The following is a 144179-nucleotide window of genomic DNA, read 5'->3' on the forward strand; positions in this document are numbered from 1 at the left end:
TTTTCTGGTTTCATTCTAAATCTTTTAATTAAAATTGTAACAGCAGTGAAGCAGTATACCTGTTGTGACACGTGACACTCAAATCCTATCAAAGCCCACCAGGACAATTTGTCTTCCATGTAAGTTTGATGTACCTTTTCTAAGTGATGTTTAAAATCAGAGCAGAATTCATGATTTTTAATATTATTTTTTATAATGGCCATGCAAAATACTTTTTGTTTTATTGACTACAATATTTCAATAGAATATAAGAAATCCTCATAAATAAGAGTCCATCCCCCACCATTCTGTCTTTGAACAGACAGTTCTTCAAAGCCTGAAATGCTGTCTCTCCTCCTTGCTTTCAAATTCTGTAATTCCCTGGAATCTCAGCTTGTGTCAGTTCCTACATGGGTCTTTGACTGATCTTCCAATTTGTCATTTCCCCTCGCCTCAAAACCACTGTGTAATTACCTTGTATATACTTAGTATTATCTTGTCTGAGTACTTACTGTTTCCTCCCACTATAATGTAAGCTCCTTGAAAATAGTCTGTTTTTTTTTTATCTGTAACTACAAACCTGGCAAAGTGACGTGCATTTTCTGAACTTAAAGTATTTTTTTATATTGAATTCAGTGTGGCATATGCTAGTATGAAATTTAATTTTCAATAATCATAAATGTTTTAATTTCCTAGAACCATTCATTTTAGTCAAAAAACATTTTTCCTATGAGACATTATTTAAACCCTTTCCAAAGATATTTTTCACATGAAGAATATAATAATTATTAACCTTAGTACAAAATACATTGTTCATTCCATGTAAATATGAAATGAAACTTTTGTTGTTGTTTTTTGTTTTTGTTTTTGTTTTGTTTTAGTATTTGTGAGACTTCTATTGGTGGAGGAAAAGAGTGGTCAAAAAACCAAAAGCCATGGCACATTGCTAGAAGACTGGCCTTCCTTAACCTTTTATGAAATTGATAAGTGTATATTACTATTATCACCTCTGCTCTCATTTATTCCAACTAATTTCCATAAATTTTTTTTAATTCAATTCCACAAACATTTATTAAATACCTCTCTGTTCCAGGTGTTTACCAAATACCTCCTATGTGCCAGAAGCTATGCTAATTGTTGTATATATAAATAAAGGTAAAGACACATAGAAGGAACTTTTAAACTAATGGAGAAGAGACCATGTGAGTGAAAAGTTGCATAGAAGATATATACAGAATAAAAGGAAGGATGACCCTTGAGGGTATAACTAAAGAAGATGTGGAGATATTGATATAAATATGGATACAGGAATGTAGAGACCTAGATACATGTATGCAGGAAACAAATATAAAAACAGAGATAGGTGGAGATACAGATTTGCTATATATCTTAACAAATGAAAGTATGTTACAAAAATATTTAACCAGTGCTTTATTATGGCAAGATATCATGCTAAAGTATGACAGGCTATGAAAGCATAACAAATTTTGTCAGTTCTTATGAAGGTGAAAATATTTGGAAGATAGTTCCAGTAATGGACTTGTCATGCAAGCATAAACTGAACTAATTTCAGTGACAATGATTACCAGAAGCTTTTGTGTCAAATTAAGATTACTATTTTCGCTCATTCCGAAAAAAAAAATTATTGAACTATCTGTGAAGGCATGGAGGAGTTAAGATCATTATAAACACAGGGAACAGTCACATTAGAAAATTAAAGATTTAAAGGAAACATATCTGCTGTTTCAAACAATTTTATTTGGATTAAAATGTCACTTAAGCAAGGCATTTATCAACACATATTTCTTTATCATTATTGTGTTGATTGCAATCATCCTTTTTGCTAAAAGAATGACTAAGGAATGAAAAATAAATATTCTATAAACCTTAGAGAATACATTCCTCTAAATGAATGGTAACATGAAAACTTTGTAATACATATTAGCGTATGAGTTTGAGGAATGAATAATTAAAAAATACTGAATTCTGACCACAGAAAAATGTTATTATTTTTTTCTTTTTTTATGAATAATGTAGAATTGGAATTGTCTTTTCTCTAGTAAAGTACTACTCTAATGGCAGACTGGTGTGGAGATAACCCTGGATCCTTAAATGTCAGAAATGTTTGTTGACATGACTTGGGATGAGATACATCAGTAAAAGTAGAAGCCATGTGACATGACACTAAAGGAAAATAACTAATGCTCAAGGGGATGTGGAAAAATTGGGACCCTAAATCACTGCTCATGGAGTTGTGAACTGGTCCAACAATTCTGGAGAACAATTCAGAACTATGCCCAAAGAGCTATAAACTGTTCATACTCTGATACAGCAATATCACTACTAAGTCTGTATGCAGAAAGATTTTTTAAAAATAAGATTTTTTAAAAACTGTTTGTACAAGAATATTTATAGCACCTCTTTTTGTGGTGGGAAAGAATTGAAAGAATCAATGAGATGCCCATCAATTGAGGAATGACTGGACAAGTTGTGGTATGTAATTGTGACCAAATACTATTGTACTATAAGGAATCATGAGCAGAATGGTTTCAGAAAAACCTGGGAAGATGTATATGAATTCATTCAAAGTGAAGAAAGCAGAATGAGAAGAACATTGTACACAATAACAGCAATATTTTAAAGATGATCAGTTGTGAAAGACTTAGCTACTTTGATCAAGACAATGATCCAAGGGATGTATGATGAAAGATGCTACCCTTCTCCAAAGAGAAAACTGAAAAACTCTAAATGTGGAATGAAGCATACTTTTAAACTTTATTTGTTTTTATTCTTTTATTTTGTTTTATTCTACAACATGGCTAAGATGGAAATGTTTTGCTTGACTTCACATGTATTATCAATATTAAATTGTTTGTCTTCTCAGGATGAAGGAGGTGGGAGACAGGGAGAGAATCAAGATTACTTCATGTTTCTTACTTTTATATTTTTATACTATGTATTAGAATTTTAGTATTTCTGATTTTACTAAGTGGAAGACACATCACCTGATGATTCTATATTATTAGACTATAAAAAAAACTTAGTTAACCAATTAAATATTAAATATAAATGTATCTCTCTTAAGGCAAAACTCAGGGGCTAATAAATGCTCCCAGAAAGTCTATAATTAAAAAAAGATGAATTTATAATGCAATAATTACTAGGACTCGAGTAGTGACCCAAATACTAATAAAACAATTACAGACACAGGAAAATGGCATTTGTTAATTAAATGGAAAAGTAACAGTGATATCCACTCCAGCTTTTAGTCTGTTAGATTACATAAATGTGGCCTCCCAGATACCCCACCCCCCTCTATGTATGTAGAAAATCATTAACAGTTAATGTTCTAGGGATCAGCAGGGAGCATGCCATTTTTTAAAATTCTGCCACAGGAAGTCAACAATATCTGCTCCTTAAGTGCAAATTGGTATACATAGTAAAGAAGAACACAAAATTGCATAGGAGTGAGAGAATGCTACTCTGCTCTTCAGAATATTACAAAGCATAAAAGTTTAACTAGCGATAGGGAATAGAAAGACAGGAGAAAATAGGAAATACAAGTTTTTTAAACACACAGAGGAATATCTAAACCAGAAAAATTAATATTAATGGTTTGGAAGGCAGAAGAATGTGGCATAAAGGAGAGGAAAAAAGAAGAGGTTCTAAGGATTTACTGATATTCAATAAGTAAAAGGTCATTGTCTCAGAAGATTGTACTAGGATTCAAAATTAGGAAGCAGTCCTTCCTATTATACTCAGAGGTAGGGAAGGTTTTCAGATTCTACCAAAAATAAGGGTAAGAGTTATTGGCTACAGGAAAAAGAGATTTGATGCAATGCGAGGTGATTAGCATTATGCTGAAAAGTGCAGAAGCAGCAAAATATTTCAAAGTGAACAATTAGAAAATGATTTGGCTCCTTTATAGATGCAGAATATGAAGAAACATCTCTCAACACTGAGAAATACTCCATATTATTGCTAATACATGTGGTAACATGATCTTGCCAGAATGATCCTGAAAAGAAACTCTAAGCATTAGGAAGTCATAAATGTAAAATTGAGGGACTTAGAGCTACAAGTGCTGTTTCATTTCAAAAGTAAAAATTAAAGATTGGGGGGGGGAATCACTCTATGATCTGGAAAGGTACATGTGACCCAAAAAAATGTGTTGGAGATTAAAATTGGTGTGAGATGCAGGCATGATGTACTGTTGGTCATGAACAAATAATTAACAGTAGCTGAAAAGAATTTGCTTAGAAATTAATTGATCTCATTAATAGTGATTTTAATTGGAGGATGGTGAGGAAGAGTACAAATATAACTGGGGCATCAATGACAATTGGTTTGAAAAAAGGGGAGAAGAGTAGAATATCATTAGGGGTTTCCAGGAATCCATAAGAGTTGATGGAGATAGTCCATATGAATGTATTAAACATTTAATGTGTTCTAAGTGCTGGGGATACAAATAAAGTCAAAAACAACCCCCACCTTCAAAGAGATTACATTGTAATTGGGGAGATGATGTGTAAGTAATCAGGTATGTGCACAATATACAAGGAGTTGATGGAATATAATCTTAGAGAAGTCATTAATAGCTTGAGAACTGGAAAAACCTCTAGTGTGTAGGATTTGAAATAAATCTTGAAGGAAATTAGGGAAACCATGAAACAGAGTTGAGAGGCTAGAGCAATCCAGACACAAAGATAGTAAGGACAAAGGCACAAAGACCACAGATTCTACTTTGAGGATGAGAATATTCTAGAAATGAGGGACAACCTGTGGGAAGGAATGTCATGGGGAAAAGATGATGACAATGCAGAGTAAGGGAGAAACTCCCCTGAGCTCTCCCAAATGTCCCTCCCAGCAACTTTAAAATGCTTCAAAATGAATTCTAGAGTGACAGAACCAACAAAAGGAGAGGGTGAAATAATTTTCCACTCCAATTAGACTTTGGCAAGTGGAAGATAATGACGATATGACACAATAAGAAAGAATGTAACAAATTCAAAAGAATGAAAAAAAAACAGAAGAAAATTTGAAATCTTATTGGAAAAAGGATTGACCTGGAAAAATTCATCCAGATGAGATAATTTAAGAATTATTGGATGACCTGAAAGCCATGGTCAAAAAAAGAGCCTGGACATCATATTTCAAGAAATTATCAGGGAAAATTGCCCAGATATCCTAGGACAAAAGGGTAAAATAGAAATTGAAACAATTTACTGATCAAGAGATTACCAAATGAAAACTGCAAGGAATATTATAGCAAAATTGAAGAGCCTACAGGTCAAGGAAAAAAAAATACTGAAAGCATAGAGAAAGACTATTCAAATATTGTGGAGTCACTGTCAGGATTACATAAGATTTATCACCTTCTATATTAATGGATCAGAAGTCTTCAAGTGGATATTCTGGAAAGCAAAGGAGCTAGGATACAACCAAGAATTATCTACCCTGCAAAACTGAATGTGATTTTTCAGGGGAAAAATCAATATTTAATGAAATAAAGGACTTTCAGATATGATGAAAAGACCAGAGGGGAATAGTAAATTTGATTTTTCAAATGTGAGAGTCAAGGGAAACATAAAAGGTAAACAGGAAAGAGAAAACATAAGGGATGCAATAAGGTTAAACCATTTATATTCCTACAAAGGAAGATAATACTTGCAAGTCCTAAGAACTTTATCAATATTAGGATAATTGGAAGGAGTATATCTATATCTATACCTATGCATATATATGAGTTGACTATGATATCTAAGAAAAATATGTATTAAGGGATGAGAAAGAGGAATGCACAGAAAGAAGGGGGAAAGGAGAAGTAGAATGGGCTTAAATTATGCAAAAGAGAGGCACAGAAGAGTTATTACAGAAGAAGCGACAATGGTGGGGGTGGCAGGGAAACCTTGAACCCCAGTCTCATTGGAATTGGCTCAAAGAAGGAATGACATATCTATTCAGTTGGGTATGGAATTCTATCTTACTCTATAGGGAAGTAGGAGAGAAGAAGGATAAAAGAAGGGTGGACTGATTGAAGGGAGGAAAGATTGGAGGACACGGTGTCCTTATGAGGAGGGATAGACTGAAAGGAGGAGAGAGAGAAGGATAAATAAGGGGAAATAGATTGGAGAGAAGAAATACACAGTAATCATAATTGTGAATGTGAATGCAATAAACGCACCCATAAAATGGAGAATGAAAGCAGGATTAATAAAAACCAGAATCCTACAATATGTTGTTTATAGGAAACACATTTGAAGCAGAGGGACACACAAAATAAAGGTAAGGGCCGGAGCAGAATCATGATCTCAAACAAAGCAAAAGGAATGTTGAGCAGGCAGATTTCAGAAAAACCTGAGGATATTTTATTTGATTCAAAAACATTTAACTACCCCTATGTTATATCAGTATAGTAGACTTTACTTTGATTTCCCATTCTATTTGTTTTTAATGTTTTTAGTCCAAGCTTGTGATTTCATTTATGGGAAATTCCATTAGGTAGAAACTCCCTCTACTCATAAAGATTCACAGTTCTTCTGGAATTTATAATTTTATAGAATTTCCTAGTGACAATGAAAGGATAAGTAATTTGTTCATTACCTCACAGAAGTTCACTTATGACTTGGAATTAGATATCTTCCAGATCTCTAATTTGTGTAAGTTCAGCCATGTATAGACTACTGCAGTATCTCCCTTTCTATGCTTGAATTAAACGTCTGCAGCTTCGATTTTTAGATTCATAAGTGACTACCAGTATTTGGAAGTTGGGCTCAGTATGCCACTCTCCACAAAATACAACTCATCAAAACTAGACTGTATTGGCTCAGCAAAAATGTACCTATGTGTTCTTCAGCTAGGCCCTAATTTCTCTCGACTTGTGTTTCCTCCTCTTTTTTGGTCTTTCCACTTCTTGATTCTGCATCTTTTTTACTCCTTTTAGCAAGTGTGCCACCACTTTCCAAGTATCACTTAACCAATCATTCTTCCCCAAAACTAAACTCAATTGGAAAGGAGTCAATAATTCCCTACTCTTGACATCTCTGTGTGCATAGATGATTAGTAACAATCAGTCATCAATAAGCATTTCTTACTGTATTCCAGGCACTGTGTAAAGCACTTTCTTCTAAACACTGAATGTATGAAAGGCGAGAGATCAGACTGACTTAATTATTCCCTAAAATTTATAAATGTTTACTATAACTTATTATCCAAAAATCCACAAGTTAATCATTTTACTTTAGAGGGATTTATTTCTACTGAGCAATAACATAATGAAATAAAATTCCCACTTTCACATAAGCTCTTAAAGAACATTAAACAAATTAGAAAATGGAATTTGTTTTAAAGATTGACTCTGATGTGATCAGAGAATTATTAGAACATAATGATTTCCTTTGAAGTATTGTCACATGTCATTTTCTCTAATTGGTTAGTTTTAATATAAACATTTATTGTTGTATCTTGGTTGTTTTGTTTTTAAGTTATCTTGGCAAGCAACTGTGCTCTTCCATTGCTTGTAATTGTTGTTGTTTGTCCTTCATTCTCAAAGAGGACTATGACATTAGTAAGGGCTTGTGCTAATTCATTACTTATGCATCTGTGGTCCTGTGAACCAATTAAAAAGTTTTCTAAAAAATTAGAATATGCCTAAGGTTTATAATGAAAAATAATAAAATTAAAGATTGTTAGTTTGATATTTAAGTGAATCTATATACAACATAAAATAATGGCATGCAGTTGTGTTGTGTAAACTATTTTATCCCTAACATTGTCCTTAAACTATTTCCAACTAACTTTCTTGTTTTTATTACATAGCATATAGAAGTAAATTAATTAACTTGCAAATAAATCACTCCAGCCTTCTGACCATTATAAAAGTCACGGAGAGGTGGGAATAACAACAGCTATTACAGTGTATCTCCTATTTAGATACAACTGTTTCTTATCCAAATTTGGGATCCCTCCCAGTGTTGAGTACTATTCCCTGAACAGAAGAATCACTTAATTAATGTTTATTGAATTGAAGTTACTGGGTAATTGAAACTGATGATTTTAGGCTTATAATTATTGACTTGCTATTAATGCCATACAACTCTACTGCTATTAATTCATAATAGTCTTAAGCAAAAAAAAATGTTTTAGTAAACATGTAACATTAAACATTTGAAATTGCACATGATAAGGTGATTTCATAAGGAGATTTCTCTATATTAGATCTTTACCTGAGTCAAAACAAGCTGGAGTATTTTTAAATGCATTGTGTTGCTTCTGTTCATAAAACATATTAACAGTATTTAAATTGGGATTTACCATTTGCCATAGAATTTTTTAAAATATGTGAAAATCAAGTTCACTAAATAAAATTGTTCCCATAACAACAGAAAAATTAGAAAAAAAATTATTAGTTTTAAAAAAATAATTTCAGAAAATTTCTTTAAATGCAAGTGGTGGCATTTTTCAATGTGATTTAATTCCGTGCCCTAAATTGAATGTGTGTATGTGCGTGCATGTATGTGTAATATGAAAATATGTTGTGTTATTACCTTCTCCCACTGTTGGGAGCATGCAACCCAAGTCTGATAAAAAGATAAACATCTAAGATCTTTGTGGCACTGTGTTAATTTTGCTTACTGTTTTTGTTTTTGTAATTAAAAAATGTTTCCCACAGTTAATTCAGGAGTAGAGCATAATGTCTGCTACCAAAATTGCCTGCCCCCCTCATTGCCAAACTCAATTAACTGTTTTGTATATATCACTTGAGGAATTCCTTCTCTATCATTCATATTAAGTATTTATTTATTATGGTCATTAAAGGAATGTTTTTTGGCCCAGGTTTTTGTTGTTATTGTTTTGTTTCATTTTTCTATCACAATAAACTTCTAAGACAAAGTAATGTCTAATTATCGTTATGATATGAAAATATACACAAAATCCCTTAGGCTTAGGACAGTGAACCCTCCATGCTGGAAACAGAGCCCTACTTTAACAAAGAGTTAAAAGTCAAGAAATAGACTGAGGAAATGAGCAAACAATAGAAAAAATATTCTGACCATAAAAAAGTTACAATGGTGACAAGGAATATCAAAACACACACTCAGAAGAAGATAGCAAAATCAAAGCTCCTACAGCTAAAGCCTCCAAGAAAAATATGAATTGGTCTCAGGCCATGGAAGAGCTCAAAAAGGATTTTGAAAATCAAGTAAGAGAAAAAACCCAAATACCTGTGGAAAAAAAAAGCTCTAAACAAATTCTAAAGCAGCAGAACCCTCAAAAAGACAGAGCAAAACAAATTTCCAGCCCAAGACAAACTGGATGGTTGATCACAAAGTTATATTGTGCCAGGTGGGGAGAGGAATGCAGTTCAGTGTGGGCGTGCAGGTAAAACAGGCCTCAAACAACCTGTAGCATATCTCAGAGGACTAAATCACAGGCAGCTGTGGCAGTTTCCTGACTTCTTAACCCACAGATGCCAAAGACAGCTTAGAAGGTCAGTAGGAAAAGTCTGTGACAGCAGTGAGAGAGAAGCTTGGTCCCAGCTGCAGCCCTGAGGTGGTGGCTGCTTCTGGAGCTTCCAGGCCACAGACTGAGAGGGGAATACAGTGGCTGATCAGAGGAGGATTACAAGGATCTCTTTGCTACTGTGGGATTGTCTTGCTTTGCCCGTGGTTGGATCTGGGTCACAGTTCTGGGTGGCGATCATGGGGTGAGGAGGAGTGCTGGCCTGGTGGAGCTTGCAGTGGTGGTGCAGAGAAAATCCTTCTCACAGTTCCAAGGCATAAAACAGTGCTTCTGGTCTCTCATAGACCAGAGTATAGTCCAGGAAAGGAGTAAACACCTCACCCCTAATCATAACACCTTGGAAGAAATGAAAATTTGCGGGTCCCTAGAAATATCTCTGAAAACAGGTGCACAAAACTTTTGAAGCTTAGGACAGTATGTTCTCCATGCTGGAAGCAGACTCCTACCTTAACAAAGAGTTTATAACTCAATACTTGGCTGGGATCATGAGCAAACTTTGCAAAAAAAAGTCAGATTGTAGAATCTTTCTTTGGTGACAAAGAAGAATAAAACCTACAACCAGAATAAGACAACAAAGTTAAAGCTCCTACATCCTAAGTCTCCAAGAAACATATGAACTAGTCCCAGGCCATGGAAGAGCTTAAAAAGGAGGTTTTGAGAAGCAAGTAAGAGAAGTAGAAGAAAAACTGAGAGTGATGCAAGAAAATCATGAAAAAGAAGTCAATGGCTTGCTTTAGGAGACCCCAAAAAACACTGAAGAAAATAACACCTTAAAAAATAGCCTAACCCAAATGGCAAAAGAGATCCAAAAAGCCAATGAGGAGAAGAATGTCTTAAAAAGCAAAATTGGCCAAATGGAAAAGGAAGTCCAAAAGCTTACTGAAAAAAAAAATTTCCTTAAAAAAAATTAGAATGGAAAATCAAGTAAGAGAGGTAAAGGAAAAATTGGAAGGACAAATGAGAGTGATGCAAGAAAATCATGAAAAATGAATCAGTAGTTTGGTAAAGGAGATACAAAAAATACTGAAAAAAATAACACCTTAAAAAAAAAAAGCCTAGGCTAATGGAAAAAGCAACACCAAAAGCCAATGAGAAGAATGCCTTATAAAGCAGAATTGGCTAAATGGAAAAAGAGGCACAAAAATTCACTGAAGAAAATAATTCCTTAAAAATTAGAATGGAACCAATGGAAGCTAATGACTTTATGAGAAATCAAGAAATAATAAAACAAAACCAAAAGACAAAACCTATGATCAAATCCAGTTTTTTAGGAAAAAATGATGAGTCCAGAAGGGTGCTAGTAAATATTTAAAAAACAGGTCTTCCATTTTAAAAGATTACATGACCCATTTTAAGTTTAATATGCATTATTCACATTTTTTCTATCAATTTCTTAAGTCTAGACAATCAACAAAACATACCCAGTCCTGATTTGGAGCATTCGGCTATTTTGATTTGTTAATGCTCAAACTGAAAATTTATCAGTTGCCTCTGGAGAATTCATTGCAACTGGCTTCAGCACACCCCTGGAGGAAGTCTTTCTTCTTGGACTACTGTGACTAAGTTAATCAGTGAAGGCAAAGTCCAGATTCAAGAAAATGTAAATAATAGCCAAGCAAAGAAAATAATCAGAACTAAGTGTCAAGAAACCAAGATGGGTTCAAAAAGAGACAAATAAGAATATAAGAGGGAATAGATGTGGAGTGTTCAAGAAGACAGAGAAGTAGGATTCAGAGAGGGTAGGGCAAGTGCGATAATTTAGGTTTTAGAGTGGAACAATGGAGGGCCAAAGAGGCAGATCTCCAGAGGATGAGAGTGTCTAAAGTTCTTAAGTACTTGGTTCTACCTATAGAGTATCATCTTAAAGCTTGCTTTTGCCTTTCTATTAATCTGTATATGCCAGTCATTCTACTTTACTAAAATTCTACTACCATAAGATAAAAAGAAAAGATCTCATCAACTAACTACACAATGTCTTTGCTTAGGGTCAATGACATGAAATAATGTGCAAAATAAATGATTTTTTGCCATGGAAATTCTTAGTGGTTTTTTTTTTAATATTTTATTTTTACCAATTACATGTAAAACATTTTTACATTTATTTCTTTAAAATTTTAAGTTCCAATTTTTCTTTCCTCCCTTGCCGCAAATTCTTAATTGTAAATGTTTTAGTAAGTAATGTATACATTAGTATATAATTTTCATAATGTAATTCCATGTAGACATAACAAGTATTGTATAAATATCACTGTTCCTCCAAATGCTTGAGACCCAAATAGGAAGACCTATAAAAGATTTTTGTGAGAGATTATGAGATCAGCAGAAAGATAGAGATAGAAAATCAAAATTAATGCTTAATAACTTAAGGAAATTTTTTCATGTTTTTTTGATAGATATGATAATGAGTGTATTTTTCATTGCCCCTCAATTTTTTTTAAGGAATAAATATAAAAGAAATGACTATATCATTTTCTTCACAAGAAAATTGCAACACTAATGCCTTCTCCAAAAAGAGGCCGCCCACATTTAGAGAGAGATGGACAATGACCCAGCAAAGAAGATTGGGTTAAGAGCACACCCAAAGTCAACATTGTCACAAAAACTCTTAGAAATCATAGTATAAAATGCAAGAAGGATAAGAAGTAAGAAATAAAAAAGAACAAGTGTAATTTGCAAATGTCTTGAATGTTTTGTGGGGAAAGTTACCAAAAAAAAGATTCTCACACTCAATATCTAACAGAACTATCAATTAGTGACATAAATCTAAAAATTCACCTAGATTTGGCTCTATTATGTTTTCAGCTATGTAAGATTATATGTTCAACCAATCTTGAGTTGTAGTTTTTATTTCTTTTTGTCATAGTTTTTTCCCCCCCTAATTTCATTGCTTGTTTCATAACTATAATCATTCTTTAGTTTTTGGCTATAAAAATATATTTGTCATACTTTTTTTTGCTAATGATTATCCATTTATGCATTATTTTATCTCAACATACAGACATTTATTAGCAATTATGTAGAATCTCAGATGGAAATAAATTGAAAATTATACATATCTTTATTCTGAATCTTTACAATGATTTTGTTTTCATTTTTGGCTTACTTTAATAAAAACAACTCTCACTGGTCAGAAAAATATACTTTTTATTGGGTAAGTTAGCCATATATTTTCAATTCTTGTTGTATTTCTGTATTTTAATTGTTCATTATTCTTTATAACTTTTTGGAAAGTTACTGCCTTCTTGTACTCTCTCTGCTGAGTGATTCCTTTCTGCAAAATGATGCAATATGAGCCTTAAGTCAGAAAATCTTATATTTTAATAAATCTATATTGTATTTCCAAGGTATTTAATTTAAAAAAAAAACTTTTATTTTCCTGCACTTGGGAAATAAATCAAACACTTCAAAAATAAATTTAAAATAAAGACTTGACAAGTCTGGTGACATATTTTTGATTTGATGTCCTAGGTTATAATTTGAACAATTCATCCCTTCAACTTAGGCTCTTTAGTATGTTTGAAATATTGATCTTAAATTGCAAAAAATAAAACTCTCTCTCTCTCTCTCTCTCTCTCTCTCTCTCTCTCTCTCTCTCTCTCTCTCTCTCTCTCTCTCTCTCTCTCCGCACCTCTGCCCCTTTTTTTTTTCATTATCCCATGCTGAGTCTCTACTGTCATTCCTACCCCTCCATATAATTAATGAATTTCTTGGGCCAAAATATTCATGATCTGGTTAGCAAGTCTGGGAGATGAGCCTTCATTTAGCTTGACTAGTCCTTGAAAAATAGTATATTTTTTCACCAGGCCTGTATCTGAGCATTCTGATGCTGGACAAAACCTGATTATCGTGGCTTGAGCTGTAGCAGCACAACTTTTGGAAACCAGGGCAACTTCCATAGAATGATGAGGAGGAATCAGAAGAAGACAAGATTTTGTGAGGCAATACAAATTTTAAGAGGCAAAAATACCACAGACTTCAAAAGACTGTGTTTTTATTTTACTTATAAAGATGTAAAATATTGGCTGTTGAAACAGAGTAAAATCAGTGGCCTGTCTTATAACCCTTAAAAATGACACAAGCTAAAATTTTCTTTGTGGCTTCCTTTCCTTAATGTTTCTTATTTGTTTTGTTTTAATCAACCAATATGAAACTTTTCACAAGGCATGTCACGCAATCCTAAATTTGTCATTTCTCATTCAATTTCTATACATTATGTATTATTGATTTTATTATACTTCATAGATAAAATTACTTTGTCAGTATGAGGTGATATTACTAGTTAAGTAGTTACAAATGAAAGGTCAATAAAATAGGAATCTTTGGACCAACTGAAACACCTTCAACCTGAGGGCATACAGAGAATTTTTTATGGTTTTCCCCAGAAGAATATTTTATTAAGCAGACCTTCACAAAATCTCTGAATGGCATTTTTAATGAGAAAAGCTTTAGGGGGCCTAGAGGGGACAGTTTTCTGCCCCTGGTGAATTTAATGAGTCCATCTGCTGCCTCTGGGACATGACGAGAAGCAGTTTGCAGACCCATGTTGATGCTGCAAGCTGGAGGAGACTTACTGTGATTCCACAAAGCTATTGATTACTTCTGGATTCTCTTTACAAGAGTAGTTGGCAGAAAGCATGGTATTCTTTGTACTTTATACTATGTGATGATAGGTTGATTCAGTAAACAACATTCTCTTTAAATGTAGCAAATCACGTGCATTTCTGGTAGCAGAACAATCTAGTTTTCAAAAGTCTATTAAAAAAAGAAGTTTGTTCCTTAAGTAATTCCTTAAGTAACAGTTATCAAGCTCAGTGTTAAATATGTGTGTGTATATATATACATACACAGATATGTTTCCATATAATTACAGTAGTTATCACTATATAGAGTTATATAGAGTGCTATATACCCATATATAGTTTTATATGTGTGCATATATATAAAAGTCTCTCTATAGATTTAGTTATATATATGTGTGTGTGTATGTGTGTGTGTGACTATATTCCGCTTTGACATCTAAAGTGTGTTGTGCTATTTATGTAATATCTATCTACCTATCTATCCTTTGGAATCCAAAGTAGAAGATAGTAAACGCATACACATATATACATGCATAATATGTGTTTATATAAAAATATGTGTATATAATATCTAACTAAATGTGTTATCTATAACCATACAAATGTAAATATGTATTTAATGTGTGCTTAATATAACATACATGTGTGTATACACAGTCATGTAATGCACAGATATACTTGCATGTGGACATTTACTGCAGTGTACATTTATGTGTGCAGGGATATCGATATACTGTATTAACATACATGGTTGTGCAATGTGTTCACATTCTTATAAAATATATATAAATGGATCTAGCCCTAAGGGCAACTTATATTCATGTAAGTTTTCATTTTGTACAAAATCATGTAGAAAGTTCTAGTATGAAATTGAATATGGTAGCAAAATCATTTAAAAAAAATCTGACATGGGAGATTTCTTAACTCTACACATGGCTGGCATTCTAGGTTTAGAGAGCTGGCTATATAATTGACACAAATTGGAAGCTTAAATGTCCCAGTTGCATAAATCATTAAACCTGTCATTTCAATCTAGATATTCAGTATATTACAAATTAGGGACAGTCTGATGTCTTAGAAAGAGCCCTGATTTTAGAGTAAAAACACCTGCTTTTAGATTCAGCTCCTTCATTTACAAGCTCTGTGGTTTTGAGAAAGTTACTAAACCTCTCTGAGCCATAATTTCTCTTTCTATAAAATGAGCATAACAATAAAGTGGACAACCTATTTCGTAAGAATGATATAAGGAAAGTACTTTATAAAACTTACAGAACTAAAGGACTGTTGGCAATAACTCCCCCCCATATGTGTGTATATGCACACATATACATATATTTACACATATATACATGCACATGACATACACATACATACACACATACATATATATATATATATATATATACACACACACACACACACACACACACACACACACATATATATATATCCCAGGCATAACCCAAGATTTCTGGCCTTGGAACAATATTTGCAAAATTATAAGGGCATTTTTTCCTTGAAAGTTCTTTTGAGTCTATACACAGAATAATGAAACTTGGTAAATGAAGTGTTCAATTAAGTGTGACTAAATATAAATATTTAGAGCTAAATATAAAAAGTTATTCTACTATATACTTTGTATGTTTAAAATTAGAGAGATAGATAGATAGATAGATAGATAGATGACAGGTAGATAGATAGATAGATAGATAGATAGATAGATAGATAGATAGATAGATAGAATGATAGATTTCAGGATAATAACATTACTATCCACTACCCTTCAGCATTTGGAATATTGAAAGTATGATATTTCTTTCAGTCATTTTTAAAACATTCATTGATATTCTTTTTTAAATTTTTTAAATTGTCACTTCCTCATGACTTCTAGTGCCCTAACATAGCCATCCTTTGAAAGGAAAATGAAAAAAGGGTGCTATAATCGAGTGAAATAGATAAAAACATTGGCTAGATGTGATGACATGCTAAATTGTTAACCTATATTCTGTTTCCTCTTATATGAACGATGGGAGGTTAAGTTTCACTTTCAGTCTTGTCATTGCTGTCCTTCTTTAAGGAGCATAGTAGCAGTTCTAGCTATAAGTAATAAGGAAAATATGACCTCTCTAAAAATGACTGAAGTATTGTTTAACAACAACAAAAAAGTCTTCTTTTGAACACACCATCTTTTTTAGCTCTCTTTTCCTAGTTGACAAAGAGGAAGAGGCAGTGTAAAACTGAACTGAAGAGAGGTAATCTAATCACATTCTTTCTTTAGGAATGTTTGTGCCTAATATTTTTAAGATTACTGTTAAAAATTAAATTCACTACATACATATATATGACATTTTGATGATTTTAAGTTTATGTTAAATTAAATATTTGAGTCAAAACTCTGTCTCTCAGTGTCTGTCTCACTCAAGATTATTTATTCAGTGGGGGTTAGCCTACTATGAATCCTATTGTTCACTTTTGAATAATCCACGAAGTCACTGAGTAATTCTAAAAATAATGCTTTATAAGTACTTAGAAAGGAAAATACTCATGAATAAAAAATTGATTTGACTTCATCCAGAATGGATCATATGAGACTAGCTAATGCCTTTTTTTGGTCGGTGTTACTTAACTCCTCAAATAGTACAGACATAGCAGACATGAATTTTAGCAAAGCATTTGATAGATTTTCTCATCCTATCTTTATGGATGAGATGGAGAACTACAGAATTAATGACAGCAAAGATCAGCAGAATATGGAATTAATTGAATAATTGTATCCTTAAAGTGTTACTAATTCATCCCTGATAACTTGCACGGAAGTTGCCAGGATAGCTATACCTTGGTTCTGTGCAATTTAACATTGCTTTGAAATGTTTAGATGAAAGCATAGAAAGAAAGGTTTTCAAATTCATAAAAGGCAAGAAACCAAGAGAGATAACTAATATATTAGATGACAGTCAGAATCCAAACTCTCACCTTCCAGCAACAACAAAAAAGGACTCTCAATATCCTAGAACAATGACCCACATTCATGGATTTCCCTAGTTAAAAACTCACTTTTACTTTTAATAAATATATAAACTTATCGGAAGTAAATTTTAAATCTCATGTTTTCTTTCAAAAATGGTTATTAAAAAGTTGAAGATGGAGCAGTTATGGGTAAATGAAATTTTGTAAGGACTTGAGTGAGGTGAAAGCAATAGTAAATAGCAATCATAAAAACAGTATTAGTTGACAATATTACATGGAAGCAATAGAGTTAACATACATTTGGTTGCATTAAAGGAGTCAGTGTATAAAATGAGGGAAATTAGAGCTCTTCAGAAGCTATGAGTGTTAATTGGTTTCTTTGCTACTTTTCTAGAAATTTCTAAGTAAACCATCATGTGATATGCAAATAAAAATAGTTTTCTGTGCTGTTTGCCTATATGTATTGCTTTTATTTCTTTTTCTTATCTTCTTACTATCGGTAACATATAGAACTATGTCAAATAATAGTGGGATAAAGTGAAATCCTTGCTTTATTGCTATATTTATTTGGGAAATTGTCTAATGTTACCCCATTACATCTTATGCTAGCTTTATTTTTAGATATGTACATCCTTTTATACTAAATAAGAGCTCTTCTATGCCTTTGTGTTGCTATAAGATTTCTAGTGTAAATGAGCTTTATACTTCATTAAATGTTTCTCCTGTATCCACATACAATATATGGTTTTGGATTTTCTGTTTTTGTTTTCAACATGATAAATTGTTTTGTTTTCCTAATGTTGAACTGTCTTTATATCCCAGTGATAAAGCCAACTTGATCATAGTAAATATTTGTGGATATATTGCTGTAATCTCTTTTGTCAGAAATGCATTTGTTGCTTTTTCATTAATCTATTCCTAGAAATGTTTCTCTATTGTTCTCTTTCTTTGCTTTATTCTCTCCTGATTTCAATATTATGATTATATTTATTCTCAAAAAAAAGAAGTTTGGTAAAGAGTTTTCTTTCTCAATTTTTGAGAATGCATTTACTATCCTTTGGATAATAATACTTCATAAAAGCATAATATACTCTCCCCCATGCATACATATTTCAAGGCTCTTATTCTGTGTTAGTTCTTTAGAGTTAAATTTAAAGGATGTTAACTTGTTGGCAAATCAATCTTCATCTTCTGTTGATTTACCTGTAACTGTTGTGCAGCTGATTTGTAAATACTTGGAGAGAGGATGGGTTGGAGAAAATTGTTTAGAAAAAGTGAATAACCTTCCATTTCACTAGTCTCAAAAGTTCTTACTTTGCTTTTATAGACTGACGAATGGCAATCTCAGAGAGTAAGAGAATTGAGCCTTTTTCTGTTATTGGCAAAAAGGCTTTAACTTTTTGACTTATTGCTTTTACTTCCTGATTATCACAACATCCTTTTTTATGATATCACATGATATAACAATTTAAAAAAAACATTTACATAGAAAATCAAAGAACTGTAGAATTTTAGCTATAGAAATCATGTAATGTGATCCTTCAATTGTGTAACTGAGAAATGAGTGGATAATTGAAGATTGACATCAAACAGATCATCTTTAACAGTGTTTTGACTTGATGCCACATGCACTAAATTCCAGTTCAGCATGCTTTCCACTACACTAATTTGTTGTTTAGACTGACAGCTATGTTCATTTTCTGTTTAAATATATTTTTTATAGTTCAATGTAAATGGCCTTTGCTTTGCTGAATTACCATAGTCTAAAGTATTTATGACAGTAGTGGGCCTACTGATTTTTTTTTATTTTTTACCTCTCTTCAACCCTTTCCCCACAAGTATAGCCATCTAGAGTTTGTTTTCTACTGGAAAAGCTTTTGAAAACCCAGGTTTACTTCTAGGACATGGCAAATTATGAGAATATGAATGTGTTATCATAAGAACATCATGTGAACAAATAGTGAGAACAAAGGATAGAGAAGATAAACAACATATATGCTTCAAGGGTACACAAATAATTTTAAAAGACCTAGAGGAAGGACAACAGCCTATTGAGGGGGGCTCCTAATGACAGCTTATGGAAAAAATAAGAGTTATAATGTAGGAGAAGAAAAAGTTACAGATGAGTTCTGATCTGTTCAACAGAATTAAACCCAATCTGTGATAACATCACAGATCCATTGGGACATTAAAGTTTTTGTGGTTATTGTTTATTTTTTCCTGTAAAATTAATCTCAGGATAACAAAAATATTTGAGACCTTGAGGTAATAATATATACTTTCCGATCATTAGGGTAATCATATTTCTCCCATAATCTAATACATAAAGGCCCTCTTCATTTTCTTATCAAATATATAAAGATCTTCATTTGGAAATTTTTTAGGTCAACTACTAATTTAATTGAGGTAAATTACTTTGGAATATATTGTCTATATGATAAACAGTCACTTACATGGAACTAATTTGTCTTTGGAAATAGATAATTGATATTATGGTGGTCTAGGAACTCTTTCCCAAAGAACATTTAACATAGCACTTTAAGAGAGGTCCAAGCTTTTTAAAAGTAACATTATCCATTGGATTAAGTTAATATTTGTGAAGGAAACAGATGATAAAACAAGGTTGTTATTTTCTGTTTTACTTTTACTAAGAACATTTTCATCAAATTCTGAATAGCCAAAGATATACTATCTATTTATAACTAGGGATGAAAGCATTACATTTGCTATGTCCAAGCTTTGCAAAAGATGAATGGGTACACATTTTGGAAGAATTTTTTTAAGGCTATACCTTTTGTTTTTGTGATTGATTTTGTTTATTCTTGGCTAATACATAGCTTCCTGTTTTAAGTAACAACATTTAATAAATCTTATTTAAAAGGCTCTAAAGGCAACTTGAAGATCAAGGAGCTCTTGAAAACAAAAGTTTTATTGTTTGGGAATAAATCAGAGATTTATGGATTAATTGTCTTTTAAATAAAATGTAGCCTAAAAATGAATGAACTGTACATACATACATACATACATACATACATACATACATACATATATATATATGTATGTATGTATGTATCCATACATATGTTATATATGCTATATGAGAGACACAGAAAGAGAGAGAGAGGGAGACAAAGAGAAAGAATCAAAACTAAACATTTGGAAAATAATTAAATTAGAAATATTCATTATTAAGGGGAGAGTGTCATTTCTTAATTGACAATATAGGTCAAAATACTAACTTTAAAAACAAAATACTTTTTATACTTTAGTATGATTAGCTTTAGATATATATTAAAATAATACTTCTCCAGATAATGTGATATGGTTCTATCATACATAGTTTAACTGTAGCATATTTTGTAGAAAATGTAGTATGAGGGGACAGAGCCAAGATGATGGAGTAAAGACAGGGACTCACCTGAGCTGTCTCCCCAAGCCCCTCCAAATATCTTTTAAAAATGACTCTAAACAAATTCTAGAGCAGCAGAACCCACAAAAAGATAGTGTGAAACAAATTTCTATCCCAATACAGCCTGGAAGGTTGACAGGCTGAGAAAGAAGCACAGTCTAGTGCATGCCATGACAGCACAGAACAGGCCACAGCAAATCTACAGCAGGCCTCAGGACAACTAAATTTCTGGCAGCTGTGGTGGGTTCCAGACCTTTTGGCTCACAGACAGCATAGACAACTTAGAAAATCAGCTGGAAGTGTCTGTCATACACAGATTGGAATGGAGCACATTCCAGTGCAGGCCCTGCCACATGGCCTAGGCCCCAGGAGGCCAGAAGCAGGCCTAGGAAATGACAGCAGCAGTGGTAGCAGTGGCAGTTTCTTCTGTGGCTCCCAGCCTACAGAAGGTGAGGGGGTCAAACAAATGGTCACAAGTTGATTACAGGGGTCTCTTTGCTAACACTGAGGCAGGACTCTGTTGCTTTGCCCACACTTGGATCTGAGTTCCCAGTACTGGGTGGCAGTCCTGGAATGAGAAGGAGCACTAGCATAGCAGAACTTGTGGCAACAATGGAGAAGAAATCCTCCTCACTGTTCCAGGGCAGAAAAGAGTGCTTATGGTCACTCACAGACCAGAGCACAGACCAGGGGAGGTATATATGCCTTTCCTTAGGTAATACCACCTTGGAAGAACTGAAAACTTACAGGTTCCTAAAATATTTCTGAAAACAGCTGCAAAAAAAAATCCTGAAGTTTGGCTCAGTTCCCCTCCACGATGGAAGCAGAGCCCTAGCTTAACAAAGAGTTAAAAAGTCAAGTGATAGGGTAGAAAAATAAGCAAATGATACAAAAAAACCTGACTATAGAAACTTAGTTTATTGACAAGAAAGATCAAAACACACATGCAGAAGAAAGCAACAAAGTCACAGCTCCTACATCCAAAGACTCCAAGAAAAATATGAATTCATCTCAGTCCATGGAAGAGTTCAAAAAGGATTTTGAAAAGCAAGTAAGAGAAGTAGAGGAAAATTTGGGAGGAGAAGTGAGAGTGATGCAAGAGAATCATGAAAAACAAGTCAACAGCTTGCTAAAGGAGACTCAAAAAATACTGAAAAAAATAACATCTTAAAAAATAGCCTAACCCAAATGGCAAAAGAGGTCCAAAAAGTCAATGAGGAGAAGAATGCCTTAAAAGGTAGAATTCGCCAAATGGAAATGGAAGTCCAAAAGCTCACTGAAGAAAATTGTTCCGTAAAAATTAGAATGGAGCAAATAATCAAGAAGTTTTAAAACAAAACCAAAAGAATGAAAAACAAAATAGAAGACAATGTGAAATATCTCATTGGGAAAAGAACTGACCAGAAAAATAGATCCAGGAGAGATAATTTTTAAAAAATGGACTACCTGAAAGTCATGATTTAAAAAAAAAAGAGCTTAGACATCATATTTCAAGAATTTATCAAGGAAAACTGCCCTGATATTCTAGAACCAGAGGGTAAAATAGAAATGAAAAGAATCCACCAATCGCCTCCTGAAAGAGATCCCCAAAGGAAAACCCCTAGGAATATTATAGCGAAATTGAAGAGTTCCCAGATAAAGGAAAAAATATTGCAAGCAGCCAGAAAGAAACAATTTAAGTATTGTGGAAACAGAATCAGGATAACTCAAGATTTATTAGCTTCTACATTAAAGGATCAGAGGGCTTGGAATATGATATTCTGGAGGTCAAAGGATCTAGGATTAAAACCAACAATCATCTACCCAGCAACACTGAGTTTAATCCATTTGTAGAAAAAATTGACATTGAATGAGAGGGATTTAATGCATTTTTGAGAAAAGACTAGAGTTGAATAGAAAACTTGACTTTCAAATACAAGACTCAAGAGAAGCATAAAAAGGTAAACAGCAAAGATAAATCATAAGGGATTTATTGAAGTTAAACTGTTTACATTCCTACATGGAAAGATTTTTTTTAACTCATGAGACCTTTCTCATTATTAAGGTAGCTAGAAGGAGTATATATAGACAGAGGACACAGGTATGAGTTGAATATGAAGGGATGATATTTAAAAAATAAAATTAAAGGATGAGAGAGGAATGTACCAGGAGATATAGAAAGGGAGAAGTAGAATGGGGTAAATTATCTCACATAAAAGAGTCAAGAAAAAGCTGTTACAGTGGAGGGGAAGAGGAAGAAGGTGAGAGGGAATGAGTAATCCTTGTTCTCAGAATTAGCTTAAAGAGGGAATAACATGCACACTCAGTTGGGTATAGAAATCTATCTCACCTTACAGGAAAGTAGGAGGGGAGGGAATAAGAGAAGGGGAGAGTGATAGAAGGGAGGGCAGATTGATGGAGTAGATAATCAGAAGCAAATACTTTTTATGAGGGACAGGGTGAAAGGAGAAAATAAAATAAAAGGGCAGGATATGATGGAGGGAAATATAGGTAGTCTTTCACAACATGACTTATGGAAGGGTTTTGTATGACTACACATTTGTAACCTATATTCAATTGCTTCCCTTCTGAATAAGTGGGGGGGGGGATGAGGAGGGAGGCAGGGAGAGAGTTTGGAACTCAAAAGTTTTAGAAATGAATGTTAAAAATTGTTTTTTGGGGGCAGCTAGGTGGCGCAGTGTATAGAGCACCAGCCCTGAAGTCAGGAGGACCTGAGTTCAAATCCAACATCAGACCAAACACTAGAAGCTTACTAGCTGTGTGACCCTGGGCAAGTCACTTCACCTCAATGGCCTAAAAATAAATTATTTTTTGCATGTGACTTGGTAAAAATAAAATACCAGATTAAAAAAAAAAAAGAAAATGTAGGGTGGGAATAAAAAACATTTGGTGTTCCTTGTAAAGATATGATTCCACATCACGGGGAGCAAACAAACTATATAACTCAGGAACAGAATTTAGCCTCATCTCCATCATACTTGCATTAAGTATTAAAGTTAAATTTAGAATTAGAAAAAAATAATCCAGTATGTTGCCACAAGATCAGATATATTTACTCAGTGCTATGGAATAGATATTCAGTGCATTTGAAGTCTGGATGTGGTTTCAAATTCTTTCTCTGACCTTTGTTGTACTTGTCATTTTTGTGATTTCATCCCTCCCCACTCCTAGTCTTCAGAATTTTTTTTCTTTTCTTTTTAACATGCTGAATGAAGTTTTTGACCTAGATTATTTCAAAGATCTCTTCATATTCAAAATATTGTGAATTTTTATCTATCCTATTTCATTCCATTAAAAAGAAAAAAGAAATCAAGGTGATCCTTGGATGCTTTATGGATGAGAGGATGAGTTCTTTATTTTCTAACTGGTTATTTTGGCTTCACAGGGACATATCCCAAGGCAATGCACATAAAAGTCACTACTAATAGAAGGCTGAAAGGAGACTTTGTCAAAAGCTAATGTCTTTAATCAAAAACCTGCTAGCTATCTCACTTTGTGTACCTCTGACACAAGGACAGGGGTAAAATATAAATGCTATGATACAGCCTATAATCATTATAAATAACAAATGAATATGTTGGTCCTAATGAAAATTATGATGCATGAGTCAGAGATCAGAAAAGGCCCCCCTCATAAAAGAGAAAGTATATAGACTAAAAGATAAAATATGTTTTTCAAGGTCGTATCTTTGTGAGTGAAGTCAAATCAGAGTGGACCAAAATTTTTAGTGTACCCAATAAGAAAGAGCTTTGGAATGTGGTGTCACTAGGTCATAAAAATATGGATTCCAATGTTAGTGCATCATTGAAACAATCTACAGCAAAGAAAATAAAACAACTAAGGTTCTTGACTTAAGTTACTACTACTACATTGTTGTAAATTTTAGTTAAGGGTAATGCTGAATAACCACAACACTTGGAAAAATATACTTGAAAAACTTCTCTTAGTGTCATTTTTTTAAAAGAGAAATTGTGATATAACCGCGCCTATATGATGGGAATATTATATGTATTAAACTTATATACCTACATATAAATGACTACGTATGCATGCATGTATATATACACATGTATACTTACACATATAAACACAGGTAAAAATGTGTGTATATACTTTGCAAACTTTAAAGTACTATATTAATACACTAATTACTGGTGGTGTACATTCTCAGGAAGAGAGTATAAGCTATGATCCTTATCCAGTACATAGCATGCATAAAGCTTTAAAACTATGGTATGTCAGTGTGTGTTTATATATAAATATATGTATATATACAGATATACACACACAGACATGTATATAGACACACATACATGTATATGTAAGTAAATGAGTATGTATGTATATGTGTATTAATACATGTCACTCTTTTGATAGGGCTACAGATACTTTTTAAAATCATAAATCTGAAGAGAGTTGCATAGTGGAATATTTCAAATAATCTAGGTGTTTTTCCCTTAAAGAGACCTTTTATGTAAATGAAAAACTTTTAAGATAAGACCTCTGCTGGCTAGGTTTACCATAAAGGTTTTCTAAATTTGCAACTTTTAAGTCATATTTGTACCACAAGGTAATCGTGAGAGTATATCATATACAATAAGCGGACCCTCACTTCAAAAATAAGCATTTACTAAATTGTTATTATGACAAGACGTTTAGATATTGAAAAATATACATAGGTAATGGGTAGATATAATGACAGTTGCAATTGAAAATGTACTTATGTTAAGAAGATATATTGAAACTGAAAAATGTCTCCAAAAATGTTATCTGATGTAGATATCTATATCTAAACAGCTTAACTAAACACACACACAAACACACACACACACACACACACACACAAATACACACACTGCATCTTGAAGTGTTGGGGGAAAAGCATTTGGTAATATTTATCTTTTAAGGTTTACAAAGCAATTTACACCCTTGTGAGGTAAATGCTATTATTAGCTATTATTACCATTTTACATGAAGAAAATGAGACACAGAGAATACATCAAGTGACTTGCCCAGTGAGAAGCATTTGTCGTTTGGAGCAAGATTCAAATTCATGTCTTTATAAGTTTAAGTCCAATGTGTAACCTTGGTAGCTAAAAATCTGTGCTTGTTTAGAACTCAATACATGGGTGTGAATCCATATAAGAGAAAAAAAAGTATGCAGATACACATATACAAATATAAACATGCATATGCATATATATGTTGATCTATACACATAACCTATTTAAATTTAATTAACAAGAAATAGAAAGGAGAAGTGGAATACATAACCTCTCTTACATATATTTCTGGGTTGGTAAATTTTATGTTAATAGAACAAAGAGCCGGTGCTTCTTTTTGGAATTGATCCATTTTAGCTCTAGTTGCTGGTGAGAATATTGCTTTTTTTGGTTTTTTGTTTGTTTGTTTGTTTGTTTTGAATTCTTCTGCTAGTGCTTTTAAAACTACTTATTTGATGAAAATTTGGCAAAATCCTTCACTCAGACCAATCCTGATTGAATACTTGCAGTTCAGAAATAGTCAATAGATGTCAGGTTACTCCAACATAAGCAATTTCTTTTCTTCCTTTTTTTTTCCTTCTCTTTTTTATCCTCAGGAACCTCAACTGAGAGGTAAGTTAGGGAGTTTGTATGTCTATGTGTGTTTTCCTTAGTTCAATTAACCTATTCTGTAACAAATCAATGTTGTTTTTATTTCATATCTGACTGGTAGCCTAAGGAAATGACCTCAAAAATCATATTCTCTTAGATTCCTCTGACCCAAACATAGTTTGTACTCTTAGTTTTAACTGACTGTACAAACTTTCAAATGATTATCTTCTATAAAAAATATTGCTAGAAGCAATAAAAATTGATTAGTCTCCAAACCACTGCAGTATCACCTTTTCTTCAGCATGACAAAATTATGATATTCTTAGCAGTTAACAGTAAACTTACTTCATAGTTATATATTTTATTCCATTATATCCTCATTTGCTAAAATAGAAAATTTAAAGGAATGCATTTTATTATAATGCAAATTTAATATGTTACATTTATTTCCAGGGACTTCCTCAAAGGATGTTTTCTTAGATTGACATTATTTATAAAAAGTACCACAGAATTGATGAAAGTACCACAGATAAAAAGAGGGGAGTGGTCATCTTTCAGTTTGTGTGAAGGAGGGGTCTGTTGAATGGGGCTAGAAAAAGAATAAAAGTTTCTTACTCCTCTGAAAGTGAATATCCCCTTAAAGTAAGGGATTTTCTAGAAATTGGAACTCTACTAAAGCCTTTATGGCATCCTATTATATGCAAAGCAGAATAAGGCCAAATGATATAATGGATATCTTGCCTCGAAGGCTAGAAGGCCTAGGTTCACCTCTGAGGTATATGTGCTTTGTGACCTTGGGCAAGAACCTCAGTGTTATAGGAAACTCTACAAGATTATAAGTTACAGAAAAGGTAGCAAATTGCATTTCTCACCTGGGAGTTTTCTATATTAATTTCAACACTGTTCTATAACCCATCCCTATCCCTATGTGCAAAGCAAAGTTTTCCTTATAGATTTTGAGGGTCTCCAGATACTTCTCATATATGTTCATCATTATCTTTGCTTAACCTCGCTCTGGGACACAATAAACTGATGATTACAAAAAAAGGTCAGCCTAGAAATCCACATGAAAAAAGAATAAATAAATGAACAATGTTTATTACCCAGATTATAGAATATGAAGCTAGCATGTTACTTCCTTATAACATGTATCTCAGGCAAATGCAGATGGACAGTGATATAGATCTAAAACTGAAAGGTAAGATGGAAATGGAATGTATTATATTTAAGAAACTATACTTTATCGTCACTAGTTACAAATTGTCCTCTGCTACAAAAATGCCTTCTTTTTAACAGTATTTTCCCAATGATACTCTCTGACTATGAATCATGAAACACTATGATACCGGAAGAGCCAAAGCTACAGCTTTCCCAAAGGCCAAAGGAAAGATACATGGCAGTTGTAAATAGATTTAAAAGCACATTAGAATAGATAAATTGTACATAAGTACCAAAAACATGGTAAAGGATATTAATGACTAGAAAAGTTTCCAAAGGTAACAAATAAGTAATCAAAGTTTTATACAGGTGTTAAGTAGAGCATAGTGGATACAGAGTTGTCCTTTTAGCCAGGAAGACCCAAGTTCAAGTTCTACTTTGACAACTACTGTCTATGTATGGGCAAATAAGTCACTTGAGTGTTCTAGACGATTCTCTCTACAAGAATGTAAGTTGCATAAAAGGTGTCAACCTGTTTTGATAGTGAGGGTTTACTTGTCCAGGAATTTTCTATACCAATGAAATCATAGGTCCAGTTCCTATCCCTGTACATAAACTGTTAATGCACAAAATAATGAAAGACCCAGTGGAAATTCCTGTGCATATTATTGGAAGGAAGGCTCTCACCAATGAGTAGCTAGTCCCCTAGAAGTATTGGATTCTGAAACAAGTAACTCTGACATTTTTTAGATATTCCTCATAAGAATTCTGATTTTGTTTGTTGTGATGAATTAATATTGATTATGTCACAGATTCATCAAATTATATAAATACAAAGTTGAGAAGAACTTCTAACTGCAACTTAAAATGAACCTGATCAAAAATTTTTGCTGTTAAGTCCCCCACCAGTACTAAACAAGTCCTTACTTAAAGACTTAAAATATAGGTAAACCCATTCTCCCTGCCCTTATTCCATGACAACAAATTTATTTGGGTAAATAAATTTATTAAACATTCTTTTACTCTTGGCCTAAATCTATCTATGTGACTTCTTCCTCTTCAATTCCTGGTTCTACTATTTTGATCACATAGAATTGGTCCTTACTCAAGACATCTCACTAGTTGAAGATAGGTATCATCCCCTATTGTTCTATTCACAACTTCACTTTTTTAGGCTAAATATCTCCAATTTCTTTACCAAATCCTCACATCCCATGATCATGAGTCCTTTCAACATCCCAATTGCCCTCCCTTCTTTAATCTGACATTTATCAATGCCTTATCTAAACTTCAGCATGAATTGGAACACTATGCTCACTGAAATTTCCCTGTCAAGCCCTAACTTGATTACCTCCCAAACTATTGCATTAACAGGAAGAAGACATATGTAAATTCTGAAGGGGCCTAAGATTATCAAATTGTTAGAGATGTTCACAAACAATTAATACACTCTAGTGATATTCATTTAATCCAACTATAATATGTCTAATGCATTCTTTTATTTCCCAAACTATACCATTGACTTCTTTCCCTTTTGCTGTTGTTCTCTTTCATCTGATATGTGCCTATTATAGTTGATTGGTTTGTATAAATGAAGGTCAATCTTTCAGGGAGAATGTCTCTAAAATCTCTTGCTGACTGGCTCCAGATTCATGCATTATTAGAATGTATAGAAAGTATAAGCATCAGAATTTTGAGATAAATTGCAGGATGAAACCCAACATCAATGGGAAGTAAAGATATAAAAAGCACATTTTTTTGAAAGATCTGTGGGATTTAACATCTTTACATTTTTGTTTTTCTGAAACTATGGGTTTTGGTGAAATATCATGGTTAGGATAACTTAAATCTCATTATCATTCTGGATTTTTATCCAGAACATATTTCTTCTTTCAGTAGAAGCAAAAGGAAGTTAATGGTAATACCTTCCCCTGAGATATTTTTTCCCCAAATTTTTTCCTATTAGTTATTCACATGTTCTCTCTCATTAGATTTTGAGCTTCTTGAGGGGAGTGACTGTTGCTGCCTGCTTTTGTTTCTCTGGCATTTGGCACAGTGCCTGGCACCTAATAAGTACTTCATAAATGGTTTTCTACTAGTCGACTTATCTGAGCAAATAAGCAAGATTTTCAATACTTTGGGGAGCTATGCTTATCAACCTATCACAATATAATATTAGTTCTTTTGACTATTGACTCTTCACTCAAATGGAGCTTGTGTGCCGCTAAAATACCAAAATTTTTATTTCAAACTAACTGCTTTGTAAGCATGAAATATTAATCTTATATTCATAAATCTGATATTTATAATGCAAATGAACTTTAGGTAAAATCTTTATATCTATATCAAATGCATTCATATTGGATTTGGCCCTGGATTCTAGTCTACTATTTTAGTTTTAGTTCCTAACTCAAAAGTTTTTACTATTCCTCCCAGATTGTTATTTATAAATTTGACAAGAAGAAATTCTTCTTTCATTTATGGAATCATAGATTTGATTTTTAAGTTTGTGAATAATTTTAGACATTATTGATTCTGATCCCCTTATTTTGTAAATAAGAAAACTGAGGTCATTGTAGCAAATGACTTGATTAGGGTCATACAGCAAGTAAGTGTCTGAGACAGGATTTGAACATAGGATTTGAACTCTTCCTGACTCCAAATTCAGGACACTTTACCCATGCTGTATGGAGTCATTAATGAAAATTGTAAAGCAGCACAATGGTAAGCACAAGTTTCTTGAGGCACTCCACTGCAGACCTCCTACTGAAATGTCATTGAAATCATATATGGTGTATTTTCAAGTTCTTCAGTTCCATATACATCTAATTGTCCTAGCATCTAGTGCTTACCTCATCAATTTTTCCCACAAAAAAGTAGGAGATATTAAATAACTTGCTAAAGTTTTGGTACACTATAATGATGATTTAAAGAGAAAGGCAAAGGAAAGAAAGGGAAAAGAAGAAAAGAAAAGTTAAAGCAAGACAAAGACAAGGCAAGGCAAGAACTGAAGATAGTTTTATATGACTTGTTCTTATTGAAGCCATCCTCTTAATAATGCACTGTAGAATATCAAGAGAAATTAAAGTAAATCTCACTCTTCCACATACTATACAAACTCTTTTTTTCACTTTTAATACAAATAATAGATTGGGAAAATATTTTTCCTCTCACCCTGTTCTTCATTGCTTATTCCTCTAGTCTTTCAGAGATCACTGAGACTAGTTGTTTCAGTACTCTTGAATGTATTTTCTCAGAGACTGGGCACTTAAATGAATCAAGGGTAGTAAGTGCACTCTTTCTTTAATCTAATGCTCTTGGGTTTCAACTTTATATTTGGTCATTTTCATGCTGTCCTTTACATTTGAAAACTCACTTTCTCTGGTACAGAATACAGAATTAAGATGAATCTAGTAGGTAACTCTTCTTACTTTGTTGATTATTATTGTCTCATCCTAGCAAAGTAGTAGACACATTCTTAATTGATTCCTCCCCCACTCTGCAATATATCTAAAATTCTTATATATTTGATTGATCTTAGCGTATCTTGCCAACTTCAGAGAATTCTGAATTGCAGGGCACCTAAAATTATTCTTACAGGACCATGACACACTTCTATATTCATCTTCTATGACCTTCCCTTGCCTCTATCTTTTGTACTCATATCTTTTAAATCAAAGTTGGATGATGAGTTTTCTCTGTACCCACATAAGTTTCTTTAGAAAATACACTGCCCTCCTTTTTTGTCCTCATTGAAATTATTTCTCTTTCTGTCTTCAGAATTTCATTTGATAGAAGCCCATAACTCTTGGGAAGATTTTCCAGGTATAACTTTTGTATTTAAGGGTTATAGTGTCTTTAATTTATTTTTATTTTAACAAAAGATTCTTTTCTTTTTCACCAGAAAAAAATAGTCTATCTATCCAACTGCAGGTCTTTCTATGTGTGAGAAAATAGCTGGTACTTTTGAATTGTCAAAAAGACACAGTCGCAAGAAAATACAATATGTATGGGAAGAAAAGAAGTTCACTATGCAACTATTCATTTACCCAAGGAAATACTTTTTCCAACTCTGCATTTATTTTGTGGCTGTCTTTCTGTGAAACAGAATGAGAAATCTGACACATAGTTTCCTAAATAATTTGCCAAAATTCCATAGAAATAAATCTTAAATAATTGGCTAGTGAATTCTAGTTTATCAATACTAATAGCAATAACAATACTACCAACCACCACCACTGACAACAAAGGGCTTTCCAGAGTAGAAGCATAAGCACTGAGATGAAATGGTGAGTGAGGAAGAAGGGAGGAGATATGAAGGTTTATAAATATAAACATGTTATTTGTCTCAGTGTAGGGAAATTAAATACAGAATGATTGAAGAACAATGCCTAGAACATGGTTAAGTGATTAATATTCATTGACTTAATCATTGATGCCTATTAGAACACTTTAGTATAATTAGACTAGATCTGTGTTATACTATTAGAAGAGAAAGATTAAATTGAATCAGTATTATAACTTTTTAAAATGCAATAAATAAAATTTTTGGTAGATGATAAATATTAAAAAATAATTGAATTCAACTTAATTCAGTCTATAAATTTAATTCACAAATCTCAGTTTGACAGTTGCAAAATGTTTTATCTGCATACCATTAATTGTCACCCATCCATGAAAAACATCCTTGTTGGTACATTCCTGACCACTGTTCATACAGTTTCTGTTTGATGAGCATCCTCAATAAATTATTTGTTGGGGCAGCTAGGTCATACAGTGGATGAGCACTAGCCCTGGATTCAGGAAGACCTGAGTTCAAATCTGGCCTCAGACACATAACAATTACTAGCTGTGTGACCCTGGGCAAGTCACTTAACCCCATTGCCTAGCCCAAAACAAATAAATGAATAAATAAAAATAAAGTATTTGTTAAGTAAGTACTGTGTGCCAGCATTTGGGCATGTAAAGATGAGATCATCAGAGACAGAGACAGAGACAGACAAACAGAAACAGAAAGAAACAGAGACAGATACAGAGACAGAGAGAGAAAGACACAGAGAGAGCCCTGATAAGGCTTACTAGGATAAATTCAATAAAGATGACATTTTGGCTAAGTTAAGAAATTAGGTTGCTACTAATAATCTTTTGAGATAATTCTTCCAAAAATACTTTCAAGTTTCAGGAAATATTATTGTTCAGATGTAATTCTCTAAATTTGCTGAATAGTTTAAATTAGCTGAATGACTTGAAGAAATATTTTGTTCTATTAATGAGTAGTCTGAATACAAATGGTTTGATGTTGCTGCTTTATAATCACAATCAAGAATAATCATGGTAAAACGAAAGAAAGTAATTTGATTCCTTCATTCCTTTTCAGAAAGGAAAGGCTATGTGTGAATGGATTAAGAGCTCTCTTTAAATTGAAACCTCTATGTGTATGTGTGTTCTGTGTTTATTCTTGGGAGTTTAGGTCAGAAAAAAAGTATTTCCTAACCGGAAACATGAATACAAAAATATGAAGCCTTCAAAATGAATAATAAATTAATTAAAAAGGTGATAAAGGTACTGAAAAAGATGAATTACTGTATGTTTGAATCAACTATCACTTGCTTAGACACAGGAAGAATGTTTTCTGAAAAATTTTCCATTGTTGACATTCTACTGTAACGTTACTACCAGACCAGACTGAAAATTGTAAGAAATGTAGAGACCTATTGAACACATGGGTTTCCAACAATAAATTATCACATATAGTCTAAAATTTGCACTTGTCTAGAACTTGATATTTCAAGTATTATCAAAGTTTTGATCCCAAGACAACAGAATTGGACCAAAAGTGATTTCTGTAAATATGTTATAGCAGAGAAATTGTAGCATCCAGCAGATTTCAAACTCACATTTCCACCTGGGTAGTGCTTTCATTTTCTCATGAGGGTTTGCTGAAATGTTAGAATGTATTTGATTTTTTTTTCAAGTTATCTATATAGCCTTCAATCTCAGCTACAGGAAAGCAACAGAATGAAGAGGAAGAAATAACTGCAGTCCATAGTGGTGTAATTCCATAGGTGATTCATGCTACTACCTAATGTATTACCCAGAGTACAAAAATGTGGAAAGCTAGACCATATCTGAGTTCATGAAACTTACAATTTAATATTTATAGCATGGTTTGAATGTTCAGTTCTTTGTTTTAGTTGCAGTATTTGAAATACCTGATGAGGTGTGTTGATAACTAAAAAAAAACATAAAACTTTGAAAGTTAAAGGAAACTATTTAGTAAGAAGACAAGGGTGGTGAAGCATGTTCCTTTTCATTGAAACTGACAGTGTAAAATGTATATAAATGGCTGCATAACCTTTATTAAAGGTTAGTAATTCTCTTTATACCTACTACCTGAAATAACTGTCCCAATAATTCCAGTTCCACAAAAGACTATGATGTTCATGAATCAAAAGATGCCATGTCAGAACCTTCATGTACAGTCAACTAGGAGACTCCACATTGACTTAGGAGCAGCACAAGTATCCAATGAAGAGAAGAGAAGGTATGCAACTCTATACTTGCCCCTTTCTCCACCTGCCCTCACAAGCACCTCTAAGCACCAAATTAGACATTTTCATCTGTTCCCATTTCTGCCTTAAGTACTATAAAGGAAATGGTCAGACACTAAAATAACCACAGGAAAGGTGATGGGGAGTGGGTAGGAAAGGAGAAAATGCCACTAGTATGTTGTATGATACAATGAAATTTGTCCATGAAAGAATTTGAAGATAGAAAAGGTAGAATTAAAGTTAAAACTGGAGATATTGTGGTCCTGTGAGAGGACATAACAAGGGAGACCTGATAATGGTCCATCAGAATTCTTAGTGTTTCTGACCAGTGACATCCAGAAATAATCTTAGATATAGTAAAATGTGTGACTAAAATGAAATACTTAGAATAATTTATTCCAAAGATATAAGAGATTATATAACCAGTAGAAAATCTGAAACCAGGAAATCATTCAAACATACAAAAAGTAGTTATTAAGCATTTGCTAAAGGTAAGAATCTAAATAATGCAGTAGATAAATTACTGGACTTGGAGTCTAAGACAGCTACTTGATTATGTGACCTTATTAATCGGTCATATAACATCATAGCAGCATGTTATAGTATTTTGTTAGGATTAAATGAGATTATGTCAATCACTTTACAACACTTAAATTTCTATATAAATGTATTATAGATGCTGTACTTATAAAGCAAAACTGTATAGTCTCTTCAAATAGAAGGCATTTTTCTCAGGAAATCAATCTGTACATGTATATGAATATACAAAAATATTTGAAGGTTGGGCAGGGTTCAGACCCAAGTCTAAAGACAAAAGGACATATAGGATAAGAATACTTTCAATGGATCTGTGATATCATAAATGTGGATACTCCTTGCAAAGATATAGATTGCAACTCATCCAGGTCTGTCTAACATATTTTCTCCTTCCCATCTTCTACAGTGATAGTCACAGTGCATTTGAAAAGGAGGTAGAGGATCCAAAAAGTCACATAAATTTAGAATATATTTAAAAATACCAACATTATTTTCAGTACCCAAAATGTGAAATCCTTTCCCATTCTCTAGTAAACTGACATATTCCTTGAAGAATATCACCTTATCAATTTTGATATTTACTCTATAAAAGAAATCAGAAGCTTTAAAAAAAAACATGTGACTAAAAACATTGCTTGTTCATGGGTACTCCTTGCAAACACAAACAAAAGGATTGGATATGGGACATAGGGTTAGTTTCATTAAGCAAAAGGAAAATGAAATTAGTTGCCAGATAATTCCAAAACCATTTATATGAAAAAAGTCACTGCTAGCACTCTAGTAAACAATCTCATTACTGTGTATATTTACTTCTGCGTAAGTCACAAAGCTGGTTTTCCTTACAGAAAGATATGGTTGCATTATTCTACTGCTCACAGAACTTTTATAGTTCCCTACTACATTTCATTCCAGGTAAAATTTAAAATAATCATAGTATTTGAAGCTGTAGGACATCTTAGTAATCATCTGTTCAAACCTCTCACTTTAGAGAAAAGGCAACACCTACAGTGTTTAAATGATGTACCCAAAGGAAAAGATGTCATAGAATCAGGCTTTTATTTATTCAAAGCATCAAAGGATTGTAATGAAAATAGATACCAATTGATTTAGAATAATAGAAACATTATGATGAGTTAATCTAATGGATAAAATATCATGGCACTATAAACAGTGCTAAATATGAATAATGCAGAAATGCATGTGAAAATATTTAAATGGATATAAAATTAAGTAATTGAATTGTGAAACCAAATATGCTATTACTACAATGATGAAAATGGAAATAATCACCAACCTTGGACTGTAAGAAATAACATAACAATGGCAACCCCTCCCTTCTTTTTATATATGGGGGACTGTAAGTATAGAACATTACATATAATACTGAACTTGGTTGAATAGTTTTACCAAACTCCTTCCTCCCTCCCTCCCTTCCTTCCTTCCTTCCTTCCTTCTCTTCTTCTTCTTCCTCTTTCTCTTCCTCCTCCTCCTTCTCACCCTGCTCCAATCATTTAAAGAACAATTAATTCCAATAATATATAGATTATTTTGGAAAATAGCCAAAGAAAAGTCTTACCAAATTCTTTTTTATGATACAAATATGGTGCTAATACCTAAACCAAGAAGAGTCAAAACAGAGAAAGAAAGGTATAGACCAATGTCCCTAATGAATATAGAGGCAAAAAATTTAAATAAAATATTAGCAAATAGATTACAACAACTTATCACAAGAATAATACAGTATGTCCAGATAGGATTTATGCTAGGAATGCAGAGTTGGTTCAATATTAGGAAAACTATCAGTGATGCAAGGATCTAAGACATTTCCAAAGGTCTCATGATGGAAAATGCTGTCCACATCCAAAAAAAGAACTATGGAGTTTGAATGCATAGTGAAGCATACTATTTGCTCTTCTTCTGTTTTGTTATGTTTTCTCTTTCTTATAGTTTCTCCTATTGGTTCTAATTCTTCCTTACAACATCACTAATGTGAAAATAGTTTTAAAGAGGGATGTATTTGTTTAGCCTGTATCAGGTTGCACGCCATGTTGGGGCCGGAGGCGTGGAAGGAGGGGGAGAAAAATTTTAAATTCAAAAGGTTATACAAGTGATTGTTGATAATTCAAAATAAATTAATAACTAAAAAAATAAGTCCTTTATGGTTTCTTTTTCCTGTTTACCTTCTCATGCTTCTTTTGAGTCTTGTATTTAAAAGTCAAATTGTCTCTTCAACTCTGGTCTTTTTATCAAGAATGATTGAAATTCCTCTATTTCATTGCATGTTTATTTTTTTTTTCCTTGAAAGATTATACTCAGTTTTGTTGGGTAGGTGATTCTTGATTTTAATTCTAGCTTCTCTGACCTTTGAAATATCATATTCCAAGCCATCTGATCCCTTAATGTAGAAGCTGCTAAATCTTGTTTTATCCTGATTGTGTTTCCACAATACTTCAATTGTTTCTTTCTGTCTATTTGCAATATTTTATCCTTGACCTGGGAACTCTGGAATATGGCTGTAATATTCCTAGGAGTTTTCCTTTGGGGACCTCTTTCAGGAGGTGATTGGTGGATTCTTTCAATTTATATTTTACTCTCTGGCTCTAGAATATGAGGGCAGTTTTCCTTGATAATTTCTTGAAAGATGATGTCTAAGCTCTTTTTTTGGTCATGACTTTCAGGTAGACCAATAATTTTGAAATTATCTCTCTTGAACCTATTTTCCTGGTCAGTTGTTTTTTCCAATGAGATATTTTGCATTGTCTTGTATTTTTTCATTCTTTTGGTTTTATTTTATAATTTCTTGATTTCTCAGTCATTAACTCCCATTTCCTCCATTCTAATTGTTAAAGAATTATTAACTTCAGTGAGCTTTTGGACCTCCTTTTCTATTTGATCAGTTTTGCTTTTTAGGGCATTCTTCTCCTCATTGGATTTTTGGACCTCTTTTGCCATTTGGTCTAGTCTATTTTTTAAAGTGTTATTTTCTTCAACATTTTTGGGGTCTCTTTTAGCAAATTGTTGACTCATTTTTCATGGTTTTCTTGCATCACTTTCATTTCTCTTCCCAATTTTTCTTCTTCTTCTCTTACTTGCTTCTCAAAATCCTTTTTGAGCTCTTCCATGGCCTGAGACCAATTTTCTTGGAGGCTTTGGATGTAGGATCTTTGACTTTGTTGTCTTCTTCTATTTGTATGTTTTGATCTTTTTTGTCACCAAAGTAAGATTCTATATTCTGAGGGTTTTTTGTTTTTTTTTTTACTCTGTTTGCTCATGTTCCCAGCCAAGTACTTGACTTTCAAGCTCTTTGTTAAGGTAGGAGTCTGCTTCCAGTGTGGAGAATGTACTGTCCCAAGCTTCAGGAGTTTTGAGCAGCTGTTTTCAGAGGTACTTCTAGGGACCTGTAAATTTTCAGTTCTTCCAGGATGATGTGATTAAAGAAGAGATCTTTACTGGTTTCCTGACCTGTGTTCTCATCTATGAGTGACCACAAGCACTCTTTTCCACTTGGAACTGTGAGGAGGATTCTCTCTCTATTTCTGCCACGAGCTCTGCCACGCCAGTGTTTCTCCACGCCCCAGGACCACCACCCAGGACTGTGACCCAGATCCAAATACCAATAAAACAAAAGCATCCTGCCTCGATGCCAGCAAAGAGATCTATGCAATCCCCCTTTGACTGTCAGCTTAATACCCCCACCATCTGTGGGCCAAGAACTCCAGAAGCAGCTCCTACCATTGTGGCCAACACCCTAGGGCTGTGCAAGGTCTAGGGCTGGACTGTGCTTCTCTCACCCAGGTCCAACAGACCTTTCCTACTGACCTTCTGAGTTGTCTTTGGCATTTGTGGGTTGAGAAATCTGGAAACCACCGCAGCTGCCCTTGATTTAGTCCCCTGAGGCCTGCTCTGGGTTTGCTGGATGCCTGTCTTTGCCTGCACAGCCTATGCTGAACTGTACCCCTCTCCCAGCCGCACAACAGACCTTTCCTGTCAATCTTCAGGTTGTTGTGGGCTGGAAATTTGTTTCATTCTGTCTTTTTGTGGGTTTTGCTGCTCTACAATTTGTTTAGTCATTTTTACAGATATTTGGATGGCTTTTGGGGAGAGCTCCAGCAAGTCACTGCTTTTACTCTGCCATCTTGGCTCCTCCTCAGAAAATAACTTCTTAAAAGGCAGAATTAGTCAAATTGTTAAAGAGTTATAAATCTTCACTGAAAAAATAATTCTTAAAAATTAGAATTGCACAATGAAAGCTACTGACTCCATGAAACATAAAGAAAATTAAATAAATAAAACAAAGCAACATAATAAAAAATAAAAGAGAATGTGAACTCTCATCAGAGAAACAACTCACCTGGTAAATAGATTGAAGAGAGATAATTTAAGAATTATTGGAATATCTGAACATTATAATAAAAAGAAACTAAACATCATATTTTATTCAGTTCAAAAGAAAACTGCCTCTAGTGTCTTAGAACCAGAGAGCCATATAGAAAGTGAAAGAACCAACTGATCACTTATTAAAAAATATCAAAATAAAAATGTCCAGGAATATTATAACCCAATTACATAGCTGCCAGATCAGGGGAAAATATAAAAAGCGGGCAGAAAGAAACCATGAAATCATTGTCAAAATAACACAAGAGTTAGCAGTACTATGACCAAAAAATGATATCATAAGCAAATTAGGGTAAAATGGAAATTTTTTCTGTCAGATCTATAGATAAGGGAAAAGCTTATGACCAATCATCGCATAGAGAGGAACATGGTTTGTATAATGGATAATGTTGGTTACATTAAAGTTAAAAAGAATGTTTTGAACAAATAAAACCAATGTAGCCAAACTTAGAAGGAAAGCAGGAACCTGATCATCAAGGTGTCATTTTTAATTCATTACCCTAAGTCACCTTCCATATGGAACCAATTGTTAATATGGTCCCCCTCTCTCTTCTGACAATATCACCACATTAATGTAATCCCTCATCAATTCACACATAAACTATTTCAATAATCTTCTAGTTGGTCTCTCAGTTTCAATTCTCTCCAGTCTAATCCATCCTGCCATCATCTGTCAAATTAATCTTCCTCAGTAGATGATATGACCATATCCAGTCCCTTCCTTCTATTCATTAAGCTTCAGTGTTTCTCCACTAGCTCCTGGATCAAATATTAAAAAAAAAATTGTTTGGCTTTTAAAGCCTTTCATAACCTAATCCTTCCTACCTTTACAGGTGTCTTATACTTTACTTCCATTTATATACTGAGACCTTTGCTGTTTCTCTCACAAAACACTCAATTTCCTGTCTCTTCACATTTCCCCTTGTGTTCTTAATGCCTCTGGAATTGTCTCCCTCCTCATCCCTGACTCTTGGCTTTCTGTCTTCCTTCAAGTCCCAGATAAAACCCTACTTTGGCAAGCTTTTCCAGATCCTTTTCATAGGCCCCACTTTATACTGTGAGTTCCCAGAGAGCTGGATGGTTTTTTTTGTTTATTTTGTATATTTTTCTTTTTTTTAATATCATTAGCATTTAGCACAGTGCCTCACATATAGAAGAAAAAGAATAAATGCTTGTTGATTTGACTTAATAGAGGTAAAAATGATGACATAGAAATTCATTCATGGCTAATTTCAAAGTACTTTTGGGCATTTGTTTTTCATCTCAGAATATGTTTTAACATGAAAATAAGGAAAATTTAAGATATGAAATTTAATTCCAACCAATAATATAATGTTATGGTCAATTTAATTTTTATGTTGAAAGTACAATTTTACTTGGTAATCATAAAAGGCAGTTCTAGTAACTAAATTCTATAATCCATATAATTTTCTAATAATTTTTCTTATTAATAATAATTTTGGTACATTTATATAGTATGTGGTGGTTTGCAAAGCAGTTACTAAACAACTGTGTCAGGTAGGTTATAAAACTATCATCATCCCCATTTTGATTATTAGTCAGAAATTTTAGTCTTTTTTCTACTTTTTGGGAGGACCAAATCTTATGTTAATAATCAGAAATGTTAAACAAATTTTGTAGTCACACCTTAGGAAGAGCAAGGATTCTCTGGTGTTTTAATAGAATGTAGTCTCCAGGACACTTACCTAATAAGTTTGTTCTTTTTTTATACACAGTTTTGCCACTTAGTACAGTGCCTGGCACATAAGTTTATTGATTGACTAAAACTCTTCAAACTTTCCTTTCCCCAGTGTAGAATAACCTTGGCCTCAATGTCCTTGCCTCTTTAAGGATTCCACAAATTGTGGAGAAATAGTTCCATTTCCCCTTACCTGTCAGGTTTCTTATCCTTTGGGTGTTTCACATAACTACTTTTCATAAAGGATTTGGGCCACCAAGGGGTGTTGTTGTTTGGGAATGCCATGCTTTCTATTCCCGTGGGGAGAGTAAAACTATTGCTATATAACTATAGTTGATGTTTATTTACTTGGAAGAAAGGGGATATTCATGATGATTTAGTGGTAAGTCTGAGTCCTTAGATGAAGATGAAGGAAACCCCTTATTCAGTCCTTGGGGGGAAATGGGTCAAACCATTTGAGTAGATAAACAAGGGAGTACTGACTGGATGATAGTATTGGAAAAAACCTTGCTATCAACTTTGATCCCAGTACAGAGTGTATGGGAGAGTCTTATGGATTCTTAGTCACATAACTATGGATGACTGTGATGAGCAATAGCTGACTGTTCCAGAAACATCATAATCTATGTTGTGATCCTGATGTTCCTGGTGCTGCTCCTGGTCATTATCACTACCTTTTATCAAGAAGAGAATTTATGAATAGGGAAGGTATTGAAAGCTGTGACATGTCCTCATGCTGCTCTAATCCTTTGGCTTGTCATCATCACCTTATATTAAGAAACCCACTAAGCTGCAAAGATGTGGCATCACCCACCTTGAGGATATGTTGACAAATAAGATTTGGTCCTCCCTAAAAGTAGAAAAAAGACTAAAATTTCTGGCATTTGTCTTCCTACACTTTTTTTCCTTTTTTCTTTAGGACAACTCTTAGTGGATATGGGGATGTATCTATATATCTGTATCTATATATGTATAGATATAGATATCTATCTATCTATCTATCTAGATATAGATATAGATATATTTTGGTGAGGCAATTGGGGTTAAGTGACTTGCCCAGGGTCACACAGCTAGTAAGTATCAAGTATCTGAGGCTGGATTTGAACTCAGGTCCTCCTAACTCCAAGGCTGAAACTCTGTCTAAATATGTGTGTATTTGCTTTTGCTTCTCCCCTTACCTGGCTTATGCCAGAACAATTCTCAAGTAAAAAGTCTAAAAGAATTTAAATGGTACAAGATCCTCTTAAAGATCCTTACATCCTCTTGTTAGTTGGGGTGTTATATGATAAAACCAGAGTTCTCCATTTCCCAAAAGGAACTAATTTTCTCTACAGGCTTTTCCTGGGACATTATGACAGCTTCATGATCACCTAAAGGTATAAAATTCACTCCAACTTGGAGTTACAGACATCGCAACTAGGTAAATATCTGAAAACCATGCAAGTCACCATAAATTGGCCTACTGACAAGACATGTTTCCACATAGAGGTAAGGAGTGTTGCAACTATAGAAGCGGTGTCATTATACTTTTTTGTTAGGGTCCAGCATTGAACCTGCAAAAGGATACTGGATTAGGCCCACCTTAACACTTACCAAATAAAGGTTAAAAGCCTAACATTATCTTTCAAATTACTTATCAAATAACTTCAACTAACTGTCCAGCCTTACATATTATTAGTTTTCATATCCCCTTATATCTCATCAAATTTAGGTTCCTTTCAATCTCTTGTTCTTATATGGCCATGTCACATTCTTTATCTTTCTTCATGCCATTCATTAAACTTGAAGTAGAATTTGACAAGTCTTAATCTTTCTCTCCTTCAAACTACATGTAATATAACTACTCCTTCATGAAGCCTCCCTCTCTTCAAATTTTTTCATAAACTATGTAGAAGTATCATTTGTCTTTATTAGATTATAATTTTTAACATATTTATCTGACTATGACTATAAATGCTCATCCCCCTGGATGATAAGTTCATTAAGAACAGTTGATAGAGTGCTAAACTTGAGTCACAAAGACCTGAATTCAATATGTCCTAAGGCACTATTTAATCTATGTGACCTTGGGCAAGTAATATAACCTCTATCTTTCTTAGTTTCCCCATATGAAAAAATGAGAATTATAGTAACACTTCCTTGCAGGGTAGATGTAAGCATGAAATGAATTATTTGTAATTTTTCTTGCAAACCTTAAAACACTGTATAAATGTTAATTATTATTGTTGTCATTAGAATAGAAACTATCATTTTTCATATTTGTATTTCCGGTACTTTGCAAAATGCCTTGCACATAGTAGGTCTTAACTAAGTATTTGTTGGATTGAATTGTGTGTGTCCTTCCTCCCCATCTCAGTTACAAGTTTCTTATGAAGTTCTTTTAATTCTAATAACTATCATAAGTATTATTAATTGTATTAGGAGGAAAAGGAGTAATTAATTTCTCTTACCACCTATCCCTGTGCTATGGATGATCAAAGCACATTTGTTTTTAATTTAATTGATTGCAGCATTAAGTTGCTGCTTTGAGCAAAAATGCAGAATTTTCAAAGATGTGCTTTCCGTTATCCTTGGAAGTTGGCACTCTCATATATGATTTATGTGTCCCATATGGTTTTTTATCATCTAAAAGTAATATGAAGAATTTGGAACTGTTCCTGAAAAAAGCAAGAAAAAGAAATTCACAAAAGGGATAGAAATGAGGTCAGGATAATGTTGGGACTTTTTTTTGCTAATGAAGAAAACGGAGAATTATTAAACAACTATTGACAACTATACAAAAATCTATACAAGAAAATGCTTGTTGTAGAATGTGGAAAAGTAGCTGTATTGATCACACACACACACACACACACACACACACACACACACACACACACATAGAAACAACATGCCATTGTATTGAAGCCCTTGTTAGGCTTAATGGTCTAGATTACAATGGTTATATTTTAATTCCCCATACTCCAAAATGGGATAAGCAAAGAATATTTCCTAGGGTAATTAAACCATTAATGACACAATATCCACTTTCCTTACATAGTATTTTTTATATTGGAATTTGTATTGACCCTTACCTTTTTACAGAATGTTGAGCTCAAAACAGGCATTTCTCGTTTTGTTTTTGTTTTGTTTCTTAGGCATTTGGGGTTAAGTGACTTGTGCAGGGTCACACAGCTAGTAAGGGTCAAGTGTTCAGTCTGAGGTCGGATTTGAACTCAGGTCCTCCTGACTTCAGGGCCGGTGCTTTATCCACTGTCCCACCTAGCTGCCCCCTGTAATGCTTTTTTTTTTTTGGTTAGGCAGTGGGGTTAAGTGCATGCCCAGGTCACACAGCTAGTAAGTGTTATGTGTCTGAGGCTGGATTTGAACTCAGGTCCTCCTGAATCCAGGGCTGCTGTTCTATCCACTGTGCCACCTAGCTGCCTCATGAAAACAGGCATTTCTCAAGATACCTATCAATCATGTTATTCCTAAATCATCTCTTTATGAAGTCAATAATTTTCCAAATCTTTAACAATATTTGAAGTATTATTATTAAATCCCCTTATCCTTCAAGGACCTCTTCTCTGAACTGCCTACATGTTGAGAATATCCATTCTATATTGTTGAGCCTTAAAATAAAGTCACTAATGCAAAAGTGATCTGGCAACATCAGAATATGGAAAGTCCATCACTTCACCAATTCTGACCACTGTAGTTATGTACAAAATGCAGACTAAATCACATTAGATTTTTTTTCCTATTCCTGATGCTATTCTATATCAATTCACATTAATCTTTCATTCCTCTAAAACCTCTGAGTCCTTTTCACACAAAATGGTCAACTTATGTTTCTCTCCATCTTTTAATTATACAAGGAGCTTTTTTAACCTTAATGACAGAGAAATATTTATTGCTGATACATTTCTTTTTATTAAATTCAATTCATCAGTCCAGTTTCTTAAGATTTTTTTTTTTTGCATTCTAAATTGGTAATCCATTATGTTTTTTTTTTATTCTGCCAAGATTTGTGATCAACTAATTTAACAAATATGACATGTGTCTTCATCTGAATAATTAATAAATATATAAGCAAGACTGGAGTCATAGATAGAACAATAATCTGCTCCACAAAACTGCTCATTTCTATGCAACTGATATTGATCAATTGATTAAACATAAAGTTCATTTCCTACTGAGTACATCATGCATGGTATAAAACAAAGAACACTGGAATTGAGAGTCAAGAGTGATCTCAGAATACCACCCATGACACTGTGAGGCTGTGACTCAACTGTTCTTACCCTTACTTTTCTCAGCAGTATAATGAGCATTTTAATAATATCTGAAGCACCTTACATCCGATTTCTGTAGGAATCAAATATCATAACTTATGAAAAGCATTTTGTACACCAGAATGATCTCTGTAAATAGAAGTTATCTTTTCTGGTCTAATTTCTGCAATGGCCTCAGACAGGCATTAATTGTTACACAGAATGCAATAAATCTAAAAAGCTTCATCACAGACTGCTCTTCAATGATGCTAGTTATGCCAAAACACAAATGTAGCATCTCACTTTCAGTACGGCATATGTAGGCATACTGTTCATTCTGTCCACAGGGCTGCCTCCCCTCAAGGGCCAGTCCATTGGAGGAGCATGTTAACAGGGAGGAAGATAGTCACTCTGGAACCAAAGACTATAACCCTCAAACCGTCCTGTATCAGTCTGGGCCTGTCTTTGCATTTTTCTTGTTTTCAGATTCAGGAATATTGTGCAGGCCAAGCACTGTGCGCAGCGCTTTAAAATTATTATCTCATTTTGATCCTCACAATAACCCTGGGAGGCAGGGTCTTGTTATTAGGAGGTATTATTATCCCCAGTTTACAGATGATGAAATTGACACAAAAGAAATTAAGGAAGACAGCCTTATGAACTTTGAAAAATCACAATAGCAAGCCACCAGATTTCCAGGAGCTAGAGTATATGCTGGGATTTGGGAGAAACCAGACGGTGAAGAGAAAAATGCTGAATGAGTTATTTGACCTAGTATGGTTGTAAGAAAACTTAGAGCTATTTGGCAATATATTCATCAGCTGTATTGAACTTGGGAGAAATAATAATAATAATTTATATAGTGCTTAGTATTTGCCAGATAAGTTTACAACTATTATCTCATTTGATCCTCACAATAGGCTGTGGAGGTAGGTATTTATTATTAGGAGGTCCTATTATCCCCACTTTACAGATGACAAAACTGACACACAGATTAAATGACTTGCCTAAAGTCACAATGCTAGTAAGTGTCTGAGGCTGGATTTGATATTAGATTTTCCTGACTTCAGGTCTAGTGCTGTGTCTGTTGCACCAGCTAGCTCCCAAGAAGTGAATTTGGTGTGCTGAATGTTGGGTAGAAGCTGCTTTAACTTTAAATCCATTCTTTTCAGAGACTGAAGGTATAGGTGAGAGTGAATGCACAGCTGTTGGGAGGATGATTTAATTTATTTCCTTTCTATATATTTGTGGTAAATATAACTTTATAAAACTTAATTGATGTTACTTGGCTGAATGAAAATTGAGCACAAATGAAAGGAGATGAACTTTGGGAAGAAAACTATATAATATGAAATTAAGCCAATGGCATTTAGAGAAAGACCCTTGAATTCTTCAGGAATACTGCAAGAACTCTGAAGGAAGCAGGTAGCTAACCTTGGTTAAGTTGGAATAAAGATCCGCAGAAAGTAAAGAGATATAAAAATGCAAGCTAATGACGTATGATGTGGTTTGGGAGGGAGGACATTAGGAGCTGTTGGAATAATAAAAGGCTTCATATAGAAGGTTGTACTTGAACTGTATCTTGAAGAAAGAGAGGGATTCTATGAGGCAGAAATGAAGAGGGTATATTTGCAGCCCTAAGGCATGGCCAATGTAAAGATTCCACAATGATATCCACTAGGAGAAATATCTTAAGGGCTTTGCCCATACATGTTGAGTCCCTCACTGAGTTAGATAGCTTACTTAATCTCCTTTGAGGCAATGTCCAACACCATTGCTGAGCTTATGTCTGTCTGTTTTATAGCTAACTCATTATTACTAAGGAGAGGATCAGAAAACAAGATTTTTTTCTTTCACATATTTTCAAAAATTGGGCATAATTTGAATATGCGTATGGTAGACAGCTTGTTGGAGAATTTTTAAATAAGTGTTTTCCATGACTGAATCTTTTTTTTTCTTTTTTAAGTCAGCAGAGTTAGATATAATATTGTGTTCTTCATACTTTCTAGTTAACTATAAGAAGATGAAGATATGGACTACTGCAAAATATCAAAATATGAAAGCTTTTTTGTTCCTTCTAAAACCTTCATAATAACAATTTTGACACTTGTACAGATTAGTGTAATTAAAATATATACATATTGAAATATAATCATATGAATGAGCAGTTCTTGCTATGCTACTGATTATTTTTGTTAGAAAGAAGGGGACTTAACGATAAGGTCTTTTATCCATGACCTATAATTTTCCTTGCCTTCATATAAATAAAGGATAGATGCTCTAATGTCTTTAGAATTCTGTTTCCTTTATTATAAACTTCTTCACTATAAACTTGCTCTGTTGCATCTGCTTTTACCACCATTTTCACTTCCCCAAGAAGCATATTGGGTGCTTTTGTGTGATAGTAGAGTATAAATATGTTGACTCTATTTTCCTTGATGTTGAAAAAAAAGTTTGTTTAAAACATCTTTGAAGATCTCTCCCATTTTAAAAGAATAATTAATTTATTTTTAGTTTTCAACATTCATTTTCATAAGATTTTGAGTTTCACATTTTCTTCCTCTTTCTCCCCACCTCCCTCCACAAGACATGTGAAATCTGGTATAGGCTCTAAATATGCATTCCTATTAAACATATTTTCACATTAGTCATGTTGTAAGGAAGAATTAAAACCAATAGGAGGAATAACAAGAAAGAAGTAATGAAATAAAATAGAAAAGAAAAAAAAGAGTAAAGAGTATGCTTTGATCTGCATTCTTTTTTTTTTCTTTTTTCTTTTTTTTTAAGGTAATTAGGGTAAAGTGACTTGCCCAGGGTCACACAGCTAGTAAGTGTCAAGTTTTTGGTCTGTGGCTGGATTTGAACTCAGGTCCTCCTGACTTCAGGGCTGGTGCTCTATCCACTGCGCCACTTGGCTACCCCTGATCTGCATTCAAACTCCATAGTTCTTTCTCTGGAACTTTCTCTAGCATTTTCCATCATGAGACTTTTGGAGATGTCTTAGATCCTTACATTGCTGAGAAAGGCTAAGTCTGTCAAAGGTAGTCATCACACAAAGTGGCTGTTACCATTTACAACATTCTCCTGGTTCTGCTCACTTCACTCAGCATCAGTTCATACAAGTTTTTCTAGGTTTTTCTGAAGTCCATTTGCTCATAATTTCTTACAGCAGAATAGTATTCCATTACATTCATATACCACAACTTGTTCAGCCATTCCTCAATTGATGGGCATCCCCTGAATTTTCAATTCTTTGCCATCACAAAAAAGAAATGCTATAAATATTTTTGTACATGTGGGTCCTTTTCCCATTTGTATGATCTCTTTGGGATACAGCCCTAGAAGTGCTCTTGCTAGAACAAAGGGTATGCACATTTTCATATCCCTTTGGGCATAGCTTCAAATTGTTCTCCAAAATGGTTGGATCAGTTCACAACCCCATCAACAATGTATTAGTGTTCCAATTTTCTTACATCTTCTCCAACATTTATCACTGTCTTGTTTTGACATGTTGACCAATCTGATAGTGTGATGTGGTACCTCAGAGTTGTTTTGATCTGCATTTCTCTAATCAATAGTGATTTAGAGCATTTTTCATATGGCTGTGGATAGCTTTAATTTCTTCATCTGAAAACTGTCTGTTCCTATCCTTTGAGCATTTATTAATTGAGGAATGACTTGTATTCTTATAAATTTGACTTATTTCTCTATATATTTTAGAAATGAGGCCTTTTAGCAGAGACACTAGTTGTAAAATTTTTTCTGATCTCTCCCACTTTATTGTTTATTTTCAGGCACATGCTTAGATGTCTTGGGATGACTCTGCTTTAAAAATAATTTTTATTTAATTTAATTTTATTTAGTTTAATTTTGTATAGTTTTATGTTCACAGTTTCTTGCAATTTTCAGTTGGCGATGTTGCTCATAATCTTTCAATACAATGCTCTCTAAAATTTACCAAACATTATTACATTGTAAGTCATATCTCTTTGCTTAACAATTAGACTAAGAGTTTGCTGACTGGTCAGTTTTTAATTTCTTTCATGTTCCTCATTATGACAATTGATTTAAACTGGTAGAACTTTTGTGTGAAATTATTTAAATCAGCATTGATGTCCTTTTGTCCATTGATTTCCCATTTAATATATTTACATCAGTTAAGGAGTTGTTTTAATAAAATGCTACATCCCTTTGTCCTTTAAAAAAATATTTATCCTTCTTCTATGTTACTTCGAATTACATTTTGTTTGCTTTATTCCAGTTTTACACAGACATTAGAATTAGGATTACTTCCTCCTATCACTAGTGAGTCAATTCCTGCCTGTTAAAATATAAGTAAATTATTTTTTGTGATGTTATTTGGTAACTGTCATGTCTAGCACTTTCCTTTTCTTTTCTTGAAGTATTTGTGATGTACAGCAATGAGGCTTCTGCACTTCATAAGTATTTGACCTTTCTCATTCTTGGTCCTGAGACCTTAAAACCGCTTCACTGACATCCAGGCCTAAAATAAAAGCCTTCATTTCCTCACTTCTCATCTGCCTATCATGAACATATCAAGTGTCTGAGTCCCAACAGTAATCTTAACATGTATAATCTTTATTAATCTATCACAAATAAATTGAGCCAGTGCTTTAGTCTTTTTGTAGACTTGGTGATATTAGCTGATGACTGATGAAAAACCTCTTTCTTTTCTGCCATTAATTTTCTTTCTGGAGTAGTACTTTGGATACCCAGAATTTTAAACACGAAGTTATTTTTCCTAGCAGTTAAAATTGCCAATATCTTTCACTTTATTCTTTACTTTTACTTTTCCCCTCAGATTTAGATATTTCTTTCTTGGTGCTTTTATTTATATATCCATATTTATATAAAAATAGGAAATATATATATACATATATACATACATACATATATATATATATATACATATACACACACATATATACACACGCATAATATATGTGTGTATACACACATGTGTATATATAACATATATACCTATATGTAAAAGTGCTATGTGTACATATATATACATAAATATGCCTATATGTGTACATGATATAGATATAGATATGCACAAATTTGGTATGCATACACATATACATATTCATCTAAGCATACACATATGTATGTATATTTATACACACATACAAACATAAATGTATATTAAGTATTAGTGAAAAGCACAAATGAACAAATTATGGAGTAATACCACCCCCCACAATAAAAATAAAGAAAAAAAAATAAATCCTCACAATCCCAACTGGAGGTAACAAATATATAGAACTTTTTGATTGGTGTTTAGTTGAGAAAGGGAAGACAAATATCTGATGATAACTTGAGGGTATATAAAGTTTTTGTTTTTGTTTTTGTTTTTGTTTTGATGATTTTTGTTGCTTAGAGTTTTTGTTTGTTTTAGAATGGGGAGATGTAAGCATACTTAAACACAGAGGGAAAGAATGAGGAGATAATGAGATATTAGATTGTAATTTACCAGAGAAAATGGGAAGGTGTAAGATTAAGGGCATGTTTCAGGCTTTTCCACGAAGAGTGACCATCTGGTTATATCAAAGCTTTCTGAAAGAATTTTCCTATATTGACGTTTCCATCTGCCTTTGATTTCTATGCACATTATTTGTTGTTTTATGGGACAGCATCATTCTATTGCATCTGTGGTTTTTCAACAATTTTTTGGTTGCTATAGACTAAAATAAGTTTTTACTTTTAGAACAGGTAAGGATTTGTGTGTGTGTGTGTGTGTGTGTGTGTGTGCTTTTGATTCAGTATTCCCTTTTTAATAATATCCTTAGTATGTATTACTAGGATGGGCTTATAAGGACAATGAGTTATGATCAGATTTGTGACTCACTGTTTATTAAAAGATTCCTCCCAAAAGAGCTTGTGCAAATTTATAGGATCATCAACAGAGTGCATGTTTTAAAAACAGTATGAAAGAGAATACATAGCAAGTTTTTAAACAAGTGTCTTGCTGGCAAGTATAAAATATGAAACTGCAATAATGAATAAACATGTTAATTCCTTGAATTTGCAGTTCCCTACATGGACTTTATCATAAAAGAGCAAAGAAATGATTAGAAAATAATTATACTGATGCTACAGAATAAGCACAGGTTTTTAATTGTACTACTGCCATTCAAGTTTTGACTGTATTTCTGAGTGATTTAGTATGTTTTTCAAAGTGGGCGTCTAATTTGTATGAATCAGATGCATATACTCTTTGAATGACCCACAATTCTATTTGATTTTTTTGTGACCATGGTATTTCACAATTACTTTAAGTACAATCAAGTTGAATGTGAAAAAAAAAGAGGACGAAGGGTTGGCTGATTACTTGTTTCTGTCTTCATTTTTGTTGGCAGAACATTGCAGAAAAAATTAAGGGTTTTTTTAAATAATCTACATGATAAGCCTGCTATAATTTAGATATTCTTCAGTTACAGATGAAACATGTCTGAAATAGACTTTAATTTTAAAAATTCATATCTAATCAAACTCTTTGGTTTTCAGTATTTAAGGAAAAATAATTCCATCTAATCAAACTTTTTATTTTTCAGTCTTGTAGCATAATATTCCACTATGTTATTTAAAGGAAGTGCTTCAGGTAGCTACATAGAAATTATGGAAAACAAAGAAAGAAGTAATCATGGGTTTTCTTCTTATGTCTCAATAAGTATATTGTCCATTTGGCATAGCTTAGAACTGATATTGTCTTTGCTGGTGAAACATCTGCAGCACAGTCATGAAGATTTTATGTCTAAATGATCATGAATGAAAAGTCCACTCACTATTTATCTAATTTTTCTTTGAATCTTTTAAAAGGAAAAAAAAAAGAGAACCTGATAAGCATAAATCAAGTTTCTATGTACATTTCCATTATCCAAATGGCTATCTGAATTTCAATAACCTATCATCAATACTTGCTCATAGAAATTTATCAAATTAGACGTCAGATCATTCTGAGGGCAGTATACACAGATTTCATGTGAAATTCTGGACTAGAATTTTTCAGCATTAATACTATATAAAGAGAAACAGTCAATGATTAATGCAATATATAATTTTTTTAAGACCCACTTTATAATGAAATCAATGTATTAGTATTTCTTATTCAAAAATATTTATTAAACATAAACTGCGTTCAAGGATATCTGATAAAATGTTATACAAAAGAATACAAATGGAATTGAAAGAATCCTTAGAATATAGCTGTATCAATGTAGTAAAAGTAGCTAATTAACTCTAAAATTATTTCTGGAACCCAAGTTGCTAGACTTGTAGATATTTAACCCTTAGCAGTTCATCTAATTTTAATTCTTGTATCTACCCTCTAAGCATTCATTTTTCTAGGCTAAATATTTCTAGTTCTTTCTCCATTTTTTTCCAGTAGGACTTGGCACAGTGCTCAATAAATAGCAAACACTCATTAAATGTTTGTCGACTTGTTTCTTTTACATCTAAGGAAACCAAAATTTAAGGAAATGAATTGACTTTCCAGAAGTCACACAGCTAGGAAAGAGTGGAGCTGGGGCCAGTTCTGAGATCTTTTGGCACCTATTTTCTACTACATCACCGTTCCTGTATCTTCATTAACAGCCCAAGACTTGCATTCAGTAGCAAACACATCTGTGCTATAAGAAATGATGAGCTGTGTTATGTTTGCCAGGCATGGAAAGACAGTACGAAAAAACAGACAAATAAACAAGAGTGAAATGAGCTAAACTAAGAGAATGTTGTATACAATAACAATATTGTTTTAAGAATGACTTAGGGACACAGAAAATAGGAAAGTTGAAGATGGCCCAGTAAAAGCAGTGACTTGCTTGAGCTGTCTTCCAAACCCCTCCAAATACCTGTAAAAAATGTCTCTAAACAAATTCTAAAGCAGCAGAATCCACAAAAAAGACAGAGTGAAACAAATTTCCGGCCCAAGACAACCTGGATGGTGGATCAGAAAGGTATATCACGCCAGGCTGGTAGAAGAGAGCGGTTCAGCATGGGTGCTCAGGCAAGGCAGGCCTCAGCCAACCTAAGAGCAGGCCCCTACCTTAACAAAGAGTTTATAACTCAAGTATTTGGCTGGGATCATGAGCAAGCAGCACAAAAAGAGTCAAGACTATATTATCTTACTTTGGTGAAGATCAAAACGTACAACCAGAACAAGACAGCAAAGTCAAAGCTTTTACATCCAAAGGCTCCAGGAAAAAATATGAATTGTTCCCAGGCCAGGGAAGAGAGCTAAAAAAATATTTTGAGAAGCAAGTGAGAGAAGTAGAGGAAAAACTGAGAGTGATGCAAGAAAATCATGAAAAACAAGTCAACAGCTTGCTAAAGGAGACCCCCCAAAAATACTTAAGAAAATAACGTCTTTAAAAAACAGCCTAACACAAATGGCAAAAGAGGTCCAAAAAGCCACTGAGGAGAAGAATGCCTTAAAAAGCAGAACTGGCCAAGTGGAAGAGGAAGTCTAAAAGCTTATTGAAGAAAATACTTCCTTAAAAATTAGGACAGAGCAATTGGAAGCTAGAGACTTTAGGAGAAATCAAGGCACTGTAAAACAAATTCAAAAGAATGAAAAAACAGAAAACAATGGAAATATCTCATTGGAAAAACTACTGACCTTGAAAATAGATTCATGACAGATCATTTTAAAAAGTTATTGGACTATCTGAAAACTACGATCAAAAAAAAGAGCCTAGACATCATCTTTCAAGAAATTATCAAACAAAACTGCCCTGATATTTTAGAACCAGAGGGCAAAATATAAATTGAAAAAAATCCACCAATCACCTCCTGAAAGAGATCCCCAAAGGAAAACTCCTAGGAATATTATAGCCAAATTCCAAAGTTCTCAGGTAAAGGAGAAAATATTGCAAGCAGCCAGAAAGAAACAGTTCAAGTATTGTGGAAACCCAATCAGGATAACACAAGATTTAGCAGCTTCTACATTAAGGGACCAGAGGGCATGGAATATAATATTCCAGAGGGCAAAGGAGATAGGATTACAGCCAAGAATCACCTACCCAGCAAAACTGAGCATAATCCTTCAGGGGAAAAATGGATATTCAGTGAAATAGAGGACATTCAAGCATTCTTGATGAAAAGACCAGAGCTGAATAGAAAATTTGACTTTCAGATACAAAACACAAGAGAAATATGAAGAGGTAACCCTACCAAGAAAGGTATAAATTTTTCCAAAGAGCCCACCTACATTGCGTGGTATAGTTTGAGACACAATAAAATCTAGAACTTGGTGACAGCAGGAAGTTTATATTATTTAAACTTGATTTCCCCCAGCACCTAGCACAGTGCGTCTCCACACAATGAGAAACCTGAAGCTCTAGGTCCCCATCTATTAAGCAGTGACTAAAGGATTATGGCATATCGATGTAATGAAATGTCGTTGTTCTTGTTCACCCTTCATTTTCAAAGAGGACCAGTGACATCATGGCATGATAGATGATGTCTTGACTTGCTTGTGAACTGGATTTAAGTGAAGCAGACTTGCACAAAGTCATCAGCCTCACTCTCTTTTCCAGAGTCACTGAAGTCCAGTAGCAGGACAAAAGTCAGGAGGGCTGGCAACAGCCCAGGATGTAGTAGATGATCTTGGTGTCTTCAATGTCTGTAATATAACTACAGACATGTAGTAGAATATTTCCGTGTCACAAGAACTGGCAAAATGAAAAATTTCAGAGAAAACCTGTATGAAATGATGCAGAATGAAGTAAACAGAACCAGGAGGAGAATTTTTATGATAATCCCAATATAATAAATTAAAACAACTTTGAAAATTTGAAAACTCTGATCAATGCAGTCACCTATAATTCCAGAGAGCCAATTATGGTGCATGCTATTCACCTCCTGACAGTGAGGTGATACACTCAAGAATGTGACATGTATTTTTGGACATCTCCAATGTGTAAATTTGCTTTAAACTATGTAGATTTGTTACAAGATTTTTTTTTTCCTTGGGGGGGGTTGGGATGCTGATTGATTTGGATGGAAACAGTAGGAAGAAGAGAAAATAAATGCTTGTTAATTGAAAAAAAATGAAAAAAAGAAAACTGAGGCACAGAGAGATTGAGTGACTTTCCCATAGTAAGTTAGTGACTGAGCCAGGACTAGAACTGAGGTGTCTTGGCTAGCAGTCTAATGTTCTTTCTACTATGACACAAAATCTTTCCTTATGCGCTCTTAATTACATTGCTTTCTTGCTTCAATGCTTCCATAAAAATTTATAATTTCAAGCATCCAGGTAACTCTTCTATTGACATGAGTGGCAATTTCTTCATATCTCATCAGCCTGTTTCAAGAGTTGCCAAACTTTGTTACTTGATGGCCAATCTTCTTTTGATGAGCTTTCTTGACAAAGCTAGCCTGGTTTTCAGAAAGCAGGTGAATAGTCCATTATTGGGCCCCTTCCCTTTCTAGCTTGAAAGAACTTACCTGAGCTTATTCTCCCCTGTACAACAGTTGAGTCCCTAAGGTTATCCTCCACAACACAACTGAATTATCAATAGGACTTGAGTCCTATTGCTCATTATTATCCTAAAATTGCTCATTATTATCCTAAAAAAAACACAAGGGCCAGACACATCTCTCACATGTGTGCATCCCACTTATATCTTAAGAAATGGCTTACAATTGAACAAAGTTCTGTTTCCTTGTCTGCACCAAATCTGATGCCAATCTTAACAAGTGGCACTTGCTATAAGGAATGAAGGTAGTGTCAAAAGTCTAGCCTCCAGCTTTGCTATGAATTACCCAAACAGGTTGAACAGGTTTCAACTGCTTTCTGGTCCTACTCCCTGCTTTTTGTAACCCCATAACCGATTTAGTGGCTTCCTTAGTTGGCAAATAGCTTTTGCTTTCTTTCTCCCTCCTTCATCCATAGAGCTCTTGAAGCTAAGAGCTATTCTGCTTTTACAGGAGGCTTCCCCCAATAAGGATTCCACATCGACAGTATCCTTATTAATGACCCAGACTGAGGCAATACAAAGCACCAAACATGGAGTGAAAAACAAGGGCATCTGGGGTTGAGCGACTTGCATAGGGTCACACAACTAATACATGCCTGGGGCTGGATTTTAACTCGGGTCCTCCTGACTCCAGGGATGGTGCTCTATCCACTGCACCACATAGCTGCCCCTGCCTCTGATATTTGTTAGTTGTATGACCACAGGCAAGTTACAAACTCTCTGGGATATAGCTTCCTCATCTGTAAAATGAGGGGAATGGGTGCAATGACCTTTAAGATCTCTGCAACTTTAACATTCTATGAGTGTATGAAAATTACTAAATGCATGAGATAATAAATACCAATACAAAGGATGCACAGACATATGACTTCATTTCACATGCATGTAAATTTATACTGTATTCAAATATACTTGTTACATTTCCTGTTTTAAATGTTCTTCTAATTCTATTAAAAGCTTCATTAAAAAAAAGAATGATTAGAATAAATAAGTCATTTTGACTGTTATAAATACTTAAATTAACTATAAATGACATATGAAGAAAGATGGTGTCTGAATCCAGAGAAAGAACTGATAAATATAGAAGTATGTATGGAATAATTTTACACACACAAACACACACACACTTGTGTTTGATGGTAGCCATCTCTAGGATGAGAGAGGGGAGGAAAGAAAAAAAATAAAATTTACATGATAACTTTATTATATATGTAAAAGGAATCTATTTGTTTCTTATACATAATAGACATACAGTTATACATAATAGATAATTGCATAATTATACATAATAGATATAGTTTCATGTATAATAATATTTTTATTATACTATGTTATTGAAATATTTGTTTTATTCCATATATTTAAAAAATAATTTTTTTAAAAAGAATACAGCTATGTCCCCAAGGTGAAATGAATCAATTAAGAATATAGTTTGACCTTAGTTATTACAGCATTTCAGGAGATAATTGCACATTTTTAAAAATATTTTATACAACAGTTACAAAATCATGCTCTATTTTTGGGCCAAAAATTTGGTATGAGTTAGAATTGGTGAAGTAGGAAAGGAAAGATAAGTAAAAATTAATTCATTGCCAGAATAAAAACTAGCCAATCAAATCACCTTGAAAACTGTAGAAACTGGGTAAATGGTAAAGAAATGAGAAAAAAAAAGATGCAAATCAGTTTTGACGCAACTTATTTTTTTCATTGTCAGATGGTAGCTGTATTATTTAAGCAGTCTTTGTAAACATAAGTAGCTTAACTATTTCTGTCTTCCCATCACAGAGGAATATAGAAACATGGCAAATATACAATCAGTTTAATGAATGAACACAAGAAAACTAAGATGCCCAAAAGTCTATACTTTAGATCCTTAATTTCTTGGCTTGACAATGCAAGTTATCCAGGAAATTACCAAATCTTAGCTTCATCATAGAGTGGACTTTGAAAGTATCATCATTGAGTTTGTCAATAAACTCTTTTTATTTATATAATATCAATGCTGAAAAATCCTATTCCAAAATAACAAATCAAATTTATAGAAAAAAGTAAGCAAATGTTAAGAAATGAAAATGATTTTCAAATATAAAAGTACTAGTCACATATGAGACGATGCATTTGTCATCTAACATGGATGTACTGAAATTATGGCAGATCTTGAGCTATCTGGCCCTTACTAGCTTTTTGCCCACATAATTATTTAGTTATACCAAAGGACTATGAGATAGTAGGTTATTTCTAAAAAGGTTTAAAGCCCTCGTAATACCTTTGCTCTATCACTCTAGCTGTGTCAACATGACCTAAAATCGTACTGCTTTTATTCACTACTAATCACAGTATAATGATGGATGTGTATAAGCATCTCTGGCAACAGCTTTAAGGCAAGAACCATCTATTGCATTTTTATAAATGTTGGTATTGTATGACAAAGACACATTCTTTAACCAAATGCCTATCACCAATGTCTCTAAGTTTAACTTGTATTATAGATGAGTTTGGAGATGTTTTATGGTTTAGTGTACTGATAGATGACTTCAAAGCCAAGAAGCCTCAAGATCTTCTACTGACATTTGCTAGCTAAGTGGATCTGGTCAAGTCATTGTATCTCTCTCAGTTCTCTAGGCCATAATCTAAGGACACAAGTTGCAGAAAATCTGTTGAACTGAGCTTATGAAGGGATCTTTCCTCATTTCAGAGCTCCTTATGCCAATAAAACCAAAGATTCATTCCCAAACTTGATTGGCACCTACTTCTACTTCCCCCTTTGTGACTCAGAGGTGAGAAACCACCAGATGAATCAGAGTAAGATGTAGAGCTTCCAAACTGAATAAGTAGCCTTTCATGTGGAATATCTCAGATAGACTATATAGAAATATCACCAGAATTATAGAGTGTCTGGCATGACTTGGTAGTGACAGCAGTAGGACATCTTTATTCTGAATCATATCACTCCCATAGATCTTATGCATCTTCCCCTCCCACCTCCAGAGTTTTGAATGTATCTTTTTTTCAAGTGATAAGGATTCTAATGTATTCTTAGCCCTATTCCCCTGTCCTCAAGTGTTTAAAATTGTATAAAGTAAAATGTGCCAATAATAGCTTATTATTTTTAAGCATTATTGTTTTGTTAGTTTCTATAGAAATATCTAAATTTTCAATAACATACTTATAGATTCTTTCATTTCTTGTCAGTCTGGTGCTTTTTGCACCAATGCACATTAGACCTCTTCTACGTCTTGGTAGAGAGTCTTCTTCGAGAGTTGCCATGAATTGAAAAAATAAAGTCATCCACCTCAAGACTACTTGGTAATGAGCATTTCCAAACTGATCTAGCCTGGCTCTCAAATGTATATTGCTTGAACCTTCCTCAAGCCCTATCCAACTTGGCAGGCTCCATCTGACCTTGTCCACTGATAGCATAGACTTATTGACACTATTGTCACCTCTGCACCAGAGCTAAGGAATAAAGCAAAACTTTCTGGAAATATTATTATTATTGTTACTAAGAATATTTAAAAATATATTATTATGGCATAGAAGATAGATCATGGGACTTAGACTTTCAATCCCTCCTAGAAACTTGCTATTTCTGTGATCCTAGGCTAATCACTTAACTTCTCTGTTTGTCACAGTTTATAAATCTGTAAATGGGGATAATAGTAGGATCTACTTCATAGAGTTGTAATGAGGATCAAATGTTATTTAGGTGGTGCGGTAGATAGAGTATTGTCCCTGGAGTTAGGAAGATCTGATTTCAAATGAGGCCTTACTTACTAGTTGTGCAACCCTGGGCAAGCCACTTAAATTCTGTTTTCTTCAGCCTTCTCATCTGCAGAAATAGGGATAATAATAGCAACTTCCTCCTAAGGTTGTTTTGAGGATCAAATAAAATAATAATTGTAAAACACAATGCAGTGCCAGGCACATATTAAGTGCTATATAAATGTTAGCTATTATCATCATCTTTAAATGGATTGAGATACATAAAGAGTTTTGAAGACCTTGAAATTATATAAATGCTAGCTGGCTTGCTAGGTGTGGGGAGGAGGAGGAGTGATAGTGGTAGCAGTAGTGGTAGTGATAGTAGTAGCAGTACTAGTAGTAGTAGTAGCAGGAGGAAGAGAAGGAGGACTTGGAGTAGTATTCACATTATTATGTGTTCAACTGCCATTTAAATAAATGGAAATACATGAGCAAAGAGGAAAGTTTGAATGTTTTGTGTAAATGGTATTTAAACCTTTGCAACATCAATAACTCCTTAATCAACAACTTGATACACATTTTTCATTACTTCTCCATTTTTGCCCCCATTCTCTCTTTAAAATGTTTAGTTAAAAACAGTATCATTTATGCATGGATATTTTAAAAATACAATAAGAAAAAAATTCATGCCTTTGCATATCTCAGCCTTCAATATTCAAATACCTGGCTACAAATTCCAGTGTATAAAACCTTTCTTAAATCTGTCATTTCCTAGACACCAACTTATCACAGAAGAAATGCTAATACTAGTTTATTATCTTGGCTGATGCTAATAAAAAAAAATGTTCAATATATCTTTTGTTTTGAGAACTTAAAGAATATGATTGACATAATATTAACTGAAGGTTATTTTTTAAATAAAAGTCTGTCATTTTCAAATATCTGTTATAAAGGCCCTTGGTAGGACATTGATAAAATGAAAACTGTAATTTATTTTCAACAAGAACAACAAAAAATGCCTTTAGAAATAACTGTTCAGACTCCCTTTTTAATTATTACTCCCTGTCCAAACTTAGAGAGATTTAAAATATTATTCCTCTTAAATATCTTCAGTTCTGACAGGTGTCATATACTGAGTTATCTATGAAAAGTGTTGCCCACAGTTTGGTTGTAAGAATACAATAACTCATGCTGCTTTTACAATCACATGTGCCATCATGGAACATAAAAAATTTATGTAAGCTATCAAAAAGTAATGTTTGCCTCTTCAGAATAATCTGTTCATAATGTCTCATATTGATTTCATCATACAAGGTTATTTTTAAAGTACTCAAACTCAAAGTGTAACAAACACAAATTAACATTCATCTATATCAACCAGAAATTTTCCATATGTTTTTGTTCCATTAAATCTTATGTTCCAGTAATATCTTCATTTCCACAGCCTTGTAGGACAAATAATTATGAGTGCCCATTGTTGAATTCAAATTCAGCATAAGTATTAAACAGACCTTAAATTGATATCTGAGGGAAGGACAGATATCACCAGTCTAAGAAAATATAGAGATTTGGAAGATTTTTTTTCCCATTCTTCTTATGATCCTTTTGGTATTGATCACTACAAGAATGAACATATCTCTGTGAGTTTTGTGCCAATAAAAAAACTACACAGAATACAACATTTTTGGTGAAACCTAATAGGTGGTCAATTGATAGTAATCTTCTTGAGAGCAGGGACTATCTTTTATCTTCCTTTGTATATCCAGAGAATGACACAGTGCCTGTAGCATAGGAAGTACTTGGTAAATGTGAGTCAACTGACTGGGTACAGTATCAAAAGTCTAAACCACTCAAAGTTGGAAAAGACATAGCTCAAAGCAAATTATGTGAACATAAGCTTAGATAAAGGTGTTTATCATAAATAAAATGTTAGGAGTGTCTTTCTGCAAAAAGTACCTGAAAAAGTTTACCAAAATGTTCAAACTCACTGAGTTACATTCAAGAATGTACCTTGATTTCAAACTGTACTTGTGAAGTTTTATCATGGCAAGGTATTTATAAATTCTGTACTTGTTTTAGTTTTAATAATCATTCCAATACTATTCAAACATAAGTAATATCAATAAATAAGCCCCAAATATGTATGCTGAAAGCTCACTTCTTTTTTTTTCTGTTTATTTTTATCATATATGCCTTCATGAATTCATCAATAGATGTATGAATATTTTAGCCATATATTATCCATTTATAAGATAGGAATATAATATTTCTGTTTACAATATGCAAATAAATACATGTATATATCCACATCATATACTATACATGTATTCAGTAATGCTATCCTAGTTTATAGTTTCTGTATTTTAATATGTTTAAAATTATTCCAAACTTAAAAACAAAAAAGCATTTAAATATAAACCAAATAATGCAAAGGGATTTTATATGAAACCATGACTCTCCACTACTTGCTTTAAAAATATATGTGTATATTCAACAAGACAATTTCAAAACTATCCTGCTGAACAGTGTTTCTCTCTTTTGTCCACTTAAATATATGTGCATATGCATATATATACATATACATACACATATATTATGTATACATAATATATATGTATAGTGTATATAATGTAATGCATTACATATGTCTATGCAATGTACATATATGTATATTTCAGTGTCCCTTTGGCATCACTATAGTTAACCCTTCTCCAAGTCAATACTCCAAAAAACCAAGAAAAAGAAAAAGGAAATAAACTTTTTAACACATTAACCGAGTCAAAAAATATGCCTTTCCAAATTACATTCCGTTGACTCTATCAAGAGGTAAGTACTGTCATCATCTTTCTTCTAGAGCCATGATTAGTTATTGTACTGATCAGAGTTCTTAAGAAGTCTTTCAGTCATCCTTCCTTCTTTCCTCCCTCTTTTTCGTCTTTCCTTCCTTCCTTTCTTCCTTTCTTCTCTTCTTGTTTTATTGTTTTTTTTTTCTGTGAATGAATTATTCTCCCTTTTCTTCCATAATTCATATGACCAAAGATTTTCTGAAGTTATTTCCTTCATTATTTGTAATAGCTAGATTGTGCTGTCAATAGAGCACTGGTCCTGGCTATAGTCAAGAAGTCCTGAGTTCAAATGTGGCTTCTATACTTGCTAGACTTGTGACTCTTGGTAAGTAACTTTTAACTCTGTTTGCCTTAGTTTCCTTTTCAAATCTGGCTGCTAACACTTGCTAGACTTGTGGCTCTTGGTAAGCCACTTAAACTCTGCCTTAGTTTTCATATCACTAAAATCTGGGTAATAATAGCACCAGTTCCCACAGTTATTATATTAAATGAGATATTAATTGTAAAGGGTTTTGTGAACATTAAAGTGCCATATTAAATGAATATTATTAATAATTATATTACTAATACTGATTTCATTAATGTTAAGTGACATTATATAACACAATTTGTTCAATCATCCCAATTGTCAAAGAAGCAATCTAAGACACTCCCTTGCATTCTAGTTCTTTGGTCCCTCCCATTTTAATTCCTTCTTCAATATTAAGATGTTTGTTTTCCTTTTGACTCTATTGTCCATGTCATTGTCTTCCTTTTCAACTTGTCCTCGTCCTTGCTTGTTTCCCAGTTGAGTTCTATTCATTTTTATACCTGCCTCTTTGTGTGTATGTATTTATTCAGCCTTCTTTTGTACCTTCCAGATAAAAGTCAGTTTTATGTGATGCCCCCTCCTTACAAGCCCCTCCTTCCTTTGTACATATTTTGCGTTCACCAAAAATATAATAGTAAATACCACTCCTTTCTTCATCTTGTTTATACTTATATATTCTTTCTTTTATCCTCATTTTCTTTCCTTTCTTAAAACTCTCAGAACAGAATTAGTGTACTCCTTCATCTCCCCTTTTTTTCCTTACTTAATTCCTTCAATATCCATTGAAGACATTAAGGTCCTCAAGGGATACTTATTTCTTATTTTCTCTAATAGAAAGTTAGCAAAACTAGGTCATCATACAGCTCTGTGCAATTGCTGAAATAAATTTATCTATCCAGATTTTTCTGGACTATTCCATTTATATCGCAAATTCCTACTCAGTTCTGGTCTTTCATCAGAACTGCTGTCGTTATAGTTTCACATTGAATTTCTTGATTGTTTTTTGTCCCATCTGGTGGGAACTTAAGGATTTTGCTGGATTAGGTATGGAATAGCTGAGTGAACCATCTTGGTAGAAAATCTATATATTTTCCCTAAAGAAAAGTCTGGGGACAGAAGGGAACAGGAATTGATTACATCTCTTTTTGAAAGGCTAAATAATTTACTGCGGCAATCCATGCCATGTTTATATCAACTCATCCCATGATAAGGAAAGTTGTATTTAAAAACCTATTTGAAACCTGTTTGAAAATTCCTACTTACATATTTCAACAGATTTCTGCATCAAATAGTATCATGTGGTTGTACTTAAACATGGTCCCTTTAATGCTAGATTTTTATAGTGCAAAGCAAATTTTCCAATTTACTTTATGTTCAACATAATAACAGTCGTTAATATAAATATGATCATTGTGATTGTGTGTGTGTGTGTGTGATTGTTTGTATGAATTCAACTCCACCCATTAGAAACCAGAATCCAGTGTCATTTAGTTGGGAGAATTCCTAGTTAACAGTTACTTAGATAGTTACAACTTAAAAATGGAATTCTAAATCCTTGAAAAAATTCCAAATTGCTATATTCTGTTTGCCAGCTGTATTTGTCATATTACTATACTAGCTATCGTACAAGATTATTTATTTAAAATACATATCTCCTTCATTTCAAAGTCATGGTTTTTACCTTTTTACTTTATACCACCTAAACTTTAAATATTGATAGCTTGCTGTCACATGAATAAAACAAGACAAAACCACAGGTATATTGTAATGTTTTGCCTGAATATGTGATATATAACTTTCATATTTGAAGAAAAAATTATCATAGATATGATTCATTTTGTTTAAACAAACCAAATACCAACACTCATTAAGTGGGTCTGTTATTTACTGAAATGCTTGTTCTAGTTAATGATAAGTAACCTAACAAAAGAAATTATCATGTAGTTAGAAAAAAATTATGTTATCACTTATATTGCATTTGAATTCTTAGGATATATGTTTGTGTAAGATTTTGACATTTATGTTTCAACCCTGCAAATCAGTTTCACTTTTAAAAGTGCCTAAGTAGAAAAAAAAATGAGTGACACTTCAATCTCATCCTCTGCCAACTAATCAAACAAACATTACATATGATGGCTGAAAGGGCAGTAAATAAGTTACATAAGAAACAAGATCTGGGGACCAGGGAGTGTAGGATCATAATGAGCTGTACCAGCATTGATAAATGAAATTCTATAGGTTCTACTGCGTAGTAATTGTAACAATTGTAGCAATTGTATAGGTATGTACAGGAAGCAGTACTATAGATCCAAAGAGATGATAATGATGATGATGCTAATGATAGACAGATAGATAGATAAATAGATAGATGCTAGAAAATTAACTAAAAGAAGAAAAGTTTTATGAAACCCAAAAAGCTTTTTTCCTTCTTTTTCTATACCTAACCTTATGGATAGCTTAGTAGATATATTTTTTTTCTATATTTAATCTTGTCAGTATCTATTACAATGAATAGAAACAAAAATATCTAATGAATATGAAGTAACATTTTAAATAATATAATTAGTAAAATAGTTTAATTTTCACGGGGGGTCATTTTTTTTTAATACAGGTCATGATACAGAGAAAAAGATTTTCAGACATTTGTAATGAGATGGTGCCTGGAATGGCATTTTGGATCATTATAGAATTGGTATTGAGAAACTGATTGATGCTGTCTCTTAGAACAAGAATATATCCAAGATCCAGCAGAAATGGGCCTGCCCAACAGTGGGAGCACGAATAAGTGTCAACTGGAAGCTCTATTTTTAATAACTATTAGTAGATCACAGATCCAATGTGATGTGAGAAGAGAACCTGCACCAGAGCAAGGATCAGTAAGAGGACTTGTACTGAGCTTGGAACATTATGGAAGCAAGAAGAAGCTGTAAGGCTCTGGTGCCCAGGGTTGAAACAGGTTTTCAGATCAAGCATCAAGTGGGATAACCAGGGTCAGAAAGCCTAGCCAGGAGTGGAAGACCTTCAGCCTTGAGGCCACATGTGGCTTTCTAGGTCCTTGGGTGCCGCCTTTTGACTGAGTCTAAGTTTGACAGAACAAATCCTTTTATTAAGGAGATTTTGTTCTGTGAAGTTTTGATTTGGTCAAAGGACCTAGAGGATCTAAAGAGACTTGAGGACCTAGAGGGCCATATGTGACCTCAAGACCACAAGGTTCCCAACCCCTAGCTCCAGGCCAAAGAGGATCCTGCAGTTCTTTCACCCTAAAAATGTATAATACCTGATGAAAGCTGGATCTATCATCAATGTATTGAATGTTCAACTAGGGACAGGCCCACAGTTATGTTGCCCTAGCCCACATTTTTAGTGCTCAGACAACAATCATTGGGCTCAGATTTTTTTGCTCTATCAGACTAATTTGTGTTCACCAAAATTAGACAGATCTTATGTTTGAGCTATCTGTGAAATCCTATAATATCATAACAATGAATACCACAAGAATAAGGTAGCAGGATCAAAGACAATACAAAGAAAGATCAATTACAGAGCAGCTATTCCATTACATTTGTGTAGAGCTTGACACTAACACAAAGTCCGAAGTCAGAATGGAAGGATGAAAGAACAAGCAACTTAAAAAAAAAGAATTTTACATATATGTATATATGTGTGTATATATGGGTATGTATGTATGTATGTATGTAGAATGGGGAGCATGGCACTCTACATATAAAACCTGAAGGAGTTTGCAATGAAGCTATGTAGAAACAAAGCATCAAAGTAAAATAGAGTTTGGCTCAAATTCAATTAGAATTCGTGGAAGAAGTAAATCTAGTTTTTTTTAGTTTGTTTTTAAGAGCTAAAATTATTCTATAAGTGGGATGTGAGGGCTAGAGAGAAACAATGGAAGAGAAATGAGTATGCTAGCCTAGAGCAAAATACATTATGCTTCAGATAAAATTTCTAAAAAAGCAGGAGTAGCAGTCATGATCTCAGACGAAGCAAAAGCAAAAAGAGATCTAATTAAAAGAGATAAGGAACAAAACTAAATCCTGCTAAAAGGTACCATAGACAGTGAAGTAACATCAATACTAAATATATATGCGCCAAGTGGTGGAGCATCCAAATTCTCAGAGAAGTTAAATGAGTTGCAGGAAGAAGTAGAGAGCAAAACTATACTTGTGGCAGACCTCACCTTCTCCCTCTCAGAAGTAGATAAATCTAACCACAAAATAAATATGAAAGAAGTTAACAAGGTAAATAGAATTTTATAAAAGATAGGTATGATAGACCTCTGGACAAAATTGAATGGGGATATAAAGGAAGATGGCTTTTTCTCAGTGGTATATGGTACCTACACAATAATTGACCATATTCTAGGGCATACCAAATCTCACAACCCAATGCAGAAAGACATATTAAATGTGTTCTTTTCAGATCATGATACAATAAAAATTACATGTAATTAAGGCCATGGAAAGATAGACTAAAAATTAATTAGAACTAAATAATCTAATCCTGAAGAATGAGTGGGTCAAACAACAAATCATAGAAATAATCAATAACTTCATCTAAGAGAATGACAATAATGAGACCACATATCAAAACTTATAGCAGTTTTTGGTGGAAATTTTATATCTCTAAATGCGTAGATGAATAAAATACAGAAAGAAGAGATCAATGAATTAAGCATGCATCTACAAAAGCTGGAAAAAGGACAAATTAAACCCCCCCAATTAAATACCAAATTAGGAATTCTGATACTCAAAGGAATGATTGATAGAACTGAAATTAAGAAACTATTGAACTAATAAATAAAACTAAGAACTGTTTTATGGAAAAAAAACAATAAAATAGATAAACCTTTTATTGATATAATTTTTTTTAAAAAAAGAAAACCAAATTACCAATATGAAAAAATTAAAAGAGTTAATTCACTATAAATGAAGGGGAAATTAAAGCAATAATTAGGAACCATTTTGCCCAGCTGTATACCAAAGGATGTGAAAATCTAAGTGAAATGGATGGATATTTATAAAAATATAAATTGCTCAGATTAATAGAAGAAGAAATGAAAGTATTAACTTCATTTCAGAAAAAGAAATTGAAGAAGCCATCAATGGACTCCCTAAGAAAAAATCTCCAGGGCCGGATAGATTTACAAGTGAATTCTACCAAACATTTAAAGAACAATTAATTCTAATACTATATAAAGTATAAGAAAAAATAGGCAAAGGAGTCCTACCAGGTTTTTTTTTTTTATGATACAAACATAATGCTTATACCTAAATCAGTAACAGCCAAAACAGAAAAAAGGAAATTATAGACCAATTTCTCTAATGAAAATAGATGCAAAAATTTAAATAAAATATTAGCAAAGAGATTACAACAATTTATTGTGAGTACAATATCATGAGAATAATACACTATGAGCATGTGGGATTTGTACCAGGAAAGCTAGGGATGGTTCAATTAGGAAAACTATCAGCATAATTGATCTTATCAATAGCAATACTAACAGAAATCATATGATTATCTCAATAAATGAAGAAAAAGCTTTTGATAAAACACAGCACCATTCCTATTAAAAACACTAAAGAATATAGGAACAAATGGAGTTTTCCTTAAAAGATAAGTAGCATCTATTGAAAATATCAATACATATCATATGCAATAGGATAAGCTAGAAGCTGTCCCAATAAGATGGGGGTGAAATAAGGATTTCATTATCACCACTATTATTTAATACTGTGCTAGAAGTATTAACTATAGCAATAAAAGAAATTCAAGGAATTAGAATAGTCAAAGAGGAAACAAAACTGTCATTCTTTGCTAATATACTTAGAGAATACTAAAGAATCAACTAAAAACTACTTGAAATAATTAACAACTTTAGCAAATTTGCAGGATATAAAATAGACCCACATAAACCATCAGCATTTCTATATATTACCAAAAAATCCCAGCAGCAAGAAATAGAAAGATAAATTCCATTTAAAGTAACTGCAGATACTATAAGATGTTTGGGAACCTGCCTGCCAAGATAAACCCAGGAACCATATGAACATAATTACAAAAAACTTTTCACATCTATAAAGTCAGACCTAAACACTTGCAAAAATATAAATTCCTAATGGGTAGGTTGATCTAATATAACAATGATAATTCTCTCTAAATTAATTTACTTATTTGGTGCCATAACAATCAAACTACTAAAAATTATTTTATAGAATTAGAAAAAAATAACAAAACTTAAATGAAGAACAAAAAGTCAAGAATATCAAGGGAATTAATGGAGGAGGGGGGAAATGCAAAGGAAGTTGGCTTGGCCATACCAGATCTAAAAGTATATTATAAAGTGGCAATTATCAAAACTATTTGGTACTGGCTAAGAAACACAGTGGTGGATCAGTAGAGTAGGCTAGGTATATAAGATGCAGTAATAAATAACTATAGCAATCTACTGTTTCATAAACCCAAAAGACTCCTTCTTCTGGGATAAGAACTCCCTATTTAACAAAAACTGCTAGGAATATTGGAAAACAGTATGGCAGAAACTAGGCATAGATCAATATCTCTCACTGTATACCAAGATAAAGTCAAAATAGATCATTCTGATTACATTAAATTTTAAAAATTTTTGCGCAAACATAGCCAATGCAATCAGGATCAGAAGGAAAGCAAAAAGCTGGGAAAACTTTTTTATTTTTTTTAAAATAACCAGTGTCTCTGATAAAGGCCTCATATCTCAAATATATAAAGAACTGAGTCAAATTTATAAGAATACAGGTCATTCCCCATTTGATAAATGGTCAGATGATATGAACAGGCAGTTTTCAGATGAAGAAATTGATGCTATCTATAGTCAGATGAAAAAAAATACTCTGGGGCAGCTAGGTGGCACAGTGGATAGAGCACCAGCCCTGAAGTCAGGAGGACCTGAGTTCAAATTCGGCCTCAGACACGTAACACTTACTAGCTGTGTGACCTGGGCAAATCACTTAACCCCAATTGCCTTAAAAAAATGCTCTAAATCACTATTGATTACAGAAATGCAAATTAAAACAACTCTGAGGTACTACATCACATCTATCAGATGTAACAGGAAAGGAAAATGATAAATGTCGGAGAAGATGTGGGAAAATTGGAACACTAATGCATTGTTGGTGGAATTGTTTATTCCATTATGGAGAAGTTGGAACTATGCCCAAAAGGCTATAAAAGTATGCATAACCTTTGATCCAGCAATACCACTTCTAGCTCTATATCCCAAAGAGTTCATAAAAAAGGGAAAAGGAGCCACATGTAATTAACATATGTGTATGTGTTTGTGTGAGTGTATACACACACATGTATGTATTTATAGCAGCTCTTTTGGTAGTGGCCAAGAATTGGAAATTGAGGGGATGCCCATCAATTGGTGAATGACTAATTAAGTTGTCGTATATGAATGTAATGGAATACTACTGTGCTATAAGAAATGATGAGCACACAGATTTCAGAAAAGCCTGGAAAGACTGACATGAACTGATGCTGAGTAAAGTGAGCAGAACAAGAACACTGTGCACAGTAACAGCAAAGCTGTTTGATGATCAGCTATGATAGATTTAGCTCTTCTCAGCAATTCAATGATCTAAGACAATTCCAAAAGACTCATGATGGAAAATGCTATCCACATCAAGAGAAAGAAGTATGGATTCTGAATGCAGATAAAAGCATACTATTTTCACTTTTTTTTCCCCTTTTCATGGTTTTTCCCTTTTGTTCTAATTCTTCTTTCACAACATGACTTATATGGAAATGTTTTAAATTATTATACATTTGAAAAAAAAAGAAATGAATGTATGCTAGGGAATTAAAAAAAATGAGAGCAATGACAAAAAATACTTTTAAAAGTAATAAACAGCTAAGTAGAAGAAAAATATTGTATCCAACCCAGGATTCCTTGAAAATTTGAATGTATCAAATAAGACAAAAAGAAATATTAAAAGTAAAGTTTAAAAAAACTATATGAAGTATAAAATATCTCATCAAGTATCTTATGCAAAACAGATAGAGAAAAGATTATTTAAGATTCAAACTCAAACTTACAACAAAGTAAGAGCTCATAAATCACATTTATATATATATATACACACATATATATACATATATATGTATATATATATATATATACACACATATATATACATATATACATATATATACACACACACACACACACACACATATATATATATATATACATATATATATAAACTATCCAGATTTCTTAGAAATAAAGGGTAATGAGAAAATATAAAGAATCCATCATTCACCTCCTGGAACACATCCCAAAATAAAAATCTCTCAGGCACATTACATACAAAATCTGGATCTTTAGGAGAAAATAAAACATATTGCGAGAAGTCAGAAAGAAAAAATTCAATAGCTAGGAGCTATGGGTAAGATCATCCAAGATTTAGCAGCCATGACTGCAAAGAAGCAGAGAGCTTGGAATATGATATTTCAAAACACAAAAGATAATGACTGGCAATAAAAAAAAATTAGCTTCCCCAGTGAAACTGAATATAATGTTATTAGGGGAAAAATGAACCTTCAATCAAAAAGAGACTTCCAAATATTCCCAAAGAAAAGACCAGAGCTTGGTAGAAACTTTAAAATACATAAATATGAGTTAAGAGAAACATTTACAAAGGTAAATATGTAGAAGCACTCATAAGTGATTAAACAGGGATAAACTACTTTCATTTTAATATAAGGAAATGATGGAAATAACCTTCTTAATCCTATCATACTAAGAGATCATAAAGAGTGTGTAATAAGATAGAGGGTCTAGGAGGTTTCTTTGTATTTTTAATTCTCTTAAAAGAAGGCTGGAAAGGTAGAGTGAAAAGAGTATACTAGGGAGGGGAAAGGAAGAGGTAAAGTGGTAGAAAGTATCTCAAAATCTGGTGTATAAGTAGAAAACTACAAAAAAAATGATAGGGTAAAGGCAGAAAGAACATCATGTTCATCTGAGCTGGTATAAGGAGGAAAATATATATATATTCACACTCCCACACACACACACACACACATATACACAGATGGGTACAGAAATACATTTTACTCAACAGGGCAGTGGGAAAGAAAGGGAAGGAGACACGAAAAAAGGAAGGATAGATTTAGGACACTGTAGACCTAAGTAAAACAAAGAAATTACTGGTTGATCTTATACAGGTCGGTTTTAGAGAAACCTGGGAAAACTTGTATGAACTGATGCAGTGTGATTTAAGAAAAATGACAGAAAAGTTTTTACAGTAACAATAATATTTTAAAGACAAAAAATATTGAAAACCTTAAGAATTCCTGTCAATGACATTATCAACCATGATTCTAGAAGATCGATGTTTTGGAAGGGTGCCTACCTCCTGAAGAGGAGTCAGTTGACTGAGGATACACAGTGAGAAATACATGTTTACATGTCCAGTGTAAGAACTTGTTCTGCCTGATTATGTTTTGGTTTTTTTTTACAATACTTTTACAATTTTTTTTTTTGCTTTTTTTTGGATGGGGGAGAGGGAGTAGGATAATGAAAGCTTGTTAATTTGAAAATATCTTTAAAAGTTACTTTTGTTTATAAGTCTTTTGAACAGAAAAAAGTAAGACAAATTATTTATAATCCCCCTGTTGCTCCTATTCTTTCTGTAACTTTTAGCAGTGACTGAAATACAAGAAGCATCTCATTTTTGAATCAGTCTCCATAGGTAAAGAGTTATTTATTGATGTGATGACTTAATGGGACTATATATCATAGTAAAAATTCCCAATCCATAGGCACTTTCTATTTTAGGTGAGTAAAATTTCTATTCTTGAAAGATCTATCTTGGCAACAATAAGAACTTTCAACTTAGATTTCTCACGTTCTTAATAGGATTTGTATCCCAAACAGAATAATAGTTTTAGTAAAGTGGAGTTGCTTTTTATAAAATGTGTTGTTTTTCTTTCCTTGAGTTATTACATCATCTTTACTCATTTGCACATTCATTTTAATTTTTTTGCCTATTAATCTTTCAGTAATGTGAAAAAATGAAGCCACCTACTTTAAACTAAAATAATTTTACATCATCAAATTACAAAACCATTAAAGTCTCTTACAATGAGAGTTAATAAAATTTAAGGAATGTGGGTGACACAAGATTGTGAAGAATGAAAGATATTTACATTCACAGTTATATGCAATTTAATAGACAATGGGAACCATGAAAAAATAAATAAAAACCCCTACCATAAAGATTTCAGTGGCAAACTTCCTTTATTTTAGAGATAATTAATATGTAATTCAATGAAACCTTGGAACTGTTGACCACTTTAGAGTATTCAAAATATAGATAGCTCCACAAGTCTCCTTTAGCCTTTTTTTTTTTAATTCGTAAAGTATTAAAGTACTAACTGCTAGGGGACTCTGTTAGCAACTAGCCTGATACTACTATAAGAACCAGCCCCTGGACCTCCTCACTTTAACCCTAGAATCGTACTTCTCAAAACAAGAGGATACTATGGGGAGAAAGGAACTGGCCATTCTCTAGATTTCTCACAGAGTGCTGAATCTATCCCCTCCAGCCCCACCTCTTTGTGGGTTGTCATTCTTTTCTCTAGTACATGTGGTTAGTGTGAGTATATTCAATCAAAATCTTTGCTTGAAATCCTATTCACATACCAGGAAATTCTGTCTTCATCTGTAGAGATGGTATTCATACTGTAGATGGGAAATAGAAAGGTTGGGGAGGGGGGTTATTAAATTATAACCACTATTATCCTGATAGCAACATTAGGGCAAGTATCTTAACCTATTTAAATTTATATTTATCCAGTGCCTAGTACATGCCTCTACATATACAAGGAACTTAGAATGTCAATTAACGAAAGTTTTATTAAACATATACCTGGCATGAAAATTTTATTCTTAAGCCTTTCATCTTCCTAATAAAATATCTTATCACAAGTACCAATTCCTTTAAATCAACTCAATTCAATAAGCATTTATAAAGCACCTACTCTGTTCCACACACACACACACAAAAAAAAAAAAACCAAACAGGATCCTGCTAGCTTATCTTCTCTTAGTTGAGACTTTTGAATTCTTCAGCTTGGTCCAAATTGTATCACCAATTTAAAAGTAAATCACAAGCAATAGGGAACAAATGGCTACTTCTCCAGAGCCTTCCAAGGATGATTTCCAAATCATAATTTTGTGGATTTACTTTATTTACCTCTGCTAATTTTAAGGTAAAGACAAGTAGGAAAAGAGCATCTAAAAGCTGTGGCTCTGCGTAACCCTTCCCCTTACCTTCTACACAGGATGATCTCCACCTCCTTCACTGCCTCTCTGCCCCACCCGCTACTTCATTATGGTAGTGATGGTATGTAAGGTGACAATCTCAGGGTTTACTGAGGGCTAACCAAAAGAAAAATCTCAGAATTCTCCTGAAATTTCCAGATGAGCATCTAAATACAGATGTTCATTTTGGGTAGTTGCTTGTATAAATTTGTAGCTGGTCTAAATGAATGAGTCATCTAGGCTATATAGATAAGATATTATTGGGCAAAACATTCCTAAAAATTACTTCACCAGTGTTCTAAACATTGAACCTCTCCTTTGTAAGAAGTGTTTCTTTTTCTTATCTCATTTGGTAATTAAACTCCTCAAAGATTCAAAAGAAAAGTATGATGGATTGGGATAGGTCCCAATTTAATGCTATGCCCTTTTAACCCAAAAAGTGTTATGTCTCACAACCTCAAATACAGGATTATAACCACTTTCTTGCATTTGAGGACATTAATCAACTTGGGTACTCCTAAGTCCCATGTCAACATCCTCTCCTAACTTTATTTGTGTTTGCTTCTGTCTTATAGAACTTAGAAATTTTCTGCATCAGTTCTGTTCATATATGCAACAAACTTTAACATCCTTAACCCCGAAAGGAAAAGAAATACTCAATGATTAGGGTCATTGCAATTGCTTTAAATATTATTCAGAATAATTTTTAATTAAGTTTTAATTCTTGCCTGATTTACTAACTAGAGAACTTGATTTTAAAAAATGTGTTATGATTGAGAAATGTATAGAATGAGAATTTGCTAAAGGGCTGTTAAAGCTTCTAAAGAATATGCCCTCTAACTGCATTAATATCTAATCAAGTGCTAAGTATGCATTTCCCCTTTGTCCCATTATTAATAATCTGAAAAGAGGGTAACATTTTTGGGGTGCTGCCAAACAGCCTAAAAGCTATTACATTATACAAGTTAGGAGAAATGAACTGCATATTCTTAAATTGATTGTGCCTATACCTAATCACTTTTTCACGTATTCCCATTCTAGAAGACCTTTAGGTTATTAATATAGGTTAAGGGGAAAACAATTCTTCATATGTGTTGGCCCCCATAGCTTTCAAAGAATACTGTGATTGACATGTTTGCAAATATCCCAGGTCGTGCTCCATGGAAATGTGCTGAATGTGTTAGGGAAGAAATGAACTTCATTATCGTTCTCTCATTGGTTTCTCATCTTCTTACTATTCCACTGATGAAGTCAGGAGATTTGGTCTAATATCAAACTAGTATAATTGATAAAATCATGAAAAATGTTTGGAAAGTATGTGCCTGGTGAACAGAGATTATGTCACTGAAACAAAATAATGAATTGCATCTGAATAATTTAAGCTGGATAATTTAAGACAAAAGTAACACTTCTTAAAATGTAGTTTTCTTTAATCAAGTATTTGGATAATTAAATTAGCTATTTTTTTCCTTTTCAGTAAATGCCTACAGATCCAAGTTGAATTTCGCATTGTGATATTTTGAAAATTATGGCAGACTGTGAAAACTACCTTTTAAAAATCAATAATTATAGGGGCGGCTAGGTGGTGCAGTGGATAGAGCATTGGCCCTGGATTCAGGAGGACCTGAGTTCAAATCCAACCTCAGACACATAACACTTACCAGCTGTGTGACCCTGGCAAGTCACTTAACCCCATTGCCTAGCACAAAAAAAAAATTAAAAATAAAAATCAGTAATTATACAACTTAAGAGCAAGGAATAGTCTATCTGTCAGATCTATGGAGAATAGAATTTATGACCAAACAAGAGATAGAGAACATTATGAAATGCAAAATGGATAATTTTTATTACATTAAATTTAAAAATTTGTGCACAAAGTCAATGCAACCAAGAATGGATTCAGAATTTTTTTTTTTTTATGTAGCACTGGCCCTACTAAGTTCATCTCCAAGTGCATCATTACTGCTTTCTCAGCTTCTGCTGGGCTGAGTTCAGATCTTCCTGAGGCCTTAAAGTTGGATTATCTGGTTGTAAACCTTTGTATAGATTCAACCCTGGACCTCTTGATGACTCACTGTCCTGACCTTTGGAAACTCACAAGGTTAATAGCCTCCAATCTTCTTCACAAAAAATAGAAGAATAAACACATAAAAAAGACCAGATTCCATATTTATAGGACATACTTTGGCTCCAGGTAATGAGGGTCCTAGACTTCTTCCTTTTACAGCATTGTCTCTTTTCTCTCACAGAAGTGCTGCCAGGCAAATAACAGCCAACCAAAGAGAAGGGCAAATTTCTTTTCAAGTATTGACTGTTGAATATTCTGTTCTCTAAGTTCTGATAGCCAAAGAGGTTCTTCTTTAACATGCTGTTAGCATACTAGAATCACTTATAAAATGTCTATTTAGGATTTAACATCCACTTGTGAATTGCTTAGGCAGAACACTGTATAAAGGCTCAGTCTTACTGGGCTTATTGGCCAATCTCTCACTACATTTTAATACTTGAGAGGTGACCAGATACAGCATTGGTGGAGGTTTCCATCCATGAATAAAAATCATAACCACTCTATGATTCCATAGATGATTTATAGAAATTGCTGTGGCCAAAAAAATAAATCATCCTTTAGCCAATTTAGTGATGAACCTGTCCAGGATAATCTTCTAGTCCTCAGACAACAGACATATACCTGGACAACACCAGCCCAAATTGAAGCCTTTCAATGTTGGTAGAATATGTCAAAGCTTATATATTCAACTGTATTCTTAAGAGATTCAGAGTTATCTACATGCCATAAAAATAATTGCAGGAGGACTTTCATGGAAGTGAAAGGATTTGTTTTATTGTTAAAGTAGGGGTTTGGGTTTTTTTGTATTTTAAATTATTTTAAGTATGCAAAACCCTTTTAGCAGATAACAGTCAAAAAGGATGCTGGGAAGGCATTCTCATGCAAAGAGAAAAGGAAAAAGAAAGGTAGATAGAAGGCAGAAAGATTGAGATCATACCTCTACAGATGTAAATCATATTATTATATGAGATGTAACCTATACTTTACTATGGATATGATATATACTTAAACCTATATACATATATAACAAACATATAATGCATGATATAGAATATACATGTATAGAATGTGTATATATGTTTGTATGTGTGTATATACATATGTGTACATGTGTGTGTGTGTATATGTGATAGACTGTGTTCCTATTGTCAAACTTTGTATTTAGCTACATGAAGAAAGCCTCATTACCAGAAAATTTTCCCAAGACATGATAAAATATGAACTTCAGTGCCCACATGTAATACTTGTCTCAACAGGGACCTGAGGCAATTGGATTGCTTGAGTTCAGGAGTTATGAGTGTCTACACTAAATCATGAACAAATATGTTGAGCTGAGAGCCCACAGGCTGCTTAGGGTGAGGCAAACTTACTCAGGTAGAAAAAACAGAAGAAACTAAATTTTCTGTGTCACTCAGTTTCAAGATCAGACTTGTGAGTGGCCTCTGCACTTCAAACCTAAGTGAGATAGGGAGACGATAACAATAACAACAACAATTCATAAAGTTGTGATGTATTCTGTTGGCTCCATGACACAACATAAATTAGCACTTGGAACAATCATGGCGTTGGGATGATGGGAGGAGTATTTGCATCTTAGCCCCTTTTCTAATCTCGGAACTCCAAGAGAATAGGAACTTTGCATTGATTTCCTTTATATTTCCTCTAAAGTTGACTGTAGAATTGTGTCTTGCATACTGATTCTGAGACAATGTTGCAAGTATGAATAACCATATCTATCTCCCAAGGTTATTGTGAAGATCAAATGAGATAATAATTGTCAAGTGCTTGGGGTAGGGAACCTGTGGCCTCGGGGCCACATGTAGTCCTCTAGGTCTTCAAGTGCAGCCCTTTGATTGAATCCAGACTTCACGGAACAAATTCCCTTAATGAAAGAATTTCTTCTGTAAAAGTTGGATTCAGTCAAAAAGCCTCACCCAAAGACCTAGATGTGGCCTTGAGGCCTCTGCACTCCTAATTAGCACAATGCCAGGCATAGTTAGCTATTGTTATTAAGGATTATTGTTCTTGCTTTTCTTTTGTTGTGCATGTGATACATTCATTAAATTGCATGTAGTGAAAAATCAGAACATAATTGGTTGGTTTATAATTCTTTCTTGTTTGAAGGGTGTGTTGGGAAACACTTCTATGATGGTTAGTGGTTCCATGAAAGAGAACTCTCAGGAAAAGGGCACATTGAAAAAGATATAGTATAGAAGTGACTAGAACTCTAGGGACAGAAGATTATTACATTAACACTAAGAACTGAACTTGAGCGAACCTATTTATGACTAAGAATTTGCTGTAGGGTACGTTTTATATATATATATATATATATATATATATATATATATATATATATAATATATATATATATATATATATGTATATATTTATATATACATATATATATATATATATATATATATGGCTGTCCTTTGTTTTCAAAGAGGACCAAAATGACATCACTGTCAGAGCCAAGTTGCAGTGTGTCCAACTGTGGCTTGTGGCTGATAAGACCAATATGAGCTCAGAATTACCACAGGTTGGGCACAAATAGTCCATATGAATATTTGGGATGGCTTCTATAAATTTGCATGTCTCACACATCTTTTGAGCCACTTCAATTCTGCTTTGCTCGTAGAGCACAGCACCTTCTGTATGAAGGCATACCATGCTGGGAAGTCCTGTGCCAGTGTCTTCCATGGTATGCAATCAATTCCAAAGCTCTTAAGAGAGACCTTGATCCTTGTATCATTTTTTTCTGACAACCATGTGAGCATTTGCTCTGTATGAGTTCTCCATAAAATATACTTTCAAGCAAGAGTACTTTGGCATTCGAACTATGTTGCCAGACCATAGAAGTTGTGTTCTCTGTAGTACAGTCTGAACCCAGGTAGTACCAGAACAAAGCATCCTGGAATCTGATCCTAAACTTCTACTTCCTTAAAGAACCTGAAGATTGCCAGATTGCAGTCAGGTGAAAGAAAATAAGCAAACATATTCCACCTACCACCAAGGTAACTTTTTGAAACGCTAATCAAAAGCTAAGTAATGTGTAAAGCCTTAGAATTCACGTCCAGTTTAGTACCTCAGTGTTTAAGTGTCCATAGATAAGATCTCTCTTTTGAACAACCAAGCGTGAACACAAATGGGGAACATTTGTCCATAGGGACAAAGAAATATTTATATCTGTGATCCCACATAAATGCTCTATTGACCTCTTCTCCCTTCAAAAATATATTGAGATAAAGGTTTTTTGTTTGTTTCTTTTGTTTTGCTTTGTTTTTGCAAAGAAACTCATTTATCCAAGTTAAATAGCAAAATAATAATAATAATAATAAAAATAAATGGAAAATGGCAAAAGAGTATAGCAAAATAGAGATACATACATACATATATACAATACATACAAACATATACACATATACATATGTGCATATACATCTATTATATACAAATACATGTGTACACACATGCGCACATACACACACACACACACACACACACACACACACACACATACACACAGAGCCCAGATCCAAAGATTCTAAGAGACTGCAGAATCAGAAAAGAGACTGAAGGAACTCTGAGAAAACTTCCATTCATGAAAGAAGTGAAGCTCTCCCTCTCCCCATTTTGTCAACTTTGACCTTCCCTTCTTAATGGTACAACAGGGCTTTGCATTCCAATAAAGAGGAAGGAGTGAGACCACTGGACTTTGGGACTCTTGATTCATTTCTGCTCTGGGACAAAACTCTTTGTAGTTCCTAGCAAAGATCAGATAAGTTTCTAAAAAGACAACTTCCTGCTACAGTTTCACTTCAAGGTAACAACCCAAAGAATTATGCTAACGTGGGATTTACCTATAAGCAGAGGTAATGAGGAAATAGTGTTATTTGTCCTTGTCATCAATGGATATTTCCAATAGTACTGTTTACCCACGTGGCTCAGAATAACTGGTATCTCTAATTGAAGGGACTGGAGGTATCTTGGTTGGAAAGACTTCACATATGTTTCCAGGAAAGGAATACCGAATGTAAATATTTAAGTGGACGAGAAATAGAAGACAATGGGAAAGTCAACCAGGAAGCAAGAATTCATTGTATCACCTCTGCCAATATTAATGGGGTTTTTTCTCTACTCACATCAGTGTTAGATTTCAGCTACTTTAAGTATATGCTACTACTAAGCCAATAAACCCTTTCTATTCCTTTCCTTGCAACACTAATCTAATAACTGGCTAAAGGAAGTCAAGGAACTGGTCTGAAATTCCAATTCTACCACTTATTACCTCTGTGACCCTGGGCAAGTTTCTTAACTGCTGTGAGCTGCAGTTTTCTCTACTGGATATGAAGGATTTGAAATATATGACCACTAAGGCCCTTTGATTGCTAAATCCATTATCATAATGTGGGATGTGGGTGGTAAGAGGGTATGCAATCCCAATTTGTTCTTTTTTTAATCTTCTGTTTCTATTTTAAGTATATTGTCCATTTTTTATACCATAATGTGAAGTTATATGAATAATTTCTGGTAAGCCTTGGGAGACTGAGATTTTAAGAATAAAAATGAGGGTTCAGAGCAGAAGTCAAATAGATATTGTACTGAAACAGGTTGTAATTATCTAAATGTAATATGGGATGCTATAAAAATACCATGAAATATGACTAATGATATAAACCTTGTTCGATAAAGGAGATACATTTTTTTGCATAGCTATTATTAAAATACTCAAGAGCAGAAATATAGACAAACTCTGTAACCACTTAACTGTTTCTTCTTTACTCAATGAATTACAGTCATCCACAGCTTCCATTTAAATGAAGACTATTTCTATGAATTTTAGAAATTAGAAAATTAGGAAACTTGAATAATTCCTCCTACCTACATTAATTCCTTAAAGTAATTCATGATAGCAATGGAGGCTATATTAAATAGATATGGATATAGCTATAAATAGAGAGCTAAAATATAGATATATGGATATAGGTAAGATATAGATGTGGATAAAGATATTATAAATATGGATAAGGATATAGATAGAAATATAGATGATATAGACAGACTTAGACATAAAGATACAGAGGGATATGTAGATAGGTAGATAGATAGACATGGATATAAACAAAACATAGGGGTCATAGACATAGTTATAGATACAGACAGACATAGATAATATAAACATATGCATAGATAAGATACATATGTAGAAAAATATACATATGGATGTACATGTACATATACAAAAAGGAACTCAATTAGAAGTACACATTTCTCAGCAATAGTATTTGAATTAAAATGCCTTGTTATTTCCTTAAAACTTACCAATGATCCTTAGAACATGTTTTAGTCATATATGGACATTTTTTATTTTAGAAAAAGTTTGAAATATAGGAGTTCTCAGCAAAAAAAATTAACTGAGGTTTAATTTGTTCCCATTTTTTACCTTTCAATTGAAAGAGGAAAAAATTAATGTTTAGTACATCAATGTACCTGAAAATATGATTTTCCCCCCTTATATTAAAAATCTTTTAAAGTTGAAAATATATCTTATTTTTACAAATTAAATTATGCTTTTAATATTAGTCAAGAAATGACTAATTATTAGTAAAGAATAGAATGTTTACTCCATTTGTATGTAATTTATTGAACTTATTACAGCTCAGTTAAAGAACATAATTCATCTTTACAATGTTTTTCCTTCAAAAATGGAGAAAAAAGTTTCCACTTAAATTCCAGTAAAAAAATAAACTCAGTGAATGATTGAAAAAATATGTCCTTTACAAAACAAAACTCAACTTTTTGGCATGCATATTAAATATATGAACAAAAACAGAATTTTTATTCCCTCATACTTGATGAATATCTATTCTTTCATATTCTAAAAAGAAATTCATCACTGAGATTGTGTGTATTACCCCAGAGATTCCATGGGAGCAATGATCTTTAAGAAGTTTGTTGAGCATTTATTAAATTGTTTTCAATGAAAACATTTCTTGTTTATTTTTGCTTATGAATTGATAATGGAAAACACTGGGTCCTTATTGTGTAGTATCCAGCCATCTGATCACCCAATGTCCATAATTTCAATGTTCTTCCCTCAAAGCAACCATGATATCAACAACGAGGTCATGTCTTTTCCCAATTATGTAATACAGTGCTAGATGTGGGACTGATGCCAGCCCCCTGTTAGCTCAAGTTCTATTTAAGGATAAAGTAAAATACTTATATGTCATTGAACAGTTAACCAGATGAATTTAACTTAGCTCCAAAACAGCAAAAATATGCAACAAGTACACAGTGACACTTGGTTCAAAAGATAGGACACTCCTTGCCCCCTTATGGAAAAATGTCTGGTCAAGCAGGGCAAAGTAGTCTTCAAATAGCCACCAAGCTGGAAGGGCACTGATGCTGTAGGTGGGATTTCTATGTACATAGTTATCAGAAAGCTGCTTCAAGGAAAGCAGTGATTAACTTTGTTGTCATTTAAAGAAAATATATCACGGTTGTGGGGCCAGTGGAGGACCCTGCTAATATTGGTCCTATCACACAAGCTATCCATTCATCTGTCAAGTCTTATCAGTACTACTATCGTATTATCTCTTTCACCTATCCCTTTCCCACTATTGTACCAACTGCCACCATAGTTCAGGCCTTCATCCTTTCTCCCTTGCATTCTGTCCTCTTGCAATAGCCTCCTAATTGGTCTTCTTTCCTCAAGTCTCTTCTCCCTCCGTTCTACCATCCACATAGCTATCAAAGGGATATTCCTAAAGCACGGGTATAACCACATCACTTTCTCTTCCATAAAGCTAAGTAGCTCTCTATTATCTATAGGATCCTTTCTCCTTGTTCCTAAAAAAAAAAAATGAAAATGTATGCTGAGCATCACTTAAAGTTCTTTGAAAATTGGATTCAACTTACCTTTCCAGTATTTTTGGACATTACCGAGCATTATGAGATATATATATATATAGATATATATATATATATCTATATATATATAGATATATATATATATATATATCTATATATATATATATCTATATATATGTATGTATATATATATATCTATATCTATATATATAGATATATATATAGATATAGATATATATATTTTGCAATCAGACTGAACTGTTTGTCATACCTCCATATGACATTACATGGCTTATCTCTGTACATTTACAAACCACTCTTATTCTCTAACTCCTAGAATCCTGTTTCCTTCCAAGTTCAGATCTAATGCTACCTGCTACATAAGAATGTTTCTGACTCAAAACTTGTGCTTTTCTCAAAATAAGCTTGGATTTATTTTATTTATACTTACATATTTATGTGTTATTTCTCCTAATACAATGTAAGTTTCTTGAAGTCAGGGATTGTTTTCTTCATAGCATCAAAGACCTTTAGCATAGTACCTAAATCACAATAAGCAATAGATACATTTGTATTGATCAATTGATTTTATTATTGAACCGTTTTCGGTAATACCTGAAAGATTATAGAGAGTGCAGGACAGAATGGAAGAGGTAGGCAAATGTTCTGATTTTTAAAAAGAGATGAGAATCAAATCTACAAATGGATGTCAACTTGACTGATTCCTGGAAAAACTGCAAGAATGGAATATTAGTGAGATCAATAGTAAGGATCTAGAAAAAGAATTGGTGATTTTTAAAAAGCCAACATGGCTTCACCAAGAACAGGTCATGCCAGACTGAACTTATTTTTTGACAAGGTTATTAAACTGGTAGATCAGGGAAATATTAAAGCATAAAGTCTACCTGGATTTAAGCAAAATATTTGATAGACTGTCTCACTCTAATCTTGTGGTACATGTAAAGATGATATAAGCTAAATGATAACACACTTCAATGGATTTATAACTGATTCAGTGGCTAGACAAAATGTAGCCATAATCAGCTTTATAGCAGGTCTCCAGTATAGTGGGGAGGTATCTGTGTTTGACCTATACAGTTTAATGTTTTCATTAGTAGCTTGCATACAGGTGTAGGTGGCAGGTATATTAAATTTTCATTTGAACTAAGTTGTGAAGGAAAATTAACAAACTGGATGAGAGAGGCAGGATCCAAAAAAATATTCACAAGCCAGACCATTGGGCCAATATTACTAAAATGAAATTAAATAGCACAAATGTAAAATCTTATATTCACATTCACGAAAATCAACTTCTTAAGTAAACGAAAGGGGAAGGATAGTTGGGCACCAGGTTGTCTGAATAAAAGCTAGCATTTTGATGGATCATAAGGTCAATACAGGGCAGCAATCAGATGTTTCTGTTCTGCCAAAACAAAAAAAGCCAGCAAAGTATAAGCACTCTTGAGCTACATTGAGAGGCATAGTTCCCAGGAAGAAGGAGATCATAATTTCCTTATGTTTTGAGTTATCAACCCACAACTCTAGTATTGTTTCCAGTTCTGTGTACCAAGGACAGTTTAAGGAGGACAGTAATAAGCTGAGAAGTGTTCAAAGAAGAGCATATGGAAGGGTAATTTCCTCATTTCTGTTTATTGACTGAAGGAACTGGTAAAGTTTAGCCCAAGGAATTACAAAGTACTTGTCAAAGAAGACTCAGGAAGGACTTTACAGCTATCTTCAAATAAATGAAGAGCTGCTTTGTAGAAGGGAAATTTAGATTGTTCTGTTTGGTCTTTGTGGGTAAAACCTAGGTGTTTGAAAAAAAATTCAAAAAAGCAAATTTAGACTTAAGCTAAGGAAATACTTCCTAACAAATAGAGCAAGGCAAAGATGGAATATACTGCCTCAGAGGGTGGCAGGCATTGTCTCTTTGGTGGTTTTCAAAAAGAGCCTGAATTATCACTATTGGGAGCTACGAAATTGGGGATTATTTTGAGGAATGGGTTAGAAAAGATCATATTGAGGTCGTTTCTTAGGCTCTTCTTCTGTCTTGACCTATGACCTAGTCTTTCTTTTGAAATAGAGAATTTCTAAATGGAACAAAATCTTTTAAACTTCGAAATATACTTTAATTTTGTCACAAAAATATACACGTGTACATGACATAATTGACTCATGGATGGAACTTTTCATTTTTCAAATGCTGTTTTTACCTATAACCAAGGCAATAGTGAGAAAAAACCATTATGTTTACCAAATATTTGATTTCTCATTCTGGGTAAGCCAGGGGCTCAAAATCCACACATGAAAAACTTTATGTAGTTGAACTTCAGGCTCAGATTGATTCCTTAATTTTTTTAAACTTTATCAGTACTTCTACTTTCTTGAGGGAAAATTGTTTTTATATTAGATTTTACATTGTTTTTAGGAGTTGAAAGCATTTTTTATTCTTATTGGATATATACAATTTATCAAAGTCCCATTTTTTTCCTCTTCATCAAGATCACAATAAGAATTGCACAAATGACATAGTTAGTAGTGCTAATTATTTTTACTTAAGAGGAAAATCTAATCCTAAGTGTAATTGTTTCTGTTTCTTCTCTGCATATGTATATATGGGCATATGTGTGTATATGTACATATGTATACATGGAGAGGAAAGTGACAGAAAGATGGAGAGTCAGAGACTGAAAGATGAGAGAGAAACATAGAGAAAGACTGCTTTATCAATCTATATAATCATTTTGCAGTTGTTGAATGAAACTGGGCAACCAAATGCATCTTATATTATCTGTCATACTCTGGCAATTGTCAGTCAGGGTAGGTTCAGGAAACTATTTCCCCAAACATCTAGTTTAAATGGCTCCATTTTAGTTATTCAAGTTCAAGCTTGTCTAAGTCACTGTGATATCTAAACTATGTTTTTAAGTCTCAATTTTTCTTAAATTTTGCCAAGTCCTGCTGGCTCAAAGAACCTTGAATAGAAAGCAGCTCATCCAGCTCTAATATCTATCCTCCTTCATACAAATAAATCAAACATTGTTCAATAAAAGGAAGTTCTGATTATTTTAAAAGTCATAAAACTAGTGTTACTCATAAAATATACATCCCATTGTCAATCAATAAACTTGGCTGACATGTATAGTACATAATAACCAGTGTCAGATTTTTTGGAGGTAAATAATAGCATAGGAAGAACCTGATTAGATCTAGTAAATATCCCCTCAATTTGTTTTTATTACTGGAATGGAAATACATAAAAAGACAAAAGATTCCAGAATATTTTTATCCCATTGAAGTCAGCTCATTGACCATCCATGAGAAATTGATCAGGGTCTACAATTTATTCTGTTTATATTAATGTCATCACAAAACCCTCATATGAAAATTTCAAGCAGTTCTTTAATAACATTTCTATTTCTCAGAACCTACACACACACACACACACACACACACACACACATATTATACAAAAGAAAATAAAATTTTCCTTGGGAAATTCAATTCAAGCTAAAAAAAGCATGTCTAGTCAATTATGGGAAAGCAGGACTAAAGAGGACCAAGATAATGCAGGCTGCTATCAAATCGATTTGGCTACATAGTCCTTAAGAAATTACAGGAATCTATGCACATATTCTTAAAACCTTTAAAAATAGAGATAAGTACAGTTACCTCTCAGGTACCTACATATTGAAATGGGCAGAGGATAATCTGAAATCATGAATGACAAAAAAGAGAGAGAGAAAGGAAAGAAGGAAGGGAGGAAGGAAGGAAGGGAGGAAGGAAGGAAGGAAGGAAGGAAGGAAGGAAGGAAGGAAGGAAGGAAGGAAGGAAGGAAGGAAGGAAGGAAGGAAGGAAGGAAGGAAGAAGGAGGAAGGAAGGAAAGAAGGAAGGAAGAAGGAAGGAAAGAAAGGAAGAAAGACAAATCCTATGCCTTTAACACTGGAACAAATAATTTGTTAGTGACATTCTAGGCCTTTGGAGACAAAGGTGATAAAGACTGGATCAGAGGGCAAATCTCCATGGACATCTTCCAGGATCTGCTGTAAACAGCAAAGGAAGAAAGGCTGTAAGAAGGACCATTAGCTTTCTGGTTTTAGAGGTCACCAAACAAGAGAAGACTGAAGCTTCAGTTGAACTGTTAAACTGTTCTGTTAAATCAGTCCAGCTACCCTCTGGCATCCAGTAGCAAGAACACTTCTAGTGATAGAAGAATACTCTTAATGGAAAATGTAGCATGCTCCTGTTTACATGTGGTGATTGACTCAATGAGTGCTAAAGGAGGCTCTCCAGGATAGTAAAGAAAGTTCTATGTCTGGTTATTTTTTACTGTCCTCAAGAAGTTGTATTGCCAAAATAACAAGATTGAAAATAAACTAGTTCAATGCATTCTACCAATAAAGACAGAGCTCTTTGCTTTTAGGGACCATGCAATGAAAGTCCTATTCACCACTGAGTCAGGGTTTCTCCAATATGGTGGGTTTCTGAAGACGAGAGTCAATTCTCCTTCCCATGTTTGTTGTTGCTTTTCAATCATTTTTCAGTTGTGTCCAACTTTTCATGACCCCATTTGGGGTTTTCTTTGCAAAGATGCTACAGTAGTTTGCCATTTCCTTCTCCAGCTCATTTTACACATGAAGAACTAAGGCAAGCAGGGTTAAGTGACTTGCCCAGGGTCACACAGCTAGTAAGTGTCTGAGGCCATATTTGAACTGATAAAGAGAAGTCTTTCAGATTCTAAGCCCCAGTGCTCTATCCACTGTGCCACCTAGCCATCCTTCCAGTGCTTACAACATATTTTTATATGGAGATGACAGAAGCAACATTTGAGAACCTGTGTCCCTGGATCTTTGTTGCATATTTTTGTTGTTCTAAGACCGAATAAACTTCTTTGAATTAAAAGCTCAGTGGCTTAAAATTGAATTTTATTGCCAAAATTCAACAGGGTGCTGATGGCAAGAATCTAATAGGCAAACCAAGGAAAACTGTGCATAGTCTGATATTTACCCAAGATTTAGTGTTAATGGACTTCAAAGGGTTCAAAGAAGGATAGGAATAACAGGAAGCTAGAGACTAAAATTCTATACCAGTCATGCTAAAAGGGATGGAAATCCCTCAAGAATGATATTCTAAAGATTAAAAAGGAAGAGGCAGAAAAATGAGCATTGTGTGATGAAATTCGTGTAGATGCTCAGGGAACTCACCCTTTAAAACCTTGCTACAGTAGAAGACTAAAGCAAGGGAAAATAATAGAGGACAAAAGTCACACAGAAATGGTTTTAGTATTGCTAAGCTCAAGTGAATGGAAGCTTATTATATGGTAGAATACTTTGAGATGAAGTACTTCTAGAATTGTTTTCCATTAAAAATTATCATAAAGATTATCGACATTTTATTTCTCCAGAATTTAATTATTTTTTCTAGCTCTATAAAGTAAACATTAGTTTGGATCATATGGCACTAAAAATAATTTAGTTAGTACTGTCATTTTTGTTATATTGTGTTGGTTCACCTGTAAGCATTTGGATGTGGGCAATGTGAGAAATTATTTTGCTTAAATATGCATTCTAGGCTGTTTTGTTCATTTTCTTCTAATGGGGAGAGATGTGAGGGAGAAAATATACTTGTTAATTAAAAAATATATATTTTGAAATGAACTGAAGCTATCAAAGAATAGCAAAGACAACAAAATGAGGTTTTAATATTGTGAAGGTGATTGTAGTGGTTTCCTATTTTTGTCTTTTAGTTATAATCAGGGAAAGTGGAAGAATAAGGTAAGTATGGGACTAATTCATAGAGTATGTGTGATACTGATAAATGGTAAAAGAGAACAAGCAGAGAAGAGAGGAGGAAGGACAATAATAAGTTAACAAGGACCAAATGAATTAGAAACATGTTTTCTAGATAAATTGTTAAAGGATACAAAAAAACAATTTTCAAAAGAAGCATTGAAAAGCATTTGCAAATACATGACAAATAAATAATGATAATAAAATTGCAAATCAAAACAAGCCTAGGTTTTACTTACACTCTGAAAATTGGCAAAAATCCTAAAAATGTCAATACTCAATGTTGTAGGGATGTGAAATGAAAGGCACTATAGTACACTATTGATGAAGCTGTGAAATAGTATAGCCATTTTAGACAGCAATTTGGAATTGTGCAAATAAAATGAATAAGATGTCCATACACTTTGAACTAAAGACTCATTACTAAGTTTATATAAAAAGGAAGCTATCGATGAGAAGAAACTACCCGTATATAGTAAACTATCTATAGCAGCATTTTTCTGATAGAAAAAAAAGTAGATGCCCATTTATTGGGGGAATTGTTAAATAAATAATAGTACATTAGTGTAATGGCATATAACTGTGCAGTAAGAAATTATCTACTTTGCAAACATTAAAACAAACTATGTCGGCAATACATAAAGCTATGATCTGCACTGATTTTATTCCTTTAACACATTCATAGATATTTTGATTGCAGCAGACTCAAGTGAAAAAACTAATGAGGTACAAAATGCCTTCACATTGAGAAGTGGCTCAGAGAGACTGAAGAAATCAGTGATTGCAAATAGTATCTATGACAACACCAGATTTGGAAAGAAGTAAAAGATTTCCTCCCTTTAGAAAGGACAGCCAGTGCTAAAATAATCAGTTATCCCAAACAATTGAGATCGTTATGTCAGTATGAATAATTTTTGAAAACTTGTGAAGGATTTTTGATGTGTCAAAATGAAAATAGGCAATTTTTTAAACCAATTTTCAAAATAAAATTAACAGGGAGGGAATAGTTGAACTTTCAAATTTTAAACCAGTGAACTTAATGTTAATTCCTGAAAACATTCCAGAATGTATTATTAAGGAATTGTCTTTGCACATATGCAAAAGTACTAACCAACAAGGAAGAATCCTTTAAGGACAATCATGCAGAACTAACCTCATTTCATATTTGGCAGCATTACTATAGGGTTGATCAGGGAAATAGCATGAATATAGTGTAATTGGTTTTAGTAATGAATTTTGCAAATTATTTTGTCAAATCCTTTGGACAAGATGGAAAAATGTACAGTAGATAATAGGTGGATATGAAAATTGTTGGATATCTAAGCTGAACTGATGGTTTTTAATGGCTTAGACTGATAAGAGTATAGGTTCATCTTTCAGGAAACAGAGAAGGTACTTTCCTAGGTAGCTTTGAGAGCATAGTCATCCCTATAGGAAAGAGTATCAACTTCAAGAACTTTCAACTTCTTTCATTCACAATTAATACAAAATTCTATGATAGTAGTTTTCTATATATCCTCCCTGTGGGAAGCTAGGTGGCTCAGTGGATAGAGCACTGAGCTTGGTATCAGGAAGACTTATCTTCCTGAGTTCAAGTCAGGCCTCAGACACTTAATAGCTGTGTGACCCTGGGCAAGTCACTTAACCCTATTCCTCATCTGTAAAATGATCCAGAAAAGAAAATGCCAAGCTACTCTAGTATCTCTACCAAGAAAATCCCAAATGGGATCATGAAGAGTTGAACATGACTGAAATAATTCAACAGCAACCTCCCTATTTATAACTTCTTAAATTTCAATTTTAATAGTTACAGAGGGAGTAGAATTCTCAGTTCCTGATATTTACAACCAATGTAAGGATAACTGATATCATTATTATCCCCATGGATTGAAAAAACCTGGTGAAAGAAGTAGGTAAACTATGAACAAAATTAACATTCACTCAAAACAAATATCAAATACAAGGTAGAATATTTTATTATTCAGAGAATGTGGTGAGGTTGAAAGAGCAGTGGATCCAAATTCAAAGGAACAGATTGAAAGTTTCATTTCCAACACTTGACAGTTGTGTGATTGTGGTAACTGATTTCATCTCTGTTAGCCCTTGTTTTCTTTCAAATGGGTAGCCTAAAAACAAATTTTTCTCATGAGATAGACATGTTAGTAGCACAAGTGTCCCCAAATGTAACATGAAAACATGAAAAAGTTGTAGCTGGATCTCATGAGTCCCTAAGTGTAACAAGAAAGAGAGGACTTGGGGCAGCTAGGTGGCACAGTGAATAGAGCAGCCCTGGAGTCAGGAGGACCTGAGCTTAAATCTGGCCTCAAGATACTTGACACTTACTAGCTGTGTGACCCTGGGCAAGTCACTTAACCCTATTGCCTAGACAAAAAAAAAAAAGAAAGAAAGAAGGAGAGGACTTCACGTGCAGTCTTAGAAGAGCTTGTTGTTATCCTTGACTCTTTTCAGTCATTTTCCACATTTCATGACCCATTTGGTGTTTCCCTGGCAAAGACACTGGAGTGGTTTGGCATTTCTTTCTCCAGTTCATTTTACAGTTGAGAAATTGAGGGTTAAATGACTTGCCCAGAACCACACAGTGTCAGAGGGCAGATTTGAACTCAGAAAGATGAGTCTTTTTTACTCCAGACCTGACATTCTATCCAGTGTGCCACCTAGCTGCCTAGCTGCTTCTTTAGCTACTCATAAATTGAAGCATGAAAGTGACAGGTTCCCATTGCAAAAAAGAGGTAAAAAACTTAGCTGCCATTTGTAAAAATGAAACTTAATTATGGTTCCACCAAAGAACCACTTGCAATATGACCTTGGTTTTTTGTTTGTTTGTTTGTTTGTTTGTTCACCTTCTCCAAAAGAAACTGAAAAGAATGCATTAAAAAAAAGTTCACAGGGATTTAGTGTGGTAGTTGACATATAGAAATGCATATTTATATAGTGTCACTGGCAAGGTATGGTGGAGTATCATTTTAGATGCTAGGAAATCTTTCCAAATATAAGGAATACTCTGTCTCTTCCACACCTGATTTTGTAAGGAAATTTTCTGTAATGCCAAATAGAATGGGCTTTTTCCTCTAAATTCTGTCCATATCCTTAGAGTACGTAGGGTGGGAGAGAGAGACCAATAGTAGGTCCCCCACCATTTTGACTGAATTTTAAACTTTTATTTAGTCTCCCTTTCACCAGACGAATATGGGGGAAGGCAGGTATAAAAGGTAAGCAAAGATTCATGAACTGCTATTTTCACCCACTGCTATAACCCATCAATTAAATATCTGGGGAGATGAGTTGTTGCTCAGCTACTAATCACAGTTGGCTATAACAGGAGCTCTCAAGGTCCTAAGGCCAGTAAAACAGCACTTCAGTCAGAGTATACTGCCATCATTCCTTTCAATTTATCCTGCTTTATAGATTCTCTTTCTTCTTTCATCCCAGAATTCTATAACCAATAACAAGTTCCACGTTCTGGGAAAGTCAGCTTGCCATAAGCATTTGTGAAGTCTGATGTCTCCATGACAGTGTTCTCAATGCAACTCCTACATTGTGGTAATTAAGTCAATCAATCACCAAATACTTCTTAAGTATCTTATATGTGCCCAGCATTATGCAAGGTGCTAAGGATACAAGGATTAGTAATTAAAAAAATATATACAAAAGTGAAACTACATATCAGCAGTTTACAGTATTTCAAAGACTACATATGTGTGTATGTGAATGTATATGTATGTATACATATATGTACACACATATTGTGCTATAAGAAATGACAAGTAGGATGCTTTTAGAAAATCCTGGAAAGACTTACATGAACTGATGCAAAGGGAAGTGAGTAGAACCAGTGTATACAGTAATAGCAATGTTATACAATGATCAACTGTGAATGACTTAACTATTCTCAGTAATACAATGATCCAAGACAATTTTGAAGGTCTAACGACAAAAAATGCTATCTACCTCCACAGAAAGAACTGATAAACTCTGAATGAAGATCAAAGTGTACATTTTTTTCCTTTTTTCATATTGGAGGTGGAGTTGGTCTGTGTTTCCTTTCATGACATTTCTAAATATTTTTAACATAGAAATATGTTTTCTATGACTGTACATATATAACAAATTTTTTGCCTTCTTAAGAAGTGGAGAAGAGAGGGAAACAGGGAGAGAATTTGGAACCAAAATTTAAAAAAAAATAAAATTTGTTTTTACATGTAATAATAAAAATATGAAAAGTTTCATATAAAAAAATCCAAACTTTCACACATCCTGAAAAATGCAGCCTGATTTATTGAAAAGAGCACTAGACTTTTAATTAGCTGACTTCATGGGGATAATAATATGCTTTGTATCTACTTCACAGGAATTTTTTCTAAATTGAGATGATGCAGTCTGAGGTTAATCCACACACATTGAAATGATGATATGCTACATAAAGGAATAACTAAATACAGTGTCACCACCACCAATATACCTCCTAGTCTCTCTTGCCATTTGCAAGCACTAATTGTTATTTTTTTACATAAAGTAATGCTTATCATATAACAACCATAGACTTTTTAATGATGCTGTAACATTTGCTAGATTAAAGCTATTTTCTAAATTATACATGTATAACTTATATAGATAAATTATATATACATATATGTATGTATGTGTGTATATGTATATATATGCATATATATACACATATATGTGTGTGTATATATATATGTATATATATATGTATATATATATATATATATATATATGCATACATTTATATCAGCAACTATCTACTGATACCAATAAATGCAATAGTCAATTTGACAACTCCCAAATTTTTCTACACTGCCATGGAAGGCATTTTTGTACATGAACATCAGTACCTCTGTGATTTTTTTTTTCAAGTGAAATCAACAAGCATTTATTAAGCAACTACTACATGCTAGGCACCACGTGAAATGTTTGAGATTCAAAGACAGTGAAAATATTCATTGTCCTCACAACCCATAATCCAATTTAACAGAGAAAATCATGCAAATAACTATGAAAACCAAGAAACAGAGTAAATTTGAAGTGATCTCTGAGAAAATGGTTCTAGTATTAAGGAGAAATAGTAAAGGATTCTTACAGAAGGTAGGACTGAAATTTATTGACTAGAAGAGTGACACATTCAGTCCTGAACATTAGAAAGATCACTTTGACGGCTAAGGGAAAGATGAAGTGGAGTGCAGAGAAGTTCAGAGCACAGTGACCAATCAGGGAGCTTCATGTGGCAAAAAGCTTCATGGTGGTAGTGGCAGTGTCAGGGAAAGGAAAAGGGTTTATAGAAGAGATATTACAGAGGAAGAATGAACAAGACTTTACTACAGTTTACATACGGAGGGGGAAAAGTTGAGAGCAAGGGAAGAGTCAAGGATGACATATATGTTATGAGCCTGAGTGACTAAGAGGTTGATGGCACTTTCAGTGGTAATAGTGAAATTAGGAAGAAAGGAGAATTGGAGGAAATATATTGAGGTAAGTTTTAGACATGTTGAATTTAATATATCTATAGGACATCTGAGTTGAGGTGCCAGCTAGAACTTTGAGATGGGAGACTGGAATTCAGGAGAGAAGTTAGAGATAGATAAATAGCTAAAAGTCACATACTAATGATGAAAACTGAAACCATGTGAGCTGATAAAAATCAAGTGAAATAGTATAGAGGAAGAAGAATATGAGAGCCAGGGACAGATTCTCAGGGGATTATTATGGCCAATAGGAAAACACTGTATGAAAATCCAGTAAAGAAATTTCACAAAGATGGTGAGGACTAATGGAGAACAGTATCATGTGAACTTAAAGAAATGAGAGTATCAAGGTGAAGAAGATGATTGAGAGTTTTGAAGACTAAAGAGAAGTAAGGATTAGGAATGAGAAAAGATAATTAAATTTGATTATTAAAATATTACTGGTAACTTTGGAGACAAGTTTTGTTTGAATGGTCAGGTCAGAAGCCAGATTCTTGCCAGTTCAGAAGAGACCTGTTAAGATGGCCTTTTCATTGAGTTTATCCATGAAAAGGAGGATAGATAAAGGCAGAATCCTAGTGGGGATGAATGGATCAATTGACTGTTTTTGAAGATGGAGGAGATTTGAATGTGTTAATAAATAGTAGAAAAGCATGCAGCAAACAGAAAGAGCTTATGGATGAGTGAGAATATAGGGATATTAGAGAAGGCAATTGGCTATAGAATTCAGTATGAAAGGGGATCACTCACATGTAGATTTTTCTCTGGCAAGGAGAAGGGCCAGTTCATCATGTGAAATAAGGCTGAAAGGGAAGGACATCTGAGTGAAATGAGATGAAGAAAAGAGAACTCTTAAAGACACTTTTTTCAGTGAAATATGAGGCAGGTATCTCAGGTTGGGATCAATATGAGGCTTGATGGAGGCTTGCATCTCTCAATGCAAAGGTTTGGTGAAAGTGCTGTGGAGAATGGGAAAGTAAATTGATTGGGGATGTATAAAAGGATTACTATGCCTCAATGAAGGTACGGTTGTAATAATTTTATTTTATTTCTTATTATTATAAATTTGTAGTAGATTTAGCATAGTTTTATAATTTTTCGTCAGCTGCACTCAGCAGAATATGAAAAAGAATGAGGGTAGGAGATGGTGGAAGTAATACAAGGCTGGAGCTTGGATGGGAGAGTTTAGCCTTAGGATAAGAGTAGGACTTGAGAAAAGAAGATGATAGTACAAGTAAACTGGCTCAACAAGTAGTCATGATGGGGGAGGAAGGAAAATATAGCCAAGCAAAGATGATAGCATTGAAAAGAATTGAGGTCTAGAAGTGATGGAGGTCATAGTAAGGAAGAGGAACAAGGAAAAGTACTATAAGGGAAAAGGAAAAGTGGAATGATGACAGATTATGATTAGATAAAAGAATTCAGAGTTCCTGGAAATGGATTTTCAGGAACTCCCCATTGTCTCAGATTTAAGTATAAAAAGCTTTGTTTGGCTATCAAAGCCCAACATAACCTGATCCCTTCTTACTTTTTGTCTTTTTAAACCTTACTCACATACTGTGCAATTCAGTAACTGGTCTTCTTGGTGTTCCTCACCACATGACAATCCATCTTCCTATTCTCAACATTTGAGGTTGGGTTTTTTTTTGCTTTTATTTAGTATTTTATTTTTATACAGTTACAAGTAAAAAACAAATTTTAACACTTATTTTAAAAACTTTGAGTTCCAAATTCTCTCTTCCTCCCTCCCCAACCCCTCTGATTGGGAAGGCAAGCAATTCAATATAGGTTATACATGTGTAGTCATGCAAAATATACCCATACTAGTCATGTTGTGAAAAAAAATGGACCAAAAAAAAAATCTCAAAAAAGAATAAAGTAAAAAAAATGCTTCAATCTGTAGACACCATCAGTTCTTTCTCTGGGGATGGATAGCATTTTCATCATAAGTCCTTCAGGTTTGTCTTGGATCGATTGTTGTACTGCTGGAAACAGCTAAGTCATTCACAGATGATCATCTTACAAAATATTGCTGTTACTTTGTACACAGTACATTTAAGCCCATGCAAGTTTTTCTGAGAGCATCCTGCTCATCATTTCTTATAATACAATAGTATTCCATCGTGATCACGTACCACAACTTGTTCAGCCATTCCCCAGTTGATGGGCTTCCCTTCAATTTCTAATTCTTTACCTCCAGAAAAGAGCTGCTTTAATTATTTTTGTACATATAAGTCCTTATCCTTTATTTTATCTCTTTTGGAATACAGATCTAATAGCAATATTGCTAGGTCAAAGGGTGTGCATGGTTTTATAGCCCTTTGGCCATAGTTTATAATTGCTCTACAGAATTGTTGAGTCAGTTCACAACTCCACCAACAGTGCATTGAAGTCTCATTTTCCCCACATCCCCTCCAGCATTTGTCATTTACTTTTTCTGTCCTATTAGACAATCTAATAGGTATGAGGTAGTACTCAGAATTGTTTCAATTTGCATTTCTCCAATCAATAGTGAGTTAGAGTATTTTTTCATATGGCTATAGATAGCTTTGATTATGTCTTCTGAAAACTGATCATATCCTTTCATCATTTATCAATTGTGGAATGTCTTTTTTTTTTGTAAATTTGACTCAGTTCTCTATATGCTTGAGAAATGAGGTCTGTATCAGAGACATTTGCTTCAATTTTTTTTTCTGTTACTATTGCTAACTATATTTCCTCCATCCTGTCCTCCCTGTTTATTCTATTCTCTCTCTCTCCTTTTACCCCATCCCTCCTCAAAAATGTTTGCTTCTGACTACCCCCTCTCCCAATCTTCCCTCCTTTTGATCACCCCCCTCTTCTCTTATCCCCTTCCCCTCCTATTTTCCTGTAGGGTAAGATAGATTTCTATGTTGATTGTGTATGTTATTCCCTCTTTGAGCCAATTCTGATGAACATAAGGTTCACTCACTCCCCCTCACCTCCCCAGTCTTCCCCTCCACTGTAAAAGTTTTTTTCTTACGATAATTTTTTCTTGAGATAATTTACTCCATTCTACTTCTTCCTTTTTCATTCTCCCAGTACATTCCTTTCTCATCCTTTAATTTTATTTTTTAGATATTATCCCTTCATATTCAACTCACACCTGTGCCCTCTGTCTATATATACTCCTAACTACATTAATAATGAGAAAAGTCTTATGAATTACAAATATCACCTTCTCATGTAGGAATGCAAGCAGTCTAGCATTACTAATTCCCTTAAGATTTGTCTTTCCTGTTTACCTTTTTATGCCTCCCTTGAGTCTTGTATTTGAAAGTCAAATTTTCTATTCAGTTCTGATCTTTTCATCAAGAATGCATGAAAGTTCTCTATCTCATTCAATATCCATTTTCCCCCTGAATAATTATACTCAGTTTTGCTGCATAGGTGATTCTTGGTTATAAGGCAAAGGAGCTAGGATCACATTTTTCCTTTGTCTTTAGCTTCCATTTGCTCCATTCTAGCTTTTAAGGAATGATTTTCTTCAATGAGCTTTTGGACCTCCTTTTCCATTTGGCCAATTCTACTTTTAAAGGATTCTTCTCCTCATTGGCTTTTTGGACCTCTTTTACCACTTGGCCTAGTCTGTTTTTTAAGGTGTTATTTTCTTCAGTATTTTTTGTTTCTCCTTTACCAAACTGTTGACTTGTTTTTCATGTTTTTCTTCCATCACTCATTTCTCTTCCCAATTCTTCCTCGATCTCTCTTACTTGATTTTCAAAATCCTTTTTTGAGCTCTTCCATGCCTGAGATCAATTTATATACTTCTAGGAGGCTTTGATGTAGGATCTTTGACTTTGTTGTCTTCTGAATGTGTTTTGATCTTCTTTGTCACCATAGTAACTTTCAATAGTCAGAGTGTATTTTGTTTGTTTGTTTTTGCCCATTATTTACTCATTTTCCCAGGCTATTAGTTGACTTTTAACTTTTTTTGTTAAAGTAGGGCTCTGCTTCCAGGGTGGAAGGCTCATTGTCCCAAACTGCAGGGATTTTGTGCAGCTGTTTCCAGATGATACTTCTAGGGACTTGTAAGTTTTCAGTCCTAAGGCTGTATGATCTAAGGAGAGGTGTTTATGACTCTCCTGGCCTGTGCTCCAGTCTGTGAACAACCACAGCACTCTTTTCTGCCCTGGAACTGTGATGAGGGTCCCCCCTTCAGTGTGGCCACAAACTCTTCTGGCCCTGAGACTGCCACCCAGGACTGGGACCCATATCCAAGTATGGGCAAAACAACAGAGTCCTGCCTCAGTGCTAGCAAAAAGACCTGGCAGTCTCCTTCTGACCAGTTGTAAATGCTAACTGCCTATTTGACTAACTAATTATCTCTGTGTGTAGTTGAGTTGTGGTGAAGAAAGAAGTCATGAGAAATGTGAGCAATGAAGAACTGAGAAATAAGGGTGTTTGAAAGAGCACCCTAGTAGTTGGGCAGGAGTATAGAGGAAAGTAATACTATGATTCAGGCATCAAATGTATTGAGAAATCAAGGAGAGTAATCTGAAAATAACTAAATAATAGTGAAAAGAATCTTGATTGGATGATAACTATGTAGTAATTGGATTTCTCAAAGAGGAAAAAATATTATTGAATGATGGTGGTAGACAGAGAATCTAGAAGTGGCAACAAGTAGCAAGTAGTATCTGGATTCTTCACCCTGAAAGATGGCCAGCAGTCTTGTCATCAAGAGAGAGCTAGGAGACAGAAAGTAAGAAGATTCAAGGAGTCTAGTGCCTGATGGTCTCAATTTGTTGAAATCATGAAATAAATGTCAATATATGTTCATTTGAGTAGGCTTTCTGTGTTATGTTATTGCATCAAAACTTTTGAACATGGATAATTACCACATTACCTATATCAATGTATTTTTGTTAGAACACATTTTCCTAATATAGTAGCTCACAGATGAACAAGTGTATTTTGGAACCAACTAATTTTCTCTTTGTTTCTTAAGAACATGTCCCCTTTACTATATATTTTTTTAGCAGAAGAGCCCTTGAAAAACGCCTATAACTACACATTTCTTCATGTTCTCGAATATGAAAGAGAAAGAAAATGTCTGCTTCACTCTTACAAACCTTCAAGAAAATACCATACAATACAAAGAGCCAGTTACAATTCTTTGTACCAAGAGATGGTGCCCATAAAACTGAAATGTAGCAGACACATATTCAAAGAAAAATAATCTTACAATCCTTGGCTTTTCATCTAACCTTCCTTCTTTCCCCCATAAAATTATTTTGACATGAATCCTAAAGATGAATGCCTAGCTATAAGTACATGTTATCAGGAGGACATGAGCAAGGGAAAGTCAAAAAATGATTTAGTACTTTGCCTTCGAACTAACATCATGACCTATCCTATGATGTTGATTTGAAGACAATATTAAATTACATCTTGACTTTTCTTTTGTTCACTTCTCAGAAGGGTAAGTATTTATAACTAGATGTTGGTTCTCAAAATGCATACATATCAGTTCTCTTTTAACTGTCATGGCAAATATGTTTAAAGGAAAAAGGTGATTTAAATAAAGCTATTAGTAGATAATGCACATATATGACAATAATCTTACTAGTTTCAACCTATTGCTGAGATTAAGATATAATATTAATAGAATCACAACCTTAGATTAGATATTGAACTATTTGGCAACTAATCAAGAAGGTATGATAATTACCTTTAGAACAAAGCTTGGGGGAAAATATAAGGATGTGTGTATGTATTTATGTGTTAAGTACATATGTATATGTGTGTGTGTGTGTGTGTGTGTGTGTATGTGTGTGTATGTCTAGAGCTAAAAGTGATCCTAGCTATAATTCAGTCCAATACTTTAATTCAATAGAGGAAATGAAGGCCCAGGGAAGCTGTCAGTTGTACAAGATTACACATTTCCTACTGACAAAGTCAGAATTCAAACCCAAAGGCTCCAATTCCAAATTTAGGGGTTTTTTTTGCTCATTGTTCCATTCTACTCTGTACTGATTATATAGATACCAAATATTATATGTAAATTTTATTGAATGTGTTTGTTATTCCCTCCTTAACCTGTATATGCATATATGGTGATTCTGTATATTTATTTCCTGGCAAAGTGACACAGACCTGAGTTGAAATCCAGTCTGTGACACTTACTATCTATGTGGTTCTGTGCAAGTCACTTGAATGCTATTTTCCTCAGTTTCCTTTTCTATAAAATTGAAATAATAACAGCACCTACTCATAATTATTGTGAAGATCAAATGAAGTAATACCTCTAAAACACTTAGCATGATGCCTGGCACATATTAGGCATCTAAGAAATGTTTCTGTTCTTCCTTCCTTCATTCTTTCCTTCCTCCCTTCCTCCCTTGCTTCCTTCCTTCCTTCCTTCCTTCTTCCCCTCTTCCTTCCTCACTTCATGGCAATCATCAGAATTATATAATTTAAAATTTATTTTCCTTCCTCCCTCATTCATAATATATGGAACAAAGTGTTCTCATCCTCCTATTCCATTGAGGAAAGTCTTTACATTCTTTTGTTTTGGTTTGGTTTGTTTTTTGCTAGGTAATGGGGTTAAGTGACTTGCCCAGGTTCACACAGCTAGTAAATGTCAAGTGTCTGAGGCTGGATTTGAATTCAAGTTCTTCTGACTCCAGGGCTGGTACTCTATCCACTGAGCCACCTATCTGCCCCCTCGTCTTTATATTCTTGGAGTAGACATTTCCCTAACTCACTGATGGGTCTGATCCCTGTTGGTTATTTTCAACCTGGGTTAGCCCACCTGCCAAGATGGTTTGCCAGGGTGTGGGCACTGTACATGCTACAGCTTTATGGAGCCCTAGGTAAGAGCTGGGTTAAGGTGAACAGCAAAGTTAGATGAACAGTCATGAAAAGGACTCAGCAAGCCCTTACACCAGAGATACTAGTTCTCCCTGAATACCCCATACAAAAAACAACATAAAAAAATAATAAGCAATATGACTCTTGTGACATCCTATGGGTCCAATGAGAAGGAGGCTAGGTGCTTAAATAGGAACTGCCAGTGATAAGAGGAAAATGATGAGTAATCAGTCAAAACAAGCAAGAGTGAAAAGATGATAAGGGAGCCCAGAGGATGTTAGATTTTATAAATTTGGCTGACCTGAGAATTTGGTGTAGGAGAAAGGATATCATGAAGGATTTATAGTTCTCTCTGTCTAAGTAAATGGATAGAATGAAAGTTCAAAAAGACTGTGGTAAGTGGCAAAATGGTTGTCATCATGAGAGATGATGATGACAATGATGAAGATGAAGATGTTGATGATGCTAATGATAATAAGTAGCAGCTAACACTGATATGATACTCATGATGTGCCAGATACTTTGCTAAGCTATATACAAATATTTTCTCGTTTGATACTCGCAACAACCCTGGGTGGTAGAGGCAATCACTATCCCCATTTTACACATGAGGAAACTGAGGCAAACAGCAATTAAATGATTTGTCCAGAGACACACAGCTAGTTAGTCTCTGAGGCCAAATTTGAACTCAGGTCTTTCTGTCTCCAAGCCCAACACTCTATTCACTGGCATGAAGATCATATACTAATTATCAGTCAGGCTGTGGAAACAATAAAACACAACCTCTCAGAGTCCAAGAATGATCATAGATGAAATAAATTTCCTTACATTTGCAAAGCATTATTGGCTCATAATGGACAAGGTTCACAATCTGTCATATACTCTGGTAACATGGAGATAAAGTTGGGAATCATACATCCTTTTCCTCTGTTTCCTCCTAGTATATTTACAACTTAATATACAGTGATATGAACTATAAAGTAAGGGCTTCTTTCAGTGTAGGTAATGAAATGCATTTGAAAAAAATAGAATAGAATTATATTTTATTAACTATTAAATAGCTTCCAAATTGGTCAATTTTAGAATGAAGTAACTAATATTTGAAGAAAAACTAAATTTATCATAAAACTGAAAAACTTTTAATATGTAATGTAAATTTATTTATTTTTAGCTTTCACTCCCACAAGCTTTTGAATTCCAAATTTATACCCCATCTCCCCCCTCCTCCCACCCCAAGATGGCATGCATTCTGAATATCCCTTCCCCTAGTCTGTCCTCTCGTCTATCTCTCTCCCCTTCTCTTATCCCCTTCCCCTTCTATTTTCCTGTAGGGCAGGATAGACTTCTGGACCCCATTTCCTGTATTTATTTCCCAGTAGCATGTGAAAACATTTTTTTAAACATATTTTTTAAAACTTTAGGTTTCAAATTTTGTCTTCCTTTCCTCCCCACCCACCCTCATTGAAAAGGCAAGCAACTCAATATAGGTTGTACATGTGCAGTTATGCAAAACACATCCATAGTAGACATGTTGTGAAAAATTAACTCTATTTCCCTTAATCCTATCCTGCCCTCCTATTTATTCTATTCCTTCTTTTGACCCTGTCCCTCCTCAGAAGTATTTACTTCTGATTACCCTTTCCCAATCTGCCCTCCTCTCTATCATCCCCCTGCTCTCTTGTCCCCTTCTCCCCCTATTTTCCTGTAGGGTAAGACAGATTTCCATACCCAATTGAATGTGTATGTTATTCCCTCCTTAAGCCAAATCCTATGAGAATAAGATTCACTCATTCCCTCTCACCTTCCCCCATTTCCCCTCCACTGTAAGAGACTTTTCTGTTTTTTTTTTGTGAGATAATTTACCCCATTCTACCTCTCCCTTTCTTCTTCTCAAGTATAATCCTCTCTCATCCCTTAATTTTATTCTCCAGATATGACCCCTTAATCTTCAACTCACCCTGTGCCCTCTATCTATCTATCTACATACACATACATATAATTTTTTCCTCCAACTACCCTAATACTGACAAAGGTCTCATGAGTTATAAATATCATCTTTCCATGCAGGAATGTAAACAGTTCAATCTTAATAAGTCTCTTATGATTTCTCTTTCCTGTTTACCTCTTCATGTTCCACTTGAGTCCTGTATTTGAAAGTCAAATTTTCTATTCAGCTCTGGTCTTTTCATCAGGAATGCTTGAAAGTCCTCTATTTCACTGAATGACCATTTTTTCCCCTGAAGGATTATACTCAGTTTTGCTGGGTAGGTGATTCTTGGTTGTAATCCTATCTCCTTTGCCCTCTGGAATATTATATTCCATGCCCTGCAGTCCTTTAATGTAGAAGCTGCTAAATCTTGTGTTATCCTGATTGTGTTTCCACAGTACTTGAACTGTTTCCTTCTGGCAGCTTGTAATATTTTCTCCTTGACCTGGGAACTCTGGAATTTGGCTACAATATTCCTAGGAGTTTTCCTTTGGGGATCTCTTTCAGGAGGAGATCTGTGGATTCTTTCAATTTCCATTTTGCCCTCTGGTTTTACTATATCAGGGCAGTTTTCCTTGATAATTTCTTGAAAGATAATGTTTTTGATCATGGCTTTCAGATAGCCCAGTAATTTTTAAATTTTCTCTCCTGGATCTATTTTCCAGGTCAGTTGTTTTTCCAGTGAGATATTTCACATTATTTTCTAATTTTTCATTCTTTTGGATTTTTCTACTGTGTCTGATTTCTCATAAAGTTACTATCTTCAATTGCTCTATTCTAATTTTTAAGGAAGTATTTTCCTCCAGTCTTTGGACTTCCTTTTCCATTTGGCCAATTTTTCTTTTCAGGGCATTCTTTTCCTCATTGGCTTTTTGGACCTCTTTTGCCATTTGGGTTAGGCTGTTTTTTAAGGTGTTATTTTCTTCAGTATTTTTTTGGGTCTCCTTTAGCAGGCTGTTGACTTTTTTTTTGTGATTTTCTTGCATCTCTCTCAGTTTTACCTCTACTTCCCTTACTTGCTTCTCAAGATCCCTTTTGAGCTCTTCCAAGGCCTGGGACTGATTCATATTTTTCTTGGGGGCTTTGGATGTAGGAGCTTTGACTTTGTTGTCTTTTTCCGGTTGTATATTTTGATCTTCTTTTTCACCAAAGTAAGATTCTATGGTCTGACTCTTTTTGTGCTGCTTACTCATGATCCCAGCCAATTACTTTAGTTTAAACTCTTTGCTAAGGTAAGAGTCTGCTTCCAATGTGGAGAATGTATTGTCCCAAGCTTCAGGGGTTTGTATAGCTATTTTCAGAGATACTTGTAGGGACCTGTAAATTTTCAGTTCTTCCAAGGTGGTATGATGAGGGGCAAGGTGTTTACTCCTTTCCTGGCCAGGTATTCCTTTTTGTCTTGTAACTGTGAGAAAGGGTTCCTCTCCAGTGCCACTTCAAGCTCTACCATGCCAGCGTTCCTCCTCACCCCAGCACCCGCCCAGAACTGTGATCCAGATCCAAACAGGGGCAGAGCAAGAGATTCCTGCCTCAGCACTGGCAAAGAGATCCCTGTAGTCCCTCTCTGATCAGCCACTGGATTCCCCCTCAGTCTGTGGGCCGGAAGCTTAGGAAGCAGCTGCCCCCCCCCCCACAGGGCCACGCTCTTGGGGAATGGGGCTGAGACCTCACCTTCCTTTCTCAGCACCAACAGAAATAGACTTTTCCCACTGACCTTCTAAGTTGTCTTTGGCACTGGTGGATTGAGGAGTCTGGAAACCTCCACAGGTGCCCGAGATTAAGTCCTCTGAGGCCCACGCCAGGTTCACTGAGGCCTGCGTGCCCACGCCTCACTGCACTGCACTCCCAGCCAGGCGTGATATACCTTTCTGATCAATCATCCAGGTTGTCTTGGGCTGTAAATTTGTTTCACTCTGTCTTTTTGTGGGTTCTGCTGCTTCAGAATTTGTTTAGAGCCATTTTTTATGAGTATTTGGAGGGGTTTGGAGGAGAGCTCAAGCAAGTCACTGCTTTCCCTCTGCCATCTTGGCTCTGCCCCCAAAAACTTTTAATATATAAAAATAATTCTCAAGTTTAGCTGCTTTTTACTTAAGAAACAGAGTAGTTAGTGCCATTTTCTGAATGGAAAAAAAGTTAGAAAGTGCAATGTTGGCTAAAATGTTTATTCTTGGCAGAAAATACCTGAATCATTGGTATATCTTCACCATTCCCTATCTCACTGCCCGTGTAATTATAGTGTTAGAGTATTATTAAACAGGTACAAGATTTGTTGAGGTTTGTTTCTGAATAATGAATGAATCATACAGTCATAAGATCATATAGACTTTTAGATTAAGGGAACCTCAGAGATCATTTATTTCAAACTCCTCATTTAAAAGATTAGGAAATTTATCCTAATGCACTTTTTCAAAGCAACCAAGGAAATAATTTAAATGGTCAAGATTTAAACCCAGGTCCTTTGTCAATCAATGAAGAAATTGCTTGACTAGAATATTCGCAAGCAGGAATACACAAACTGAAGTATAGTCAACTGATTATGCTAAATATGTCTGTCACCCTGCTTACAATACAAACATTTTGTAAGATAGTTTTTTATTCCTTTCCAATGATGTAGCCCAAGGGCTTACTTTGTAGTGTTGCCCCTTCATACATGGACTCCTCGCCCAATCACACACACACACATCTTCCTTAGGTTGATGATAAGCATCCACATAAAATAACTGCCTAATAACTATTTAAATATTATATATAATGAGCTACTAATTAGTTTCTATTTCCAGATTCTCATCCTCCCCCCAAAATAAAAATAAGCAAACATGCAGACACATTAGCTTTAAACAAGAGTATTTTATTAAATCCATAGGAAAGGACAATAAGAAATGGCATGGAAAATTATGCCCCCCACAAAAGGAAATCTACTCTCACACATTTCCATGGTCCTTGTTGAAAGAGGACATATTCATCAAAAATGAGTATGTATTACTAGGAAGGATAAACAACCAGAGAATATTCATGGAGAGAGTGTAGAGTTGGTCAAATGTGCATGAAAAGGAAATATATGGGGACAGCTAGGTGATGCAGTGGATAGAGCACAGGCCCTAGACTCAAGAGAACCTGAGTTCAAATCCAGCCTCAGACACAAAATACTCAGTAGCTGTATGACTCTGGGCAAGTCACTTAACCCCATTGCCTAGACAAAAAAAAAAAAAAATAAAAAGGAAATATATGTAATATCCATTGACAGGGTTCTAAAGGAGTCAAGAGTTGTTGTCCTTGGCCCTGTGGAATGAGGACATCCATTGATTGTCATTGTTATTATTATTTTTTTAAATCTACTTTTGGCCCACTCAGAACTTATTCTTTACATTTATCTGGGGTTTTCTTACTGTTGTTTTTCTTTTAGAAAACATAGAATACAGAAGTGAGAGAAGACACCGAGGAAATATCAGAGCAGTCCCACTGCAATATGAGAGAGAAGCTCTCACAGCAAGAAAAAGCCACAACCCATTACTGAGACAAACAGTCAGGGCAGATACCATTGCTGCTGAGCGCCACAGAATGCCAAAGACACTGGCCTGGGGAGGAAGGAGAAGAGAATGGAAAAGAAACCAAATCAAAGGCTTAGTGGGTTGGGGCTGGGGGGAGGGTATTAGGCTATTGAAAGAAAGACTGAGTTGATGGTTAATTATGCTGCTGAAGTCTGTTTCTGGTTATTTCTTTTCTTCTCCTTTTTTTCTTCCCCTCCTTATTTTGTCCCTCCTATTTTCCCAAAAGGAGATATTGATATTTTTCAATCTTTTTTTTTTTAAGATTTTGGTTTACTATTTTTTTTTAAAGGAAGTGATGATTTATATTTGTCTTTAGGGGCAAAATAGAGCTGAGAGAGAGGTGATAGTTGATTATGTGAAGGAGTAAGATTGATAGATTTTCAGTTATTTATTTATTTGTTTGTTTATTTAGTTACTTGCAGCTGAGATGTGTTTCTTGGCAAAAAATTGAAGTCTCTGAGCAACAAAAAGGTAGAGAAAACATAGGGATCTGGACTAGTACTTTAACTCAGTAGGTTTGAGGCACTTGTGATAGGTTAAGGTTTGTAAGTGAAGTAGTGTTAGTTTTTCTGTGGTAGCCACTTAAGGCATTTTCCTTTTCTTTTGTTCCTCCGGTTGCAGATTTGAAATGTGAAAAGAAGTCTCCAAAGGGCTTAACTGAGTGTTTGCCAGGGAGAAACATTGTACCTGCAAGAAAGGACCTGAGAACAATTGGTGCTGAACACATAAGGGTGGGGCCCAGGAACTAGCTCTCCTCCTTAACCAAACAAGGTTTTTCCTCCAAGCGTTGCTAGACATGTGTAGCTAAAACAGCTCATGTGCTGATATTTCTGCTCCAGCTAGGATTCCTGTTATTCTCTAATTGGAAATCTCATTACAGAGCCACTGAAATCTACTGTGACTTCTCTGTTCCACTATTTGGCTACTCCTTCTACTACACAGCTATCTTTGTGGTTGGCCTGCTGTCTCTAGGCCTTCTTCCATTCTCTGTTGCCAATGGCTGATTTTTAGATTTTTGTGAACTCTTTTGTCTATTGAAGGTATGAGCAGTTGCTTATAGATTTTTGTTTATTCATTTGTTTTTTAATGTCTTGCTTTCTTCCTAAGCTCCTGCTTCTGGGCCTCTATCTTCTATTTGATTTAGAGAAGGGGTTCTTTATCTTTTTTAAATTTTTCTGTCATGGGCCCATCTGGCATTCTGAAACTATAGAAATTCCCAAATGGAGATTGAAAACAGCTTTATAGTGTGGCACACATTACAAAAAGGTTAAGAGGTATCTGAAGGTTAAGAAGTGCCAAGAGATAGAGATAAACATTTTCTTAGAAGTTCATGGATCCCAGGTTAAGAACCTGTGACTTAGGGTGAGAAAATTCCTTTTAGCTCTTTTCTATTAGCAAGACACCAATCACAATCCAGAAAAATCACTCTAGGAACAAGAATGAAAGGATCTTGATTGAGCCAGGTGCCTTTGTCCTATTTTCCTGTCAGTTTCAAAATTTCTGTTTGACCTATACTTATCAGGAAAACAACCTGTTTCCCATCTTCACTACCCCCTTACTTTCTAGACAGTATTTTAGCCTCATTTTACTTCTTCTAGTATGCCTATCTGTTCTTTAGGAGATTTGTTAATGTCCTCTACACAAAGAAGCAAGTCCCTGGCACCTTACAGAAATATATAAAATTTTAGGATTTTTATATCTTATTTGCCATTTTCCTGTTCTCTACTTTTTCATTAGTTATCTCAGAGATTTCTTGCCTTTTACAAACAGCAACAGCAGGCCTAATTTACTCCTGATGGATTAATCACATGATATTGGATGTACTCTGATTATTCATAACTTATTCACTGTACTTTCAGATCATTCCTTGTTTCTTTCTACATCCATCTCTTCTTTCCTTCCTCCCACCCTTCCTCCTTGTCTTTTTTCTTTTTTTCTTCCTTTCTTCCTTGCTTTCTTTCCTTCCTTCTATATAGAATTTGCTGCCTTCTAGGTGGGAGGGGAACCAGGTCACATATTTCCTAATTCTTCTTATTATATGTGAATGTTTTATCTTTGGATTCTCTATCTCTTCTATTAAACTAAGTTTCAAATTTAGCAACAGCAATTTTATCTTATCTTAACCCCTAAGAAATCCCATGGGATAATTCTCTCTTCTGTGGTTTATAGAAAATATTCTTAAAAGCAACTTCCACATCTGGTGCTGCATCATGTTTAGAATGCTGATGTTCATTGCTTGGCTGCTTTCCTGAAAGAGGATTGAGTCCCTAGTAAAGATGTCCCCTGCTTTTAACTTTTAAAATCATCATATTCACAGGAGTAATGTAGTACCATACTTTTTTTCTGCTTATTTTTTATTCTCTAACTGGATGAGTATTAGCATTGTCATACTTGCTAAATACTGAGGAGAGGTAAAGGTGCAAAAATGTGCATAATTGCTGGTGAACATCAGAATGCTTCTTCCTCCTTAATTCCTGTTCCTGACACTTTAAAAAAATAACTTTCTTTCTAACTACAAGTCTCTAGTGTTAGTGATTTCATCTTCTCTATGATCTGAACCTAGGCATTGATGAATTGGTTCATCAGGCTTCTACAAATTTAAGGTCTTCCAAGTGGTTCAACCCCAGAATTGAACTAGATCTTGAATAAACATAATTATAACAATATTATAATAGCCAACATTTATATAATGCCTATTACATTCTAGGCATGCCCACATCAGAGAAGGTGATGTACTCTATCAGCAAAGCAGAAATGAAATAGCTCAAGAGAAACACAAGATTCACAAATTTAGAGAATCCACCCCCAATGTTCACATGAACTATTTGTGCCCAACCTGTGGTAGAACATTCTGAGCTTGTATTGATCTGATTAGCCACAGTTGGACACACAAAACTTGACTCTAAATAGTAATGTCATTTTGGTCCTTTTCAAAAATGAAGGACAACACCCAACAAATCAATTACATACTAGACACTGTGTTAGCACTTTACAAATAGTATTTCATTTGATCCTTATACAGTCCCTGAGAGGAAGTTGCTCTTATTATATCCTGTTTTACAGATGAGAAAGCTAAGGCAAACAGAGGTTAGATGATCTTCCTAGAGTCACAGAATTAGTGAACGTCTGAGAACAAATTTGAACACAGATCTTCCTAATTCCAGGCCTAGTTCTCTATCCAGTGTACTACCTGGCTGCCTAAATAAAGTTTTTGAAATGTGATGTGAAAATAAAAAATAGACTGCACTCCAGGGTTATGAAAATTCAAGGAAGTAGGAAATGCAATGTAAGGCTTGGACAAAATACGAAAAGTCAGTTTAGCTGAGCCTTAGAATTCATAAAGAGGAATAATATTAATTAAATTTCAAAATAAATAGTAGATAACCTTAAATGTCATGCTGAGTAGTTGGCATTTTATTGTACAGGAAGTAAGAGTTTTGAACAGGAGAATTGCAGTTAAATTTGTGTCTTAGGAAGATTATTTTACCGAACATATTGAAGACAAGCTAGAGTACAGAGAGTGAAGAAACAGGTGGATAACTTAGGAAGCTATTGTAATACTTCAGAAAAGAATAGAGAGAGCCTGAAATAACATGTTCACTGTATAAATAAAGAGAACAGAACAGATGATGGCAGTATTGTGAAGGGAAAATTGGCAGGACATGACAATTTAGTTCAATAAAGAGGGAAGGATAAGAGAGTCAAAAAATATTCAAAAGTTAAGAACCTGGGTGATTAGGAGATAGATGGTCACCCTCAATGGAAACAGGGAATTTAGAAGGAAGAGAAGATCAGACAAAAGAAGAGACAAAGATAATTCGATGTGATTGTGTTGAATTTTAGATGCTGTTAGGATATCTAGGGGGAAATTTCCAACAATAAATGAGCTCATGAGGTAGATCAGTCCTAAGTATATGGATTGGAGAATCATTTGCTTAAGGATGATAATTGTACCCAAGGAAGATGATGAGATCACCAAGGCAAATGGCATAGAAAGAAAAGTGAAGAGGGCTGAGAATGGATTCTTAACATCTATGTGTAGGTGGTAGGAGAGAAATGATGATCCACCAAAGCATGCTGAGGAGAAGTAATATTTGAAGGATATAATCAGGAGAGGGAATTGTCAGAAAGCCAAGGGAGAAGTATCCAAGTATCCAAGAGTAGTCAAAAGTATCAAAAGTTATAGGATGTTCAGAAGATGCCTATTGAGAAAAAGGTCATTACATTCAGAAGCTAAAATTTTTATTTTATGACCCCAAGGAAAGAAGTTTAGACCAAATGGGGAGTCAGAAGCCCAATCAATTAATAACCATGTATTTATTAAGCATCTACTGCATGTGCAATGTGCTAGGGTACAGGAACAAAAAAATATATCTCTGCCTTCAACCAAAATATTCTATCAGAAGAAAACATTTGTACAGATTTCAAGTGACTAGCATGTGAGTGGAAAGTGAGGAGCTGGAAGCAGAAGAATATACTACATTCTGTAGAACTTGAAAGTGAAATGAGGAAAGTAATAGTTGTATGATAAGAAATTATAGTTGTATAATATTTTGAAGGCATAAAAGGGTCAAGTGTAGAGGTTTTTTGTTTGTTTTGTTTTTTTTAGAACGAGATAGGAAGACAAAGAGGCAGCTCAGTGGCCAGTTTAGATAAATTAATAAATAAATAAAACTGAATGAATGAATGAATGAACGAACGAACAAACAAATAAATGAATGAATGAATGAATGAATGAATGAATGAATGAATGAATGAATAGATAAACCTACCAGAAGAGTAAAATGGACTGCCCCATATATGCTGATGTAGTGGTACTATATACTAGAAGGAGTTGAAGAGGGATGAATGAACACTAAATTGAAGAGACAGACTTGTAGTTATTCCTTTCTGCACTAATAAAAATGGTCAAGGAACTCAAAAAATTTCAAATAAAAGTTCAGACTTACAGAGCAAGAGCAAATCAAAACAAAAACAAGCGACAAAAACAAAATACTTGATTAATCTGGTAAGGACCCAATAAAGGTGTCACTAAAACCACAGTTGGAACTAGACTCTTGTCCAGTGACATTTTCACAATTCAATATATTCCATTTTCAAGGCAGAGGTGAACAAATAGGGAAATGCACATAAGAATAAACAGTTGAGGAAGAAGAAAGTGGAAGGGAAAGAGAGAAGTGTTTTGTTGTTATTTTTGTTTCTTTTTAACTAGCTTTTTTTTCTGATATATTTGTTAAGGCTTTCAGGTATGAGTGTGTGCTATTGCAATGATTGTACTCTTTCTGATTATTTGGGTAAAATTATTTCTTTGATTTGATCATTAAAGAGAAAAAAAGGTCAATTAAAAGTTTTTAAGGCTATAGCTTTCTCATTGATTTTTAATTCTGACCAATTTAGAATGCAGAGAGAAACAGACAGGGGGAAGGGCTAAATTATAAATTGCAGTTGGTCCCTTGGTCCCAGAGTCATATCTCTCACTGAGATTATCTTTCCTCAGTACTAGACCTTTACCCTAGATTTGGAAAGTCCTGATGCTCACAGATACTATAAAGCATATTGTTTTAAGAATTAGCTTGGTTTTGAGGGAAAATACAAAAGGTCTTAGGAAATCTCACTTATATTTTAACTCAGTAAAGGCTTGCTAGACCCATTAATTTTCAGCCTATGACAGGTCATAGTAGCTCTGTGAAAGAAGAACATAAGGAAAGCCTTTTGTCCATCTTGAGCTAGAGACCTGAATAGTTATCCAAACAGTTTAGAAAGACACACTGCACAATGATGGGGATGCAAAAGTGTAATCTTTTCTACCAGCGTGAAGCAGAGTTCTCTCAAGGTGAGAAAAGAAACAGTCTCTTTCTTTGAAAATACATTTATGACCCAAAAACTACTGAATGCTGTGTGAGCCAAGGGGTCATTCAGACAACTGTCAAGAGAGGGTCTACATGACTTGAGGAATGTCTATTTTCCATATAATATTTTTTCCCCTGCATCTCTTCACCTTCCCTCCATCTTTATTATAATATCTTGTTTTCTTTCTCCTACCTAGATTGTTGCTATGATCATTGCTCTCAGGATACTTTCTTTCCATATTTGGCACTCAGATCTTAGTAGAGGTTGCTGCAAGGTCTAGTCAAGGCCTATTCCATTCTATCCCTTGATTAGGGTCATGGGCAGCCAATATATGATCCCTTAGTAATTCATTAATGCAAAACATGGGCCACCATTCTAGGTCAAAAAACTGTGTGTCTGGTTAATAGCTGGGAACAACTTCCTAAGTAATATCATGGTAAGCATTTTTTTTAGGCTTGTTACTATAACAATAATAATAACCCTTAAAACTACTACTGCTATTACTGCTGCTGCTACTACTATAGCTGTTGCTGCTTCTTCTACTATTACTGCTTCTACTACTACTACTACTACTACTACTACTACTACTACTACTACTACTGTTACTACCACCACCACCTCAATGACTATGACTACTATTAACAATAACAGCCTGTAATTATAGAGTACTTTAAGGTTTTCAAAGCGCTTTACAGATATAATCTCATTTTATTCTCACAACAACTATTGGAAGCAGGTATTATTCTTATTCTCATTTTACAAATGAAAAAACTGAGGCAGATTGTGGTCAAGTGACTTGCTTAGGTCAATCATTTAAGTAATTCTTTGAGATCAGATTTACACTCAAGTTTTTCTGCCTTCAGGCCAACTGTCCTCTCAACTACTACAACTTTAATCATTTGTATCCCTTTATTTATATATTGTTCCAAATATTCTTGTTATCTAAGTCCAGAGAAATCTCATATCTCTCATCTTGGATTTGGGGAAGAATATTGCTTGACCCCTTCCTGCCTGATCACCTCTCCTTCTTGAGGTTCTCTGATTAACATCCTTATCTCAACATTACAGTCACACTTGGTGGTTCCCCCTTATTAAAAACACTTCTTGTTTAGCTAAACTTGGCACATATTTGATTGAATTAAACCATCTAATTGGGAAAAAAAATGAAACTGAGTAATATTTCCTAGGTAATTCAAGAGTATCCCTCTCAAGGACCTGTTTTGTTCCATCATCCCAGTATAATGGCTACTAAAATGAAAAAAAAATGTGTAGTAACTCATGGGTGTAGTTATTCCTCTAGCCTCTTTTCCCTGTTAATTTGAGGGGGCAATCATTCAAGAATCTCTGGGTTGAAGTTCCTTTATCTTGAGCTGATTATGTACAATTCAAGGTAGGTAACTGCACTTTTGAAATAAATTATTTAATAGTTTTAGTTTTCAAGGATGAGTACTGGGGTCTTCAAAAGGACATATAAATAGCAACAAATAGAAGGGACTTGAGACAAGATTAATATGGGCAAGGCCAATGGAGGAACAAAGAATCTGTCTACTGACTAACTAGAACTGTTAAGTCCGCTCTTCAAGTATCCTTAGTCACTTGTACTTTGCTTTACAATTGCAGGCAGCTAAGTAAGCCACACACACACACACACACACACACACACACACACACACACACACCCCTTTCTTGTGTTGTGTCATCAGTCATTCTTATAATCTCTATACCTGAGGTTTAAGATAACTTTCTCAGTCTCCCAGAATAGAAGTGTGGGAAGGGAGGGGGCAGGTTTTGAAGAAAATGGTTTGGAACAGTAGTTTCTGGGAGCCTATAAGAGTCATGAGAGTCAATCAAAGAAAACAAAAGCATTGTCCTGTTTCAGTGAGGGTTCAATTGAAAATCTACAATATAAAATTGTAATGGAGGCAGTTGGAAAGGTGGCAGGACTTATTTGGTGGCAAGGGTATAGGAGCCAAACAAGGTGGGTATGAGCAAAAGTTTAGGATTGAGGTGAAGGCAACATAGAAAAATCATTGGTTCTATATTCTGAGGAAAAGGGTTCAAATATTGACTTGGATACTTACGATGTGTGTGAATTTGGGCAAGCTACTTAACTCCCTGCACCTCATTTCCTTGTATATAATATGAATACTTCGTACTTAATGGCCTCTGAGGTCACTTTCAGCTCTATGAATAGTCTTATCAAAAGAAAGACAAAGGAACAAAGGATTTAAAGTAAGAAGAGAGTACAAAGTGTACAAACTCTTGTCTTGGAAATGTCTAGCTATTTATATGATCACAAAGTTTTAAATTCAAGAAGAGACACTCATTAAAATTATTTCCTGGAAGCAAGGGGAATGACATTTCTCTCATAATTTTTGAAGTATTCATTTCCTTCAGTTTCCATTGAAATGAATACTGTCTGTTCTGTAGCAATAGCTTCCCTGAATTGGTGTTTTGTTCTTAAAAGGCTATATAAACTTTGAAGAACAGTCCCTCAATAACTTCAAAAGCTATTTTACAGTGTCTACAATGAAATGTTAAATGATGTACGAGGAGGAAGGAGATATAGGTTCATACCTGAAGCCCTAAGCACTTCAAAATTATGTTTTATTATATTTCTAAATGTCATGTAGCCAATTTAAGATGTACTAAGTTTAATATGAGTAGTATATCAATTTTGACATGCAAGAGACAAACAACCTCTCCAGTAAGACACAGACCTTAGCCTAAATGCAATAATAGGAGAGGAGGTAAACAAGTTTGGGTGAAAAGCTGGATCATTTGATTATCTGAGCAGAAAGAAGTAGGGACGTTGTAACATATAAGTGGTCATCCTCAGGGAGATGTGGTTTTTGTCATTCTTCTCTCAATCTAGAGGTAATGAAAGATCATTTCCTCTCTAGTTCCCCATAAAGTTTAGACTGAATTCTACTACTTAACAGTTTGTTGGCCAACTGCCACCATAAGTATGGAATCCAAAGAGGAAATTAAGTAGGCTTATTATGTATTGATAGTGATATTATATAGTAGCAAAATTGCTAGAATTGGAGTTAAAACTCAGTTTGAATTCTGTCTTTGACATTTAGTAATGGTGTCATAATTGGTTAAGTCACAACTTCTCTGGGGCTCAGTTTCCTTTTTTGTTAAATAAGGGAGTTGGGCTAGGTAATGCATGTCATCCCTTCCAGTTATAAACTCTAAAATCCCACGTTCCACATAAGTAGTTATGTCTACATAAAAATCTGTCACCTGTTTAAAATAGATGAGGTATGCTAATCTATTTTTTTCTTTAGCATCTTCAATAAGTTAATATCCTCCAAAGTCCTATTATGATTATATTCCTCAGTAGGAAACATGGTGATGATCATCTTATTTACTCTAGGAGCAGGAAAGAAGTGAAAGTGGGTTTGTCATTTTCTCTTTACCCTGCAATCATGCTTTGTATGCGTATGTATACATTGGGGCTGGGGATGGTGGTAGTGGTGGTTGTGTTTCTTTTTTTGAATATCACCTGAAGCTACAGGTGTTAGTCTGGAGACTATGTAAAGAAACTCACTTTAAATTAGTCAGCAAGAATTATTTAAAAAGAAAAAGAAATTATGAATTACTAAAAAAGAACAAACAGTTCCTTTAGGAAAGCAGGCGAGGAAGTAAATGTGATGTGTATGTATAATTCTGCCTGTTTACAGACTGCTGTGCTCTTGGATGCTGTTAGGGGTTTTAATGTACTCTGGTTGAATTACTTTATATAAGATTGCTTTGGTGGCCTTCTTAGAGTCCTATTACAGAAGTGCTCTTTTGCAGGGTAGAGATCGGTTTCTCACCAGCTGGGACAGTAGACTGTTAGGATAGTAACTTCTGAGCAAACAAATGCCTTGTTTTTAGAATAACAGTTCAAGAAGTTTGAGCACAGTGGTAAAGCTATGGGTGTTCATTAAAAAAAGACAGTCTGTGTCACAGGTAAGAGTACAGATTGGATTTATCTGGGGCTTCTGGTGAAGCATGGGAACATGTGAAGTGCTTTCAGATCCACCAACATAAGGAAATAAGAAGTGTAAAAAATGGATGTTTTGTTGCTGATACTTCACTTGTCTCACAATTTTGAGAGCAAAAACAAAAGAAGTTTATGAAGACAAAACTGCTCAGATGAAAAATTCTGTCCTTGATAACAATTTGTCATGTCCTACTAGAGGGAATGTGAGCAACTGGTTCCTTAAATAAATACTTAAATTATGAACACATATCTAATCAAATATTTACTATGTATCTGAAATAAATATTCAAACAAATATTTAAAATTAATGAACAAATGTTTAAATGAACCAATATTTAAAATTATAATTAATAATGGTAAATGACAGTATAATAATCTAGAATTGCAAAGGCATGGAGAACTTCAATGTCAATCTTATCCTTTTGCAGATGAGGAAACTGAAGTTGATAGATATTTAGGAGATTAAGTAAATTACCTTAGGTCAAACAGAGAAGGATTCACACATTAGTGTTCTGGCTCTAAATCCATTGATAGTTCTACTATGCTAAATTATGTCATTATAGTACCTAGAACTGACAGTGACCCAAGTCTTCACTTAGTCTAATCAATTGCATCTTCTTTAAGAATCTGAATTCTTTGGTGTTATTGACTGTCTTGTTAGGTCTTGATATATGAACAAACTAGTTTTAGGAAGAAGAGATCATGATTTTAGCCATTCTATCCTTTATTTACTAATTTATTTTGGTCAAACAAATGAAGAGTTCAATAAAATGATGGTATTTTTGAACTTGAAGGTACTTTAGAAATCATCTTGAATTCTATTTTTTTTTATTTCAGAGATAATGGAGATGAAGACCCCAAGTGGTTAGTTGATATAACCAAAGGCACTCAGTGAGTAGCAGAAATTAGACTATGTCATAGGTTGTTCAATTCTGAAGTTAGCTCTTTCAATCCTACCACTGCTATCTGCATGGTAATGGTGGATAAATAAAAAAGATGAACACAGTGTCACAGAAATAGGATTATCTCAACAACTTTTTTTATTTGTTTTGTTTTCAAGGAAGGTATTTTTTTTACCATCCATTTTCAAGGATTCACAAAATCACAGATATACAACTAGGAGAGTCTTTGGTGACCATCTAGGACAAACTCTTTATTTTACATATGAAGATAATGAAGCCCTGGGAGTTTTTGTGACTTCTGAATATTGCATAGGTAGTAGTTAACAGAGTAGAATGTGAATCCAGGTACTCTGACTCTAGTCAATTCACTTTTTACTATGCCATGCTATCTTGTAGACTTCCTCCAATGACTCGCTTTTATATAGAAATGGTTCTGAGTTCTCTAAGACTTTCCCAAAAGAATATTTATTTTGGTTTCTAGCGAATGTGAAAGATTGTGTATACCAGCTAAACAATAGGCTATGTAATTGTTGTCTTAAAAGCAGTTAAATGATTTTATTCAGCATGGATATTAGATCTGTTAATTATTATGACTAAAAAATATCATCACAGGTGAACCACCTGGTACCAAGACTCCTCTCATTTAGCTATGCTGATTACCAGAAGTGAGAGAAGCAATCATATCTGGACCCATTTACAAAGTCCTTGCACCTTGATAAACTCAGGCCAGAGCTTGTTCTCCACTGTCATAGCCAGAGATTATACATGTGTGATGTAACTTTCAAAACCCCAGAATCACTACTATACCAGGGTGATATAAGAATAAATGAATGAATGAATGAAATATATATTAACTGTTTTACTGTGTTCAAAACATAGCAAAGTGTTATGCACTGAAGATAAAAATGGATAAGACAATCATTACTCTAGGGAACTCATTCTAATGGGGGAATAAAACACATGTACAAGATTTAAGTGAAAAGTCAGATGGAAAGGTCCTATGGTCCTCATGATGGAATGGCAAAAGAGATGGTAATACAATTTCTTTAATGTTATCTCTATTGAAAAAATCATGTCTAGTTTTGATATTGAAATCTTTGATAATGCTAAGGACTTTTGTGGCAAAGTCATTTTTTGGATCTTCAATAGATATGGCTGAAGCACCCTCAGAAGCAGATTGACAGGTTGTATTGCCACAGGGGTTGCTTCCTAGGATGATAGCTGCAATCCCTGGGCTGGAATGATTGCTATTCCAAAGGCTCTTGGGTTCATGATTTGTGGCTGTTTTCGTCATGCTGTGAAGAGAGACAGTGTACACAGTGGTAGTAGCCAGTCAATGTATTACCACATGCTGCCTCCTGCCTCTTCCTCAAGGTCCCTTATTGCTTTAGTTAAGTTGGCTTGCCTGCACTGTGAGTGAGAGTTAGCTGGTATTTGGAGGAATTGGCTAGACCCTTCTCTAAGAGAGTAGTTTTCAATGAATCATGCCTGTAAGGAATGTGCTAGCAGTAGAACTACTGGTTGGAGGTAGGGGGTGTGAGTTTCCCAGTCCCAGAAATCTTGTGCCTATTTGTCTGTAGGAGGCAGTTGTTGAGTAATTGTTGCTAGCAGTGATGAAGAAAGTGGGCCCTTCTCTACAAAAATTTCTCTTCTTGAAAATATGTGGAGGAAGGGGCAGAGTCAAGATAGCCAAGTAAAAGCAGTAACTTGCTTGAGCTGTCCCCCAAACCCCTCCAAATACCTGTAAAAAATGACTCTAAATAAATTCTAAAGCAGCAGAACCCACAAAAAGACAGAGTGAAATGATTTTCAGCCCAAGACAACCTGGGTTGTCAGCCCTAGTCCCCTAGTCTGGCCCTGGGGTAGCAGCTGTCTCCAGAGCTTCCTGCCCACAGACTGAAGGGGAATCAAGTGATTGATCAAGAGGGGAATTGCAGGGATCTCTCTGCTGGTGCAGGATTCTCTTGCTTTGCCCGTGCTTAGATCTGGATCACAGTTCTGGGTGGCAGTCCTAGGGTAAGGAGCAGTGCCGGTGTGGTGGATCTTGTAGCGGCTGTGGAGAGAGAGTCATCTTCACAGTTCCAAGACGGAAAAGTGTGCTCATAGACCAGAGCACAGGCCAGGAAAGGAGTAAACACCTTGACTTTGATCATAGCACCTTGGAAGAACTGAAAATGTATAGGTCCCTAGAAGTATCTCTGAAAATAGCTGCACAAAAACCCCAAAGCTTGGGACAGTACATTCTCCACACTGGAAGTAGACCTCTACCTTAACAAAGAGTTTATAACCCAAGTAATTGGCTGAGATCATGAGCAAGCAGTGCAAAAAGAGTCAGACCATAGAATCTTACTTTGGTGACAAAGAAGATCAAAACATACAACCAGAAGAAGACAACAAAGTCAGAGCTCCTATATCCAGAGCCTCCAAGAAAAATAAGAATTGGTCCTAGGCCATGGAAGAGCTCAAAAAGGATTTTGGGAAGCAAGTAAGAGAAGTAGAGGAAAAATTGAGAGTGATGTAAGCAAATTATGAAAAATAAGTCAACAGCTTGCTAAAGGAGACCAAAAAAATACTGAAGAAGATAATGTCTGCAGGATCTGACTGGAAGCAGTTCTGGTGATTTGGTGGAAACTGCTATTGCTAAAGCTTTGGACTCAAGGTCCTGGGATATCACCATCAAGGTCCAAATAGAGATGTTAATAAAGTAGTGGTGATAATTGGAGTTGCCTCTCATATGGTGCCTCTGATTTCCTCTTGGCATGCCCTACTTCATCAGCTAGGCTGGCTTGTCTGATGTTATAGTAGTACTCAATTTTATAAGAAAGTATGTGAGATTTGCAAAAGAATTTACAAAAAGAAAGTATATGGGATTTATAAAAGGATTTATAGTAAAGAGAGTATAGAGAAGGGAAATTTTTAAGGAAGCTATTGCAATTATACAAAAAAACCCAATATATTAGCATTGCAACAGTGGTAATTCCAGTTAATAAACATGCATTTATTAAGCACTTAATATATATCAGGCACTGTGCTAATTTCAGAAGCTATAAAGAAATGCAAAAACACAGTCTTTATCCTCAGAGAACTCACATTCTTATAGGGTGAGGTAACACACACATAAGAATGTGCATAAAACACACACATATTCACATACATGCATACACGTATACAGTGTAAACGGAAGGTCATCTCAGAGGGCATATAATAGTAGTGGGTAGATTGGTAGGGGGTATATGAGGAGATCTGGGAAGACCTCTTGAATAAGGTGGGATTTGAGCAGATTCTTGAAGGAAAACAGGGAAGCTAATAGGTAAAGGTGAAGAGGGAGAGCATTCTAGGCATGGGAGACAGAGAATGGGAAAAACAATTAAAAAAAGAAAGAAATGTGGGAGATGCAGTGTAAGTAAGGAAGGAAGGAAAAGTAGTTAGGCGAGGGCAACCAAATCACAGAATATATGTAGAGAAGTAAAGCATAGAAAGTCTAGAAATATAGGAAAAGGCCAGTATCTGAAGGACTTTATAGTCCAAATTAACAATTTCATAACTGATCTAAGATGTAGTAAGGAGACACTGGAGTTGACTAATGAGGTGACACAGTCAGGCCTATAATTTATTTATGTATGAAAATCAAATTGGTAGTTGAATGGAGGATAGACTGGAGTTGGTGTTGGGGGGTGGAGGGGAGAGGACTGAGGCAAGAAGACTGATCAGAAGATTATGACAATAGTCTGCTAAGTGAGTGGAGAGAAGGAGACATATGCAAGAGTGTTAAAAAGGTGAAAATAATAACAGGGAATGAGAGTTGGTTATATAGAATCAATTAGACTCAGTAAGTGATTCAATGAAAGACAAGTAAGAGAGGAAAGAAGTGAAGGTACTTTCCAGGTTACATATATGGGACATCATGAATGGAGTTCACATATAGCAAACAAAAGAATTCAGAAGGATGGACAGGTTTAAGGGGGGGAAAGAATAAGCTTAGTGTTGGATGCAGTGAACTCAATGAACTGCTTTCACATATGCAGAGAGATGCATTGTAGACAATCTGAGGTGTTTCTGGTTCTCAGGAGAGAGATCAAAAGTGGAGATAAATATATTTTGGAGGCATCTATATACCATGGACATTTTGGTTGAAACTGTGCAAATAAATGAGATTGGCTAGAGAGGTAAAGAAAAGAAACTCAAGTACTGACCCTTAGAAATATGCATATAAAGGAATTAACAGGGGAAAACATGATTGAAGGAGAGAGAGGTATAGTTAGCAAATCAGTAGAAGAGTCATGGGAGTGCAGTATCCCTGAAGATGAGGGAGAAAAGGACAGAAAATTAAGCCCAATGAAGTGAAAAATGGATAGTGCCAAGATTCTGCCATACAGCTCAATATGTACTTCATCAAATGAGATAACAACAGTAGGAGCAGCAATGGCATTAATATAAAATTTAAGGTTTACAATACTCTTTACAAATAACCTCATTTGATCCTCAGAGAAGCACCTTGAGTTTGTTCCTAGAATATTTCTCTACCATCTGCCTTTAAAAGAACAATGAGAATTGTAATATTTTAAGAACTTTTTCAGGCCTTCAAAGCATGACACGTCAGTCAGTCACTCACCAAACACTATTTAAGCACCAAAGTGCTGGTATAGAAGGGTCAAAACGTTCCCTACTTTAAAGCTGTTCACAATCTAGCATGAAACAACATACAAACAACTATGCACAAACAGGAAATATAGAGGACAAATTGTCAGTGTTTCAGAGGTAAAATACAAAGTTTAACGATCCTAGGGAAGGTCTCTTGCAGAAGATGGGATTTTAGCTGATATTTGAAGAAAACCAAAGAAACTGAAGGGAGAAGATGAGATGGGAGAGCATTCTAGATATGGAGAATAGCAAATGAAAAGACTAGAAGTGGGAGATGGAGTGTCATGAGGAAGGAAGGGCAAGAAGGCCCATCTTGTTCAGTCACAAAGTGGAAGGGAGTAAATAGCAATAAGATTGGATGAGGGGAAATGGGACAGGTTATGAAAGAATTTTGGGGAAAAAAGTTTATATTTGATCTTAACAGTAGTGTTAAGTGGAAATCATTGGAGTTAACTAAATAAGGGTGATAGGTTCAGGTCTTCATTTTTAGAAAATCATTTTGACAGCTGAATGAAAGATGAATTGGAGTTGGGAGATAGTTAAGGCAAGGAGACCAAGCAGTAGGTTATTGCAATAGCATGGGGAAGAGGTGATGAGGTTTGTACTAGAGTGGCAGCAGTGTTAGAGGAGAGAGTAAGAGCTTATATGAGAGATATTATGAAGGTAGAAATTATAGGACTTGACCACGGATTGGATATGGGAGTGGAGGAGAGTTAAGGTTTCAAGATGAAACTTAGCTTGGGTAAGCCTGGGTAACTTGAGATAGTAATATACTTGACAGTAATAAGGAAGTTAGGAAGATGGGAAGATGTTGAGGAAAAGATAATGATTACAGTTTTGGATATATTGAGTGTTAGGCATCTATGAGACACTTAGTTTGAGATTTCTCAAAGGAAATGGGAGATGTAAGACTAGAGGTCAGGGAGAGATTAGAGATGGGCAAGTAGAACTGAAAGTCATGTACATAGAGATGATAATTTAAACCATGGGACCTGATGAAATCACCAAGTGAAATAGTATAGAGAGAATAGAAGTGTTATTGTGATTATGCTATGATTCTCCTCTAGAGACCTTCTTGATAATGATATTTTTAAGATGTTAGAGTCTAGTTACACAACACCTTTTGAAATCATATAATAGTATTATTTTATAGCTCAGCTCTCCTCAATTTGCAAAACCTTAAGAACATTTGAAATTAGCGTATTTTTCCAAGATTAGAAGGAAAGCAGGAAGCTAGGAAACAATTTTTATAGCCAGTGTCTCTGATAAAGGCCTCATTTCTCAAATATATAGAAATCTATAAGATCAAATCTATAAGAAAACAAGCCATTCCTCAACTGATAAATGGTCAAAGGATGTGAACAGGCAGTTTTCGATAAAGAAATAAAAACTATCTATAGTGATATTAAAAAAAATCTTTAAAATATTGTCAATTAAAGAAATGGAAATTAAAACAGCCTCACACCTATCAGATTAGCTAATATAATAAAAAAGGAAAATCACAAATATTGGAGAGGATGTGGGAAAATTAGGACACTAATACACTGTTTGTGGAGTTGTGAGTTGATCCAATCATTCTGGAGAGAAATTTGAAACTATGCCCAAAGGGCAATCAAACTGCATACCACAGTTGATCCAGCAATACCACTACTAGGTCAGTATCCCAAAGAGATAAAAAAGGGAGAGGACCTCCATAAACAAAAATATTTATAGAAGCTCTTTTGTTGGTGGCAAAAAATTGGAAGTTGAAGGGATGCCCATCAACTGGGGAATGGCTGAACAAATTGTGGTACATAAATGTAATGGAATACCTCTTGTGCTATAAGAAATGATGAGCAGGCAGAATTTTAGAAAAACCTGGAAGACTTCCAGGAGAAAATTGTATACAAGTAACAGCAATATTATGTGATGATCAACTATGAATTACTCAGCTCTTCTCAGCAATACAGTGATCTAATACAATTCCAAAGGAATTATGATAGAAAATGCTATCCACATCCAGAGAAAGAACTGATGAAGTCTGAGTACAAATTGAGGCACACTATTTTCACTTTATTTTTTCATGATTTTTCTTCTTTTGGTCTGTTTCTTCTTTCACAACATAACTAATACGAAATATGTTTTACATGATTGTTCATATATAACCTATATCAAATTGCTTACTGTTAAGACAGGCAAGGCAAAGAAGGGAGGGATAAAATATGGAACTCAATTTTTTTAAAAAAATGAATGTTAAAAATTATATTTATATGTCAGAAAAAATAAAATACTATTAAAATTTTTAAAAATTAGCAGATTTTATGGTGCTTCCCTGTTATGTAAGTTTAGCACCTATACTAGTCTTCATCTTTAGCACATACAACAAATCTATGCAAATGACACACACCATGTCCATCCCCCTGCACACCTCCAGAGCCTGCCTTGCCTCAGTCCTTACATTGAGCTTCAGACATCTGTGGGCAACTATAGAAACTCAGTCGTGCACAACTGCCTAAAGACCTGGGACAACTAACTAAATCTACACTAAGATTAACTCTAGAAGACAATGATAACCTGCCTGAACTTATTCTTCAATGATTAACATACTTCCTCTAGAGAACAATCCCAGGGCTTTCCCTGTGAACCTGTCCAATTCTATATTTATATGTTATTTTAATTAAGTCATACATGGATTTCTTATAAAATTTTCTCATAACAAGGGACTGACATAAAAAAGATTTGAAAATTTGAAAATGAAAGGTGAAAAATAATGACAACAATAAGGAACTCCTAAATGAGGAAATCTTTTTTACTAGTGCAGGTCAGCATCTTCTCTGCAATTTACAGTCTTGGAGAGGACTAAAAGTTAAAAGATTCTATGATTATAAAATTCCTTAATTTTATATTAGCCTATGCCATGTAAATGGAGAAAGCAATGGCAAACCATTCCTGTGTCTTTACCAAGAAAACCCCATGGACAGAATTATAGCCAAACCTTTATGATTTTAAAAAGACAAATACACAGTCCTACACTTGAATTTAAAGAAATGAACCACTAACATGCAGAATAAGGGATATGGGGCAAGATGACAGTTTTGACATTAAATACCTAACACCTGGGGAGTTTAGTAGGTGAAAAGCTCTGTATGTCCACAGTGTGATTTAGCAGGCACAACAACTAATGCAATCCCATGTTGCATTGAGAAGTAGAAGGTGATAGTCCCAGTCTAACAAGCTTCTTGGGTAGCTAGTGGTGTAATGGATAGAGCATTGAACCTAGAGTCAGGAAGACTTGAGTTCAAATCTGGTCACAGACACTTACTAACAGTGTAATTCTGGACAAGTCACTTAATCCTCTTGGACTCAGCTTCCTAATCTGTAAAATGAGCTGGAGAAGGAAATGGTAAACTACTCCACTGTCTTTGCCAAGAAAATCCATAATGGAGTCATGAAGAGTCAGAAATGACTGAACAAGGAAAAGTAGCTTATTCCAGACTAAGACTGATGTGTTATGTTTAGTTCTAGGAGCTACACTTAGAATAAGGTTGAGTTTTCAGGCCTATATATCTACATTGAATCAATCAGTTGAAATCAGAAATAAACAAGTTCCTAACTAATTCAATAGGATCATATAGCCATTTGGTCATGAATGAAAGCAGATAGTCCCGTATAGGAATTGTTTTTTGATTGGCTGAAAGAATCAGACGCACAGTTGGTCCTCTTATAACATAGAAAGAAAGTCTGGAAGTATTATTTAGAATAGCAGAAAGTAGAATGGTAGTATCCAGTTATAAAGTACTCCTGGATCAAAATTATGCAATCATCAGTTGAAGCAATTAAGGATATTATGCAGAGCAAAGAGAATACTTGGCAGAAGTAACAGTCAGTCTAAAGCTAGAGACTAAATCTGTCATTTGATTAGTATAAGGAACTACTATTCTGCCTCATTTAAATCCAATTCACGTGCAAATCAGGACATCACCCATGATGTCATTGGTCCAATTTGAAAATAAAGGGTGAAAAATAATAACAACAATAAGGAACTCCTAAATGAGGAAACATTTTCTACCAGTGCAGGTCAGCATCTTCTCTGCAATTTATAGTCTTGGAGAGGACTAAAAGTTATAATATTCTATGATTATAAAATTCCTTAATTTTATATTAGCCTTTGCCATGAATATGGAGAAAGCAATGGCAAACCATTCCAGTGTCTTTACCTGCTATAGTTTGCAAGATCATGAAGATTCAGACATGACTGAATGACAACAATAACAACAACAATACCATGAATATATATAAAAAAAAGTATACAGGAGATGTAAATCATAGAATGACAGAGAAGCAGAAACAACTAAGGTAGAAATCCTCTATCAGAAAGAAGTTTCTTGATAAAAGATGAATGTTCCTGAGTCCATTTCCTTCTTTCCTACCTATTCTGGTAAATCCCAACTCAAATAATACATCCTCCATAGACTGTCCTGGTTCTATGTACTATATGATCCTCTTTGAGATTCTTTAAAGTAATTATATAATTTTATGTGCTATCACTGTTTATGTTGTTATCTTATTCCTGTCCTAGTCTTTAAGCTTCTACAAGTCAAAGCTAGAGACTAGTTGTGTCTTATCCAAACATGGTATCCTCTTCAATGCCTGTAGAATTTGTCTAAAAATATGGTTCTAGCACATGGTAAGTGCCTATTTCTACTGTTGCCTTGGGGATTTTCCACTTCCATGTATTGGTAGCCCAGTTTAGATTCAATTCATGTTAAGTAGATTTTAGAATTATAGAATTATGAAGAATTATGAAATAATATCAAGAGAGATAATTATAAATAACAGGTAGTCAAAAATGTAATGACACTATGGCTTTACAACGGGCAGTATGGACCTTTGAATTCAGGTTTAATGGTAGAAGGCAGCTCAGTATCTGGATCTCTCCATCTAGGAAGGGTCTTATGATAAGTGGCATTATTTTTTCTTTGATCAAAGTCAAAAGCCCAGAGGATGTAAAGAAAGATTACTCTGTCTCTCTATGGAGTAACCAGGGATCACAAACTAAATAAAAGTACCCAAAATATGATTGGAGTACTATATAAGAGGATTATGCTGAGAAATCTGGTAGCTTATCTTCAGTCCTGCAAAAATTGCCAACATTACGAGGCAAGAGGAGCCTGGGTAGTCTTATTCCAGAAGGCACCATCTTAACTCTGAATCCATACACTATACTTACTAAGAAATCTCAAGTAGACTTCCCTTCTGGAAAGAAAATTATTATCTAGTAAATATAAATCAATCTGCTCCAAAATTTTAATTCTAAGTGTAAATTATGAAATTGACTTTTTAAGGGTGATAATGTCAAGTTTGGGGGGAAAAAACCAGATTTTATAGGACTTGATTTTTGCTGACTACAAACCTGAAGGTCTGTGCCACCAAAATTGAAGTACAGAGATATATCAATTTACTTACAGCCTTACCTGACCATCAGGCAGCTCATGTGTGCTGGGTAGTAGCTATGACCAAGCTCTCCATGGCATCATGACTTAACTCAGTGGTTTAAAAGGAACCTACTAAAAGTTCATGTTCCCACAAGAAGATTCATTTGTATCAGAGCAAAGAGTCTTAAAGACATTTATGAGGTCATTTTCCAAAAGGGGAAACATATTCCCCTCCTCTGTGATGACCTTAACCAATAAAGACTTCCAAATGACACATTTATAGTGTGGCATTTCCTTGTCAAAAGAACATTAAAGTAATTATCATTGTCTGCATAATCTGACAAGCTTCTTTAGGGAGTATTCCCATTACTCATTATGAGAATAGAAACCACTTCAAGGGGGATGTTAATAAATTTTAGTTGCTGTAGTAGTCAGGTATACTGGAAACCTGGGAACACAGTGTTAGTTATAAACTACTTAGAAGCTTAAGGTGTTAACATAGAAGAAGCCTGGAATTCTGAATACAGTGTGGGCTTGCTTTGATCTGTGGTTCATAGCCTTCTTCTGATGCTTAGCTATTTTACATTCCACTTAAACTTTATGTGCCACCTTCAGCTTCCCTAAGACTAATTTACTATATAGACTGTTATAATCTGTGTCCTTAGTGGAATGAATTCCCACACACAGAAGAAAAAATAATAGATCCCATACCCAGTCACGTACTCATTATGGGAGCATGTGACTTGCTTACATTCTGGAAAACATGTTTGGAAAAAATGTTTAGGAAAGAGGAATGAGATCAAATTCCTGAATCCTGATGCTGACTATCTGTGTGATTTTTATAGTGTCAGTACCTTCTAATCTGAAAGGATTCCAGTTTCTTCACCTAAATGAAGGTATTAGAATACAGAGACTTGCAAGCCCTTCTATCTCTGCAGCTATGATCCTCTGATATTGATTCAGTCCTACTGCCCCATCTATGAGTGCCAAGGTATTACCACACAAAGAATAAAGGATATTTTCATACTAGGTATGTTTTCTTTAGGGGGTGGAAAGCATTCTTTTGTCTTTCTTTCCTACGCATTACCAGCTAAGAAATATATCAATTCAGATTAGTAGTGGATTTCTACAGTTGATTCATTTTACCTTAAAAAAAAGGTTCTAATCATCAGCATTTGTGTATTACCAATAAAGTCCAGTAGCAAGACATAGAGAAATTTCATTTAAAATAAATGATGATATAAAGTAGACAATATAAAATACTTGGGAGTCTAGCTGCCAAGACAAAACCAGGAACTATGTGAATACAATTACAAAACTTTTCACACAAATAAAGTCAGAGATAAACAAGTGGAAAAGTATTAATTATTCCTGAGTAGGCCAGCCAATACAATAAAAATGAAAATTCTATCTAAATTAATGTACTCATTCAGTGCCATACTGAACAGACTACCAAAAATTATTTTATGGATATGGAAAAAATCAAAAATTCATCTGGAAGAAAAAAAAAGGTTAAGAATATCAAGAGAATTAACTTTTAAAGATGAGAAGGGAGGTGGCCTAGCAGTATCAGATCTCAAACTGTATTACAAAGTAGTAATCATCTAGTATTGGCTAAGATGTAGAGTGGTGGAGCAACAAAATGAATTAGGAACACAATACACATTAGTAAATGATAAACCCAAAGAACCAAGCATTGGGGACAAGAACTCACTATCTGACAAAAATTGCTGGGAAAACTGAAAAGCAGTTTGGCAAAAACTAGATGTAAACCAATATCTTAAACCATATGTCAAGATAAAGTATGGGGTGATGGTAGGTGATTTAAACATAAAAGGTTGAAAATAAAGGGAATGTGGAAGAAAATATACCTGTCAGATCTATGGATAAAGGAAGGATTTATGACAAAACAAGAGAGAGCAATACAGGAAGTAAAATGGATAATTTTAATTAGATTAAATTCAAAAGATTTTGCACAAACAATACCAGTGTAGCCAAGATTACAAGGAAAGCAGAAAAATTAGGGGTGAGGGGGTAGGGATTTACAGTGGTTTTTTTATGATTATCATTGTTTATTAGAAAAACAAATGTAACATTTTAAAACAAATTAAGGTAAATATACTTTCCCTCTACCAAGGAAGGCTTTAGGATTTCATAAGTAAACCCAAAGGTAAAAAGAAGTTTTAGAGTGAGTGCCTTGGAATTACCCCCTTGTGGTAGGGGTTTCTGTAATCTAGGATGAAGGGAGGGAAGGATTTACCACCACAGCTTATGTCCCCACACTCCTCATGCCTAACTGGCAAAGCAGCCTTATTCTCAAAGACCTGGGGCCTTTTCTTGTAGCAGCCTCCTCTAACCACATCTATAAATTTCCCAGCTCTATGAGCTTATCCTAATCTCTGTTCCAGTTCCAAGTGTCTTCTATACATCTCATTAGGAACTGGGTTCTTCTCCAAGTCTGAGCTCCTCTTTGTGCTTCTTTTAACTGTCCTCACTAGCCAGCTGCAGTCTCTACCATTGGTAGTTCAGGTTCAGCTTCAGTTCTCAGCTCTTTCAGAAAGAACAAGGACCCTTAGGTAGGAGTTGGGTCTGAAGCTTTCCATATCCCAGGCAGGAGGTCAGAAAGCAGTATAATACCAGAAATTTAACATTTTTTAGGCATAGTTTTTCCTTTCAACCACTTTTCCTTGTATAGAACTAGGTCTCCTTTAACAGGGAGAGACCTCGCTCTAACCTGCACTCTTCATCTGCAAGCTTGTTTATAACCAGCCAATGGCCTATTGGTCAAAAGTTACCAAACAATCTTGGCGTTCAGGCTTCTCAAGATTTTTTAACTCAAAATATCACCTGTGGTCCATGCAGATGATGGGATTGGGAAAAGTTACAGAGGCAATATGTGCCCTGGGAACAAGTTCATTGACTGTTAGCTGCTCAGAGGATTTCTTGTCTTTTTCAGATGCAAATGACATCCTCAAAGCCTCACATCCTTTACAAGGGACAACTGAGCCTACTTAACTCTTCTGCAAGGTACAAAATGATCCACTCATATCAGAAACTGACTCACTCTTTACAAGGCATAAATGCAGTTAGAGTAGAAAGTATCTTTTCATTTACATAGAATCAAATTCTGCCTGCCTGCATCTTCTACCCACTGCTCCTGGTTCCATCCTCCTGACTAGCTCTGTACTGGCCATCAAGGATCCCATAGGCTCAAAGGCCTACAGAACAGTTTCCCTTTTTTGGATTACAGATGAGACCAAGCAAAATTAGAAGCAATAGGTAGAAGATCTGAAGTGGCATATTTAAGCTTGATGTCAGAGGGAAAATGTCCTAAAATTTAGAGCTCTTGAAAAGCATACTAAGATGCCTAAGGACATTGTAGGTTCACTCTCACTACAGAGCTCTGAACAAAGGCTGAATGGGACACTTATAGAATGTTATATAGGAAATTCTTATTCAGGAATGAGTTGAACTAGATAAAACTCCCAGGTCTCTTCCAACTGTTCTGAGAGTCTATGACTGAGAATGCCTAAGGAGTGAGAAGCACTATCTCCACATTCCTCTAAGGGGGGAAAAAGGAAACATTATTATGCACAAGTATTGCTTAAATTGATGACAATGAATGAAATAAAAGGAGAAAAAATAGATTAGTTAGTTACAGATTTTGTGTACTTTTTTCATTAAATTAGATCAATTGTTAACACCTCCTATCCCCACCCCAGCCCCAAAATGAAAACAAACCAAAATACTTCAGCTGAATTTGGTCAAGGTTGTTTGTTTGTTTGTTTGTTTGTTTGTTTTTTGGCCAATCTACTTTGTATCTCAACTCAATCCCAGGCAATACTCTGCATCTTGAGAGGAAGCTGGTAGCCAAATGGTCCGAAGCAGCACATTAACTTCCCTACAAATCTTACTGGCTTCTCCTCTGGCAGGAAGTGAAGCAAGAGATTAGCTGATCCTCCCTATAGAACCACAAGGTCATAAATAACAACAGAGCTATCAGATTAAGTCCAGGATTTTTTTTGCCCATGAGGTAGCTGCTGGAGCTTGTCAGCTTATGAGAATTCACAGGAAACTGGTGGGTGGGGCCTAGGGCAGCTGGTCTAGAGATTTGCATGCACCTTTTTATATCTCTCTTGAGTCTTGTATTTGAAGATCAAATTTTCTGTTCAGCTCTGGTCTTTTTATCAGGAAGATTTGGAAATCCCTTATTTTCTTGAATATCCATTTCCTCCCCTGAAAGATTACACTCATTTTGACTAGGTAGTTACTCCAAGCTCCTTTGCCTTATGGAATACAGTATCCCATGCTCTATGATCTTATAATATAGAAGCTGTGAGATCCTGCATAATCCTGACTGTGGTTCCATGATATTTAAATTGTTTCTTTCGGGCTGCTTGCAGTATTTGTCTTTTGACTTGGTAATTTTGGAATGTGGCAACTATATTCCCTGGCATTTTCTATTTGGGATCTCTTTCAGGAGGTGATCAGTGGATTCTTTCTCTGGCTATTTTACCCTCTGGTTTTAGGACCTCAGGGCAGTTTTCCTTGAGGATTTCCTGAAAGATGCTGTCCAGGCTCTTTTTTTCATCATGATTTTCAGGTAGACCAATAATTTTAAAATTATCTCTCCTGAATCTATTTTCCAAGATTTTTTTTTTACCACTGAGGTATTTTATGTTTTCATCTATTTGTTTTTCATTCTTTTGTTTCTGTTTGACTAATTCTTGCTCCCTCATAAAGTCATTAGCTTCTATTTGCTCAATTCTAATTTTTTAACAAATTATTTTCTCCAATTAGATTTTGTACCTCCTTCTCCATTTGGACAATTGTATTTTTAGAGACTTGTTTTCTACAGTTAATTCTTCTCTTTCCTTTTCCAAGCTATTGACTCTCTCTTGCATACCTCTCATTTTTTCCCCCAATTTTTCTTCTATCTGTCTTATTTGACTTTTAAAATCCTCTTCAGCTCTTCCAAGAAGGATTTCTGGGCTTCAGACCAGTTCATATTCCCTTTTGAGGTTCCAGATGTGTGTTTCTTGACAATGTTGTCTTCTTCAGAATTTCTGCCTATTCTCATAATAAGAATCTACAGTACATTTCTTTATGCTCATGGTGTTTGCTTATTTCTTGGCCTTTAAAAAGATTGAGCTTTCCTGCTGGGGAGCAGGGGGCACTTACCCAAGCTTCTTGTGTTGGGTGCCTGGGGCCTGGGGCCTGGTCCCTGGCTTTGTGTGCTGGGGCCTCAGCTGCTGGCTGTTGGAGGCTGTAGGGGTCTGGCAGCTTACCTGGTGTTGGACTGGAATCAGCAACACTGGAACTCTAGGGGTAAGATTGGGTAATGTGGCCCCTGGAGATTTCCTGCTCATCTGGGCCTTTCCTTCTTTTCACTTTTTTCAGCTCCTTTCAGATGGATGTATCCCTGCTGTGGGATGTTTCTCCTCCTGGGAGGAACACTTGGAGCACTTCCCAGAGTTTTGCTGAGGCACTGGGAGACTTGACTGTTGTAGAACACTGAGGCACAAGGTGGTTTCTTGAGCCAATATCCACTGATTCCCCTGCCCTTACTGAGGCACTCAGGGATCGTGGTGTTATCGTTTGCCTAGAGTTTAAGATCCTTGGTATGCTGAGGTGAAGCTTTGCGCTAGCTTGCTGGGACACCTCCCATTTGGTACTGCTGTACTTCTCCCAAGGCAAGAGGGGCCTTTCCCATTAATCTCTCAAGCTACCTGGGCTACTGGTCTGCTGCACTCCATCTTTTTTTCTGATTCAGCTGTTCCAGGGTTTTTCCTGGGATGTTTTTTTCTGGGCTTTCAGAGGTTATCTATAGACACATGAAAAAAATGCTTTAAATCATTATTAATTAGAGCAATGCAAATTAAAACAATTCTGAGGCACCACCTTACATCTGTCAGCTTGTCTAATATGACAAAAATAGGTCAAATATTGGAAGGGACATGTAAAAATTGTATATTAATGCACTGTTGGTGAAGTTGTGAAATGATTCACAACTGGAGAACAATTTGAAACTATACACAAAGGGCTATAAAACGATACACATTTTGACCCAAGAATATCACTAATAGTTCTGTATACCAAAGATTATACATATACATCTACATCTACATCTACATCTACATCTACATCTACATCTACATCTACATCTACATATACACATACACATATACATATACATATACACATACATATACATATACATATACATATACATATACATATACATATACATATGCATATACATATACATATATATAGATATATATAGATATATACACACATATGTGTGTATATATTATATATATACATATGTATATACATATACACACATATGTATATGTATGTACATTTATCAATTAAAAAAACTATATGTACAAAAATTATTTACAGAAGCTCTTTTTGTGGCATCAAAGAATTGGAAAGCAAGGGGATGTCCATCTATTGGGGAATGGCTGAACAAGTTATGGAATATGACAGAATACTATTATGCTATCAGAAATGATGAGCAAGATGATCTCAGGAAAATCTAAAAAGACATATATGAACTCAGGCAAAGTGAAGTGAACAAAAGCAGGAGAACATAGCACAAAGTAACAGCAAGTCTGCATGATTATCAATTGTTAATGACTTAGCTTTTCTCAGCAACACAATCATCCAAGACAATCCTGAAGAAGTTATGATAAAAAATGTTATATACCTCCAAAGCAGGAACTAATAGTATCTGAAGGGAAATTGAAACATAATTTTTTTTAAACTATTTTTCTTGTTTGCTTGGGTTTTTTTTTGGTTGTGTGTTTTCTTTTGCAATATGGCTGATATGAAATATGTTTTATGTGACTGCATATTTGTAATATATATTAAATTGTCTTCTAAGAGGAGGAAGGTTGAGGAAAGCGAGAAAAACTAGAACTCAATATAAAACAAATGTTAAAAATTATTATCACATGTAATTAGAAAAAATAAAATATAATTTTAAAAATAAAGGAAGAAAAAAATGTTCAGCCAAAAAGAAAAAAAGGAGGGGGTGGTGTTTGTTATCTCAGTATGTGCCAGCAAACTGATTCTCTTTTCAGATAACTGCAGTGTTATGTGTTTTGGACTTAATACCAAAAATTTACTATAAGAGAGCATCTATTTAAAGGCTTCTTTGTTGCTCTATTCACAACTCTAGGAAAGAAAGTTGCATAACAACACAAGTACATTTCTTGCTTTGCATGTATCATAACAAAATACCACTGCAATCATCTTGCAAGGCCATCTTGCTGTGCAGAATGAGGAAACCAAGCAAATCAACCAGAGTGACAAAAAATGAAGTAACCCCTTGTTAAAAGACAGAAAATGCCAGAATCCAAACAAACCAGTCATTCTTGAGGGCTTAGAAGGTAGCATTAATACAGATCAAAATTCTTGATCCACCATAAGGGATTTTGACAGCTGACCAGAGCTACATGACCATCAAAGCAAATCTGATTTTTGTACTCTCAACATCTAAAGAATCAGAGGCAACTGCTTGAGCTGAGTATATCTGCTAAGGCTTTTTCCTTTTTATTTCTGTTTTACAACAGATATAGAGAGATATTCTTTTAGATATAACTTCTAAATATGTAAAAGAAGCAAATCAATCCTTATAACATGAGAATCAAGGTTGCTACAAACTTTAAATCATCTGATTTTAGATACCTAAAACAATCTTTGAACAATCTGAGGCATGTAGGGAAAAGGTCCTTTCCTCAACCTCAAGGGAGAATACAAGAATTTCTGCCTTCATTGTGCTGAGTTTATCATCATCTGAGATATCCAGCAGGAAGCGTCAGAAAGTTTGCAAGACTGGAAAAGAGACTGGGGCAGAATGAGAGATCGAAGAGTTTACTACAGACTTGTGGTTGTCAGTGTCAAGGAAACAGATGAGATCTCTCAGGTGGAATCACAGAACATACATATATATATATATATATATATCAAAAGGAAGAGCTTAGGAAGTAGATGGGGAATCATCCATTAGATACACATTTTTGCAGTGTAGTAAAAGAAGACAAAACTCTGATTTTAGTGATAGTATTATTATATATTATAGTTATGTATAAAGACCCCTTGGAAGTTTGTAGAGAGGATTCCTATGTAGGTAGAGTTTAGACTAGCTGACCTATAAGGTTCTAACAATCTATGAATCTAAGTATCTAAGAGACTTTATAATCATGTAACATTGTGAAGAGCATGGTGCTTGGCACCCAGTAACTACTATGCAAATGTTAACTGTGCATCTTGATATCATATAATATATCAATATTGTATGACTTACAGTATCTACATGACCATGGAAAAGTCACTTTACTTCTCTGATCTCCAGGAAACTCAATACAACTTTTTAAAAAATGTGCTAGGCAGAAATTACATGCCTTCACAGTAGAATGGGAATTCATTGAGGGAAGATACTGTCTTTCATTTTGTTGTTGTATCCCTTAATATAGTGCTATTTTATAATATGCACTGAATGAATCCTTGTTGCTTTGGATTGTATGGAATTCACCACAAGGAAAAAAAAAGAATCACAGCATCGCAAGTCCAGGACATATTAACATTTGTATCCCAGGAAAAGTTACGCAGATGACATGTGGAGAATAAGAAATCACAGATATATAGAAAAAATGGTACATTAGTAACTCAAGATTTTAAAGAATTAGGAAGGCCTTCATTACTCTAGGTGGATACTTCATGGAGGATTTAGTGGAAGACATGAATAAAAATCACATACAATGAGAAGATATGGGACCATCAGAGAAGATGTGTCAACTGAATTAAATCACAGATCTACCCTTATTAGAACAGAGAGACACAATTATGTGACTAACAAGAAAAAATCTACTCAGTAAATTATAGAATCAGTATGCTGTCATATACCTAATGATATTGACTATTTCCCCTTAAATAATTTGTATTTGGCATGTATTCAAAATAGTGAGGCTGCAAACCCTTATACATAGCTAAATTCATCTTAATATCCAAATAACTTCGCGACTTTGACCATTGCTGCAAAGCTGATATCATATACCAGAGTCAGTTCACTTTCTATTGGATTATCTTTCTGTCTACTTACTCCAGGTACTGTGGTACATGTTAAAATGGAATTCTGTATGTGGTAGAACATAATCAAAATCTCAGTTACACAGAAGGGAATTGCAATAATTATGGTACACTGCATAATCTCTTCACTTCTGCCTATCTTAATTGTTTAGAAATGGTTCTTGTTAATTAAAGTTTTAACTTTGATGTAAAATGTAAGAAGAATGTTTGATTTACATTTAAAAAACAATGAAATAAGTCATTATGAGTAATTTTCAGTTTGGTACTGATTATTGTTCCATGACCTAGAATATTCTCTTTGGCTGTGTGTAGCTCGAAAAGGTCCTGCTTGATGAAATGGGGAAAAGAGATGTAGATTGTTCTGTAACTGACCACCTGAGAAAATCGAAATCAGTAATAAAAGGAAGATATTCTCTCCTATAGCTCTGAGTGGAAAGGAAAAGTGTATTTAGAATAACAGGAATCAATAAATCATAAACAAGTCCAATGGAATTACTAAAGCCATATAGAAAATATTTGATTATACCTAAAATATTGACAGAATTTAAAAATTGACTTTTGAGTACACAGTGTCATAATGTTTTATTACCAGCAGTAATCCCATTTTAAAAAGTAAAATAATCTTTAAGATTCATTTTATTTACTTATTTAGGCCCATCTAGTGAATGATTACCAGATCCATCACAGAGCATCATTTTTTTATAGTTGCTGGAATTTACTGAGCCTGGATGATATATGAACATTTATAAACCTCCTTGACTGACTGCTGAGTTTTCCAGATTGAATTTAAATGACTTTGTCATCTTACTGTATTGTAGATAGCATCTTAGACTTGTCACTGCCATTATGAAGGAGGCTGAAAATATATTTTATGATACCCACTCTGCTGCTTCTATTTTGATGACTCAATATTCTAATAAGTATGCTTTACTATTTTGATTTAAATTTCACAGAGTCAAAATGTCTTTTGTGAATTTTGAGGATGTTAGCTGCCTACTAACTATTCCTAAAGGGCTTGCTAGCTTTTTACTTGATTGTCATGTAAGCTTACCAGACAAAAGAGTTCTATCTGATTTTGACAGGGAGAAAATTCTTTTCATGTTGTATTTCTTCAAACGACTCAGGGTCTCTTCAGATGATAACTATTCTATCTCAGAGTACATGAAGAAGACTATTAGAGTCTTACTAATGGTACAATGTACAACAGGGTAACGAGTCACTTCATCTCTTCATTGTCTTTTGTCATTGCAACTTCCTTATTCAAAAATCATATTTCACTATAACATGTAATATTCCTCGTATTTTGCTCTCCATGACTCCCATGTCTTTATTTCCTATCAATTAATAAACTTTATAGAATGTTTGTTCTCTGCTTTAGCTCCTGTATAAAAAGGGGCTGTGTTTACTTGTTCTTTTATGAAGCATTAATAAATTGTTTTATATGATGAACTCTTGTCAAACTTACTGTAAACTTAAGAAATTTTAACAGTCATGTAAAGTAAGAAAAAATTAAACTTTAGAGTTGAGGGAAGAATATGTATAAGATTTAAACTTTTATGGAAAAAAATGTAAAAGTCTAATTATAAAATAAACATGCATATTATGCAAAATATTTTCTGCATGCTTATTAAATTAAAAGACATTTCGTATTTTGGAATAATTTTGTTTTTGTTTCTAGTTAAGGACAAATTACAAATTATCTTTGGAAAGATAAAATTCAAGAAAATTCATGTATCATGTATCATAAAGTAGTATGTTAAGGTGTTCTGTCCCAAGCATTTTTAAATTACAGACAAAAACTTCAAAATAAGCAACAAGAATAAGTACAAATATTTATGCATATATTTATATGGCTTAGTTGTTCCTTACACATTTATATATGTATACATGTGTACTGCATATACTCATATATACATATATATATATATATATATATTTGCAATTGTATGTGTATATTACTATGTACATGTCTGTCTAGTCATGTTTACTGGAAAAAGCATTTTCATATAAAAGGGTAGGCCTCTTAAAATGGTTCTTAATTTAACTTATAATATATGTATGTGCAACCTTTCTTTATTCATGATACTAATATGGAAAGAATATATATACAGAATCAGAGCTTAAACTCTTTTTGAAAAAAGGACAATTTTAATAATACGTACATGCATCATACATAAAATATGCCTCCATGCCTATGAAATTTTTAAAATCCATATAATTTATGATTTTTTTTGTTTCTAGTTAAAAAATCTAATTACCAACATCTCTAAAAGACAGAATCTAAAAGCTGAAATATCATAAAGTAGTATGTTCAAAGTTCTATGATAACTTTTGTTAAACTGACAAAGGGAAAAAAGTAAAAATAAATGACAGTTATACATATACATGTACACAAATATATGTATATAGATACACATATAGTAGGCAGCTACATAGCTCAGTGGATAGAACTCTGGGCCTGGAGTCAGGAAGATGTGAGTTCAAATCTGACTTCAGACACTTACTAGCTATTTGACCTCAGCAAGTAACTTAACCTCAGTTTGCCTTGATGCACTGGAGAAGGAAAGGCAAACCACTTCAATATCTTTGCCAAGAAAACCCCATGGACAGAATGATCCATGGTGTCACAAAGAGTCAGACACAACTGAATGATTGAACAACAACAAACATGCGCATGTAAGTATAGAGCTATGTGTTAGTATAAATGATGTACATTTGGAATAATAAATCTTTCATTTCAATTTTAACAAGAAGGGACTCTCTGTCAGTGTGTATCAGTTTCTGAGTGATATATTTCCTCTGACCAGGATATTCATAAGGAGCCCTGTTACTTGGCCACCTCTGTCATTTGACCTATCATCATGAGATTTTTCTTGCGGTATCATGTAAAAACTGACACGTGTGCATCAAGATCTTATTGTTTGGATCATCTAGGGTCAAGATAATAGAAGCAGTCTCTTTAGTCACTGAGTAGTACCTGTTGAACATTTTACAGTGTTTGAAACTTGACTAGAACAATGTATAGCCTGAGAAGGTGGTTATGGTCAATTTTAATAAGAAACATTTCAGTATTGTAAGTTACAAATATTCAGCCTTTCAAATGTTTTTTTGGTAAATCTGTAACATATTTCTATGACTATCAAAGTTTAAACGTGCACTACAAGTTTTGTTACATGCTACATATATATGAGAACATGCATTTTCATATAGACAGGATAGGTCATTTAAAAGGGATTTTAATTCCTTAATTTAATACAAGATCTTTATAGGTTTTTTGTTTTCCCACTCACAAAACCTCAATATGGAAAGTCCAAAGAATCCATTATTACAGACAACTTTAGAAAAAGAATCAGAATCAATTTTATTCCAGTTCATCAACTGGAAAACAAGCAAATGAAATAGAAAAGTACATAATGAAAAAATCACTTAAACTCACTGGACATCAACGTGTCTTCCTTTGTAAATTAAAGTAGATCTTGACTAGAGTTGTTGATCCTTTTCAGCTCTAAAGTTCTGTGATTCTGTATAAAATTTATATATGCTTGTGTTACATATACTTACATTGAAAGTGTGGAATGGGATAGGAAGAGGGGAATAATGACTTTATATCAATATCTAAACTGAGGCATTGTTGAATGATGTTTAGAAAAGTGCTTTTCCCCCTCTATCAAATGGTGTCTACCTGTTAATTCCCTTTTGCAATACATTGTATTGTAGACATTTTAAAACATTCTGATAATGAATCCATAGGCTTCACCAAACTCCTCAAAAGGTTAAGAAACCATACTCTAGCAGGTTTTTGTTTATCATGGATACCAGTAAGGGAGTAATTTGTATTTTTATGGCCCCAAAGGCAAATAGGCACCCACTTGGGAGATGCCAAGAAACACATGTGCCAGTTCTTATCAGCCAGATACAGGTCACAATATGGCAGCACCTTCTTGGATAACATGAGAGACCCATGTTTGGGAGACAAGTGGATTGGTACCTTTGAATTTCCCAAGTGGGTGCCTCCAATTTAGGTGATCTAGGCATGTGTCAAAATCCATTATAGAAAGAATGGCAACCTAGTAGCCAATATGATGATGATGGCCCTCTCCATACTGAGATTGTTCCCCAGACAACTGAAAACAAATGTTGCCAAGACTACACTTGAAACCTTCATAGTTTGGTAGAATCTGCCAGAGCTTTCAGTTTTCTGCCATAGCCTTTGAGAAGCTTGGTTTACTTCCATATCGTGATGGGGAAATGGATTAGGACTCTTTTTCATGATTAAAGTCAGGTGTATTCATAGATGTACACATAGAGGTATCACCCTGTGAAAACTCCACAGCTAGATTGAAAAAAAGTGCCTGTTTAAGTCACTAACATTAGGTATCCTTGCTGTAGAGTTATGAAGTGCAAATCTTACAGTTTTGGGGCAGCAGTAGTAGCTGATCTACAGGTATCGCCACAGCAGTGATGAAGGTGAGTTATTTATTGTCTTCTGCAACTGTGTATAGGAGTCCTGGCAGGGCATAGGTTTCTGTAGTAGAGTTGTAATCAATTCATAGCTGAGGAGGCAAAATGCTGATCTCGTGATTTGTATACGTTTATGATTTTCTTTTTTAACAAAGTTGTTTTGTGTTATTTTTCTGAAAACAGATAATTAAGTGGAAAAGAGGCAACTCAGTAAACCACATCTATGAGAAAATTGGCTCTTGTATGTTGAGACCTTAGCAAGTTATTAACTACAAAGGAGGAAAGGGGCAAGTGGTCACCATTTGTCTAACCTCAACCTAGAGACAGTGTATTCAAGATGCTTTAAAGTATCTTGGAGGGAATAATCTTTTTAAAAGCCAAAGAGGACAAAAATGTAACTACTTTGGGGGGAAAATCAGTAAAATCTCTCAAAACTTAATGTAATATCTGGTTCCTACTTTTCTCACTCTTCCCCTCAGTTGATTGGATTTTGATTACCTTGTCAGACATTTATGAACTCAATTTGATAACAATTCACAATCAGGGAAAAGGGAAGAATTAAGGAATTACCAACACAATTTTAAAAAAAAGAAAAAACATCCATTCCTTAATGATCTGAACACTTTAGCTACAAATTTCTTTTAAATTGAACTAAAAATAAAAGTAAAATAATAAATATATATGAAATATAAATATATGTAACATACAAGAAATGAAGGAAATAAAAATAGTTTAAAATATGTAATGAGTTCATATGTATGTATATGTTCTAGATAGTCATTATTAGGGGATTCTGTATTTACAAATTTGCCTGTGAGATAAAATTTATTTGTAATCCCCAAATCAATAATTGCCAAGCTTTCATATTTCAGATATGCACATGCAATTCAGAATTTGAAACGCCTGACTCCCTTTCCTTGCTGAGGTTGAAAAAAGTGAGCTTTTCACATTTATTTAGTGCCAGGTGTTTTTGTGTTGAAAATGGCCTCCAAGCTTAGTGCTGAAGTGCTGTCTAGTGCTCCTAAGGGATAGTGCTGTTGGCTACGAGTTCAATGTTAATGAATCGACAATATGGTACATCCAGAAAAAGGAAGGGATAATTCACTAATCTGTACATGAGGCCACTCAAGAAAGTGCTAAAGTAAATATGACTAGAGGCTCACAGGGACCTAACCCTGTATTTTCCCTAGGTGCAAGGCAATGGTTTAGTATTCACTAATTCCTTAACAGAGCCTAAATATTGCAAATGATAAGAATTAACTGTATAGCATATGTATATACACATCTCTCTCTCTATCCCCATATATATTTGTGTGTGCACATATACAATATATACATACGTATGTGTATATAATGAGAAACAGCTAACTTTTTTTTTCAAATTTCTTTAAATTCTACTTATTAAATTTGTTGAAGTGGTTTCTATGAATCATAGAATTTCAGATTTGGAAGATACTTTAGAAGTTTCACATATAAATGAGGTCTGATAATACCTGTTATAACTACCACATTGAATTATTGTAAGGCTCAAATTGGATAATATATGTGTAGGGGTCTCAAAGTCTGGGATAATTGTACACATATACTTATTGCAGATTCTGTCTAGTCCATAGTTCACATTCAGAAAGTTCCCACAATCACTAGTATCTGAGACAGAGATGGGACTTGACAGTTTTCTAAAATAAAGTGTCGGAAAATTATTTTCTAAGTGTAGAGGATGATAATATGTGAATGAGGATGTTAGCTTGACCTAAATCAGAGTGAGATTTTGCAGAGGTATGTTTTCCCTTGTGAACAGGAAAGGGGATATTTCAAATGCAGATTAAATACCTTTGGATTCTGCTTAACTTACTTAGTCCAGCTTTCTAAGTGAGCTTGGGTTCTAGGAGAAAGGTTCTTTTGCTTCAGAAAAAGACCTATAAGATGATGCTTCTTTATAGAGAAAAACCTGGGGGTTTTGTTTTTATTTTATTTTATTTTGGTCTCCTAATCTGAATCTTGGATATGGAAGTATCCATTTCCACCACTAAGACTACAAACAAAAAAGTGGGTTACAGAACTCACTGAGGAAAACGGTAACATTTCAGTCAAGGACTCCAACTAAATCAAGAAGATAGAAATAGAGAGAAACACCGCATTATCCTGCCCAACAAAGAAATGAGTAGTAATGGCCATAAAGATTCTAGAGTTCTTCATTTAAGACCCTACATATTTTCCTGTAATAGTTTGTGAGTTTTGAGAAAGTGTATCACAGATTTGTGAGATAAATGCTCTATTGTTACTTTTCTGATAACTAATTAATTAAATATTTTTCTTTAAAATAATTTCGTCCTCTGGCTAACTATTATAAGTAAATACACTAGTAGTAACTAATGAGTTATATTTTCTTTTTTTTAATGGACACAGTCCACAGACTACTTTGAATCTTGATTAGTTTTCCTGGAAGCTCCACATGCAAGAATGGAAGATGCCCAATATAATACATATGTGAAGCACTTTATGATCTTTAAAGAGCTATACATATTATAATTCAAACATTTTCATCTTAATTCACACAGGTATCATGAATACCCTCTAACAACCACCCCAAAGAGAGTGCTCAAACTATTCAAGTGACTCTCAAAATAGCACATTTCATTGTTGAACCTTAATTTTTAGGGTGGGCTTTCTTATTTGAGTCAAAATTTGCCTCTCTCTACTCTGTCCATTTTTCCTAGTTATTTGATTAGAAAAATAATGTAGTCTCAGATAGCAAATTTCTTTTGACTAGTCAATATAAGTAAAGGTGAGCAATTAACTTATTCTACTCCATGAGGGAAGTCATTCTGAAATCAAGCTTAGAGTCAGGAGGAAGAAAATAATAGGAATGCAGGACAGATAGAAGAAAGAGTACCATTAACTGATCAACCAGTGGTGTATTCAGTTTCTGTCCATTTTATACTACATTGGATAAGAACTCAATGGGCTCAAAACAAAAATAAATATATTCTTTTATGTTTTATGTAGTTTAACTTCACTTAAGTCTGAAGTGCTTATGAAAAGACACAGGAAAACCTATAGCCACAACACACGTAATGAGTGAGAACAGCTTATAAAATAGACTGAATACTTAGTTAATTACTTTAAGAGCGTGACAATGGTACTTGTTAGGATTAGATTTAGGTACTTGATAGGATTAGATCAGAAAATACCATTTCTGATGCTCCATAACCACTGGTAATAAAACAACTATGGAATGACTGACATCAATATTTGAAAGAACACGAAAAATGAAAGATGAAAAAAAAGAACAAATACCCATAAAAAGGAAGATAACTAAATGTTTAAACTTTAAGTCAGTAATTATGACTTCAATTTCTGAAAATATTCTAGAACAGATAATTAAAAAAAGTTTTTGGGGAACATCTTTAAAAAGGGAAGCAGTGCTTACTTGACAGTAATACTAAGCTGTTAGATGAAGACATTGAGGTAGAAAAAGTTTACTTATATTTTAGCAAAATTTTTGATAAGATATCACATATTATTCTTGTGGAAAAGACAGAAAATTGTAGCCTTTCTCATCTTCTAGTTAGATGGATTAAGAACTAGACAGATAGGTAAGTTCGAAGTCCAGTTGTTCATTTTTATCTTAGAAAATTTGCAACTTCCAATACTTTAAGGACACATAGAAATGCAAGTTTTTGTTTTGTTTTGTTTTTGATGACCACATAAGACCTGCAACTTTTTCCCTATGTAATTAAGAACAATCTAGCCTCAATCAGTTTTGATGTCATCATAAAATACTGATACCATAGGTCCCAGTAAGTCAAGTAGATATATTAAAAGCCTAGGAGGAATATCACACAGAGTTGAATTCTAACATTCATCTCCATAATATTAGGATGTGGTCAA

This window comes from Phascolarctos cinereus, unplaced genomic scaffold (assembly GCF_003287225.1).
Source record: "Phascolarctos cinereus isolate Bilbo 61053 unplaced genomic scaffold, phaCin_HiC Scaffold_7;HRSCAF=346, whole genome shotgun sequence".
Lineage (NCBI taxonomy): Eukaryota > Metazoa > Chordata > Mammalia > Diprotodontia > Phascolarctidae > Phascolarctos > Phascolarctos cinereus.